Source organism: Daldinia decipiens (genome assembly GCF_022478715.1).
Source record: "Daldinia decipiens strain CBS 113046 unplaced genomic scaffold F4813scaffold_42, whole genome shotgun sequence".
Taxonomy (NCBI): Eukaryota; Fungi; Ascomycota; class Sordariomycetes; order Xylariales; family Hypoxylaceae; genus Daldinia; species Daldinia decipiens.
The window spans coordinates 1-127,597 of record NW_026054585.1 but is presented as its reverse complement, the minus strand read 5'-3'; the positions used below and the strand labels follow the sequence as shown (position 1 = coordinate 127,597).

At 45.9% G+C, this 127,597-nt stretch overlaps 39 protein-coding genes and 1 non-coding gene across 40 annotated transcripts; 21 read left to right on the top strand and 19 right to left on the bottom strand.

Moving 5' to 3' along the window:
- Window positions 1-13: 13 nt before the first annotated feature.
- Window positions 14-1,983, bottom strand: F4813DRAFT_241823 (uncharacterized protein). The gene is made up of 3 exons (XM_049240036.1): window positions 1,663-1,983; window positions 1,492-1,599; window positions 14-1,399 (listed from the first exon to the last, which is right to left on the bottom strand). Exons 1-3 carry the CDS (start codon window positions 1,849-1,851, stop codon window positions 338-340), a joined length of 1,359 nt encoding a protein of 452 aa, XP_049095821.1. The 5' UTR covers window positions 1,852-1,983; the 3' UTR covers window positions 14-337.
- A 5,380-nt stretch (window positions 1,984-7,363) lies between these two features.
- On the bottom strand, window positions 7,364-9,616 carry F4813DRAFT_241558 (cyclophilin-like protein). The gene is made up of 2 exons (XM_049240031.1): window positions 7,606-9,616; window positions 7,364-7,557 (listed from the first exon to the last, which is right to left on the bottom strand). Exon 1 carries the CDS (start codon window positions 9,243-9,245, stop codon window positions 7,770-7,772), a length of 1,476 nt encoding a protein of 491 aa, XP_049095820.1. The 5' UTR covers window positions 9,246-9,616; the 3' UTR covers window positions 7,364-7,557; window positions 7,606-7,769.
- A 521-nt stretch (window positions 9,617-10,137) lies between these two features.
- F4813DRAFT_393234 (uncharacterized protein) lies at window positions 10,138-10,665 on the bottom strand (the record flags this gene model as incomplete). The annotated part of the gene is made up of 1 exon (XM_049247390.1): window positions 10,138-10,665. The coding sequence occupies one exon, from the start codon at window positions 10,663-10,665 to the stop codon at window positions 10,138-10,140; it is 528 nt and encodes a 175-aa protein (XP_049095819.1).
- Window positions 10,666-14,762: 4,097 nt separating this feature from the next.
- F4813DRAFT_241526 (NAD(P)-binding protein) lies at window positions 14,763-16,052 on the top strand. The gene is made up of 2 exons (XM_049240030.1): window positions 14,763-15,489; window positions 15,555-16,052. Exons 1-2 carry the CDS (start codon window positions 14,885-14,887, stop codon window positions 15,904-15,906), a joined length of 957 nt encoding a protein of 318 aa, XP_049095818.1. The 5' UTR covers window positions 14,763-14,884; the 3' UTR covers window positions 15,907-16,052.
- Window positions 16,053-16,415: 363 nt separating this feature from the next.
- Window positions 16,416-18,305, top strand: F4813DRAFT_241496 (uncharacterized protein). The gene has a single exon (XM_049240028.1). The coding sequence runs from the start codon at window positions 16,550-16,552 to the stop codon at window positions 17,990-17,992; it is 1,443 nt and encodes a 480-aa protein (XP_049095817.1). The 5' UTR covers window positions 16,416-16,549; the 3' UTR covers window positions 17,993-18,305.
- On the top strand, window positions 18,306-20,001 carry F4813DRAFT_241512 (uncharacterized protein). The gene has a single exon (XM_049240029.1). The coding sequence runs from the start codon at window positions 18,618-18,620 to the stop codon at window positions 19,647-19,649; it is 1,032 nt and encodes a 343-aa protein (XP_049095816.1). The 5' UTR covers window positions 18,306-18,617; the 3' UTR covers window positions 19,650-20,001.
- A 157-nt stretch (window positions 20,002-20,158) lies between these two features.
- Window positions 20,159-22,058, top strand: F4813DRAFT_241395 (general substrate transporter). Its single transcript, XM_049240027.1, has 3 exons — window positions 20,159-20,318; window positions 20,367-20,489; window positions 20,556-22,058. Exons 1-3 carry the CDS (start codon window positions 20,283-20,285, stop codon window positions 22,005-22,007), a joined length of 1,611 nt encoding a protein of 536 aa, XP_049095815.1. The 5' UTR covers window positions 20,159-20,282; the 3' UTR covers window positions 22,008-22,058.
- On the bottom strand, window positions 22,059-23,580 carry F4813DRAFT_241373 (Asp/Glu/hydantoin racemase). Its single transcript, XM_049240026.1, has 3 exons — window positions 23,448-23,580; window positions 22,946-23,395; window positions 22,059-22,796 (listed from the first exon to the last, which is right to left on the bottom strand). The coding sequence occupies exons 2-3, from the start codon at window positions 23,060-23,062 to the stop codon at window positions 22,110-22,112; spliced, it is 804 nt and encodes a 267-aa protein (XP_049095814.1). The 5' UTR covers window positions 23,063-23,395; window positions 23,448-23,580; the 3' UTR covers window positions 22,059-22,109.
- F4813DRAFT_372989 (actin family) lies at window positions 23,427-25,291 on the top strand. Its single transcript, XM_049244764.1, has 3 exons — window positions 23,427-23,828; window positions 23,905-24,327; window positions 24,381-25,291. The coding sequence occupies exons 1-3, from the start codon at window positions 23,807-23,809 to the stop codon at window positions 25,109-25,111; spliced, it is 1,176 nt and encodes a 391-aa protein (XP_049095813.1). The 5' UTR covers window positions 23,427-23,806; the 3' UTR covers window positions 25,112-25,291.
- A 1,017-nt stretch (window positions 25,292-26,308) lies between these two features.
- Window positions 26,309-28,790, top strand: F4813DRAFT_372986 (meiotic mRNA stability protein kinase SSN3). The gene is made up of 2 exons (XM_049244763.1): window positions 26,309-26,952; window positions 27,031-28,790. Exons 1-2 carry the CDS (start codon window positions 26,769-26,771, stop codon window positions 28,311-28,313), a joined length of 1,467 nt encoding a protein of 488 aa, XP_049095812.1. The 5' UTR covers window positions 26,309-26,768; the 3' UTR covers window positions 28,314-28,790.
- A 705-nt stretch (window positions 28,791-29,495) lies between these two features.
- F4813DRAFT_241350 (ADP-ribosylation factor 6) lies at window positions 29,496-30,722 on the bottom strand. The gene is made up of 3 exons (XM_049240025.1): window positions 30,258-30,722; window positions 29,930-30,076; window positions 29,496-29,861 (listed from the first exon to the last, which is right to left on the bottom strand). Exons 1-3 carry the CDS (start codon window positions 30,505-30,507, stop codon window positions 29,698-29,700), a joined length of 561 nt encoding a protein of 186 aa, XP_049095811.1. The 5' UTR covers window positions 30,508-30,722; the 3' UTR covers window positions 29,496-29,697.
- Window positions 30,723-31,747: 1,025 nt separating this feature from the next.
- F4813DRAFT_372982 (mannose-6-phosphate isomerase) lies at window positions 31,748-33,692 on the bottom strand. Its single transcript, XM_049244762.1, has 2 exons — window positions 33,169-33,692; window positions 31,748-33,099 (listed from the first exon to the last, which is right to left on the bottom strand). The coding sequence occupies exons 1-2, from the start codon at window positions 33,316-33,318 to the stop codon at window positions 31,882-31,884; spliced, it is 1,368 nt and encodes a 455-aa protein (XP_049095810.1). The 5' UTR covers window positions 33,319-33,692; the 3' UTR covers window positions 31,748-31,881.
- A 57-nt stretch (window positions 33,693-33,749) lies between these two features.
- F4813DRAFT_372981 (SGF29 tudor-like domain-containing protein) lies at window positions 33,750-35,337 on the top strand. Its single transcript, XM_049244761.1, has 2 exons — window positions 33,750-34,210; window positions 34,297-35,337. Exons 1-2 carry the CDS (start codon window positions 34,015-34,017, stop codon window positions 35,082-35,084), a joined length of 984 nt encoding a protein of 327 aa, XP_049095809.1. The 5' UTR covers window positions 33,750-34,014; the 3' UTR covers window positions 35,085-35,337.
- A 664-nt stretch (window positions 35,338-36,001) lies between these two features.
- F4813DRAFT_241312 (uncharacterized protein) lies at window positions 36,002-37,380 on the top strand. Its single transcript, XM_049240024.1, has one exon. It carries the CDS (start codon window positions 36,602-36,604, stop codon window positions 37,133-37,135), a length of 534 nt encoding a protein of 177 aa, XP_049095808.1. The 5' UTR covers window positions 36,002-36,601; the 3' UTR covers window positions 37,136-37,380.
- Window positions 37,381-38,489, bottom strand: F4813DRAFT_241301 (putative 40S ribosomal protein S24). The gene is made up of 3 exons (XM_049240023.1): window positions 38,160-38,489; window positions 37,779-38,026; window positions 37,381-37,705 (listed from the first exon to the last, which is right to left on the bottom strand). The coding sequence occupies exons 1-3, from the start codon at window positions 38,240-38,242 to the stop codon at window positions 37,626-37,628; spliced, it is 411 nt and encodes a 136-aa protein (XP_049095807.1). The 5' UTR covers window positions 38,243-38,489; the 3' UTR covers window positions 37,381-37,625.
- A 267-nt stretch (window positions 38,490-38,756) lies between these two features.
- On the top strand, window positions 38,757-40,427 carry F4813DRAFT_372976 (putative methyltransferase-domain-containing protein). Its single transcript, XM_049244760.1, has 2 exons — window positions 38,757-39,077; window positions 39,186-40,427. Exons 1-2 carry the CDS (start codon window positions 38,826-38,828, stop codon window positions 39,978-39,980), a joined length of 1,047 nt encoding a protein of 348 aa, XP_049095806.1. The 5' UTR covers window positions 38,757-38,825; the 3' UTR covers window positions 39,981-40,427.
- A 7-nt stretch (window positions 40,428-40,434) lies between these two features.
- On the top strand, window positions 40,435-41,096 carry F4813DRAFT_393221 (uncharacterized protein; the record flags this gene model as incomplete). The annotated part of the gene is made up of 3 exons (XM_049247389.1): window positions 40,435-40,633; window positions 40,690-40,823; window positions 40,881-41,096. 3 exons carry the CDS (start codon window positions 40,435-40,437, stop codon window positions 41,094-41,096), a joined length of 549 nt encoding a protein of 182 aa, XP_049095805.1.
- Window positions 41,097-42,657: 1,561 nt separating this feature from the next.
- On the bottom strand, window positions 42,658-44,464 carry F4813DRAFT_241265 (uncharacterized protein). The gene has a single exon (XM_049240022.1). It carries the CDS (start codon window positions 44,356-44,358, stop codon window positions 42,664-42,666), a length of 1,695 nt encoding a protein of 564 aa, XP_049095804.1. The 5' UTR covers window positions 44,359-44,464; the 3' UTR covers window positions 42,658-42,663.
- An 8,952-nt stretch (window positions 44,465-53,416) lies between these two features.
- Window positions 53,417-55,289, bottom strand: F4813DRAFT_241222 (uncharacterized protein). The gene has a single exon (XM_049240021.1). It carries the CDS (start codon window positions 54,853-54,855, stop codon window positions 53,920-53,922), a length of 936 nt encoding a protein of 311 aa, XP_049095803.1. The 5' UTR covers window positions 54,856-55,289; the 3' UTR covers window positions 53,417-53,919.
- Window positions 55,290-64,079: 8,790 nt separating this feature from the next.
- F4813DRAFT_382980 (apses-domain-containing protein) lies at window positions 64,080-65,998 on the bottom strand (the record flags this gene model as incomplete). Its single annotated transcript, XM_049245881.1, has 2 exons — window positions 64,080-65,632; window positions 65,683-65,998. The coding sequence occupies 2 exons, from the start codon at window positions 65,996-65,998 to the stop codon at window positions 64,080-64,082; spliced, it is 1,869 nt and encodes a 622-aa protein (XP_049095802.1).
- A 1,413-nt stretch (window positions 65,999-67,411) lies between these two features.
- Window positions 67,412-68,625, top strand: F4813DRAFT_241078 (uncharacterized protein). Its single transcript, XM_049240019.1, has one exon. The coding sequence runs from the start codon at window positions 67,804-67,806 to the stop codon at window positions 68,359-68,361; it is 558 nt and encodes a 185-aa protein (XP_049095801.1). The 5' UTR covers window positions 67,412-67,803; the 3' UTR covers window positions 68,362-68,625.
- A 1,290-nt stretch (window positions 68,626-69,915) lies between these two features.
- F4813DRAFT_382979 (NADP-dependent oxidoreductase domain-containing protein) lies at window positions 69,916-73,583 on the top strand (the record flags this gene model as incomplete). The annotated part of the gene is made up of 4 exons (XM_049245880.1): window positions 69,916-70,251; window positions 70,362-71,080; window positions 71,909-72,180; window positions 72,211-73,583. 4 exons carry the CDS (start codon window positions 69,916-69,918, stop codon window positions 73,581-73,583), a joined length of 2,700 nt encoding a protein of 899 aa, XP_049095800.1.
- Window positions 73,584-74,709: 1,126 nt separating this feature from the next.
- Window positions 74,710-76,494, bottom strand: F4813DRAFT_241040 (uncharacterized protein). Its single transcript, XM_049240018.1, has one exon. It carries the CDS (start codon window positions 76,156-76,158, stop codon window positions 74,815-74,817), a length of 1,344 nt encoding a protein of 447 aa, XP_049095799.1. The 5' UTR covers window positions 76,159-76,494; the 3' UTR covers window positions 74,710-74,814.
- Window positions 76,495-77,741: 1,247 nt separating this feature from the next.
- F4813DRAFT_240949 (UROD/MetE-like protein) lies at window positions 77,742-79,555 on the top strand. Its single transcript, XM_049240017.1, has 5 exons — window positions 77,742-78,258; window positions 78,337-78,490; window positions 78,544-78,640; window positions 78,776-78,839; window positions 78,904-79,555. The coding sequence occupies exons 1-5, from the start codon at window positions 77,928-77,930 to the stop codon at window positions 79,464-79,466; spliced, it is 1,209 nt and encodes a 402-aa protein (XP_049095798.1). The 5' UTR covers window positions 77,742-77,927; the 3' UTR covers window positions 79,467-79,555.
- Window positions 79,556-80,010: 455 nt separating this feature from the next.
- F4813DRAFT_372936 (Metallo-dependent phosphatase) lies at window positions 80,011-82,741 on the top strand. Its single transcript, XM_049244759.1, has 5 exons — window positions 80,011-80,431; window positions 80,623-80,678; window positions 80,736-81,536; window positions 81,615-82,023; window positions 82,124-82,741. Exons 1-5 carry the CDS (start codon window positions 80,161-80,163, stop codon window positions 82,531-82,533), a joined length of 1,947 nt encoding a protein of 648 aa, XP_049095797.1. The 5' UTR covers window positions 80,011-80,160; the 3' UTR covers window positions 82,534-82,741.
- An 822-nt stretch (window positions 82,742-83,563) lies between these two features.
- F4813DRAFT_372935 (endothiapepsin) lies at window positions 83,564-85,791 on the bottom strand. Its single transcript, XM_049244758.1, has 2 exons — window positions 84,592-85,791; window positions 83,564-84,529 (listed from the first exon to the last, which is right to left on the bottom strand). Exons 1-2 carry the CDS (start codon window positions 85,310-85,312, stop codon window positions 84,030-84,032), a joined length of 1,221 nt encoding a protein of 406 aa, XP_049095796.1. The 5' UTR covers window positions 85,313-85,791; the 3' UTR covers window positions 83,564-84,029.
- A 3,533-nt stretch (window positions 85,792-89,324) lies between these two features.
- On the bottom strand, window positions 89,325-90,323 carry F4813DRAFT_240868 (uncharacterized protein). Its single transcript, XM_049240016.1, has 3 exons — window positions 90,064-90,323; window positions 89,891-89,992; window positions 89,325-89,815 (listed from the first exon to the last, which is right to left on the bottom strand). The coding sequence occupies exons 1-3, from the start codon at window positions 90,196-90,198 to the stop codon at window positions 89,486-89,488; spliced, it is 567 nt and encodes a 188-aa protein (XP_049095795.1). The 5' UTR covers window positions 90,199-90,323; the 3' UTR covers window positions 89,325-89,485.
- A 2,870-nt stretch (window positions 90,324-93,193) lies between these two features.
- Window positions 93,194-94,767, top strand: F4813DRAFT_372928 (uncharacterized protein). The gene is made up of 2 exons (XM_049244757.1): window positions 93,194-94,061; window positions 94,117-94,767. The coding sequence occupies exons 1-2, from the start codon at window positions 93,798-93,800 to the stop codon at window positions 94,534-94,536; spliced, it is 684 nt and encodes a 227-aa protein (XP_049095794.1). The 5' UTR covers window positions 93,194-93,797; the 3' UTR covers window positions 94,537-94,767.
- A 32-nt stretch (window positions 94,768-94,799) lies between these two features.
- On the top strand, window positions 94,800-96,708 carry F4813DRAFT_372919 (Lactonase, 7-bladed beta-propeller-domain-containing protein). Its single transcript, XM_049244756.1, has 5 exons — window positions 94,800-95,181; window positions 95,233-95,474; window positions 95,551-95,723; window positions 95,792-96,568; window positions 96,620-96,708. The coding sequence occupies exons 2-4, from the start codon at window positions 95,283-95,285 to the stop codon at window positions 96,552-96,554; spliced, it is 1,128 nt and encodes a 375-aa protein (XP_049095793.1). The 5' UTR covers window positions 94,800-95,181; window positions 95,233-95,282; the 3' UTR covers window positions 96,555-96,568; window positions 96,620-96,708.
- Window positions 96,709-96,840: 132 nt separating this feature from the next.
- F4813DRAFT_372914 (LMWPc-domain-containing protein) lies at window positions 96,841-98,042 on the top strand. The gene is made up of 3 exons (XM_049244755.1): window positions 96,841-97,092; window positions 97,166-97,257; window positions 97,331-98,042. Exons 1-3 carry the CDS (start codon window positions 96,927-96,929, stop codon window positions 97,616-97,618), a joined length of 546 nt encoding a protein of 181 aa, XP_049095792.1. The 5' UTR covers window positions 96,841-96,926; the 3' UTR covers window positions 97,619-98,042.
- Window positions 98,043-98,920: 878 nt separating this feature from the next.
- F4813DRAFT_240772 (mitogen-activated protein kinase mkc1) lies at window positions 98,921-100,691 on the top strand. Its single transcript, XM_049240015.1, has 5 exons — window positions 98,921-99,124; window positions 99,204-99,336; window positions 99,428-99,494; window positions 99,551-99,865; window positions 99,917-100,691. Exons 1-5 carry the CDS (start codon window positions 99,012-99,014, stop codon window positions 100,543-100,545), a joined length of 1,257 nt encoding a protein of 418 aa, XP_049095791.1. The 5' UTR covers window positions 98,921-99,011; the 3' UTR covers window positions 100,546-100,691.
- A 1,160-nt stretch (window positions 100,692-101,851) lies between these two features.
- F4813DRAFT_240736 (uncharacterized protein) lies at window positions 101,852-102,985 on the bottom strand. Its single transcript, XM_049240014.1, has 2 exons — window positions 102,540-102,985; window positions 101,852-102,476 (listed from the first exon to the last, which is right to left on the bottom strand). The coding sequence occupies exons 1-2, from the start codon at window positions 102,706-102,708 to the stop codon at window positions 101,860-101,862; spliced, it is 786 nt and encodes a 261-aa protein (XP_049095790.1). The 5' UTR covers window positions 102,709-102,985; the 3' UTR covers window positions 101,852-101,859.
- Window positions 102,986-106,644: 3,659 nt separating this feature from the next.
- F4813DRAFT_372909 (uncharacterized protein) lies at window positions 106,645-108,440 on the bottom strand. Its single transcript, XM_049244754.1, has one exon. It carries the CDS (start codon window positions 107,745-107,747, stop codon window positions 107,118-107,120), a length of 630 nt encoding a protein of 209 aa, XP_049095789.1. The 5' UTR covers window positions 107,748-108,440; the 3' UTR covers window positions 106,645-107,117.
- Window positions 108,441-108,658: 218 nt separating this feature from the next.
- On the bottom strand, window positions 108,659-111,080 carry F4813DRAFT_372908 (Flavocytochrome c). The gene has a single exon (XM_049244753.1). The coding sequence runs from the start codon at window positions 110,542-110,544 to the stop codon at window positions 108,889-108,891; it is 1,656 nt and encodes a 551-aa protein (XP_049095788.1). The 5' UTR covers window positions 110,545-111,080; the 3' UTR covers window positions 108,659-108,888.
- A 586-nt stretch (window positions 111,081-111,666) lies between these two features.
- F4813DRAFT_240648 (subtilisin-like protein) lies at window positions 111,667-115,626 on the top strand. The gene is made up of 9 exons (XM_049240013.1): window positions 111,667-112,346; window positions 112,426-112,486; window positions 112,557-112,653; window positions 112,712-112,826; window positions 112,906-114,224; window positions 114,292-114,401; window positions 114,470-114,578; window positions 114,640-114,727; window positions 114,787-115,626. The coding sequence occupies exons 1-9, from the start codon at window positions 111,828-111,830 to the stop codon at window positions 115,153-115,155; spliced, it is 2,787 nt and encodes a 928-aa protein (XP_049095787.1). The 5' UTR covers window positions 111,667-111,827; the 3' UTR covers window positions 115,156-115,626.
- Window positions 115,424-115,502, bottom strand: F4813DRAFT_t133. The gene has a single exon. It is a non-coding gene; the product is annotated as a tRNA-Asp (tRNA).
- A 123-nt stretch (window positions 115,627-115,749) lies between the features above and the next one.
- Window positions 115,750-117,001, bottom strand: F4813DRAFT_382971 (uncharacterized protein; the record flags this gene model as incomplete). Its single annotated transcript, XM_049245879.1, has 4 exons — window positions 115,750-115,836; window positions 115,887-116,040; window positions 116,102-116,786; window positions 116,836-117,001. 4 exons carry the CDS (start codon window positions 116,999-117,001, stop codon window positions 115,750-115,752), a joined length of 1,092 nt encoding a protein of 363 aa, XP_049095786.1.
- Window positions 117,002-117,543: 542 nt separating this feature from the next.
- Window positions 117,544-118,580, top strand: F4813DRAFT_393200 (glycoside hydrolase superfamily; the record flags this gene model as incomplete). The annotated part of the gene is made up of 5 exons (XM_049247388.1): window positions 117,544-117,755; window positions 117,832-117,984; window positions 118,093-118,246; window positions 118,337-118,495; window positions 118,545-118,580. The coding sequence occupies 5 exons, from the start codon at window positions 117,544-117,546 to the stop codon at window positions 118,578-118,580; spliced, it is 714 nt and encodes a 237-aa protein (XP_049095785.1).
- Window positions 118,581-121,875: 3,295 nt separating this feature from the next.
- Window positions 121,876-122,626, top strand: F4813DRAFT_393199 (trimeric LpxA-like protein; the record flags this gene model as incomplete). Its single annotated transcript, XM_049247387.1, has 3 exons — window positions 121,876-121,914; window positions 121,978-122,213; window positions 122,308-122,626. 3 exons carry the CDS (start codon window positions 121,876-121,878, stop codon window positions 122,624-122,626), a joined length of 594 nt encoding a protein of 197 aa, XP_049095784.1.
- A 1,041-nt stretch (window positions 122,627-123,667) lies between these two features.
- On the bottom strand, window positions 123,668-125,098 carry F4813DRAFT_372888 (uncharacterized protein). Its single transcript, XM_049244751.1, has 3 exons — window positions 124,509-125,098; window positions 124,391-124,448; window positions 123,668-124,334 (listed from the first exon to the last, which is right to left on the bottom strand). The coding sequence occupies exons 1-3, from the start codon at window positions 124,815-124,817 to the stop codon at window positions 123,889-123,891; spliced, it is 813 nt and encodes a 270-aa protein (XP_049095783.1). The 5' UTR covers window positions 124,818-125,098; the 3' UTR covers window positions 123,668-123,888.
- Window positions 125,099-127,597: the final 2,499 nt, after the last annotated feature.

Here is a 127,597-nt window from a genome sequence, read left to right as displayed (position 1 = left end):
TGGTAAGATATTAAAGAGTGAAGGACCAAGGGAGAGCTGTCTTCAGGCAGAAAACCTTGGTGCCGTCGACTCGGGCAAACGAAAAGAAGAACCGGATCGCGAGAAAGGTAAATTCGTTAGGCGTCGCCGTGTTCCTAACAGTATGAATTATGGGGGGTTTTTTTTCTTTTCTTTTTTGGTCGACCAGAAGAATTCGTACAAGACTCGCTGACTGAGCTGGCTGGGACTTATTGGTCCCGCTCCCTCCCCCTCCCCCCCCCTGAGCACGTCACACCACATACCGCCATCACCCGGCTCTTCAGCCAACCGGGGACGCTTAAACATATGGCCATAGATATTATCCCCCACGGAGGTTTCCCGCAGATCGTCGGTGGCCGTCCATATGCATATGCGAGGGGCCGTTGCTGCTACCTCCTCGACTAGACGACGTGGTAGCTCCATCTACTGCACTATCTTGCGAAGAGACATACCCTTGGGATGAAGGGGCGTGGGTATGATGCGAGTCCGGGACATAAACATGGCCATTGGGGAGCACAGATCCGCCGCTTGCCCCACAGCTCGATTGCGAATTGCGCCGGGAACTTTCAAGCTTGTCGCTGTAGATGTAACTGAAGTTTGTATTGGCGTCATCGGTAGATCGAAGTGACTGATCACTAGATGTGTATAAGGCGTCCGATGCTGGGGCCGTATTTGGTTGGTAGGGAGTTGTATCACTCTGGCTGCCTGACCGTTGTGATGGCAGCGTATTAGAGGCAGAGTACTGAGGCTCGAAGCTAGGGTTCAAATTGCCATAGCCAACCTCAGACATCGAACCACTCGGTGACGTCTTCGAGCCGGAGTAACTTGTGATCCCATCTGCGCGATAGCTTGAGGAGCTTGTTAGAGTTCGATTGACCTCAGGCAGAAGACGGTCTGACGGAACTACGCGGTCGGGGGCGTTGGGAAGAGAGGCGGCCATTCCGGACAGCGAAAACCCAGTAGGAGACTCGCTGCTTGCAACTGGACGGTGGGCCAAGCTTCCGAAAGAATACGGAGGGCTTTCAGGATCGACATAGACAGATTTTGCTGAGCCGTACCGCCCGTATCCTTGTACCATGTGAGCAGGTTCTTGGCTTATCATTTGGTATGGATAATTGAGGCCGCTATATTCCACGCCTTCGTCCGAATATGTGCTCGTCCATCCCGGTATGGTAGAGTAGTGATATTTGCTTGCGTAAGGGTATTGACTATGGCGGTACGATGCTATAACATCTTCGCCAGATATGGTGGCGGGATACTGAGGGACTGAGTTGAGATGAGATACAGTTACCCTCGATTGGTTGCTGTATGGCCTAGCCGCGTCGAGGTTGTACCCAAAGTCGTTGCTATCGTGCCTAAGGTGAGTTTCAGTTGAAGAAACCTGGACAATCATCAGAAAAGTTAGAAATGTTTCTCCATATTCTCTCGTGCTCTTATTTCTTTTCTTTCTTGATATGATCAGCGGAGGATTACCCGTAAGAAGAGACACGGCTCATGGCCTGCATTCTTGCAGTTGGAACAGGGAAGCCCGTTCCCGGGGTCGCCACTACATCGGATCTTGCGCTTGCGGCATCGACCGCACTTCATGTGGAGGTTTCTAATTAGCCATAGCCAAGCAGGATTAAAGATAGCTATCTGACTTACTGCTACTGCGATCCTCTTTCGAGGCTGTGATGATTCGGAGTCTATTTCGCGATCTGTCATAGTTGATGATCGAGCGTCTTGTGTGGATAGATGATAGCGTCTATCCGAGTATGGGCTCGGGTATGGAGGACAAGCACGACTATATCGCCTGCCAGCGTCGCTGGGGGAATAGCAAGCTGGAGTGACCATTGTATTTTTTGCCACAGGTCGAATTCGCGCGGCCGGGTGCGTGAGAGACAAGGACGGTGTTCAGTCCGTCTCCGTCCTATCGGAATTGCGTCAACGGAGAGGGGGGCCTTGTTTTGCTCTGCGACTGCGACTGCAGGAAAGAGATTGATGAGAGGAACAATGAGCCCTTTCTACAGAGAGAGGAACAGGGGCCAGGCTGTCCGACAGCTGGTTTTCACTAACTTATTTCAGCTCCAGAATCTCAGCGTGATGAGAGGTTCGAACTTTTGATGGGTCCCTCTCGTCTTGTCAGACTCTGATGTTTCATTAGAGAATTGATCAAACTTGGCAGTTTGCAGAGGCGAGAGGAAACGACTCGTGTAAATCACCACCGAAAAAGACAAGAAGGGAAATTGAGAAGCTGCAAGTTTTGTGACTGTTATAATCCCGTACAACTTTCCCAGCAGACATGCCTTAATATTACTGTTTGCAACCGGGTTACGAAGTTCTTCAGGGTAGATATTTGTTGAGTACTTGTCATTCTGCCCTTGGTTCATAACACAGCAGGTGTCACATCGAGATGTCTATCCACAACTATGAGGTCGATTAGTCTAGCTTTGTTACACGAGCTCAAGGGTACAAGTAGAGGGACGGTTAGATGCATGACTACTGCATGATGAGCAAAACTCTAGGTTAGCCATGTGTACTCTAAGTCGAATTGTATTTCCAACCTAGTCCAACGTGCTTCGTTTCACCCTGAAGAGGGGAGGAAGACCTAGACAAACAGCTGGTACCCCTATAAGGCCGGTGGGGAGGTTAGGTAGAATGGCAGGCCGATCCTCCCAGGGGGTAAGGCCATCTGGAATTGGGGCTTGGTGAGTGACCAATCTCGATGCAATCTATATAGATGATGTAGCGAACCAGGTGGGCCTCATATACTGAGACCGGCATATTTTATTCGTACCAGACTAGGCTACCCCAAGCTGCTTTCTATATTCTTAGCTACAACGCCGAGGTTTATGTACAGGTGCTCCATGAAAAGAGATAGTGTTAGTGTGCTCCTAATAGTCTACCGTCTACGTCTCGGCTTCAGTCTCCATCACAAGACGCCATGATAGGTCAATTATAAGCAGCTTGATCTATAAAATAAGATATCGAAAGCTTTGATACACGATCTATCAACAGAGAATAATATGTATAATTTCGATAAAGCTATTCCCATCCCCAAGTAACCTGTCTCCTGCGTGAAGTGGAGGGGGCGACGGATCAGGTAACGAGTAGGTAGTTGACCATAGGGTATTGCGGAGGATCGCCAGAGCAAACACCATGGTGGTTACTTTCGACCAACGGCTCTCGTCCTACTGAGGACGCAAACGTCGGGTAAGACAATGGGAATGACTCTGCTCGCCATGAAGACTAAGGGTGAGTTTTCAGTGCTGCCCAATGTCGAGACACTTAAGAATAAGCGCCTACCTACGTGACGCAGTTATTCGTCACCTATTGCATACGTGTATTGGCACCCTGTGTGACGGCACGGTGGAAAGGGGGGAAAGTACCCAAGGAGAGCGAAAATGAGAATGAGGTCTTTGGCTGGTCTGCCCTTTACCATTTTCGATTCACAGTACTGCAGTCTTCTCCTACTTTAGAATGTTTAGCGGGGTAGATGGCGAGGGTCTCAAACGAAAAATGACAGAAAGGTTTTGTTTCTTCCACGCCGGTCTAGCCAAGCCTACATGAAGCCACAGCCGCTCCATCCGGTCTAACGAGGCGCAAAGACTATTCCCATAACAGATTCTTCAGAGATTAGATGTATCTGCTCGCCCCCAGGGCAAGATAGGAGCTATCAAAGTAGAAGGGGAGCAGGAAACTCGGATAGAGATTCAGAGTAATCGACTGACTATATTTCGTGTTTGCCCATAGTCACCACCGAAGATGAGTTGCAGAGTACATGGAAGGCTCTCCCACACTTTCTAACCCTAGCACAGCACAAACGAGACTCCCTCTAAACGTTGTAGATCCGGACACTGTCACACGAGTATCTTTCCCCCTGGTAGTACCTTTGAGTATTCTCGGTTCTAGCACCGCCTATCCTGTACCCCCGAATTGTCAGAGTGCGCTGCTCTACTTGTATTAGCATTGACCTAAATGTAGGTACCTAGTCCCCGTACCGTTTCTCTGCGAACAGTAAACTTGAGACATCCGAAGGTAGCAGGGAAGTTCAATATTATGAGCACCGGGGATGAGGAAATAGTCTGCAAGAGATTACTCCTGCAGCAAGTGACGATAAGTGCCTCAGTCGATTCCAACGGCTCTGTCGGTGACCTATCATTTTTTTCTTGTATGAATCGTTTAGATTAGCAGGGTCTATACTAGATCAATAAGCCTATGAGGCTGGCCAGAGATCCGATTTGACGGCCCCATCCAGTCATCTGTCGCCCGCTTGGTGGGCAAACCACCCGCATGCAGAGAAAAATGATGTCTCGCACAGATTGTTAGATGTATGTATAGTCCAGCTGCATGATAAGTGAGCAGCACCCCGTACCTACACCTGCGGGATGCGCCATGTAGATTATAGATACGCGATGCTAATCCTTGTTTGACCAGAATTGAGGTCCTCCTCTGGATGTCTCGATCTACAGTTAAGACTATACTAGAAAATGCCATTTCGTTGATTTGCGATAAGCCATTCCTAACAGGCGCCTAAAATAAGCTATTGATTATTCTAGTATACCGCCAGCGAGTTAAGTTTTCTCTTCGAGTATATAATAGGGCTGAGGAGAGGTTGTTTCCTAAATAAGTATCTACGAGTACTTAATCGGGATATGTTTGGGGGATCATCGCCTCCTTGTGGCAAGTTGGGATCCCTAGTTTAAGGACGGAGAGCATGGAAAGCATGGAAAGCATGGAACCGGAACATCTCTCAACGAGGGCAATCCGTATCGAGTGAACTTGGGTCTTGTCGGCACATTCTATATATGACAATAAAAACTTTCATCCCTATGGTGGTTCCAGCCAGCTTGTATCATACACTGGGTGCGGAATAAGTTAAGCTAAAGTGCTACTGTCTCTCATCAAGCTTCCGAACACAGTGGAAACGCGGGCAAGAGTACACATGTCACTGGCACATGGCCCCCATAGTTGGGAGATAATAGGTGCCAGAACTTAGCAGCGGAAATTTTTCCTTCCAGCTACACGGTTGCGTGCATGTCCCCGCTGTCAGTCATCTATAAGAAGCTGCAGGTAGCCGTTATTCGTGCTACCGACCGCTATACCATTGGCTGAAACGTGTCCGTCAGTATGCGAGACATTTTGGGGGTTCAAATTGCCATGATGCCAGTCGACAGTAGGCCTTGGAGTAGGTAGCTTTAATCCTTGGGCGAAACTTAGGGGTCGGGGTCCAAAATCAGTACTGTGGCGAAAAGCCTATTTGTAAATTACCTATGCAGATGATCTCTTGAAGTTTTGGCCCTATTCTAGCCCCTTATACCATTAGTGTACTCACAAGTTGGGCCCAGAAATGAGCATTGGCGACTACATACTCGATCTTCCTCGGAAGTTATCCTCCATACCTTAGCCATTGTGAAGGATAGGTGACAGAACCATTGTCACGCTAGTACGTCAAAGCAGATAATAAATATTGCTAATCGAAGAGTTAACTTGGCAATATATCAGCTCTGAATTTATAGTGAGATTAATCGACCATCACCACAAGTTGCTGTGGGTATGGTCTATATTTCTCTTTGTGTGACTCTCGGAGCTCTTTTCAAAGCCCATCATTTGCTTCGTAGAGTAGAGTCGGAGTTCCGATCCAACTTAATGGAGTCTCAAATTGACGAGGACGGGAAAGTACGTCAACTCCCGGCAGGACATTTATGATGGGTCTTCTAGCTACAACAACGATCCCCTACAAAAGTGACAGCCGATATCAGGCTAAGACAGGAGAGTGGATACGTAGGTATGTTCGATACTTGAAGTAGCGAACGTCCCTTAGGGCTAGGGTCAGCAAGACATATTAAAAATGCCATGAAAATATTGTCACACGAACTTGGGGACCTTGCAGAAAACGGTCTTGGAAGCAACCAGCGTCGAAAGGTACTTATATAAGGAGAAAACCTGTCTTCTAATTCCGGACGATAACGTATGCTAGATAAAGAGTAGCATCGATCGGTTGTAGGCGTTCTGAATACAAGCGCTGGGTAGGCAGTGCTGGGGTCTTTCGGCTCGGATTAGAATTCCAGGAACGCCTCGTGGCACAACAAGTAACAGGACATCAACTCGCGAACCTCGCATCCTAGTAGGTTGATGACTTTACCCCCACTTCGGGAAAGACGGCCTGTTGCAAGCTCATGACTATCCCATGTCGTCTCCCATGCCGTCCGACATAAGTCTCCTTTACCTGCGTATGTAGAGCTCCGTTAATTCTGGCCAGAGACTCTTGCCACAACCAAAGAACCTAGGGCCTTAGGGGGAATTCTGAAATATACGTTTAGGGAGGTGAGCAGCTAAACAAGGTATAAAATAGCCACGCTGTTTATCAGGTTGAGCTGCCCTTTTCTTGCAACAGTTTTGATCTTGATATGGCATGAGAAAACGATACTAGATTTACACAATGCATACGGTTTACTAGCATCAGTACCAGGTAGTTAAGAAGCAAATACTTGGATACTTTCAAACCTGCATGGTGGCGACCAGCGGCAAGCCACGAGCCACTTGCATCGTCGAGCCGCCTTCCATTGTTCCATTAGGCTTCTAGTCTGCGGGTAATCGAAGCTCATAAGGGGGGTTGTCTGGGGTTCAGGTGCATACTCACAATCCTCCCCCGGTCTTTATAGATATGGATGACCCATGCTAGTTGAAGTGAAGCGATAGTCATGCTCTTGGTATGTCGGTGAGAAGGCTAACGCTTCAAGTCAATACCATATTAGTTTGCTGTAGTATTAATAATGGCAGCAAACGCGTCTCTACACGTATCCGACTCCGCCTATTCGTGATCGTATGAGCATTTCCTATCTTCTCTTCCAGTCCGTGGCGGCTCATTTTTATGATTTAAATAAACCTCGTCGGTAGTAATTTTCCTTGGAGCCGCCACTAGTTTCTTTCCTCGATGCCCGATAGACGGCTGCCGGGTGACAGCGGCATCGGTGTAACCAGGAAGGAGGATTGTAGGATATGTCATACGTTAAACAAGATAGCAACGAAGCTTTAAACCTGGGTTTTGGCCAGTAGTCACCACTTCGAGTAGATTGCCAATCCTCCGCGTGGTTGATACAATGTTCCGCATATTAACCATACAGTATCGCGACGCAAGATAGCCGAATTTCGCATGTCACATTGCTGTAACTGGGGATATCGCTTTGTTTCGAGTTGAGAATCTTTTCCCAGCATAGCTGGACTGCCTTAGAAGCAGTTATTTGCCGGCATTGACCAAGAATGTGAACAAGAAGGATTATGCTGGAGTCTGAGTTTCCAAGACCGCCGTTTCATCCTGTAGAATAGAATACAATTATGGAGACTAGCAATATACCTAGCCATCATCACATGGCCGAATCCGCATCCCTTTGCGCCATGTCAGTCTAAACGTGAGCCAAATACATAGAGACGGCTCAGCTCGTTTCTGTATTCGTCATAAGAAATGTAAGGGGTAGGGAAAACATCAATCGTACATAGAACGAATATCCTATACCAAGCTACACGCGCGATCCACACGCTCGTATACGGCTGTATGCTCTAAAATGTATTAGCATTCTCTTTATCCAAATCGGGTTGTCTCCATACTATAAAGACGCGCTTGGTTCATGCTATTGAGATATAACGCTGAGTAGGTACGTTTAGAACACGGGTTCGTAAACTTAATTCAGATAGATAGGTAGTTAGTTAACTAAGTCCACATACTCGATATAACAGTCGTTTCGTATGAAAGGCAACCTAGTGGATTCAGACTATCTCCGCCGATAGTCACGACGAGGACGATCTCTTTCTAGATCTTTTCCACATCGGTCGTCATGTCGGTACCTAATAGCGCGATCATCCCTTCGGTGGTCATCGTACCGATTCCTATCACGAGGCTTGTCTCTCACTGGGCTTCTACTTCGCGACTGCGGTGCCCCATCTTGGTCGCGTCCATATCCGCCGTCCCGGCGTCTAGCTTGATCTGCATCGTTACGGTTTCTATTTTCATCTTTATCTCCGAAGCGATCGGGATCTCGGGCCCGCCTATCATCTTGATCACGACCGTCTCTCTGTCGCCTGTGCCGGCCGCGCATTTCTTCCTCCCCGTAAACCATGCTGTAATGATCTTCGGTGCCTTCGTGACCGTCCTCTTCCCTGTACTTCCTCCATTTCTCCAGCTCTTTAACACCGCCCCATCCGCCACCTTCACGCTTGCGTTTCCGCTTCGCATTTTCCCCACCCCTCCAGACCTCGGCTAACTTGCTCACACTCTGACTGAAGTCAACGTGTATCCTTCGGTCGTCAATGAGCACTCCTTGCATCTTAAAATAAGCCGCTTCGCATGCGCCCTTGTCCTCGAATTCTACAAAGGCATACTGTAAACTGTCTCCTGTCTTCTTGTCGCGTATGACCTCGCACGATAAAATCTTGCCGAAGCGACTGAAGATAAGCTCAAGGTCGGAATCGGTGGTCACGGGGTTGAGCTTGCACACGAAAAGTACATTCTCGGGAGGCTTGACTTCGGCAAATGGAAGATCGCCCATCATCTCGAGGGTTAAAGCCTGGGCGCGGGCATCCCTCTCACGCCGCACCTTCTCTGCCGCCTCCTCGTCTATCTCTTCGGTTAAAGGCGCATCATCGGCGATTCGAACCGTAGCGAGCTGCGCCTGAGACGGGGGAGGTGATTGGCTGGGCTCTCGTAGGCCGGATGGGTCGGAATAGGGGTCGTCAAGAATGATTGTGTGTTTTATGCGAATGTCAACGAGCGGATGGCCATCTTTGTCAGTAATGGCATTGTTGACTTTCTCCAGTACATCAAACCCCTCGACGACCTTGCCAAAGATAGCCGCCTTTCCGTCTAAATAATCTGTGTTGTCGCCGAGCGTGACAATGAATTGGCTGCCGGCAACACGAGCATCGGGATCGGATGGATGTGGAGCAGTAGCCATAGAGACAGTGCCTCTCTCGAGATGTCTCAACTTTGGATGAAATGTAGCGCTAAATGTTTTCTTGGAGGCCCCGGAGATGAGTCCCCATATAGAGGAACCGCCATCAGAAGCGGAAGAGGTCGGGCCAAGAGGGTCGCCAGTTTGGAAGGAAAAGTTCTGTTGGATAGAATGTACGGGCGAGAAGTTGTAGTACTTAACCTTGCAGAGTTTTATGAAATTCTCGCATTCTTTTGGCGCGTAATCAACTAACAAGTCTATCACTACGTCGCCGGCGCTTGTTTCGAGCAAGACTGACATCTTTTCTTTATCCTTTCTGCTAGGGCGTTGTAATTAAGACGAGACGATAGCAATAATACATAACATGAGATGGGCTAAACTCTGGTGAATTAGGAGCGCGTTAGAAGGTGGGAGGAGGAGGGATCGTCATTAAGAGGTAGGCATTTAGGCGGATGTAGTTGTATAAAAAAGGGAATAAATTGATGAGACGCGAAGGCAAAGAATAAACCTTAAGCTGTGACGCACTTTGAGTGTTACCCGGATACCTGTGGCTGTGTGATTATGTGGCTGCGTACGAAAAATCAAACATAGACGGCCAGCATTAGGTACATGTACCCCGCGTCTATACATTGAATTTTCCAACAACATCAATTAAAGACATTGAAGCTATCACAACTCAAGTTGTCTCTTATACTAATTAGCACGCTTTGAATATGTAAACTATTTCAATTATTTTTCAATTGCAATGGCATAGTGATATGTACCTAGGTAGTTTTAGGTACCTATGTAGGGTACCTAATGTAAATATATCCATGAATCTCAAAATTGCATCCTTTACGGAAAACTTTAATTAAACAATATTCGTCCCATTTATAGCTCCCTTCCAAGGAAAAAATTTTTTGGCACGCCCATCTCTCACCAAACGGCCAAGAAGCATTTCATCGCGAAGTCGCCGATGAAAAACTTGAGATAAATTTTGATGATATGATATGCCGCACAAAACTGGCTGCCAGGTTCCCGAACGCCATCCGAATTCAAATAGGTATCGAGTTCCCAAGCCCAAATCAAATATTCCTTTAACCCCCAATCCAACACGGTCCGTCTAATACCTTTGTTTTCCTTCCCGTCTTAAAATTAACCAACTTTTCCACACTTCACTCCATCCCTTGACCCCTTTTCCTTCTTCGCCCACCTAGTCAGAACTACCGTGGCTTCGCCGTCTTCGTCCGCTGCGCAGCTCTCTTTCCGTGTCCATCAATCGCGTCTGTACCCAAGTTCTCATTTCTTGGTCCTTCCGCACTGTCTCGCAGTTAAGCAGCTCCGTCAGAGCCCTCTTGAGGCCCTCATTCACGTCGAAGAGCTTCTGTTCTCCTGCTGCCATCTCATCGATCAACGATTCGTCTAGCACCGGTTCTAGCTGAGTCTGCGAGCTTCGGTATCCCGAGCTCCTAACAGAGGACAACGATGACCTTCGATGGTTCCGTGAGGGCGAAGGAGAGAGCTTGAGGGACGGACTACCACTGAATGACCTAGTGGGTGAGACTGAAGGCGAAGTAACTGCAGTAGAAGACGTCGTATATGAAGGACAGAGATCGTGCATATGTTGCCGAAGCTCTTCGTGTTGGTTCTGCAATAAGAGGTACTTATGCATAGCGAAGTCGATATTGTGATACAGAACCGAATTGGGTCCCGATTCCATCAGCTCATCTGTGTAATGCATGTTGATGTCGCGATAGAACATGTTCAATCCGTATTATGTGTCTAACGGCGAGCTGCATTGAATTGAAGGTGTGTCCAAGTTGGCAGGAATGGGACACGAGTCGAGCTGTCGAGTTACCAATCGATCGGCGGTGGGATAGTGCCGGATGTAAGTGGACTTGGTGGATTTTCGTCTCGGAGTGTGAACAACGGACCAGCTTCCGTGTAAGTGTACTGGCGTCCTGTCGATCTGACGATCACAATTGCAACGTCGTCCCCTTTTACAGACGACAACACAAGTATTCGAGTTTCTAGGAAAGGAATGCGGGATAATCGGTGTGAAATACAACGTTCCTAAATGAGGTTGAAATGTAGGGAACAATTGAGCTGATGCTGTCGGGGTTATAAACCAAGACAGGGGGGGAAGGCCTTTAGATTATTATATTTCCCGGGTTGCTGCAATTTCTGGGAGACTGCCTTTGGACCGGGGTTCGACACCAAAAATTTCCGTGCAGATATCAGGAAATAATGTGAAATGGTCCTCAGGGCACACCAAGGTTGGCGCCGCTAGAAATATAGCCGATGAATTGAGTTTGTCGATCTGGTCTCCGGCTCGTTGTTGGGTAATTCAGAAATGCTATAAGTCACCAAGATTCCTCGAGTATTTGTGTTGCCGGTGGAACCTTGAAGAAACTGTCGGGAGCACCCGATTTTGTATGGTGAATACCTCCTAATGTATGTGTGGATGTATGGATGTGTAGAGATGTGGATGTGTGGAGTCGAAAAAGGTGTGGTTTTATGTAGTGTAATGTATGTAGATAGCACCAGGCTTGCTTGGGTAGCTCTAGGAGCATTAAAGGGGATAGTGGAAATCTAGCTCAGAAACCTCCAAATGCTAATGGGGGGGATGACTAGCTTGCAGATATTGCAGATAAGACGTAATAGAAAAATAAGCACTATCAATAGAAGCACACGAACGCCTATTATGACCTCGTCGAGACGAATACAAAGGATGGGTGGCGGAAACGATCGCAAGGCGCATCAAGGTCGCCAATATAGCGATTAATATTTTTCAAATTTAGTAAGGTGGAGTTTAGGAGTTGGAGGAAAGGCGGTGTTTAGCTAAGAAACCGTTGGTCTTCCCGTTGCTGGACTAGACTCGGCCGTGTTTGTAGCAAGTTTACTACTGCGGTAAGGTGGACAAAAAAAAAAGCTGAAGCTCCCTGTTTGCAAATGGTAGGGGCTCGACGACGTGATTGCAGGTAAATTATTGGGGCCAACAGGGTCGAGACCGGACTCAAAGCTTGGTTAGGCGTCGGAACCATCCAACCAAACTCAACGATGGCGTCGATATTTCAAAGGTTGATGTCAATATTATACAACTCAGCAGCTGTAAAAGCGGTGCTACCAGCAGGGTAGGATAAGCTAGGTAGGTAGGTATGTATGTATGCGATGCTGACCTGTCACTTATGTTGCCCAAACGCTTCAAGGCTGGAACTGAACGAGTAAAGGACTTTCGAGCACCTTTTATTAGCGAGTTTGCCGAGGATATATGAGTAAGATTATCCGGGAGGACGCAGCTATATACATGGAAAACGCCATTACAACTTGACCATTAAAGACATGGGTTTCTAGAAGAGGCAAAACAGAAAGTTGATTCTACTGGTTACGTTTAACGATAGCAATATAACACCTGATAGTGGCGCGTTTCGTCCAGTATTTGGAGCTTAAGTATCTTGTTACCGTAAAAAGAGCTCCGGTAGGTGAAGGCAAAGTGCATATGAAGAAGCTACCTGATGAATAGTGTGCCAGTTAAGCTCTTTCTTATTGATTGAAATCCAGGAGGTGGTACGGTATCTTGGCTGCTTGTATGTACATATTGTACCCAGGTAATCCCTGGAGAAGGTGTGGAGAAATGTTATAGGCAAGGATAATGCCTTGTAATGCAGATATATGTGTATTATGTACATAGCTAAGGGATGATGGGGATGATCTGTAACGATATGTGCATCTCACACAGTGTTGCTAAAGACTATACATACATACAGGTAATACCTAGCACTGCCCATCGCTAATCTGCTTGCTTCAGCACGGTCCAATACATAGAGACATAGATACGACGCTCCTTAATTAGGTTAGGTAGGTACATAGATATGTAGCGTTCTCTTCTATCTAAGTCAAAGATTGCTAAACTACCTCTTTCATAATAATGGAAGCTCTTTATGTTTATACTGATATCAGGAGTCTCTCCGTTTTTTCCCTTTAAAACATTTAAATTCCGCCTCTCATTTGTGCAAATTGGCCAATAGGAACAAACCACACGCGTTTACAAACGAAGGATTAGTGTTAATGATGAGGGAATGACGTCCACGAGAGGTTTAAAATAGGACACCTAAAATAGGCAAGTTGCCATGACACATTCATCTTCTTTAGCACTGTATCATAGGTACTGTGCCCGCTTGACCTGGAAGTACCCGAGGTCAATAAGTGCCTCGTTTTTGCATCAGCCCAACCTGTGGCTTCGCATAGCCTAATCCTCATTCGACACTCAAAGGTCTAGAACAACACATACGCTTCCATACCAGCGAGACTATCACGTTGCCAGAATCGGGGCTAGTCGGAAAATCAGTTTAAATTGTGTAATAGATATGGACTGGCAATCATGTGGGTTAGTGTTCTAGAGATATTCGATGATGATTCAACGTCGTTTTGAAGTCGGGAATCGGGATCCGTAGAGCGTTCACAAAGGGTGACGAAATATTAGGGTGTGCCAATTTTTAGAGCACCCAAGTAGGTTTCTATCGAAACACTTACAAGCCACTCATCGCCCATGTCCGATCGCTTTTACTTATCATTCATACAAGAGGAATACGTACATTCAATATATTACTCCCTCCTAGTAGTGCCCCCGAAATTCGACACGTCTATTTCATGAAGTTCTAGAACGGGAGCCTACAAGTCCTCGTTGGATTAGATGATAACCTGGCATGAGATATCCACCTCGTCGGTAATTGGCGCTCTTGGTCTTTACAATTCCGGCAGATTCGATCAGAAGACGTAAGATAGGATCATATTCTCGTCGTATTGTTGATAGTGTATAGTGCTTAATCTATGAGATAAACAGAGGCAACATGACTTCAGATCGTCTTATCACGTAGTTCTACCCACATTCAGCGGACAAGGAGCTCCGAAAGGCCGTTGGTGTGCTACATTATCAGGGCCGTCAAAGGAATAGCATGTATTAGCAAAAACGGCTCAACCGGCATCAATCAGACAGATGAATAATTGGAACTCGGTGATCGACATGATCCATGAAATAGCATGTCGTTAATGTACGCCCCGCCCCCCAATCCATTATATCTATCCGCTAAAAGCAAGGATACTGTTCCAAAAGGGCGGAATCAGCTCAGCTGTACCTGCAGAACATTATGTTGATCCAAGTTCAACGTTGGTACTACACAGCTAGACTTAGAAAAGAAGCAGGTTTATACACAAACGCTATCTGATAACTAACGAAGCGACCCATACGTTACATTCGTATATCTAAATGTGCAGGTGAAGGAGGGGGTGGGATCATTTCTCATGTAAACGTATCTTACGAGCATAGGAGATATGTACTACCACGGTATCCCCAGGGTTTACCCCAGTCTTACCCCAGAGATTCGTGGCATAGAGCCTGTCGCCAATCGTGTAATGCCATGACTTCATCGTCTAGGTCCACCGTAAGTCCTGGCGGGCCATATCCATGTATGGTTCTTCGGATCATTGCCCGTGGCCAGTTTACCGAACCTCCTATTCCACCCAGTTCTGCCAATGATCGGACGGATCCGATGTATTACTTAAGGCTTATATAGTCCGCTTCCCCTTTCTGAGTTTATACGCGTACCCATACCTACACACATATATATATAATAGGGCGGCGCTTTAAAATCATATCAATCTAAGCAAACTCAAGTACCGAAGTCAAAGCTCTAGGAACAACTTTTCGCCATTGCTGGAAGGCCATTATAAAAGCTGTCAACTAGAGCATTACGAATCTTCTAATCCCTAACCAGACTAGTTATGACAGACCTGAATTTCTAATAGGTAGTTCGTAAAAATATGACAGATCATAATTCTATGGGCGGTTTACTTCGGGTGAAAAGAACTACCCCGCAATCCGATATCGTGATTTTGGTCCTCTTACACGTAGTTAACATCAAGGTTTATGTATTATCGCGATATTTTCCCAAGTCCTAGTGATGGCGAACCAACTTCCATCTAATATATTGGTCGTTGGGGCGACAGGTACTATTGGTAAATACATTACCGAGGCTATACTCTCAGCCGGCCCCCATGTTGGTCGTCAAGTTTCCATCTTCACGTCGCCCGCCACAGCATCTAGTCCAGACAAGGAGGCCCTACTATCGTCATGGAAGTCTCGGGGGTTATCAGTCATCACAGGCGATCTTAGCAGCGCTGATGATGTTCGAAACGCGTACAATGGCATAGATACAGTTGTCTCGTGCTTGGGAAGAAATGCGCTAGCTAGTCAAATTGAACTGCTAAAGCTTGCGGAAGAGAGCAACGTGCAGTGGTTTTTCCCTAGCGAATATGGCACGGATATCGAATACGATGCTTCTAGTAAAAATGAAAAGCCGCACCAGAACAAGCTCAGAGTACGAGAATTTATCCGTGAGAATTTGAAGAAGGTCAAGTGCACTTATGTTGTAACCGGTCCGTATATCGAGATGTATTTGGTACTTGCGCCAGTAGCTAAAGAGGCCGGAGGATATGATGCCAAGTCAAAGAAGGCCGTGGTCATTGGAAGCGGAGACGGCAAAGTTGGTTTTACAAGCATGCCCGAGTAAGCTTCTTGGTTTCATACAAAGCAGCAGTAACTATTCAACTCATCCCGCTAACATGGTGTAGCGTTGGTAAGCTAGTGGTTGCAGCTCTCCGACACCCCGAAGTATCAACGGGGAAAGTCCTCAAAGTCCAATCGTTTGTTACGACACCGAACGCTATCCTGGCAGAATTTGAGAAGCAGACTGGGTCAAAGTGGACGGTCGACCATACACCAAACCAGAAGCTTCGCGAGATGGAGAATGAAAGGTGGAATGCTAACGATCCGATTGCAACGCTATACACGCTGAAGCGTATCTGGGCTGAAGGCGGTACACTATATGACAAGACTGATAATGAGATATTGGGTCTCACATCGGGAGACATGGAACCATTAAGCACTGTTGTAGAGAGGGCTATCAGCGGGAAAGGATATTGAGGTCCGTTCTGCATGGGTGTAAATTATTTCTATATTTGCCCATGGTTGGCTATCTTACAGATATTTCCTGGTTGTAGATATTCAATAGATGACTAGAACTCGGTAGGATAAATGAAACATGACTCATTCATATATAAACCTAAATACGCGTCTCTCTATATAATTGTCAAGGTTGTGGTTGCAGGTTTGCATGTTAAGAGTGTTATCTTAATAATATGTAATACTTCACTTACACCAAACCTAACCTACACATACAGGTCAGAAGAGACAAACCGAATAAACTGATATATATAAATGAAGAAGATATTGTATTCTAAATGTAATATGCATAAGCCATGATTAAATTAAGTACCTCCGAGGTATCTGTATGTTTAGATTCTACATTAGATGCTATACACATATATTTTATTATGATGAAAGCCGGAATGCCCCGCTGAAAACAATTAACAAGCTTATCGATAAAAGTCGGTGATCGAAAAAAAAATTTACGGTTTAGAGTCCCTTGCAATCCCATGTCGGCGCATTTCATTAGCTCAATCAACTTTGTTTTTTTTCACCTTTTTAATCCTATCATAATAATTATAATCAATTCTGAATTCTGGACTCAGCTTCTGCTCACGCCAGCTCCCCCACCCCCTGCGCGATGGCAGACAACACAGCTTCAACACCGCTCGACAAGAAACTCAAGTCGCATAAGAAACATAAACGACACCATGAAGCCGATGGTACCGAGGGCAACGAGCGAAAGCACAAGAAATCAAAAAGTAGCAGCAATGCTCCTGCCACAGAACCAGAATATTCAATCCAGATAGAGGCCAAGTTGCCTGACGCGCTTATACCAGAGACCGAAGCAGACGGCAACGACAGCAAAGCAGGAAAGAAGAAGAAGAGGCCAAGACATAAGGACAGGGACCGGACCACGGACAAGACAGATGAGCACCAAATAGTGCAAAATAGCGCAGTGGACGGAAGCACCTCCAAAAAGGACAAGAAAAAGTCAAAGGAACATAAGAAGAAACATGACAAGATCAATGTGGTGTCGTCAGTCATTCCAAATAGTCAACCAGACCCAAAGACACAGGACCAAGAAACAGAGGATCCCGAACCGGATTCTATGGATATCGACTCAGACCCAGCCGAGACTTCTAATTCGGACGAATTCGGACAAAAGCCGGCGGCGAGCGAATATCCCTTCTTCACACAAACCGTTTCACAGTACCTCCCTCTGTTTCCATCAGGTTTAATTGAGCCCATAGAAGGTTTTGCAGACCAGCATCTGAGACCTCTGCTCAACCGCTATGTTCCAAGCTTTCGTGGTGTTCTACTAGCTTATCGAAACCCCCGCATTGGAGAGGCACCAGGTAGGGGGTCACTGACTGAAGAAAGCAAGGCAAAGGAGACCGTCCTGCTTGAGTCCATCAACGAATATGCGGTAGCTTTTGGGTGGTTGACGGTCGACGTGGACTTATTCCGTCCGTCTCGAGGCGCGTCCATGGAAGGTATAGTGAATCTACAAGGCGAGGGCCATATCGGAGTCGTCTGCTGGGACATGTTTAATGCCTCTATCGAAGCAGCGCGATTGCCTCACGGCTGGCGCTGGGTTGATTTGCTGTCCAAAGACAAAGATAAAGGCAAATATAGTGGTAAGGGCAAGAAAGCCGACAGGGACAAGACAGCTGAGGAAGCCAAACTCCCGACACCCGAACCCTTTGACAACCCAAACGATGACACCACTCAGATGCATACTACCGGTTACTGGGTAAATGAGACCGGGAGGAGAATACGAGGAGGGGCTAAGATCTACTTCCGGATCAAGCATTATGAAGTTGGCATCAGCGGCGATTACGGATACCTAAGTATCGAAGGTACGATGTTGGCCAAGGAAGAAGAGAAGGCTAAGAATGCTGAGGAAATGGAGGTCTTAAGACGGCGTAGGCTGAAGCATGGCGGCGTATTACGGAAAGAGCAGAAGCGCTTGCCGGAATTCAGCATGACCAAGTTCGGCGTGAACGAAAACGAAAACGACGAGGCTCAGCGTGCCCCCGTACAATGGGTACCAAGTCGTCCAGGAAGTGACACCGAATAAGTAAATCATAAACATATGTTTAATCTTTCTCGGTCATTTCGGAGTAGGTGAATACTAGCGTAACTAGGTCGGCCGAAGATTATCGAAACTGCGGCTAATATCGATATAGCTATGAAAAGAAACGTGGTTGACTAGGTCCGCGTGGACAGTAAAAGGGTCAAATTGTGGTCAACGTTAAGTTGGAATCTGAAAGAAGGGGAAATGCTTTAAGCAATACCAAATTTTCGGTGTGCAGCGTTTTTTGCTTGTCTATTAAACAAACCTCTTATTTATAACTCTAGGTTGGGCCAACACAACTTCAGTAGGTATGTTAGCACACATACTATTCCCCTGTTAAGAATATTCGACATGGTAGAAAAACATACCAGGAACATATCAGGAGATATCTAAGTTTTCAGCGGATCAAGGGATAAAGTAGAGAAAAAAAGAGTGGTGACAATCGTAAATTCAACCAAGTCATTAGAGGATTAATGTTGATTGGCCGATAGCGAAACCAAGAGGATTGGGATTACTAACCCCTCTAAGATGAAATCTAAGGTGAGATATATTGCGTCGCATAATCGTAACTATCTACCTGGTAGTTACCTCTCTCTGGTGTCTACCTGACCTTAGATATATATTCATAATGGCCTCTTCGTTTCCGCAGTTTCGCCTCCTCCCCGCCGAGCTTCGCTATAAGATATGGCGTCTCGCTATATCGCATCGCTTCGTCCCAGCGAGGTTGAAGTTAGACCTGGATGCTTGGAATGCCGCAACAGAATCAGATTGGGTGCAGGTTCACTACCGCATCATCTATGACGAAAGGATGCCACCTCTCCCATGTCTAATCCTGGCTAACCACGAGGCGCGGCAAGAGATAATAAAGAGCTATAAGCCGCTCCAGATCAGTAGGGATACCGTAAGACGGTCTCTAGGAACCCAATCGGTGGATGAAATAGCTCTCGATATCATGTGTAGCAGCTCTAGGATCACGCAGTTCAATGTGGAGAGCGACGTGCTCGAATGGGCGGAACCACGACGCTGGAGTACTGGTACTCGAGAACTACCGTATCCGATTTTTCTAGCAGCGTGCTTGTCGGTGAGACATGTCAGAATAGAGTACGACCTCTCGATGCATACGCAGCTGGAGACTCTAGCTTTGGCTGTTCTGGACCAAGACCAACAACTTGAGACGCTAACCATTGGTCTCAACGTCGAATTACGCTCTGGGAAATTGGACTCCCAATTCCGACTGGCAAGAAGTCCGCCTGGTCTTAGTTTATTCTTCCTCGACAAATTCGTAGAGTGGAAGGAGGTTGATGATATCCTATCGCAATATCCGACTTGTCTCCTCTACAGAACGAGCCCGGACGACCCCATACAAGGCTTGCATCCTCTGATCAACAAGACCCTGACAAAAGGATACTCGCCCGCCCAAATGCCCCTGGCACCTAGAACACGCCTAGACACGCGATTTTCCATCTACGAAGTACTCCGGCCAGGAAAACTAAAAGATGAAGGATCCTCACTCTCACTAGACTGGGCCTACCAGCAAGGATCGAAAGTGTTCATCTTGGACCGCTTTGATAACAGACACGTATGTGCAGATTATACCTTTTTGCTATCGTTGCCATTTTTGGTTGTGCCTTTTCCCGTCCTGCAACCTAAAAAAGGATGAGTAGTTAATTCCATTTTAATCTAGTTCTGGTACTACGAAGGTATACAGGTGGATATTCTTCTATGGCTCCAACGGCTGAGAGATGTTAACGATGGTCATAACTTAATGATTCCTTGCCATGGGTTTTGCGTGCCTGATTATGGGCTGCCATAGCCTTACGAATTATAAGGAGGAGAGTTCCTACACGGGTACATAGGTAAATGATAGGTATCATTTAAGGTTAGATACCTGTTATATCGTTTTTGAATGTTGGGAACTTGGAAGTCATAGGCCGGCTATTACAAGGTTAACCTACCTAGTTATATGTATCAATGTTAAGGTTTGTTGCGCAGCTGCGTTAAGTCAATGCATGGTACAATACGGATCCGTACCTACCTACCTAGGTAGGTACCTAAATTAAACTGTCGTCCTACGTGTATCTACATGTATCTATGTACCTTTATCTGCTGTCTCCGTACCTACATAAAAGGTAGGCACATCCACATGCCTAAACATTTAATGAAGCTGCACCTGAAGCTGCACCTGGAGCTGCGCATGTAATACAATACATAAACCTGTCATAAACTTGCAGGATCATGTGGTTGGCATTTTATATTCTAACATGAATCAATTGAGAATTTCCTCCTCGATTCTATGTTTCATTCCAATAACTACCTATTATCTATTCTAGTTAGTTAATCTATGATTCTATCTAGTTTAGCTATTGAATTAGAATAGGTTTCAATATCAGAAATGGCGTCGTCCTCCGGGCTACGACAGTGCATCAGAGATGTCTCGCCATATCTTATCCTCTTAGTCGTCATTAGCACCCTCGGCCCGTTGCAGTTCGGTTTTCATCTTGTAAGTCTCATCACCTGGTTGTTTTCTTTTATCACTAATCTAACCTCATATCCTACCACTTTCTAGGCCGAACTTAATGCACCTCAAGATGTCATCTCCTGTCGGGTCAGGCAGCAGCCCGTATCGCGATTCTCCGCCGCCCTATCCCTCATGTCGTCGTCGTCCCCGAACAATGATCAAGCGACTGCTTCCTCTGCACTACCCGATTGCGTACCTATGGACGATGCTCAGTTCGCCGTTGTATCGAGTATGTTTACGCTCGGCGGTCTGGCCGGTGCTCTCGGGAGTGGACCCATCGCCTCCGCTAAGGGTCGCCTTGTGGCCATGAGGCTGACCAGCTTATTTTATATTGTCGGCTCTATTATCGAGACTCTCGGGAGTTCTATTGCTACGCTAGCCGTTGGCCGTATCTTCTCGGGTGTCGGTGCCGGCGCCGCCACTGTCATCGTGCCCATTTACATCAGCGAGGTAGCACCTCCCCGCGAACGTGGTACGTTCGGCGCCATGACACAGGTCAGCATCAATGTTGGTATACTGGTTACACAAACTATGGGATATTTCTTAAGCTATGGCTCTGCATGGCGATGGATACTGGGCGCCGGTATCCTTATCGCCGCTGTCCAGGGCTTTGGCTTGTTACTAATCCCGGAAAGCCCAGTTTGGCTGGCGGCAAATGAGAGTGTTGCTCAGGCGAGACGTATATTACAAAGGATCCGAGGACGACATTACGATATCGGGGAGGAGACTTCTACGTGGGGGGATTCTGCAGTGATCCCAGAGGAAGAGGGACTTCTCAACGATCCTTCTAGCGGCCCTAGGAAAGGATCGACCTCGAGCAAAGCCAGCCTTAAGAATAATGGGACTCTCGGCTTCGTGGAGGTAGTAAAAGACCCTTTATACCGTCCCGCCCTTATTGCAGCCGTCGGTGTCATGTGCGCACAACAATTATGCGGTATCAATTCCATCATCATGTATTCGGTGTCGCTTCTCCGAGATCTCCTGCCGATTAACTCGGCATTGTTGACGATCATAATATCAGCCATCAATCTTATCACGACCGTTGCGTGTTCGCCGTTGCCAGATAAGTTCGGAAGGAAAACCTGTCTCCTCCTTTCGATTTTCGGACAGGGTGCGAGCGCGCTCGTACTGGCCTTGTCTATCTTATTCGAGACTAAGATCCTCTCAGCAATTACGGTTCTTTTCTTCGTAGCCTTTTTTGCTGTTGGACTCGGACCGGTACCGTTCATTCTTGCCTCTGAGCTAGTTGGGCAAGAAGCAGTCGGTGCGACCCAGTCCTGTTGTCTGGGTGCAAATTATATTGCTACGTTCTTAGTGGCCCAGTTCTTCCCGATTATTAATGTTGCTCTGAACGAGCGACTTGGAGGTGCCGGCTGGGTCTACTTCATATTTACCGCATTAGCCGTCCTATGTGGGTTATTTGTGCTTTCGCGCGTACCAGAGACTAAGGGAAAGAGGGATGCGGACGAAGTTTGGGGCCGAACACAGCGGCTCGATTAAGATGGGCTACGGGTTCTGATTTATATACCTGCCTACCTACCTACATAAACAAACATATAGCAGTTACATGATGAAATTGGCAAATCGATTTTTCTATTTAAATTATGGCTTTCCGGGCAGAAGCCTTTGATATTTGATGGTATGCTCAAGTTGCATTATGGCAGCTCTGACGCCGTCTACAACATGTAGTTGAGAGTGGGCAAATCCTTCTCCCATTTCTTCCTTGGCAGCCTCTCGGATGATGTCCTCCAACCCGGCCATTCCCGCGCAGCCCATAACAATGCAACGAACGCGGCCCTTAGAAAGAAGTCTCTTAGTTGCTTCTTTGAGCTTCCGCCTCACGATGGCGGGGTCAATGCCGTGGTGGAAATCAGAGGCATTCAGGCCGGTAGATTCAACTCCGGCAAACTTTGAATTTTCGGTACCAGGACTTCTTGTCTCTGCACCGAGGAAATTATCCACACCCGTAGCTAAGTGCTCCTCCCAGAACTTTCCTGTAGTGATGATACCCCATGCCTCGCCGTATGCGAGCACCGATAAGGCTGCTAGTATACTAGCCTCGAAAATTCCAGTGACGACGTTGGGGTATTTTGTATGGTCATGCTGCATGGCTGGTACGAGCGGATGTACGCTATAGCACGCGATCACGACCCCGTCGTAATCCACACCGTTATGATAAGAGGTCTCTAAGTCCTTGAGCACAGCTGCAGTGCTCTCTTCGAGGTCCTTCCCGTCGTTGATACTTGCGGGCGCGCCCTCGGGGCCTGTGTATGTGTGAATTTCGGTTGACTGCAGATAATGTTAAGGTGAGTTTTAGGTTTTAGACCTTGTTATCCATTTCTCGGTGGTCTTGCAAAGTTCGAGGGATAAGAGAGTAAGGTGAATCATAGGAGGTCATAGGAGGTCTAGAGAGGTGATCGGGTCATGTGTTAACGCACGTATGGTAAATCTATAGAGCCAATGACGACGTTCATGCCGTCAGTCATAACCTTAGAGGAGTTGGGATTTAAGACCAAGATCTTGGTCGTTTTCCCTCGAACAAGTTGGGTGCCCATAGTTGTTGGTTTTGGTTTCGTTCTCAGGGAAGAAATAGTTGAATAAATTTCATACCAAGGTAGGGTAGTTTTTGATAAAGAAAATCTCCAATGTAAGCTAATCTAGCTACCTACCTAGTTAAAGCTTATTTAACTATTACCATGGAACTTACCTACATATGTATCTACCTGTTAATACAATTTTATATTCTCATATCCGCTCGCACATTAGACGCAACCTAAGGCTACCTAGGCATTCATTTATACCACTAGGTTACCATATATGGATTCTACAGCTAGATTGACTCGTGGCTCATCTTCTGCGGGGCGACGGTTGTAAGTGAGGGGTATCACCTGACAAGAGCTGACTTTAGTACATGTATATATGTAATTCCGGGTAACTAACTATGTACATGTACCAGGTTACATCTTCGTATGTAGCTTTAGGTACCTAGGTACTTCATACTTTTACATAATGAGCTTAGCTCAAATTATGGGGTTTGGAGATTCCTCAGCCACATGGCCAACGTCAGACCGTCTCGGCCTCAGCCTCAGATGGAACTTGGGTTTCGCAAGGTTCACGCCCGTTAAATGAAAGGTAACCTGGTACTTAACATCAACTGACGAACGCCTAACCTCCAAAACTAAACCCCACCCACCGAAGCTGCAAGCAGCCTCGCCCACAGCTGGCGAGCACGGCTTAACGTTATTTTATTTCTATATCTTCGTTCGTTCTAGACGTTGCCGAAAGGTTTTGTCGAAAACATGGCAGCTCCTCCTCCCATCGGTTAGTAACATTATTGCTTTCTGTCTGCTACACCAAGTTAGCTCGAGCTACCCCTATGCCTAACATACTACAATAGTTCTCGATGGAGGTACCGGTTTCCTAAAGGTCGGATACGCCGCACAAAACTTTCCCGAATTCCAATATCCCTCTATTATCGGCCGACCCATCCTACGAACGGAGGAGAAGAACAGTGACAATGATTTTGTCCTCAAGGATATCATGTGCGGTGACGAGGCGGCGGCTGCACGAACCATGCTCCAAGTCTCCTATCCCATGGAGAACGGTATTGTGAAGAAATGGGACGATATGCAGCACCTCTGGGATTACACATTCTACGAGAAGATGAAGATTGATCCCAAAGGACGCAAGATCTTGCTTACCGAACCCCCTATGAACCCCCTGAAGAACCGGGAACAGATGTGCGAGGTCATGTTCGAGCGCTACGGTTTCGGGGGCGTCTACGTAGCCATCCAAGCCGTGCTAGCCTTGTATGCTCAAGGTAAATACTTAGCCTCCCAAGTATCTGGAAAGTTTCGACTTAACATAAGCTAGGTCTGAGCTCCGGTGTCGTCGTCGATTCTGGCGACGGAGTTACACATATCGTCCCCGTTTACGAGTCAGTCGTGCTCAATCATCTCACTCGGAGACTTGACGTGGCCGGGCGAGACGTAACACGCAATCTCATCGCCCTGCTTCTACGACGAGGGTATGCGCTCAACCGAACGGCCGACTTCGAGACTGTGCGTCAAATTAAAGAGAAGCTGTGCTATGTTTCATACGATCTAGAATTAGATAAGCGTCTTAGCGAGGATACAACGGTGCTGGTGGAGAGCTACACATTACCTGACGGGCGAGTAATCCGAGTAGGTAGTGAGCGGTTTGAAGCTCCCGAGTGTCTGTTCCAGCCTCACTTGGTAGATTGTGAACAGCCGGGTATCGCCGAGTTCCTATTCAACACCATCCAGGCTGCCGATGTTGATGTGCGCTCTTCTCTTTTCAAAGCGATCGTCTTGTCTGGTGGCAGCAGCATGTATCCAGGTCTCCCGTCACGGTTGGAGAAGGAGCTGAAGCAATTATGGCTCACGCGTGTACTTGGTGGCAATTCTGAAAGACTGAATAAGTTCAAGGTGAGGATAGAGGACCCTCCTCGCCGTCGGCATATGGTTTTCTTGGGCGGAGCAGTGTTGGCCAACATCATGGCCGACAAAGAGAGTATGTGGATCACGCAACAAGAATGGGCTGAGCAAGGGCCGAGGATTCTGGAGAAGCTAGGGCCTCGATAGACCCGGGCAAGTCCATTTAACTAGCAGTCGAGAAGGAGTTCAGAGTACCATGCCCGTGGAGTTTATAAAGTTGTAGCAAAATGACTTAAAATGACCTTAAGTGAATTAGCCTAAGGCGACATTTGATCTTATTTATTTCATACAATGCAATTCCAATAGACACAGCCTTCTGGAGTGAGCATAGGGTCTAGTGTACGCAAGTATACCTAGGTATTTGTGCAAGTACTATTCCCGATAATAAGCTATAACAACCTGAACATACCTAACCTAAGGCAGGTAGGTACACATACATATCCATAGATCTATATATGCTATACCTAAAATATAGGTAGGTACCTAGAAGGTTGGTGTTGTAGGTACCTACATGCACCTATTGGATACCAGGAGTGACTGCGCCACGATAGCACTAGCCACATTCATCATCCGGGGTCAAACTAGTAGGTACCTAGGTAGTCTTTAACCTCCGGCTACCTAAAGTTCACGGACGGAAACAGCTAACCTACCTACCTAACCTAGTAAGAAGCTACCTACCATGAAATAACGGAAAGCGTCACCTTCCCAGCTATCATGATCGTTTTTTAACTCCGCATATTTTCCAACATTCAGTGCATTTATAATTTATTCATAAGAGATAGCTGCGTATTTCCTTCTATCATATTCTTTATTGACTTGGTTTTAATCCGCTCGGATTCCCGTCTCGTTCGACATTAGCTTTTAGTCATGTGGATTATTGATCATTAATGAATTACGGTAACATTCAAAACAATTACAACAAACGGCTACCTGACGGAAACGTATGTGACGCCCCATCATCCTCATCATCTCCATTATTTTCAGTCAGAATCCTATCGATATCCGAGACGCCCGACTCCTTTGAAATTTTGGAGTCCCAACCAATACGAGGATATCTCGTGGCCGAAAAGAGACACGCAGAGACGCACGGGCGCTCAAGCGCATACATAGAAGATAATCCACGGCTGAGTGAGCCAATACGTAGTGGATGAGCAAAGAAAGACCTGTCTCATCTCACCCGACGCTGCCGGAAGACCCGCTGGGTGCGCGCCTGATCAGTTTCCTGTCTAAATCTGTATTGCCGTATCTGTATCTGAGTCCATATCTGAGTCCAAATCTAGATCTGGTCTGATCGGGATCTGATCCATCCAACACACGAGTACAAGCATCATAGTACCACGACACCACAGCACAGCACAGCACAGCACTATAGCACTACAGATAAACCATGAGTCTCACCAATCCCTCTTCGGGTGCGGCGTCAGGTCCAGCGTCAACTTCTGCAAGAAACCAAACCCTTAAAAGAAGCGTACAGGCCGTTTTCGAAGGTATGCAGCTCAACAAATATCTTCTTGTTAATTGTGTCTTTTTCTGTTTGGTTACTTTTCGTATATCGACCGCTTGTTCGCATTCGTCCACCATTTTCTACTTGCTCCTTTCGGTTATAAAATCTCACAACATCTAAGTCGCCCCTTAATTGGTGGCCTTCGGACTGTATTCGACCTTGGCAAAATGTTGCGCCGCTGACAATCTCCCCCTATTAAATTTCTGTCTTTATAGCTCTTACTTTGGTCTTGATTCTTATTTTGTTTCTCTCCGCCCCTTTCTCTCCTTTTTCCTTCCATCTAGAGAAGTACTGTGTATCATGGTACTTGGGAAAGGCTTTGGCAATCCTCTATCGTACCGTCGAACACAACCACAGGAGGACAATAAAGTGTCCCACGGCCCTACAAACGTGGGCTTTCCTCTTACCGAATCTATAGAGCCTAGACCGATGCATCCTTTAATGACCGCTTTTCAACCACATACTTCACTGTTTCGTAGTCAATGTATTACAGTCACTTTATTCATTTTCTCTCTATCATGGAAACCCTTATAAAGTTAGCAATTAGCTAATCCGTATATAGACCCTATCGATAGAGGCGGCAATGTGGGTTATCAGTCTAAAGTCAAAGTTGTCGACAAGTATAAAGTCATCGGCTTCATCAGTAGTGGAACCTATGGCCGGGTGTACAAGGCCGTCAGCCGGCAAGGTCAGCCGGGCGAGTTTGCTATCAAGAAGTTCAAACCCGACAAGGAAGGGGAGCAGATACAGTATTCGGGCATATCACAATCAGCCGTGCGCGAGATGGCGCTTTGTTCAGAGCTTAGCCACGAGAACGTTATCCGCCTAGTGGAGATCATATTAGAGGATAAGTGTATATTTATGGTGTTCGAATATGCCGAGCATGATCTCTTACAGATCATCCACCACCATACCCAGCAACCGCGCCATAGCATTCCTCCCTCCACGGTGAAAAGCATCATGTTCCAGCTGCTGAATGGGTGCCAATATCTACACAGCAACTGGGTTCTCCATCGAGACCTTAAGCCTGCCAACATCATGGTAACCTCAAGCGGGCAAGTCAAAATTGGCGATTTAGGGCTGGCCCGACTATTTCATAAACCACTACATTCTCTATGGAGCGGCGATAAGGTAGTCGTGACGATATGGTATCGTGCTCCTGAATTGCTACTAGGTAGTCGACACTACACCCCGGCGATAGACATGTGGGCGGTTGGTTGTATTTTCGCTGAGTTGCTATCGTTGCGACCTATCTTCAAAGGGGAGGAAGCTAAGATGGATAAAAAAACGGTGCCTTTCCAACGTAACCAGATGCAGAAAATTGTTGACATTATGGGTATGCCTACTAAGGAGCGCTGGCCCTACCTATCGAGTATGCCTGAGTACAACAACTTGAGCATGTTACAGCCGCCTATGCTACATCCGGGTCATCACCACCATCATCACCATCACAGCAAATCATCAGCATCGACGAGTCACCTCGAGAAATGGTACTACAGTACCATCGGTGCACACTCATCAACCTCATCCCCTAATTCCAACGGCAGCCTCGCGGCCCTCGGGGTTGAGGGCTACAAACTGCTTTCGGGTCTACTAGAGTACGACCCTGAGCGGCGGCTTACAGCAGCACAGGCACTACAGCACCCGTTCTTCCAAGCAACGTCGTCGGGCGGTGGCATCAGCGTGACGGCAGGCTGCTTCGAGGGTCTCAAGGTGGCGTACCCGCAACGTCGCGTTAGCCAGGACGATAATGATATCCGCACCGCCAGCCTACCTGGCACTAAGCGCTCGGGTTTACCGGACGATAGTATCGTTAGGCCCGTAAAAAGGGTAAAGGAGGCTTAGGAGGCTTAGAAAGCTCAGTAGAAGGTTGAGTATATCCAGAAACTCAGAGAAACCAAATAGGCTAGGTTGGCTAAAACAGCTAGGCCAGCTTAGCCGGGGCATGGTGTTGCTCAGGAGAGGAGTCAGGTCCATTGTTCTGTCCGGTTCAAGAGCCGATAAGTGAGCCGATGAAGGTCCAGGTCGGATGACATGTCCATACCACAGGCTACTTGTATTAATTTGCCATTTACGGAGGGGCAACTTGGAGTTTAGTCTCAAACATGACGGAGTAACGGTGGTCCTGGTTGGGACTAGGAACTGCACTAACATTGGTATTGGCGTACATCATCAGACAGGTTACGTATAAATGTTTCAAGGATGGAATATGAAAACAATTGAGATTCTGCTATTCGATATGCCGTATATATTGCTTGTCCGCAGACTGCCCACCCTCGTAGTTGATATAGGTGAATACAAGTAGATCAATCTACATTCCATCTTAGCAAAACGACCTGGGCTGCAAAATCTTAATACACTTGAGTGATTAACACGGGTTTTGTCAATCTAATATATTTTCATTGCTCGATTCTGAAGCGAAAGTAATAGACAACCCCGTCCGCTCCTCAAACAGTTAGGAACAGAAACTGCCAGTATTACAATATTACTATACGACAAGACACAAGTAGCACCAACCCCCCTACTGCCCTTTACAAATTAACTAACGCGGGATGATGCGGATACCCCTGTCCTTTCCTTTACTCTGCTCTCTATCCCTTTAGACTGCGTTCGCCTAGTATACCGCCCCTGTTCGTATCGTGAAAAGACTCTGATGTGTGACGGATGGATTCGTGACATGATTGATAGACTAAAAGAACCAAAAATTTTGGTGACAGAAAAGGGGCCGCTCTAAGTGCTTCCAACGCCGAGGGGATTGGGTATATATATATTATCCACTTTGTCCGGCTCCGGTGTGTATTTACCATTGCATACTCGAGCTTCATACAAAGTAGGGGTTATGACGGCCTGTCGCAGCACGGGCTTGGTCTCGCCTCTTTCCATTCCTCCCCCGCACTCACTCGCAACTGACTGGAACTGCAGACGGAGCTGTATATATATACGGCACGGTAAGAAAAATGCTTCTCACTCGACTACACTTGAGCTGGGATCGCATTCCAAAGGGCCAAAACTGAATTCACACACTAGACCCTGAACTATACGAGGCATCTTCATTGTACCGCGCCAAAAACATCCTAGCCCGAACCAATTTCATCGAGTTATTAGAGCCGTATAAGACCATTGGAGCTCGCTCGTCATGTCCATCTCTGGCCAAGTTGTAGGGAGGTGGTCGTTCTAAATCAAAGAAAATCAAGGGTATCAAAGGAACAGTGAACTAGAACTAGAAGCCCTACTTCTTGGCCGGCGCAGGGGGCGCCTTGACGTTGTTTGACAGCCACGCCAACCCCTCGAGCAGACCCTCGCCCGTCGTGGCACAACTAGGCACTACGTACCAGATCTTATCCTTAAGCTTGGACAGCTGGAGTGCCTCGGTTACTTCTTGTGGTTTCATTGCTGTAGGAACACTTAGCAGACTCTTCTCCAATGTCTAGGGAGTGAGACGGGAATTGGTAGTTACTCACCATCTTTGATATCTTGCTTGTTTGCGAATACCAGCAGCAAGCTATCCTTCATCTCCCTGTCGTTGATAATGCGATGTAATTCTTGTCTCGCCTCTTCCATCCGCGTGCGATCGGCAGAGTCAATTACGAAGATTAGACCTTGGGTTCCTATCCGTGCATTGCACCGTTAGCATGTGCTCGAATTATCACGTTTGTATCCGCGATTATCTACGAAACCATCTGCAAGGAACCTTCACGGTGGCCCTTGCGGACTAAAATAATACTAGGAATACTGAGAGAATTCCAGATCCAAAACACGACCCTAATTCACAGTTGACAAATCACTTACCGCTGAAGTAATGTCTCCATAAGGGACGGATCTTGTCTTGACCACCAACATCCCAGACGTTGAATTTGACGTTCTTGTACGTGACCGTCTCGACATTGAAGCCGACGGTAGGGATAGTAGTAACGTCCTGGCCCAACTTGAGCTTGTATAATATTGTCGTTTTTCCAGCAGCATCGAGCCCCAACATCAACAATCTCATCTCTTTAGATCCGAAGATCTTACCCATCATCTTAGAAAGTTGGCCCCCCATCTCGAGTATTATCGATCGCGGTCAAGATATCAGTTCAATCCTAGTGAAGAGAACAAGTACTATCGATAATATATATGTCGCCTTGTTTGCGGGAGTGTGAAGCCGTATGGAGAATCGATTTGCGTTTGGCGCGCTCGACTGGGATTGAGATGGCGTTTTACGTTGTCGAGTTCGTTAATGTGAGAGTCGAAAGGGAAAAGGAGGAGAACAATAGGTAGAACGGTGATTGGTAGCGCGCGACGCGTCTCTATTGGTTACCTATACTCTTTTGGAGATCCAATTGATCGAATCACGAGAGTATTTCGTAACAGTTCAGCCTATCGATGAAGGACCTATGAAGAGCCTAAAGAAGGGGAGGGGGGGTCCGTGAGGTGAAAGATGCCGATGGGAGGGTTGTCATAGATGGTAGAGGTTACCGTATGAGGAATGATTAAAAATAGGTAAAATTACACATCCGAGATTGGAGATTGACACATGCACAACGAGGGAGTTTAGTGGAGGATGAGAAAATTAAGAGAAAGACAGCATTGGCAAGAAAAGAAAAAAATAGTTGTTCGTGTCGATTTCCAAATTGGAAGAGTAATGAAACATTAGAATGCGCCAGGGTCCAGGTCATTATCAAAATGGTTCAATTTCCGCTACTTTAAGGGGGGAAACTTACACTACCTGAACCTCACTAGTTACCCTAATAAATACCATTATCAGAGGTTACTCGTTACTTTATATAAGCTAGCGTGCCACGCTAAAAGCGCGATAGCTTCCAAATCAGGTTAGATGAAATTTGATATACAGTAGTTAGTGGATATATATATACACACTGTCTGGTTACCCCTGCAAGAGCTCATCGCGCAGCCGCGGAAAGGTACGGGGAATTTGTACATCAATAGCTTGGCCCAATCTTATATAGCATTAGGTACATGTACATAGGTATACTACCTAATGGAGCATGCTAATGCAGTATAGGAGGTAGTTATACTATTAATACAATACATAATTAATACATCAATAAATCTAAAGTACTTCGTAATAGCAAGCAAGTCAAAAAGGAGCACATGCCGGGTAGCTATCTATATTTAGGAGTTGGCAAAAGGGGGTTCGGTTCGTCTTTAACATAAGCCTTAGCTGGCAGTGTTAAGAAATAGGACAATAAAACTGGTCAGTTTTTACAACCGATAAAAGATTCAGCTTACAGAAGTCTAAAGAATATAAGCACAAAAAGTAGCTGGGAAGCATGTAATATGTATAAACTCAATAATTGCTTTTAGGATATCTCTAGTGTGGGTATGGGACAAATGGAGAAGTAGAGGCCTCCGAGCATGAAATGAGAGTTGGCAATAATAACTCGGCCTCTTATATTAACAATCAAGTAGGTAGCTATAGCTGTGCCCCATTACTGTGGTCTTCAACTTCGCAAAAGGCCTTAAATGTTGTAAACGAGTCATCTTGACCTCCTTGAGATTCTAGAATTAACTCCGCCGTAGCGCCAACGAAGAAGACATACCCTTCCTTAATCTCTTCGGTCTTTGGGCCAACCGTTATTTTGCCCTTGCCCCCCGTGCAGATAACAATGCTTGGTCCATCGATAGGATCAAAGGTTGCCTTGGATCCCTCACCATTGAGTACCGACCTGATGACGCTAAACTCTTCGATCGGCGGGTCGTACAGGGTTGCCCTTGAGCCCGAGCTGTATGCAGCGCGGTTAAGGACTACGTAAGGGTACTCTGTTGGCGACATCTTCTGCTCCTCGATGGGAGCATAATTGTACGTCAATAGATCAACCAGCGTCTGGACGTCCTTAAACTTGGGTGTAAATCCAGCTCGCACGACATTGTCGCTTGCTGCCATACACTCGATGATATCACCCGACACATACGCATGAATATCGTCCGCTTTCAGGAAAAGGGCTTCGCCTGGGGAAAGCCTGACATAATTGAGGAAGAACAAGACGAAGAGACCGATATCATCAGGGAACTGCTTATTCAGTCGAACCACCAACTCGGACATAACTGCTCCGTTGGTAGATTCGAGTCCGCCATCTGCAAATTCGCCTCTTCTGCTCTCAGCGTCCGAGACAAGGAGCTTGGCAGCCGACGCTACATCTTCTTGTGAAGACTTCATAAGAGCGGCAAAGGCAGATTGGAGGGCTCTCTTGTTCTGCGCAGTAGACTCGGATGAATCGTCGTTCTGCTGTCCTCGGACCGTAGCGATAAATGCCTTTGCGGCATCTTCTCCGACTAGCTGTCGTAGAGCTGGTACGGAGGATAGAAAGTGAGCAATCTCGCCAAGCGGGCGGAATCCACACAAACCCTCAAAATCAGTTATCGCAATGGCCATTTCAGGTTTGTGATTGTCGTCTGGGTAGTTCTTAGGGTCTTTTTGATGCAATTTCTCGGCAAGTTTCTTGTTGGGGTGGGCTTGGATAGAGAGGGCCTTATTTATGGAGAGCACCTTGAATAGGAAGGGTAATTTGGAACCATATCTCGCCTTAATGGACGGGGCGAGGAGCATCTGGTTCCCTTCGACAAGCTCGAGCAAGGTTCGGCCGGATTCGAGGTCCTTAGATGGGTTTGAAGGGTGAGTCCCCATCCATAGCTACAGGCGCAAGGTCCACCGTGTTAGCTATTAGATTGCGCAAGGTTTGGCAGCGGATAGAAGACACACCTCAGCGTATGGCTTATCTGTCTGAATGTTCAAGGTATCGGACGGTGTCGCGGCGGCGAACTTAGCTGCGGCAGATTCAGATCCAATCTTGCCCCAATCGTAGGAGTTTACTCCGCATTGGAGTCGTATAAGAGGGACGGGTAGCACCATTGTCGATGATGGCTCGAATTTTGAAGCGGTATAGGTAGTAGGTAGTAGGTGGCAGTTCACGGGTAATTACTTGAGTTCGCGTAGATTTGGAATATGAGATGATTATAAGGTTAGGAGGTAGTGTAAGAGGTACCTTACTTTAGGTACCTAGGTACCTACCTAAAGTAAGGGTAGCTACGCGGTTGACACATGTACATTAGGTAAAAGCTTAAGGTGCGGGGGAGTTGCCCCGCGAAGCCTGTACTACATAGGTACCTAATTGGGCGGGAGTGCCTGAAAAAATATGCATCCAAAGGTGATTGATTATGTAGTTACGGTATGTACTACCTAAAGGCTGACCTACCTCTATGTACCTATGTATATGTACCTAAGCCACAAGCCACAAACTAAACATCCATGGATGGAATTGGGGGTTCGTCTACAGAGGCGCAGCTTCATTTACTCTTCATATTCAAAGTTAAGATGGCTATACTCGGACATGCCATGAAACAAATGTATCCGGTCACTTCTAATGATTTTAATGCTTCTTATAACTTTTCATCGCGATTAAAATATTATATCCGATCTTGATTTGCACTTGTACCTTGCACTCCATCACTCTATCACTCTATCACTCTATCGCTCATTTCTCGTCATAATTAGCCATTTATCATAAGATCTACCTTAGGTACCTAAGGTGATAAAAACATCACCGAGATGTCTTCGCGAGGGAATCAGCGAAGAGGTCCAAATAGGAACAGCGAGATCGGTGAGCACGGCGAGGAATTGCCCATGTGGAAAGACATCAAGGACAAAGGCACTGTTATTACCAATGCCTTCAATGACAGCAGTTCCAACGTCAACAAGATTCGCGACCAGGAGAAGCTCATGGCCGAGAAGAGGACCAAAGGCGGTGAGTCCCATTTCCGTCCCGTCTTCCATCCATCAAAGTCTTCGTTTCATTAAGCACAGCCAAAGTAATCTGATACTTCTCATTAGTCCTCACCGTAGAAGACTATAATACACTCGATGACTTCTACCGTAAGGGTGTAAAGGCCAATGAAATTGCTAGTCAGGCCATCGTCGAAACAATCGAAAAGCTCAAGGTATTGCGTGCCGTGCAGAAGGCCAAGGAGGAGCAACAAGAGGTAAACACCTCGAGAGTCCAGCGGGCTAAGGAGTCAGCCGCTGCTGCCTCTTCTCTATATGACTTTGACGGATCTGGCGAGTCGTCCGTCCCGTCTCCAAACCCCACCATACGCCGTATAAATAATAATAACAAGGGTGACCGTGACTCAGTCCCCCCTAGGGATCGTTCTACTCCAGCAGCCAAGGCGGGCAGCGCCGAACCGCAAGCCGGGCCTTCTTCTAACTCCATCCGTACCAAGCAGACATTCGCCAAAGACGACGAGGTCGCTTTCAAGCCGAAGCCCGTAAGTAACGAGCAGACGGACTGGATTCTAGGCATCGTCCAAGATGTGCGCGGCGACGGAAAGACGAGGCGGTACAGGGTCCTCGACGCCGACGTGGACGAGAATGGTCATCAAAAAGATTTCCGAACTTACGCTAGCAGCATGATCCTTATCCCTAGAGAAGGGACTGTGCTGCCGCCATTAGAGACGGGTAAGACGGTGCTAGCGCTTTATCCCAATACTACCACATTCTATAAAGCCGAGGTTATGGGGATGGATGGCGACGGAAAGGTTAACTTGAAATTTGAGGGCGAGGAGAGCAGCAATACAATGCAAGCCGTCATCCGTCGACACGTTGTGGAGTATCGGGGTTGAGAAGAGCGAGCCTTGTTAGATTGATTGATTAAGATTAGGAGTCCAGGCTGGTCGGATGGGGCACGATCTGGAGTTATTGGTTCTTCAGGAATTCAACTTTTATATGATTTCGTAGTTAGTCTACGAATGGGGTATGCGGGTTGAATTCGGATTTTGTCTTGATGTTTACTTGGACGATTAAATGGCATCGTATAATCAAACATATTATTGAACTAGTTAATACCTAAGCTTCTGACGACCATTCCCTTTTGTATACCCTGCCTTTTTAGAATGTACTCATACTGGAAGAATATATTACCGCTGAAGAGACGGATGCTTATGATTTGAACCTCGACTTGTCAGGGTCATGATACATGCTTACTAGGTGTAAGTCGCAACACCATACAATCAGATCTATGACTCAAATTGTTAGACTTGAAACGCTTCTTGGCCATGATAACACCCAACCCATCAGGTGGGTAAGGGATGAATTTGGCGATTCAGGTTGAACTGATCCCCATAGTCTGGTGTCTTTCTGACGACTCAGTAGCCCGCCAAGTAACAGCTAGCCCTGAGCTGAAAAAGGTCGGACCCAATGAGTTGGACGGCAAGGATATGATCCCAAATCGTTAGCTACATAGGTATGCAGGGCTTATAGATCTAAGATATCACTTATAGAAATAGGGTGCATTTCTATCGAAGGAGGGGAAAGGTAAGGGTATTATTTGACCCTGCATATACAATAACACAACGCGCCAATCATATCTCTTTATCCCATCCAATGCAGTTCACATCCGTGACAAGCCCCCACCTGTCAGGGGGTCTTCCTTCGTCATGGCCAAGTAGCCAGCCGTTTGTAGGCTTGTCCATCAGCCTCTAACACGCGAGGATGAAGGATGTGCTGTGTTCGCCATCTGTAAGCTTTTCTCTGCCCTGCCAAGGAGGAAAGTTATTTCTTACAGATGATAGATAGCCAAATAACTTCTCCAAAACATGCAGGATAAACGGAGTGATCCCCTTTAGGCTTGATCTGATCTGAAGTGACACATCGTCCAATAGCTAGCTACCAGACCTAACTGCATTGCCATTTTTCGTCAACGTGCATGCGTGCCTCTGACTAACACCAACATGTTAAACTTGCATTATGGAGGTGGGCATGACGGGTAGATGTACGAGTTAATGATTCTAGAAGTTCGAGGCAGTATGGACTGCATTTAGTTTCATTCAATCCGTTGCAGTTCTTTCTTTCTTTGTTTATATATCTACAACAACTGCTTAGATCTGCAGCGAATTCTTACATAGGCATTCTTCATTCTTCATTCTTCTTAATTCTACCTTTTAGTTTATAGGTGCATTTTATTCACACACTGAGCTGGTCTCAAGCCTTGCGTATTGTTCTCATCCTGCGCATATAATCCATCTCACCTATCCCATTCCTTGAAACTAAGCCCTTTGAAACTAAGCCCTTATTATTATTAGTGGAAACAAGAATCTCTTAGCAGGAGCATAGACGGTTCTGAAGATTCATATTTATCAAGATGCTGGCAATCGTTACTCTAATAGCCCTGCTGAGCTTCGCGGAGGCTAGCCGGAAAACACCGCGAACCGCTATACCTTCAAGCCTCGGTTCGCCTTCGACAACGACAACGTTGGCGACAATGCCATCAGTTACGACAATAGTACCAAGTAGCACACCCTCGGCCCAGCTTAATACGTCAAGTCCTACACCGCGGCTGACAAGCGCTGGCGCTGCTACGAGCAGGTGTACTACTTTACTACTCGCTGCGCCTACGTCCACATCTATTTCAACTCAGACCGCAATCGACCCTGAGATTACGCCCTCGCCCGAGTTACCCCCACCAGGGGCTAATTTCCACGAAATAGGCGTCAAGTATGTACAGACTACATACTACAGCTGCGTAACATTTCCTTTAGAAACGCACTGCGGCTGGCATGAACCTATATTAGACGCCGGAGCGAGCGGGATTCGATGCGAAGGTAGTGGGCAGGTAGCTTTACGTGCTGGCGTTGTCGCTGGTATCGTCGCTGGCGGATTGATACTCGGGCTTTGATATCTAAGTGAAGCCCCTTTCATGTTTTTTTTTTCCTTTTGGGTATGGGCAGAGATACCTCTTAACCTAATGACTTACGAAGTATCATCATGATAAGCCTGGAACGCTTTGCGATTATTAGATACCTAGGAAAACAGAGGCGTTCGGGAATCGATATAGAGTTAGTAGTTACCGTGATAGTAAAGAGACATTATTACCAAATGACCATCAACGGATCCCGTGCGATCCCGTGCGAATATGTCACGTATGAACAAGAAACATGAGCTAGAAACGGGGGTATTGCCATGACAACTCCTTGATTTATGCTATCGTGGGGGAAATCATCAAATTCATTCCGTCACGCCTCGAGGAAAGTTCACTAGTACCGCGTCGAGAACTAGTATGTAGGATGCAGAGATGCATTTTCGCGTATAATGCACAGAGCCAGTGCCGAAGCCGAGCCAAATCCCACCCCGCAAAGACCAGACCAGAACACCTAGAAGCCCATCGTCTATTTCTCCTTCTTCGCCTTGGCGCCCTTGACCTTGGCGGTACCCCGTAGGGTCTTCTGTCGGTTCTTGCGTTGCTTGCCTGTATAGTTGTTAGCATTTCTATCAATATCGAGTATATTCATTCCATCGGCCCTCCAGATATATAAACGTACGTTGCTGTCTTGACGCTCTCTCAGCCTTAGTGGCCAGGCCGACACGAACCAGCCGGTACTGGGGCTCAAACTTCTTCATAGCCTCGGGGGAATCGTAGACTAGAGCGAATCCAGTGGTCTTTCCGCCACCGAATTGTGTTCGCAGACCAAAGACGGAGATCTGGTCCTTCTGTGCCTTATACATGGTGGATAGCTTGTCTCGGAGCTGGTCCTTGGAGATGTTGGCTCGGCCGGGGTGCAGGATGTCACTATGAGAAAGCTTCTGTTAGTTTCGGTCGTGTTTGACTAGTTCTCTCATCCTCGATCGTGCTATTTCCATCGAATAGACAATAGACGGTATTATTTATTTATTTATTATTATCGAAGCGGGATGCAACGTACACGACCATCTGCTTGCGACCGAGGAGAGGGTTGCGGATGAACTTGCGAGTTCGCAACGTGACGGGGGTCTCGGAGTCAGCCATCTTCACGATCTAATGACAGATCGAAGGGAAGAGTCAAAGAAACGATCTGTCCAAAGGGGAAGGTTGGCGTTGATGTTGCTACTGGATTAGTATTCAAATTGAGGTGTGCAGGGTGGAAAGGCCTTCACAAAAATTCGTTAGCCGAAAGTGGGTGGATTGTTGGATTGTTGGATTGTTGATTGTGTGTGATTGGGGCTAAGACCCGGTCCGAATATATTCCCGACCCGCGCTTTCTGCTTTCTGCTTTCTTTTTTGCTTTAAGTGTGCACAGGGCAAGACCCATACGCGAGGTTAAAACCCTAAAAAATTAGCCATCTCGAGGCTGATAAGATTAGGTAGGTACATGTATGTAGGTATTTGAGGTACCAAAGTATTTTTGACCCATTAGGTAGGTACCTAAGTACCTAGGTAATTCTCGCACAGCCATACCTCCCATTTCAGCCACACGGTGTATGGTACCGAGGTACATATAATGTATTTCCAGCATCGTAGCATCGCCGCATCACCAACTTCAACTCTATGGAGGCTAGGTAAAACATTTGACCCCTATTCAAAGAACTAAAAATCTGTCGGCTCTTTCAACATGCCAGCAAAAAAACACGAGCTGAAAGCTGATACCATCAACCGCTTCTGTTCTCAGTACGTTCAATTAGAAAAAGATCTTGACTATCCTCCACCTGCACTCCTGCAAGACGCAGATATTCAAGACACTATATACCGCCGCATCTTTGCCGATGACGCTCTTGCTTATGCCCCTCCTCGGAGGTACCAGCTACGAGTCCTTAAGGAGCTCACGTCGAGGATCGAAGCGAGTATTGAGGACTGGGATCGTCACGTAAGGAAAACCATATATCATTTATTTATTCTATTGTACCTATTATATATACCCTCTATAGTCCATATCTCTTGCCATATAGCCATGGCTGATAACCCAATCTCCCAGGGGGTTTCAGACGACTTGATGAATACGCTCTCTTGTCTTCTAGCACACCCATTACCCTCCGAAACCACTGCTGCTCAGCAGAAATCATATGTGACGTACAATCTATCTCTACTTGATAGTCGTGATAATGTTACCCAAATTCCACCTCAGATCACACTACTCGAGTCGCGCAATCTCATCTCTGCCTCGGGGACCACCGGCTTGCGTACTTGGGAAGCTTCCCTTCACTTAGGGCAATTTCTCTGCGCAAACCCGTCGCTTATTCGGGGGAAGCGAGTTTTAGAGTTAGGATCAGGGACCGGATACCTATCCGTACTGTGTGCTAGATTTCTTACTTCTACTTTAACTATTGCCTCAGATGGCTCTGATGAGGTTGTGGCAACCCTTCCCGAGAACTTCTTTTTAAACGGCCTCCAAGACTCAAAGCAAATCCGGGCTATGGATATTAAATGGGGCCATGCTCTTGTGGGAACAGAAGACCAATACTGGAACGGCGGCATGCCGATTGATGTGGTCCTTGGCGCGGATATAGCCTATGACAAGGGCGTCATCCCGGCTCTCGTTGGAACATTAGAAGAATTGACGGGAATGTTTCCACGTGTTATAATTCTCATTGCCGCTACCGAAAGGAACCAAGACACGTTCAAAGCCTTCCTTGATGTCTGCCAAAGGAGATATTTCAACGTCGAAGAGGTTGACTTTAAGCTTCCATGCAGACACGACCAGCGAGGTCCATTTTACAGCGACCAAGTGCCTATTAAGATATGCAGAATACAAAAGTTATTGAGTTCTTGAAACTCGACGCTATGATAGCCACACTTCCTGATTATACTACATATATCGAGTTCTAGGATAACAACATAGATGAAGGGGCTAAAGAGGACTCTCGTGAGACTTCGATAATTAAAAACCTTCAGTTACCATCGGTGCAAACGTCCAAGTACCAGCAACAATGCCCATTTCCATTAAGATTTTAAATCACCTTGTGATCTCTTGGGAAGTGACACCAAACCTCCTGGATAAGGCTGCCCGCTTCCGTCCGTAACACGTGTGCAACGTAAACGTCATACAAACACCATAACACGGGATGAAGCACTGTCATACACTACAGAGGTAAGCAGGTCCTAGGAAAATATGCCATTCAATATACAGCTTGACAGACGGGCCCCTGGTGGAATATCTTACTTCTATCATTTTTCCCTCTCCGTTTCATATACCAGTGAAATACACCTGGCGTAAGCCAATAGTAATGCTATTCAGAAAATCATTTGCCTTGTCAACACCGGTGATGGAATGCCGGGATGGAGTCCGCTTCACGACACATAAATGGGATTTCGAGTATGGAAAGACATTGATTCTCACGTGGACAGGCACTGTCGGCTTGGTCAATATCGACCTAGCCAAGTTTACAACTGGGGGACTCATGAGGACTAATGAGATCGCTAAAAGTATCAGAGCTTCTCCCAGCAGTTGTAAAGGTTTATAGATACTCACAGAAATATAGGCTATACAGGCAACAATACATTTATGTTGACCCCCAGAATCGATCTTACCCCGGGTGATTACATCTTGTACATTAACGATGGCCGATGTACGGATGAATCGCCAAAGCTACCACTCCCTGGCGGTTTTCTACAGGTAATGATCTGTTTTCAAACTCTTCTTACTACCTTCGCCTAACAATATGGTCGGCAGAATAACACCCCTAGAGATACCAGTAGCAAAAATTCTACCGTAAACCAGGGTGATGATGGATTAGCATCCAGTGCCACCACAGGGGTTAGTATAGGTTCAACCCTTGGTGGGATTTTTCTTCTACTAGCCTTGGTTGCCTTCTTGATCCATCGCGGGCGGCGGATCAGAATAAAATCAGAGGACCTAGAAGCCAATACACAGAATGAAGGGAAGTAGAAGCAGGAAGAACCGCAGCTTAGCAGTCAAGGGACTTTGTAAGACACAAAATAAGGGTAAATTCTACAAATCAAAGATTTGTGGTTATCAATCCTCTTGTAATGCAAGCAGGAGTTTACAGCAAGTCAATCAACATTGGATGATATAACACTATAGACATTGTCTAGGTACCCTAGTACTTAGGTATGTCCAAGGGGTTCATACCAGCTGCATCTCAAAACCGCCAGTATCGTGTTAGCATCTAGGTACCTATCTAAATAAACAAATACTAGAAACCTAGACTGAAGTCCACGATCAATAACATGATGCTTGAAAACGGATGGGTACCTATCTATCGGACACTTAAATCCTACCTCTCAAGATTGTTGCTAAAACAACTCTTAAGAACACGACATTACCGACGTCATATAAAGCAGGGACCACTGGGCTCCTATCCTCACTATTAGCTGGCTCAGTTAGGGCGCAGCGTTCCGCCATTTCCCCCATAAGGTAAAATTAAACCATCAACGTAGTCCTATTTTTCTACACTCGCGTGCCTCTACGGTTCGGGTTTTATTACTTAGAGTCTTAGCTCTAGACATACTCCTTGGCCGTCTACTATGCCGTTATCCCTAGGGGAACTGGAGCCCTCCTTAGTAATTCGAGAATACCTCGTCTAATGAGAGAGCCACCTATCCTCTTATGTAGTAATGGCTGAATCGTACTATCCCAGCGAATAGCGGGCTTGGGGAAAGTAAAGATACTCTCAGGTGCTAAACATATAGAGGATTCTGGGTACTAATAACAGGATACAGGATACTACTATTCAATATGAGATTAGAGATATCGAACGTCAAGGTAGTGGCCAATTGGCTATCTCACTTTAACCCAGACAGAACATGTAAATCATAAGGTCATCTGAGCAGGTGGAACTATTAGTCAGTATAGGGAAAGGGGTTATATTCAGGATCTATAAAGTATTACGTAGCTAGGTAAGACGTCAGAAACGATACCGAACAAATAGGCTTGGCATATAATTATAATTGAGCCATTGATCACTATCTAGAGTCAGGCATGAGTCTATCGATAGGTGTCCCGACCACAAAGCTAAGCTCCAGCCTACACAACTTTCTAGGGAATAAGCATCCACAAGAATCGTAAGTGAGATGTTCCCTCCGTGAGGTCCCCCCTCCAAACTCAACGTATTTAGAAGCGAATAAACGTGTGGTTCGTGTGAGAGAATGACATGAAGTATAAACAGCAAAAGAATCCCACTAACAAGGGTTTCTCTCCAAGCCGCTCTGCCCCCTCGAAGAAGTGTACTACTGGATGCCAGCCAAGGGATCCTCGGTATTGCAAATAGAAATCAACAGCTCAGAATGCTGCCATCCCTTAACCCAGTTTACCAGCGCCCTCCAAAATCAAATCGCGAAAGGAAATGGCCATTCTGTTCTCCAACCTAGTCCCGTCCATTCGTGCGTAATCTCTGCTTGGAGGGCTCTACCACTCCGTCGCGACATTCATGAAAAGACAAAGACGTTGGGAGCATGCGATCGTTATTGCGTGAAAATTTGAGGCCGGCTGCACCCTAAGCTACGACAACACTACCCTTGCGCTTCTCGGCGCTGGTGAGTACGAGCATAGGCGCTTTTCGCTGACCGTCGATCGACTCGGTCTTACTAGAGCGCTGAGAACCATTTTTGAACACACTCGCAAAGCTACCCTCGCTATCACCACCACTGGAGAGGCTATCAACACTCTTCCGCGACTTCTGGCGCGAGCCAGGGCGGTCGGAGCCAATAGCTCCCCAGCTGCCACTTGTGGAAGTCCTGGAACTAGCAAGACTAGGCTCTGCATCGCCTGAGAGGCTGCCCGAGCCACTACGCCCAGAGTCGGACTCGTTGTCAGTCAATGGCGTGCAAACTTCCTCTGCGCTCTCGGATACGGGGCTCATGCTTCCGCAGCTACTACCCGTACCCTTGCGCCTAACCATCCCGGCCTTCACGAGATTGTGGACAGCAGAGCGGCGAGTTCGCTGAGCGAAGTTCTTGCTGCCCTCATGCTTGGCGGTAGGCTTCGCTTTAAGCTCATCAAGTGCGGGAGGACCGCGAGGCTGACGGATAGGGTGCTCGCCAGCACGACCTTGGCCAGGGCCATAACCACCATTAGTCATGGGAGTAAGCGGGAAGGAGGCCGTCTTGGGGCCAGCCGACTTGGGGCTATCATCCATCGACAGTGACAGACCCTTATTTCCATTCGCGAGGGAGGATGACTTCTTATGGCCTCGACGGAAGGCATTGGCAGATGGAGGTGGTAGAGGTGTAGGTTCCGCGATTATTTCTACCTTTTTCGGGGGCGAGGTAGTTCGGTAGACAGGCGGGGCGCTCTCCATGGGAGGCGGCGAAACTTGAACACGGGGCGTGCCGTTGTTTGCCTGCGAGTGGCCATAACCCTGAGGAGTACCAGGAGTGCGGTCCACGTAATTGCCGACGTTCCTTATCTGAGTGGCGTTCTGATTAACGTAGAACATTTGCTGGCCGGTGGCGTCATAATAGGGGAAGAGGCTCTGCTGAATTTGCATGGGGTTAGCCATCGACTGCTGCAAGTTCTTAAGCTGCTGCTGTTGTTGGTACAAATTCTGCAGTGCCATCTGCTGCTGCAACACTGACTGTCCGCTGAGGCTCATTGCCTGAAACTGCTGAGCTGCAGCCTGGACACTAAGCAACTGTTGCTGCAATCGCTGCTGCTGCTGAGCTAGGTACATATTGGTCGCTACTAGCTGAGCGTAGAGCGAAGGGTCCATTTGGTCTTGGACTTGCTCATCAAGATGAAGCTCAGGAGGTGCCAGGATCTGCTCGGCAGTATAATGCTGCTGACTAGAGCTCATCATCGGGTTGTAGCTCTGCTGCTGGGTCGCAAGACGGGGGAGTGACGTCTTAGGTCCACCATACATGCCGTCCTGACTACCATACATGTTTCCGGCGCCATCCCTGCCATGTACACGGGCAGGCGGAACGGTGGAAGTTGGCGAAGCGGCAAAAGAAGTTGCGGTAGCCGACTTTGGAGCCGTCCTAAGACCCGCAAGCAGGTGAGATCGGCTGGTTCGCGGAGTGGGAACTCCGTTGTCCTTGGGATCAGTAGAAGTCTTCATAGACTCGAAAGATAAAGGTTTAATATTCTGGCCGCCACCGCGGCGTGAAGCAAGCCCTCCGGTGGGCATGCCCAAACCGGTTGGCGAAGTAAAACCGTTGTGTGACATTTGAGCAAGACCGCCGGTGTCCATACTCAAATTATAAACAACGCTATGATCTATCAACGGAATAGCTGTTTTAGGGAGTCGAGATGCAAGATCTGAATCCAAGCGACGGCGAGAGTAATTAGAAGCGAAATCTAATAAGGAATGGATGATCGCCTCCGGAATAACAGGGCGTCCAAAATAATATTACAACAAAGTAGATTGATGGGAATAAATGTGATCCAGACAGGGCTGATTAATGCGATGCGGAATTGTCGATAATGTCGATTGTGATTGCGTGGTGTGTAGCCAGACAATCGGCGCAATGGCTAATGATGTAGCAATTGGGAAGGATGTCGTATCAAACGCGGCTCGCCGAGCAGAATCCAACAAAACCAAGACAATTGTGCTGACGCTGGTGATGGAAAACTGTAGACAAGAAGCAGAAGATGGATACAAGTAGATGCGGCTGTCGTGGAGTTATTTTTGTCTCTTTGGAGAATAATTATTAAACTAATCCGTGGTCGTGTCCGAATGAGCGACAGACGATGCTAATGACAGGAAGCTGCGTAGTTGAGCCAAGAAGGAGAAAGGTTGCAGATAGTCCGAATGAGGTTTCCCAATTGATCCGGGTCAGAGACAAGGCAATGAACAGAAGTCGGTGCAAAGGACGGGATAGAGGAATTACGGCCTCGAAATCACGCAGGGACAAGGTAGAAAAGGCTGCCTAAGGCTGAGGCTTTCTTTGTTGGCTTGACTCGTCCGAGAGCGGCGTAATGCTGGCGGGCCGAATCCTAATCCTGAAGGTTGACAGTGTCGATTTGTAGCACTCGGGGCTTTGTTCTTGGGCGTTGATCTTTGCGGAAGTACCTTGGGGCGGGAAAGAGTTCCTTGTTTCTAGGGACTCTCGACGAAAGAACTGAGGGGATGTCTAATGCAACCACTCTAAGCAATCTTAACCTTGCGGGCGACTTTTACTTCTCCTAAACGTGTGCCGTTCACAGTTTCTTGCTATCGGGTTGACGTAGTTGGGAAGGACGATATTATGATCAGTCAAGTATAAGGTATACGGTAAAGGCGATGCGAATCGAAAACGGCGAGAAAAAAAACTTCGGTAATTTGTACAATGATTAAGGAGTCGAATAAATCGATCGGGTCTTCCGGCTCTTCTATCTTTCTTTTTTTAATTTTCGTCCTTTTCTTTTCCCTTAATCCTGTGAAAAAAAAATACTAAGCTGGCGATGATGGTGGCAAATTGTCGTCTTCTCGAGATAACGCGATGTAGGAACTGTCTCTCCTCTTGACGCAACGACGAAGGACAAGCCTACGACGGATAGTAATTGGATTGCGCGCGAACACAAAAAATGGGAAACCTCGAGGAGGATTAGGAACCAACAGGATAGAGAGAGAGAATAAAGGAAGGGCGAGATGCGATAGGGGGAGATAAGGAGGGGAGGAAGAAAGAGAAGATGGACAAAAAAGTTGAGTGTGGTGGATGAAAGGGAAAGATACTTGTGCCTGGTCTGCAGGAGGAGTGGGAAAAGTGAAAATTGCTGCAGTGGGTTTTTGGCGGGTGGGCAGGTCGGGCCAACGAATGCAAGCACGCTGTGGACTGTGGGTTCCTACTGAGGATATTAGGACATCCTATTCGTCTTCGTATAGTAATAAGAAACCATTTGCACTGTATACCTACCTGAATTGGTCGTCGAGTCGAAAAGAACATCGATGATTGGCCGCAGGGGCTCAATTTTGCCGCGGTGGTGGATGCTAGCGAGTTAAGATGGTGGGTCCAAAGCATCAAATTGACCATTGACCACTAATCCAGAGCCCGATTTAAGATAGCAAGCATCGCGTCTGATATACATACAGTAGGTTGAGTACATAGGTACATAAGTAGGTAGTTAGGAAGGTACCCATGTACATACATGTATCCATACCGGGGAAACTGCCCCTTCTGCTAGGTACCTGACAGTAGGTATGTATTTACATTGACGTACCTATATCAAGATAATAATGTATGCACCTAGGTACCAGGTATACAGGTAGCTGGACAATATGTATATAGTTGGGCAAGAGACTTGTTCTCGTAATTAAAAGATGGTAATACACCTACATCTGTAAATATACATCTCTTAGACAAAAGTAGCACTCCGAATTGAGAAGAATGTATACCGATTATACCGATTATTTTATTGGTTTGGCAGGTCAGAAGGTACAGTGCTATATACAGTATTATGTGTATGTAGATCTAAAAGAGTGTGGTGTGACAGCCAGCACAGTTTAAAAGTGGTACCACCCTACTCAGACCTACCAGGATGGATGAGCTACACTATGTATGTACTAGTGGCTGAAAGGGATTTTTAGTCTTTCGTCGCGGGGATTAAGAACTAACCAACTAGAAGAAAGTATCCCTCCTAAAAGGGGGATCTAAGTGAAAAGTTAGGTAGGTTAGGTAGTCAAGCAGTCTAAAAGTCCCAAGCTGTTTCTTGCAGCTTTCAGGGCCCGGTTTTATATTACATATAACATACATGGATGTGCACAGAATCATAGGTGTACATACTACTCATGTACATCTTGTAGGTATTCCCGATGGGGTTCCTAGGTAGGTAAGCATTCCTTTTATCGCATTCGCATCGACCATTTATGTATTAATGATCCATCATTCGATAAGTAGGCACCTAACCTAACCTTAGGCACCTTATTATGTTTAAGGGGTTTCAGCTGATATTTTATGTTTAGCTACTTCTAGGTACAATATCTACATGCAATTGGATGTATTATGCAATATGTATTAGGTACAACCCTTTACAAAGTTGGGACAGTTCTAGATGCTTGAGCTTCTCTGTCGCCTCCAAACATCGATGCTTCATTCTATTCAACTTCTGTAACGAAGAGGCGCAGATACGTAGACGCAGACGCCAGGGGGGAAAAGAAGAGACGAGAATGCCAGAAGGATCTCATGAACAGGCAAACGGGGCGTGACTGAGCCCTGTCATCATCCGGATTTGGACTCGAAAGGATCTTTTCCCTGTACATATGGTTCCTGTATGGTCTGTATGGGGAAATTAAACCCCTGTGATCGACCACTGCCCATGCTTGCATGGTTGTTTCATGTGCCTGAAACCCAGCCCACCATCATGGAGACATGGAGACATGGCTGCAGCAGTATTGATCATCCGAACATGCCTATACACTCACTACATGTATGTAAATGTAGTGTCCTTACACAGTACACAGATTACCTTCGTAACTTACCGGCTCACCTAGGCAAACAAGATTCCTCTAAATCTCACTAAGCTAACACAATCACAGATCCGTACCTGGGTATTTGGTCCAAGTCTGATCACGACGATAGCATATTAAGGCATTTCCAACTATAGCCACAATCGTAACTTGAACAGAAAGGTCTAATTCAGCAACAACACGGCAAGTATGTGAACTGGAACTTGGAACTAGACATCCCATAGTACACTATATGTAGACGTAAATGCATTGCGTCACTCGCTCAATAGTGGTGATCGACATTAAACCACGTAGGTATTCCTGATGGATGAGGAATAAAGAACAACACGATGCAGCCCGCTCGCCATGAGCCACAGCCCCAGAGCCCGGGTCAATGTGCCCCAGCTGTCCAGTTGTTAAAACCATCTGAGACGTTCACTCACAGTCCCACTACCCAGTGGGGGGAATGGTAAACTTCATACATAATCAAGGCCCATGAATATTGACCCACGGACGTCGGACGTTTGGAGCAAGCCCTCGGGTTTGGGAAAGGTCACATCTGCTTCTCAACACCGTTTAGCAGCATCTACCCTGAGCGCGTCTAAGTTCAGCCTTAGATATTCGTGAGGCATCGTCTATTTTGACGCCGAATATAAGAGAGGGACGCACGTAGCCGCGGCTAACGAGCCAGTCACTCCATCTAGAATTGAATAAGAAATGCAAGCTGCAGGGACTACATATGCAGCGGATTATGTGTACAAGGCTGTATGTATGTACCATATTACTCTGCATGCAACATATAATTACGCTCCCCCCCTCTTTCGCATGAGCGGCGCTTAGAAAATGACGAACTGAACCAAAATTGCAACCTACGCATGCCGACTTCAAGGGTTCAAGCGCCCGCCGAGTCCGCTCATGCACGGCATCGGCAAAGTAGTTTCTGGCTATAAGTCGTTTGGACCCCAACTATATTTGTAGACAACTCTACGTGGCTCCATTAGCCGTGGCGAATCCGTGTTCATATCTCCTATTCGTTCGTCTATATAGCAGCCAGTGGACGGTGGCTTGAGACAAGAGCCTGATCTTAGGGTTGGCCCTGGGGGCTTCTGCGAGTGATCAAATCGAGCTATACGTTCATAAGCCGCCAATTCCACGTGCTTGGCACCCCAAATACATCCCATTCCCTTGGCTAACAAATAGGTAGCCAACGAGGCTGTGTGCTACCCGACCATGTAATGATAATATATCCGTCGTCCCACATAGCTTACTTAGAGCGGCTCGGAGCACTTGATACCCAGAATATTCTCGCATTAGACGGTCAACACGTGATATCCGAAGGGCAACGACAGGCGGATATGTCCATGCTCCACAACAGCTTCTTAATTCGCAGAATTCACTAGGTTGGAGAAAATGATATATCCATTAGAAGAGCCAGTTGTATAAGGCTAACGGAAGCACGATGGGACGAGCGGGCCAACTTCTAAGGTATCAACTAAACAATTACGTTTGATATGGAGCAACTTGTACTTCATAAACAGTATAACCTAGAACATGTATTTAGAAGCCCCTAAATAGAGCATTCGGAATCATAATTAGCGGGGATTATAACATCGCCTTTGAGGTACTTATAGTTCAAGACTCTACTCAATCATATCGAATCTAGCCCAATTATTTCCATTCCATCGTAACCTAATCCCACTGGTAGTGCGACCCTGTGTGACTCAACAGACATGAAGCCCTCGAGTCAACTTAGGCTTGAATCAGGACATGCTGAAAATGACTGGGGGAGAAGTATGTTACACTACCAATGACCCGGGTTTTTTGAGCAGTTACCGGGCCAATTGAACGATTCCAGTACGTACAAGAGGCGCCCAAGTGCTCTTTAGGTATTACTCTGGCTTTAATAAGTGTCTACTAATATGCCTCAGCGCTTTTTCTGATAATAGCACATATAATGAGAATATACCCCCCTCTTTATGCATCAACACCATGGATGGGTTTTCAAGAATCATATATTTTTCTAACAGGCAACATCTAGGGCCGTTCTTGAGTTACAAACTTCGCCTGGTAGTATGAACTACCTAGTCATTTCGAGTATTCTTTAAGTTTTTTGAAATGGTTCAAAAAATACTAAAGAGACTATTGTCCACGCGGTATATCAATCTTAACTTAATATTCCAATGATGACTGAAGTTTGCTATCACTTTCAGGGTACGACACTATTGCCTGTGTCTGCTAGGCATCTATATAGCATTTCGTATAGCATTTCGTTAGCTAAGGGTTCCGATAAACATACAAAGAGGCCCAAATTAATCGCAATTCATAGTGTTCGCCTATCAGGGGCTTGTAAGGAGCCCAGTGGGTGGTTTACTGGTCTATCCTATATGACGCGACGAGGCATTGTCAGATTATCGCAGTTGATGTTAGCTTCATGAGACAATAGGGTTATAATCGTAGAGGAGCCACTAGATATTAGGCCAAGTCTATATAAGGAGGGTATCTTCCTATCCTTAAAAGGGGCATGAGTTAAAACAGTCGTCAACATACCTATACACTACAAGCTAAGCCACTGCCTCTTACCTAGTGTGTCTATAATCCCCGGTTGTTAAATCCTTAAAATATCCCCTGTAAGATAATCGTTGATTTAGAGTCCGCCGGAGTAGGCCTGAGAGATGAGCTTAAGGCTCTTGAATTCATGGAACCTACCCAGACACGGAGGTATGGCTAGTTAGGATAGGAATGCAAGACATGACAAGCGCAGGCGCCAAATTGTAGCCTCCATAGGTTCGTCTTTATAGGTGACAACGTATGAGTACCTAAAGCAGGCGAACAATATTCTTTACTGTAGCTTCGATCAATGAGGATAGCTTGATACATGACGGCACGATCCAATTACTACTCTTTAGCATACAGAGTCTAAAATAATACATTGAGCTAGAATAGCCCCGAAGTCAACTAGAAATCATCTATTAATCTGAGCTAGTCAAGTTGCCACTACACTTGTAGAAAGCCCCGCTACTAGATGGCATTTGAACTGCGGATGATAGTAGCGCGATTATGTTTAGTATGTAGTTCGCATATCTTATTACAGAATCTGTCATAGGAGTAAGCCACTAAATTATCGTACTAATTGTTATTTAATCCAGGATATCCATGATGGGGGCGTTCGTATCCTATTTAAAGTGACTCACCTTCTGGGATACATGATGCAGTACTCCGGCAACTAAGTAGGTAGCCTATCTAAACTGCGCATTCACGGCGACGTGTAGCATTATACGGGTTGCTATAGCATCACATAAATATCTGACAGGCACATATTAGGCATTTACCCTCTGGTTAATGGGGTTTGCCTCATTCCTTATGGAGGTAATGGTGCCTTAAAGTGGCGTGGAATACTTAAGAGGTAGCTCTCAGAGTCTACAGTTTTATATGGACAAGGGATGAATCATATATGTACTCTAAAACCATAGTAGTAAACTCATATGCTTCTTCGGGAACAGATTCCGATCTCTTATTACAGGACTTATCAGCCATCTCAGATGTCCCTTCGCATGCCTTGAATAGGACACTGTAAGCGTATATAATAGTTCGTCCCAAGTCCTGTCAAATATTGGGATGCTCGGTCTTGACTTCTAACTTTGATCGACACGCCACTAACATGCATCTGGTCGCTTGCCCTTGTTGCAATGCGAATTTTACGTATGTCGTTTAGATACGTACTGTCGGAACGTTACATCTAGGTAGCCTACTGATTAAGGACATTGCTGTATGTAGGACGATCCTGGTTCCAGCCCTAGGATAGGGATCTTATTTGACAACCCTACCCGACTCCCGAGGCTTACGGCAGATCCGAGGAGGAATGGGCGGATCGGTTCCCATTGACTACCTCGACCGTTAGATGCTTATTTGTTATACAATTTCAACAATACCTCGCGAGAATCATAGGCAAAATGGCATACTATCTATTTATGATCACCGCCCCTCGGTTCCCAACTTGGGGGTTATATAGTAGTAGGCCTCCATTTATATGGACTTGGGATAAAAGATATGATATATGATCATGTAATTTTAGAATCCTTCATGGAGATGGTTCTTTGTAGATATTAACCGACGGGGAGAAACTACCTTCTATAATGGAGTTGAAGTGCCATATCTCAGATTTGTTGGATAAGATGCCGCCTCCTGAGTTATCCCTCTTACACCGAGTCGGTGAGTACCCTGTTGAAAAGGGCCCGAATAGGCAATGTAGTCGGCTTTAGGCCTCATAGAAAAGACAAAAACCGAAGGCTTGTCGTGGGATGTGTGGTAGTGTAATCGAATGAACCCGCGCGCGCCTGTTGTATCTCAGGGTAGTTGGTCGGAGTCCTACGGGGGTGCTGAGCCATAGGGGTAGATATTAGAGAGTTAGTCTATTCATGTTGGTTGATGGCACGGCCGTACGTGTTCTGTATTACAAGTGGACCGATGTAAATGAATTTACTTTCTTGAGCCGCAATGCCGAGCTGCGGCACCCTGCATGAACTCTGCATATTACTTTCTGGGGATCATTGTGTTGTAAACTCTCCCTCCTGTATGACCAACTCAAAACTTATACTATAACGATTATAACATAATTACCTATTTTACACCGAGGTTGCGGTATAATGAATCTTTGGCCGTGTCCATCCTAAGGAATATGTCTTTACTTTTCGCAGTAGCAAAGGATTTTGGGCACTTACTTTAGCTCTGGCTCTCTGGTCTAAGCTTTCATCTAAGATCTTGAGTGACAACCGTATGGTCAATCCTCCTCCTAAGACCGGAGTCATCCCATATGGAAGGTGGGCGGATACCGCATTGTGCAAACCCTTGCTTGGATCCTGGAGACACCTATGTAATATGACGTGAGATCCCTCGGTCAACCAGGCGAAATCCTCCTCGGTCGTGACAGGGCAATGGCCCGCCGCCAAGACCAGGCGATGGAGTTTAATAGTACCTAGCCAGAATGGTCAACATATTTCCTTATTCGAGTGACAGGAGACCGGAAGAGACTAACATGATCAACGCAGGGTTTTACGTGCTTCTGATATGTATTTCCAAGCACAGTGATGCAAGGGGGTCCCGGGTCCTGTGCAGACGTTGCATACTCTATGTACATATGTACCTAAGATTCAGCCCTAAACCCGTTGGGAAGCATGACGCGGGGACATGGGGCTGGTCTATTCGCCTGTTCGCCTGTTCCCCTATTCCTCATTTGGACGATCGGTGAGCGGTCGCATTTTCGTCAAGCAGAGCTCAGGCCTATTCGTCATTTGCGTATTTCGGACAGATGGGATTGCTTCACAGCGTACCTCCTGGCAAATCGGCTTTCCTTATCGACATGTTTACGGGCCGATCGTCTCGTACTGAAGAATCGACGCGCACGATGCCATCCGAAAAATGAAAAATACCCTCCCCTAAATTAGAATCGTGTGAATAATGTATCTGCCTAGAGTAAGCACCTCCTAGCACGACGACCGGGCTTCTTATGAGTGCCCAGAGATTAGGGGTTCGCATGACGGACCGATATGAAAAAAAACACCCCCCAAAATGAAAAAATGAAAAAGGGCCTTTGCATTTCGTAGAGCTAATATAAGTGACGCCAACGTTGTTAACACTGACTGAATAGCCTAGAAGACTTCGCATAAATGAAATTGTTTCGATCTTGATGCAAAGGTGGCTGAGTCCTATCTTGAACACCAACACAGCCGTTCTCTTCGCGAACAAATAATGCGCCGCGGCACTAAGCTCAGGACACCCGGCATGACCGAAGCCACTCCACGCAGTAAGCGAGGGATTAAAAAATAATTTTCTTGACAATTCGGCAACGCGTGGAGGAGGCAATAGTAAAACTAGACGAAAGGGGAAAATGGTACTTTTATCGACGTGGGAGATGTTGCAAGCTGATGACTCTAAACGACGCGGAGTTGCGGAGTTTATTTGTCGGGAGACATGGAAGTATATACATGGACGGAAGAAAAGAACAAAGAAATGGTCATAACAGACGTGAGTAAAATAATACCGTTCTCCCCAATCCCAGTAACCAGTGTCGCAAAGCAGGTATATCCTTTTCTCCCCTAAAAGTATAGCCGCCCAAAGTAGTAGTGAGAAAAATGATATGCCAAAATCACTTCGGATGTAGAAATGCTGCCCAGACAGTTTTAGAGAATGAATATCTCGGTCCTAGCTCGGGGTAGACGCGTCGTAGTTCCTAGCGTGGCCAACGACCGAAAAGAAAAAACCGTCGGAACTCCTCCGGCTCCTCCGGGACGCCGCTCACGCCTTGATATTCTAGGACGAGTCGAGTCTTTGGCGTTCCTTTTTGTTGGGAACTCAAACTCGACCATATTTTCTCGCCGGGGGCCCCGATGGCTAACGGCGATGCTCGAGGGGAACATTATCGCCATAGAATCCTCCCTGGCTCCCAGAAGCCAGGCAAGCTAAGCAAACACCTCCGCCGTATACTCGTGTATGCCGCTTCCAACCGGCGCCCGAATCGTCCATTACTGAGATAATCTCGCCCTTGACATCGATCTCCCTAGAATCGAGCGATTCATGTGGCGCAAGGGGTAAGATTGGGCTTGAGGATGGGAATGAGCTAGGAGAGAAAGATGCCCCATCGTGTTCCGAGTCTGTATGCGCTGGTCCGAGAGGCAACATCTTTGTGTAAGACCTTCTCCGTGGAATATAGGGAGAATCTTGACCGTGGGCTAACGCGGTTGTGCTAGACTCTGGCGAGGGTGACAATGTGTAATCCGGGTTCGGCTGCTGGAAGAAGCTCGTATCTAGATCGCCCATGCTAGAAGCTGCAATGCTTAGCCGGCGGTCCTGAAAACTAAAAGCCCCTGTCAAGAGAGTAGGTGGTGTTAGCGGCGGCGGTGGCGGTGGGCCAGATTTAAGGATCAGTGGCATGCCTGCGTCTATGCTCACGGAAGCTGTCATGTTTTCCTGATGCCCCTCGCTGCTTTTTCGGTTTTTGGACCTATCCTGATGTTTCTTTTCCCCTTCGCTTAAGTTCCCAGCTGAGGACAGTTGTGAGACTCCTGGGGACTGATTCACTGACATGATCTCGTTCTGGAAGACGATTCCGCGTGACTTCTCTGAAATCCAAAGTTTCTGAAGAGTAGTAGGGCTGGCATCCAGCTGACCAGTGTAGGAAGGGGAATGTGACTTATATTTCTTAAACACTAGTAGTAGTACACCGAGGGAAGTGAATCCCAAGAAGGTGAACAAGAGCCGCAGATGGGTCCCCGGTACCATATATAAGGTACCGTGGGTCTGCTGCAGAGGGAGATTGACAGCGGGCATGTTTTCTTATTAGGGAAACTAATAATTAGATGCGTTTTCTGTGCCGTCTGGGGTCGGGCCTTCACCGATGTATGTATCTTGTACTAGCATGTAGAAGCTCGGAGAGTGGACCGGGATGTCGATCGAGACAACGGGAAACCTAAGGACTGAGCAAGGATTCTCGCTTTACTCAGCGGGTTTGGCCTCGATATATCAAACACACTATGAAATATACGCGGGTGACATAAAGCGGCCCGGCTCGCAGATCAGGGGAGGAGGGAGTGTGCGTATGTGCAGATATGTAGGAACTTGATGACTTGGTAAGTAGATGATGGATAAATCGCGGTCGCTCGGTAGGTCAAGATGCCCAATAAACAAGGCTCGACCGGCAGCTTACAAGTTGGGGTCCTAAAAGGAGGGTTGGGGAGACAAGATCACTCGCGTCTGCATACAGCAGAGAGAAAGCGCTCGGGTGGAGGCAAGTCTTTATAGTCAATCTCGAGCTTACAAGCACGACATAACCAAACTATTGCGGAGCTACCTAGTTGACAGTCCAGGCGTGGAAACAGACGTAACATAAAAGCGCCCTTGATGCCGTTGAAGGATCTAAAAAAGCTAGAGAGGCGGGAGACGAGGAGAGATTTATACGGGCGTTACTTAGAGTTGGTACTACTACATCGTGTCAAGGTCCCATTACCAAGACACAACTTGACGGGACTAAGTGACAAGGGCCATCTACAGAGGAAGTACAATCATGAAAATAAACAGCCCGAGCGTCTGGGGAGGGTGTGAGTGTGAGTGGAGAGGGAGTGGATGTGTGAGAGTTAGTTACTTTTCTTTTCAAGGCCCCGCCATCTCTTTGTCAGTCAGCCTCAATTGAGGAGACGTGGATGACTTGGCGGCTTGCCTCTTCGGGCCCGTGTAAGAGAAGTCGGATATGTTATTGGGTGGCCGTTAGACCTACGTCTCATATTCCCGCGAAAACGGCGGGCCGGGTCTGTGTAGGACAGCCGTCATGCTTGAGTATATCAACACTGAGTGCACCCGATGTAAACGGGACTGATTATTCGGGCGAGAAGCCTCGTGGATTAAGGTCGAGAAATACCTACGTTATTGGAGCCAACGCCTCTTATGCCGTCATGCTGCACGATAGCGAAACGATTCTTCGTGCATATGAGACTGGGGCAAAAAGACTAGGCCGTATTCCGTGGTTGATGAAATTATATGAGGCACGAAATTACGCCGTAAGCTTAGCCGTTAGTCGGGATCTGTCCGGCCACTTCGGTGGACAAGGGAGCACGAGACGAGGTGAGAATATTAGTGTAATCTAGGATGAGGTGAAGAATGAGGCGGGACGAAAGAAATCAACGTGTTAGCTGGAATCGAACAAATTAAGATGGAGATCCCTGCTATCCTTCAGCAAGCTCCAATAAGACTCCCGAGAGTACGGACTTTTGTATTTTTCTATGTGGAGTGTTGTGGAGCTATTGGGAGCTTTGAAGCTGTTATTAGGAGTTGCCCTCTTGCGCGTACTCTTTAAGCCGCGTTGACATGAAGATAACAAGGGGTTGGTTATTGGTAGGATTGGAGCGCCCTCGACTCGGTCCTTGTTACACAGGTACAATAGTAGGTGGCTCATAAGGTGGTTGTGGCCCTTTCGTGACGCATGCATCGTGACGCTCGGGCTTAAGCGTCAGTCTCTGTAGGCGCTAGACTCTAATAATGCTCCTGAGACGGTAACCAGGGACGGCAACTATTTTACTAGGCTTAGGTACAATACTTACATAGGGAGTAAGTGATGGCCCGTGGCACAAACTATTCCTAAATACCTTAGGTAGGTACTTAAGTAGGTAAATAGATAACGAATTGTACGCATATCCGTTCTAGTCGACGCAGCTGAATCGGGGCCCAATAGGAGGGCTGAGAATCATGAATTCAGGGTCTATGCCCTAAATATGCACGGCATGTGAGCATACTAGTTCTCTTATAATCCTGGAGGCACAGGGCTGTGGATAGCTGACATGTGCTACGCAGACACTAAAGTACCTAATGCACAGTATAATGGTCGAGACTTGCTTATAAGAGCGCCGTATTTGCGAAGTTTTTGATACGGCACTACATAGGTAGAAAGACCGAACCCTAGAAGCGTCGAGGGAGGTATATTCTAAAATGTTATACTAAAAGACAGTTAGCATACTTAATCTAGGAAGAAGTATGAGCTTGTTAGTTGATAGGGTCTAAACGGGACCTAGGCGGGGTTTTTTCTTCTCCTTTGCTTGATCGACGGTCGAACCACCAGGGATTTATGGCGAGACTACTTCTGGAGCGAGTTAGCCTCGCACCACTAGCCCTATCTTGTACGGAGGTGGTCGGGGTGGTGAACGGGGTTCAGCTGAGGTGAGCCCTACGCCGCGTTAGCAAACCTGGTTTAAGTTGATCCCCGGCGGAGCGATGGCCGGGGGTAGCAAAAACCAAAGCCGCTGGCGTTGAAAAAAGAGAAACATGTCTTGATGGGAAAGCTGGACAAGAAGACGGACGGACGATGTGGTATGTGGAGAAGACGACCCGCGAAAGACTTCAAGCACAGCCCCTTGCTCCCCTTGTTCCCCTTGCTCTCGGTTATTAGACGATGGTGAAGCAGAACACGAGACTCGTAGAGCGGCAATATACACAAGGGGGCCGAGGCGTTATAGTGCACAAAGTTTACTCTCGCAGGCCGAGGGTGCCTTTTGAAATGGGCATTTAGAAATGCCGCGGGAAAGCATGGTAAAGATATCCAATGGCACGTCGTCTTTTCTTCCTCCTTGAGACGCCGACATACCTTACATGCCTTGCATACCTTAGCTTATAAGTGGAGATCTACATATGTACGAGTTACTGCTCCTTGAATACTCCTTGACTATTCCTTGACGAGAAGACGAGCAGACGAATAGTAAGCGAGATATCATCATGTAATAAAGCGGCGCAGTGATGCCTTGTGGATAAACAAACAAGGTAGGCGGCATATGTAATGATGCATAATACAAGTGCCGCTGGCATCGATGCTGGATCTTGGTTACATCCGTGCTTTAGGTGTAGGTACCAGGTATGAAAGAATCTTGAAAAGTTGACGGACGCGAAAAATAGAGACCATCGAATAAGCGGCCATTTAGGCCATTTGGTGCTTGGGGGCGAAACTTTGTAGTAAGAAACAGGTATTAGGATAGGTCGATAGGATAGTGTAATAGGACCTATCAGGGTCTTGTTAATGTTGTCCAACAGTGTGGGCGTGGTGGATGCAAAGAGGTGCAGCGGGGACAGAGCAAGTCCTTTTCAGCTGAAAACAAGCCGGCCAGTAGACCCTATTTTGGTACTAGGTACAGACATGTCAGGTTAGGAGGTACATAGGTACCTACTTTCTCCTTATTCCGATGTACATAAGGTAGGCGCAATGCAACTATAACTCCCCTGTACCTTGGGTACCTAGGTACCTGACCTAATGTACCTAACCTAATGTAATTTGCTCTACCATCAAATACCACCAAACCCCACAACTCTATTCATCCATCCATCTTACCAATTGATCTTACTATCCTCCATCTTGCATGTGTTATTCTTCACCTGTTTTCCTTACAATAGTGATTATCTCATACATACATGGTAAACATTGAACTTTCTCTTTCCTCTTTGACATCTTTCTATTTTCTTTTCTTCGTACGACTGTATAACAAGCCGAATTCACCCGTCTATATTATTATAACGTGGCAATAATTACCTGGCTGCCTGGCCACTCTCCAATTCCTCGGCGTTATCTTAGATGACAGTCGGCCGAATTATCGCTCTCTATTTTGCGACTTTGTCTGACCGATTAGTAACAGTTTCCTATCAGTCAGCCTTGCCACCAACTTCATAACTTCAGCGAGGCTTGCTCGTCGTCGAATCCTTGTCTCTTCGTATCAACTATCACTATTAACTATAATCTTGCTATAGCGTCGTCCTAAAGAGCAGAGTTTTCCTGTCTTCATGACCACTTACTTTTTTCCCCCTCTTCTCACCTGAAATAGACTACTACACCGCCTCTCTACTACGCGGCCAGTGCTTGGCTCACAATCTCTCTCGTTCTTTTCCTTCTTATTTTGTTATTTCCGATTCTAGCGAAGTCGCAATCTACTACGTCGTAAGGACGCGCAAGCTTAGGCGACGAACAAGGGGGGAAATGTTGATCTCCGGTACGAGGTTCGTGGAGGCAAAAGGCGAATCAAAACAACGCCAGCTCGTCCTATCCAGTGGATGCTCTTTATGAGAGTGAAGAAACACTGCCACTGCAGCCATGTTACAGTGTACTACTCTATCCCCGGGCCGCTCACTCTTTAGTTCTTGACCGCTTGATCAATATAGTAGAAATACTGTGTTCGATCTCTTCCATTACGTCGATATAGTTTATTAAGTCCTACTACATCAAACATCACATCATCTATTACATATTTTTATCTCAGCCTGGGGCCTTTCGAGAAGTCTCGATTTACGTGATTGGCTGATTTAAGACAAAAATAGCCCAGCTCTCAGACAATATAGTTTAATATATGCACTACTCAAAAGTCGTACGTCTAGGATCCTTGTTTTTGCTGCTTACTACATAATAGCTACGTAGTGTACGAGAGATAGTCGCGGCAAATGATATGTGAGTCGGCGCTTAAATCCCCCCCCCTTCCCTTTTTTATTTATTTATACTCTTTTACAGTGCTTCAACTGTCACATCGGCGGCTGAAATATCCAATTATTAATCACACATGGTTGCTTATTAAGAGGTACATACAATAGCTCGGTAACCCGTCGATTTCCTTGACTGCTCCACAGGCAGTCCCCTGGCCACCAATAATCACTCGGCATCCTCTTGCGTGTTGCAGCAAGCGTCTCTCAGCCCTACGAGATTTAGGCCCGGAGATCCTGTAGTCGATCCACCACACTGCATTTTCGATCCACGCGTATCATTGGATGCTGAACAGCCCTGATTCCGATTAGTCACAATGTAGTTCTGCTACCCCATGTTGCCCATGCCATCCCGTTGGTCACAAGTGACGCCCGCGTTGCAACCCGAATCCGAATAACCATGCTCTGGTGTCGCAACTGATAAACGATCACCAACACAGCCCGAATCTCTCCGCCAAGGATAGCTTCGATGTTCAGACTGAATGCCAGACACGTGACTATCAGTCTGCCCTATGCCTACGTTTACGCTGACGCTATTCTTTAGGACCCAATTCTTGGCCCTTCTGGCTTTCCGCTTTCCACATGGCAGACGCAATGCGCGACTTAAGCTATACGACCCAGACAGAGGCCTCCTTTTGGCCCGCTCTACCCGGGTCGGGCGAATTCGTTGAACTTGGTTGTCTTACTGGCTCATTTACGGTTGGGTTGCAAACACAACCTACGACCTAGCCATCCACTCGGTTATTTAGTACATGACGTCTACGTTGGTGTTTTGACACTTATGTGTTTTTAAAAGGAAAAAAAATAAGGAACTTGTCGATTATTCGGCCTTAGGCCACCTGAGCCTCACAGCTACATTACGGCCACAGCATTCTCTACCACCTCAGTCCCGTCAGCTTATCTGCTTTAGAGACCATGCGAGTTTTAGGCACTACGTGCCGGCTATAATTGAGTGGTCTCGAATTCTGGATCTCTACATAGCGGCGATGATTAGTTGAAGGGGCTTTACATCCGAATCCGATCCCAAAGGCACGGAGCGAACCATTGAAGGGCCCTCCAGCTCGATCAAATCCACTTATCTTTACGCCCTACTCTGCTGACTTATTATCATATTCCTAAGCTTGTTCTGTTTAGAGATGATTCATAATTCGCGGTCTGTGTGTTGTGAGTTTTTGGGTTTTTGGTTAGGGTATTGTTCCTATCTGACTCATGTTCCTGTGATATTACCATAGTGAATGACCTTTCCGTCGCCGAGTGAGTCCGAAGTTTTATCAGGATAACATCGTAGATCTGATAGACCCGAATAAGTGGTAGTCATTTTATCACTTTTGGACAAATTCTACTTTTAGGACCAAGGTCCCGAACTCCTTAGTCCCTTCAATAGGACATTAGTAGGTTAGAGGCTTAACATTAGCTGAATTAGCATTTAGGTACACCACCTATAACATCGAAAAACACTCGTTCAGATTGGTATAACAGCTGACAAATCCAACGATGATCCTTCGTGTGCCCACTAAACAGTTTACACGCAAGTTATACAGATAGTATGAACATGCGAAACAGCTGTTGGTAATGTTCGTTCGTATAGCTGGTGCAACACCAACATACATGTATTACCATAGTCATGCCTCTTTACACTCTACATATTGTGTTTTCTACATTTAACGCTCGTAAAGTGACGTCTTATGTTGCCTTATTTACGACCTTATATTTGGGGGCTAGATGACGTGGACCAGTTGCGGCGCAATTCAAAAAGGACGTGACAGCTCGCATATCTTTGGGCACCAGGAATACTTCTAAGAGCTTTAACCAAGTCTCTGGAGATGGCCTGAATTTAGGACGTGATATATCCGAACTTGTTGACCGATAATTCGGCATCTGGACGACCCACACCTGTACGGCGCGAGTCCAACACCCGGAAAACATGTTTATTTCCCCTACTGCGGTATCTGGATTCAAACACCGTCTGACGCAGCGGGATTATTGTACTTCAAAGTCAGATGCGTCTTATACTGGCGAAATCGCCTGAGGTAGACCACGTATGTGCTGACGGTTGTTATGCAACCTGATGGTCATCCTTATACCCACCACCGCTGAGAGACTTTGTCGCTTTGCTGTAGTTCGGCCCCCGGATTTAAGGCCACGACAACCTGGGTAACTCTGAGGAAGTCCGAAAATACACAGTCCCGGAGCCCCTGGTGGTCCTAGGGCCGCAACGCCGTCATGGCTCCTCCGGGGTCAGTCTAACAAAGGGTTAGGTGGCTATGCTAAGAAGAGTGGATAGCTATCTTAGGTAGGTACCTAGCTAAATAAAATATACTTCTCTTTATCATTTACTAACAGCGATAAACCACGTTGTCTTTATCTTGGTGGGTTTCAAACAGGTGCGAGTTGTCGATATTAGAAATCGGAGGTAAAGTGTTAGTTTGCCTCAGCCATACCACGTAGACTCTATGGGTTGAAGTACGATCACGATACTTCACTGTGTACCAGAAGCGACAATGAAGATACTTGAATTGAGATTTAGGTACATGCAGTGACATTATTTACCTACCTACGAACTCTTGTTTAAACCTTGCTTCCCCTTGAAGTGAATTAAGACGAAGTACCTTGGTAGATAAGTCATGCCGGATAACCCTTTGGTGTGGGAACAAGTATGACATGAGAAGAAAGAGTGAGCTCTAAAAGGCTGAACTTACAATCCTTCACCACGACGTTTTCCTAGCCGTGGAGAATTTACTGGTACTGGATATATAGGTAGCTATCCAAGGGTGCCTATGAATATCATGACGCCTAATTGTAAATTAACAAAATTACTAGCCATGAATTGACTTTCTTGGATCCTCGAGGTTTGATTAGTAGGGATATTCAGCATGTGAAGAACATGCACTGATGTATCCTGATCGTGGGCTATACGCTCTTGGTTGAAGGAGCATGAAATGATTTTGCTTACTTCCACCGAGAGGTATCGTATATGGCCGTAACCTCCTGCCTGGAGGGCATGTAGCCGGTGATCAGAAGCCAGCTATCTTAGGTATCAAAGGCTACAAACTAACTCGTTTTTCAGGGGCCAAAGAACCTCGTCACTGGCAGGGACAGTCTTATCGAAGATATGGACTAAGCTAGTAGTATATAATAAGAGTCTATTAGACTGAATTAATTGGAATAAGTTAATGATTTTGGCATCAATTCTTCTCTGGTCTAGTACCCCTGACTAAGTCCATTACCTATCCACACGGCTGAAATTTTTATAAGGCCAGTACCAACACTGCGGCAGTGTTGTATCAAACGGCGAGAAAAAGGCCATTTAACTTGTGCCAATAGACCATCCATGTGACGTTTCCGCTTATGGTGTTTTACCGAATACTTTTTGAGTAAGAGTATAGTGTCGGGTACATTCTCTTCTCTTCTCTCATCTAGCCCAACTAGATTCTAATACGGTCTCCTAACTCTGTATTCCTACATGCAGCTGCCCCTATATACCCAATACATGGGAGTCGTCATTGTACGTTACCATGTCATACGTGTTGGATATGTGGTGGCTGCGGAACCCTGTACTCGGGAGGTTGTGCGGCGCTCGTGGGCTACTCTGGTCTAGAGTATCCACTATTCAATAAGCTCTGGACAGGTCCGAATGAATCATACTACCTATCTACCGGTGCGATGGATGTACGTCTGTGCTTTATGAGCAGGCTGAAGAAGTTGTGTAACAGGTAAGGTTACTTTCTTGGAGCTGGCTAGCTGGCTTCTTTGGGTGTTCTGGACGGGGAGATAGGTTACACGGCACCGGGAAACACGTTACTGGTGTTAGACAAAGTTACATTATGTTGGTCATTTGCTGCTGGGATGACTCGCATGATAGGGACGTGGGGGAGGAGGGATACGATGCATGGTGTGTTGCAACCGTAAGGTGGATGCGTGGCGAGCGGTAGCACTTCGTGACAGTAGATCGAGAGCATCGGACAAAAGAAGATTCTTAAGAAGTCGAATATAGCAGCTTCAGCTCAGTCTATCTGGTATACGTCAGATTAGTAACTGTCTGGCACTTGTGCAGGTTCGGAAGCGCCGTCTGCGACCGATGGGCCTAGGTAGATGAGGTAATAGAATATTTAAAATTTTCCTTTAATCATTTCGTTCTGTCGAGGATATCGGAATATATGCAACAAGCACGGGTGATCAGCTGAAGGTCACATTGGATCCTTCCTAGTAGACGATAGTCTACCATCGGCTTACCCATTCTGGTCATTTCAGCTCTACACAGATATTAATCGGTAAGGTGGCGCGGCCGTGAAAAAACACAGAAGCGAGAAGGGTACCCGTCATAATTAATCGAAACGCAGATCGGGTACGAAGGCAAATTCCAATTAGCGTTATTCCCAAAGTAAAACAACATTCGCAAAAGCGCGTGAGACGTGAGGCACATTATCTCTTTCCAGTCCACCAGTAAACGCCACCAACTTAACCGCGAGCCGAGTCAGATCATGAACTCGGGCTTGGTATCAACCATAACATAAGATAACGCGGAAACGAATGCAACCAACACAACATATAACAGATTAACAGATCATCATAGGCTCTCCTTGCCCGGGTATAGCCGGAGCCCCCTCGCTTCGCTCTTCTTCCATCATGTCGATGAGGTCATCCAAGTTGGAATCCAAGTTCTCTGCAGCCTCCTGATCCAGACATTCCTTGAGTAGTCGTCGGTACTTGTCAATCTTCTCGCCGGTGCCGGACACCCCTAAAGCGTCGACGTACTCTTTCTCTGCGCGTCGCTGCTCTGCGACGAGCTCCCTTAGCTCCTGGGCAAGTTTAACTCGCTCTTCGTACGAATTGTCACCGGTGTCACCATTCATCATCGATATGGCTTGTTCGACGGAAGAATGCACATAATATCGGCTCTGGCCTGCCAATAACGATGTGACTTGTTGCTGTAGGATAGTAGCTTCGCCAACGACCTTTGACGCCGCCTCGGGAGATTCCAACTGACTGTCTAGTTCGGCAATTTGCGCTCTGACGACAGCAAGCTCGTTTTGTGTATTTGCGAGAATACGACGAGCCTCCATTTCGGCCTCGTTCTTTTCCTTCCATTCCTCATCGTAACTATGGGCGAGATCCTGGAATTTCTCCAGGACAAGCGGTGTTATCTTATTCTGGACTGTATTTGCTGCTTCCGAGTTATAAGTGACAGCTAGCTTAGAAACGGATTCTGTGATGGCGTCGCGGAAGGAGACATGTCGTTGAGAGTCAGGTGCAAAGGGGGATGAGGATCGCTGAGGCACGCGCTCCTTTGGATTCTTCGTAGCATTTAATTCCTTGATCAGATCCTCTGCGCGAATTCCTTCTGCGTTGGGAATGTCCGTGGAGGCGCCCCGGCCAAGAAGGGCTCGTATACATTTACGAGCGTTCGTCTTTGCCGCCAAATGGAGAGCGGTATTACCGCCATGATCTTGGGTGTCGATAAGGTGCTGAACGAAGTTGGGCTCATGAGTTTCCTGGAGCTTGTTTAGAATATTATCGAGATAGTAACGGCAGCACGAAGTACTCGTGATCCGACCACTCTTCATTATTGCCGCGTGATGAATCACTGTACAACCCGAATCGTCGCGCGCGTCAACAGTATCCCACAGTTCCTTCATAACTTGAGGGAAAGTTTGCTTCTCGTAACAATTGGTAAAGTTCACGGATCGCATGAACGGAGTCTCGCCCTTGCAATTTTGAACTCCCAAAGTAGCCCCGAATCGCTTTAGCTGCTTGATGACATCCACATCGCCCATAGCGCTGGCCCAATGGAGGGCAGTATGCTTCTCTGTATCGATCGGCCAGTCGGGTTGGAAATTAGGAGGAGGCTCGGGACGGAAATTGGGTGCCTCGTTACGAGATAGGAGGAAGTAATCCAATAGTTCATCACCATAGACCGAATGTTGCTGCTCAGTGAGGTCTTGTATATTATCTTCTCGTTTTCTCTTCCGGTGTCCGGTCGAATAATGTGATAAATCATGGCGATCGTCTTCTGCTATGTATGAAACTGAAGCAACAGTGACGTTGTCCGGCGTATCATCTTCGTTTAGCTGTTGGCTGGCAGTCTCAAGTTCTTGGGGCGGCGGGGCACCTATGACATATTAGTAGTTGTTCGGCGATAAAGTAGTTGAAGCATCATACCCCATTTTGGCACTGCCGGCTTTCTAGGGGCCTTTGGCTTGCTTGCATGCCGAGGCGCTGGGGGTGGGCTCTGATTTCCGGGAACGAACTCGAAGATGGGTCGAAGGCGCTCGAAGATGTTGTTTCGTTGCGCAAGTTGTTCTCCGGCTTCTAAAGGAATCCATGTGCCCTGATATTTTCCATATCCACCCTGGATCTTCTCGTGGACGTCTTTTTGTACCTCGCGCTCGAGGATTCTCGTACGGGCGGGCTTGTCGAATCCTGCTGCTTTGAGGATGTGTGTCGCATTGACCCAGTCATCTTGCCGCCGGCGCATTACATGCTCCTTATTATCACCACCAAACTGGAACTCGTATACGGGCACCTGTTATCAGACTTGTAAGTAAGATACCCGAACTAAGAAAGCTGTGTAGTCGTATGAAAGGGTATGTTTTATTATGTTGTAGATTAGCAATGCGACTCAAGAGAAAGCTACTTACACCACTATATGTGGCACTGTAAATACCAGCAGCAGCAATAGTGCCAGCGACAGCACTGGGAGCATCTTTTACCATGTTTGCTGCTTGGACCCAATTAGGGTCGAACGAAGGGTATGAGTAAAGTGGCGATAGCGATAGCGATAGAAAGGGATATGAAGAATATGATATGACGAGGGTATGGAGGTGAATATAAAATTACCGGTGCGCAAACAAATTAGGAAGACAAGGACACAATTTACAATGATATACTGCGCAGTCATGAGAGAGAGAGGTAGTTTGGGTAGTTGGATCTGCAGAGGTGATTGGCAGCCAGGGTTAGGCTGATGGTGGGTGATGATTTTGTGAAAGTTGCTGCAACTTTTGGACGCGGAGACGCGAAATCAAGTAAAAGAGCATGGGGGGGGGGAACGACGCGGTACGGGTGTACCCTACACGCGTAAATTGGATAGAAGGTCACCTGACAGTTTAAACGGGTACGAAATTAGGTACATACATGTAGTGCTGGCCATGTACCTTAGATCCGGTAAGCCCTTATGTAAGCGGTCTATATGTATCTCAAGTGACGTATGAAGTACCTCGGTACTTGACTGTGCATTTCTGTTAAACTTTTAAACTGTCGGGAATCCCTACATACATCAATGTGTGTGTCGCTACTCTTGATTGGAATGGTCACTTTTATTTCTTCGAGTAAATATGGATTGCTTTTTCAATCTTCAAGACGTCCACTCATTCGTCTGCTCTTACCGGTATATTGGTATCCAATGCTCCCCTCTCTTGTTAATCACTTACCATTGTTTCGTATAAAACACATTGTTCAAATGCAAATAGTGTTGATCACCCCCAAATGCATTTTTTAATTTGATATTTCAGTTGGTCCCCATCCAACCTGTCTTTTCCCTTGTTAGAATCTTTTTCACAATTCTAGTGTGATATCTACCTACCTAGGCATAGAATCGAAACCAGGTAATTATTTACAAGTCTACCTATATATCTACTAGGCTTAGCTATATGCGTACTGTTCCTATTCTAGTATCCCTACAGAGCTTCTCTGATATTCTCTTTTCCACGTCTTCTCTGTCTTCCCTGCAGACTTATAAGGATCTCAATCGTACTGGCTAGGAACGGCAATGGTCAAATCTATTTCGCTTCAGACGCTTGCGGGCAGCGTCAAATATGCCTATGGAACTATTGTGGATCTTCTCGTCAACCTGAGAAAGCTGGTCCCTTTGGCTAGGGCTAGCCTGCTGCCTGTGGTCGCAGAATGATTAACCGCAAATGAGGTTGTTAGAAAGCTGGGAGTACTATTAGTTCCAAGAGGAACTACGGGCTCTTATGCGGCATATAGAAGTTACAACGAGCAAGTCGAAGACCTCGAGCCCTGTTTTGAGGTCGTTCTTCACGTTATATCGGAAATACTCGTCGACATCGATTACCAAACTACACGTTTACGCCGCTATAATACTTGGGGGGGGGTCCTCTTGTATCTTCTAAAGTGGACCCGGCTATACAAGACTTCTTTATAGATGCTAGGTTTTGCTTACATACGAAGAAGCCGGTCCTCCCTGTGTCTCACGGTCGACTGTCTTCAGAGGTAATAGAACCAAGCTCTCAAGTTTTGGCTATCGTAGAAGAGTTGATTAACATGATATACAGAGGAAATTTATCACGGGCGACTATTCAACTCGTAGACCAAACATTTCCGCCACACCCTTCGTTCGCGAAAGCAGCAGAATCTTCAAGGTTACAGCCTTTGGTAGCGATTGAGCTGCATAAGATATCGAGACAAGTAGATGTACGGTCGCTTCTGACTAAGTATCGACCCGAGAGCCTACGCTCCCGCAAGAATGATTACAGCCTCATTCGCATGCTACATCGTGAAATCATCAGGTGCGACTATAGTGCCGTACATAGATGTCTTTTGGCGAACACAATCCCGGATACTCCTCTAGAAGAATCGGGGGTTGTACCAATTCACCGAGACCTAGACCAAATCGAAGCGTCGCTTGTTTCGGAAAATAAGACAGGCACAAGGGCGTCGAATTCGATCGTGATGGCCTTAATTATCGCGGGCGCTAGCCTCAACGTGCGAGACGAAAACGGTCGGACTCCCCTCATACGAGCTGCTACGAACGAATTGACCGACCCTATAATATCGCTGATGTTGGAATTCGGAGCTTCTGTCCAGACCAAAGACAGGTAAAGGAACATAGCTCTTCGCCATGCGGCGATGAAGGCTCCTTCAGAAGAAATGGGCAATATTAATACTATCAGGGCCTTGCTAGCCCATGGCGCCGACTAAAGCCTTAGGAACAAGAGGGGGCGCGCCCCTTTACATAGAGCCGTCTTGTTTAAGTACTTCGAACGCGCTCGGGAGCTCTTGGATTACGGAGCCGACTTAGAAATAACGGATAATAATGGGTGGACCCCCTTACTTTGTGCAGTCACCAAAGGGAATTCGGTATTGACAAAGCTTCTACATATGTGACCGGGGCGCTATTGTTGACAAGAAAGATAAAAATGGACACACTGCCCTTCACTACGCCATCTCCCTAGGACCCGAGGAAATCTCTAAGGTTTTGCTAGATCATCTCCAAAGGTGAAACTCCGCTCTGTCGAGCAGCGTCCAAGTCAAACCTGTTACTTGTTAAACTCCTTCTAGCATATGGTGCCGACGTTAATCTGGCATCACCTGGCTATTACGGTGCTCTGCCAGTACACGTTGCTGCTATGGGGAGAGATGTGGCTATTACTGAAGCTCTCCTAGGGGCAGGATCCCTGATTAATGCCGTGGACGACGAGTGCCGCACGCCATTAAGGTTGACAATGGACGGCGGAAAGAATGAGTCGGTGCATTTTCTGATGAGCAAGGGGGCAGTAAAGTGACTTTCCTTCTATAACGTTATAAATAGCACGTAAGTTGTAGACCTAGATATTTTTGTGTCTAGCTGCAAGGCTTCTCTTTTGGAGGTTTGATCTAACATTATCTGGGTGCGTACCGGATGTTATAATTCAGATCACACTTAATGGTAAGCCAATCACAAGAGTCAGATGGTCCCGATTGGGAATATCTACATGTTCGGACGGACTATGACGTAAATTATTTACTATTTGGCTTGGTACCTAATTATTCGGGCATAAGACTGGAATTATCTCCGTGATAATCTGAATGACCTCTGTTATACGGTATTGTATTGCGGTAATATTAGGGGGCTTTTATAGCAATCTAGCAGCAGTATGAATATATATCAGAATTGCATATGCTTACCTCCTACCATATACCTGTCAGTCTACGCTTCTATATATGTACCTTAGCCAGGTTATGCACCTACTCACATTCTACTAGAGTTACATATATAGTTAGTACATGGTTATGAGGTATCTTATAGTTTAGGTATATGTACCTATTAGTAAACTTTACCTTGCATGCACGTTAATGGCAGCTATAGCTACCCCGCTCGTTCTTCAGTTTTGGTGGCGCGATATACAAGACCGGCGACGCAAGCGAAAGCACGTCAATATAATAGATCTATCATTTTTTTTTCTTATCCTGTTATTGTCTTCCCCGCTCTTTATCTCCTTACTCCGAATCGGCATTCCTAGGTTCAGCACTTTACGAGAATACGCTCCGTATAAATATAGACTGCTTTTCTCCCGAGGTTATTGTATAAAGATTGGCATAGGCCGAACAATTCGGTATATTATAACAGCTTGAGATTTATTTGTACTGCTTAGACGGTAACAGGAAAAGTTCAATATGCCTTTAATCGCCTCTGCACCACGAGGCCGCATCATCCTAGGTCTGATGACCTTTGGACCCGATGAGAAAGCTGGTGCTCGGATTACCGACATCAACGAGTTCAACAGGGTACTCGATACCTTCCAGTCCCGTGGCTACAATGAGGTTGACACGGCTCGAGTCTACATTGCCAGCCAGCAGGAGGCCTTCACCCGACAAACAAAGTGGAAGGAGCGCGGTCTCACGCTGGCTACCAAGTTCAAGTATCCTTCTGAGGCCGGCGCTAATCAGGCTGCTAAGGTAGTCGAGAGTTTGGAGACGAGTCTCAAAGAGCTGGGGACTGATAGCGTAGATGTAAGTCTGGAGTCTGTCTCCTATTCTAGCTCGACTTATAACCCTTATAAATCTTATAAGTTATCTTGTTGTACGTCTGTTTCTTTAAGCTGACACTAAAGGCTATATAGATCATCTACCTCCACGCAGCCGATCGTGCGACACCCTTCGCTGAGACGCTTGAAGCAGTAGACAAGCTACACAAGGCGGGCAAATTCGTACGATTCGGCATTTCTAACTTTACAGCTGCGGAGGTGGCCGAGGTGGTTCTGACTTGCAAGTACAATAATTGGGTACGGCCGACCGTCTACCAGGGCATGTACAACGCTATCACGCGGGGTATTGAGCCGGAGCTGATTCCGGCATGTCGGCGGTACGGGCTAGACATCGTAGTATACAACCCGATCGCCGGCGGCTTGTTCAGCGGTAAAATTAAGAGCGTAGATATCGACCCAGCCGATTTCAGCCGTTTCAGCACAAAAGCCAGCACGGGTGCCAACTACCGTCAACGATACTTCAAGGAGAGCACGTTCAAGGCCCTGCAGACGATAGAGAAAGCAATCGAGAAACACGCTGGATTAACGCTGATCGAGGTGGCGCTGCGGTGGGTAGTGCACCACAGTCAGCTCAAGATTAACGGCGGCAACGACGGTATCCTGATCGGAATCAGCTCTCACGACCAGCTCGTGAGCAATCTGGATAACTTGGAGAAAGGTCCGCTTCCAGAGGATGTGGTGGTGGCGCTAGATGAGGCATGGATGATTGCAAAAGCGGACGCGCCCAACTACTGGCATAAGGACCTCGTGTACACGTACGATACACGAGAGGCGCTGTTCGGAGCCGATGCGAAGTAAGTGCATAAAAGAGAGGCATGACAGGTTGATTCTTATATGCAAATGTAGGTCTAAAGAGGTACACGTAGCATGCCTGAATTCCGAAACTTGATACTTGATAAGGTAGTGTTACCGCACGAAGGCACATGTGATTATGTGCATAGGTATATTGAATATCGTATGTTTATATGTGTATATATGTAGGTAGTGCGACATTTTCCAGTGACGGGAATTACCTACATATGTACCTAATGTACCTAGGTTATGTACCTACCTAAAGTAACATTGAATGTAGCAAGGTAACACGACAGGCTGGTTCAGCCCTGCCGCCGGGATATGTACCTTAGGTATCTAAATACCTAACGGCACCTAAAGTACCCGGGCCAATAAGGGCCAAGATTACCGCAACGGATCTTCATAAAAGACAACGACGAGAGCAGCAGGGGATACATGTGTTAGCGTGCCCCCCTGACCGCTTACTGCCCTTAGCGACCCAACCGCTACTGAATTCCGCACTTTTGGGTGTGTCACTTGATGATTTCTATCTGCAACTAACATTTGTCTATTTGTCCCATTTGATACCTACCTACCTACCTATGTAATGCATACGGGAATTTTTTTACTTTGACGAATCAGGATCCTGACCTTAAGTCTCTCTTCTGCAGCAGCTGCATAACCTACGTAAAGAATAGGATTAGCTACATTGTACCTATATTTCTTTACTTACCAAGTACCTAATCCTCTCTCCGTACCGTGCCGTAAGAGGTAACCTTCAATTCTCACCTAATCACCCTCGCGTTCTTTTTTTAAATTATTTTTTATTCTTTAATGTCTTCGAAGCCAAGCAATATTCGCTTGTCCAGCATACCGGCTCGCTTAAAACCGACGTCGCAATATTCGAAAGCCGAACCATCACCGCTGTTATCCGCCAGTTCCTTCGGGTCCAGCGTTGAAGATTACATCGGAAGTGGCACCGACACCGTAGGAGGTAGAACCCCGGTCTTCGGCAGGCGATTATCTTTCGTCCAGGAAGACGACGAGGCCTCGGATATCACACATCTTCGTAGCCCTCATAGATTCGATATAGACTACTCTGAATACTCGGACGACGACGACGGTACCATGCCCGACAGCGCCAAACGACCAGCATTCCTCCGTCCGTCTGACGGTCGATCTGCTACACCGCTTCTAAAGAAATCAGACGACGATGATCGCGGTAGGACACGATATAACAACTCGCGGCCGACATCACCTCTCCCGATACCCGCTGTTTCTACACCAGCCTCCGACCGACCAACCTTTAGCCGCCGCTCCACCATGAGATCTCGGTCTCCGGATACCCAAGCGCGGATGGCAGTGCGCAAGAAGTACACGTATGCAGCCATCTTCCTGGCCGTCTCGTTAGTATCCTTCTGCGTGCAGACGGAGCTGGGACGGTACGTGCAGCACGAGCTTGGTTGGGACAAGGCTTACTGCATGTTATATCTTACACACGGGTCGTGGGCCTTACTTTGGCCCGCCCAACTACTTATCCTACGGGTGCAAAAGTGGAACGTGCCGTGGCCAACCTTCTGGAGACGGCACGTCTACTTGTTGCGCTCAACAGCGCATATGGTCGCACATCAGGAACTCGACATCCCCCGGCATGTTGTCCAGCGCAGTCCAATACCCTACATCTTGCGCACCACTGCGTTTGTTACCACTTCTTTAACAGTCGCAGGCCTAACTTGGTACGTTGCCGTCAGCATGACTACCCCCAGCGACTTAACTGCCATCTATAACTGTTCTGCATTCTTCGCCTACGCTTTCAGCGTACCCCTACTGAAGGAGAAGTTGCGCCTCGACAAGTCGGTTGCGGTGCTGATCGCCATTGTTGGCGTCATGGTTGTTGCCTATGGCGACTCTAAATCTGGCGCGGGAGTTGATAAAGAAGCAGAAACTGAGGCTGGCACGCGATTACTCGGCAACATGATCATCGGCGTGGGGAGCGTGCTGTACGGGCTCTATGAGGTGTTATATAAGCGATACGCTTGCCCACCCGAGGGTACGTCGGCAACGCGGGGCATGATCTTCGCCAATGCGTTTGGAAGTTGTATCGGGGCCTTCACACTTTTGGTGCTATGGATTCCTTTGCCGATTCTCCATATTCTCGGCTGGGAAACCTTTGAGCTGCCCACTGGCGCGGCGGCATTCTATCTCTTCGTGTCGGTGATCATGAATGCGACATTTGCAGGCAGCTTCCTAGTGCTAATCTCATTAACGAGTCCCGTGTTGAGTAGTGTTGCTGCGCTGCTGACAATTTTCATCGTGGCACTGGCTGACTGGATTATCACGGGAGAGGGTATGAGTCCATCAGCTCTAAGCGGTGGGTGCCTGATCGTGGTAGCATTCGTGATGCTAAGCTGGAGCACCTGGCGCGAAATGACAGAAGACGCAGAGCGCAAGGCGGCTGTGGATGTTGCCGGTCCGATCGACTGGAGTAGTGAGGACAGCGATAAGGATGCTAGCCGGTTGGATTAGGATGAGAATTCCCAGCTCACGTAGACGGCTGTGCGTTACTTTTGTTCGCAAGTTTATTCGTATTATTCTTATTCTTGTTCTTATTGATGTTTAGTCTGGATTTTTTGTTTAAAAGATTTCTTCCAACATCGTTCCATCTTCTCTCTGGTTCAGGTTGTACTGTATTATGGCATATCCATCGGAATATAGGGGTTACATTGTCCCGGATGGAACAAACTCATAGGCTGTATCCTGGAGGGGGGAACAATCGGATTAGAGCGATATTAGACATAGCACTTTGCATCTTTCCCACTATGTCTATGAGGATTTGGGGATTACCTAGAGCAATTTGGCTATTCTAGACGATGGAAGATGTGGATTTATCGGTGCCGTTACCGCGCATATATAAACGTGTCTGCTGTTTCGGCGTTTGGTGGCACCTTGGTCTCGGTCTTGATCTCGGTTGGTGTTTTAGGCTGGGTAAGGATGAATAGTCATGACCGGTTATAGAGGTGGTGGAACGACGCCTACATTAGGTACCTTACCTGGGTAAATATATAAGTCTCGTGCGCACGGTTAATGTATCTATCACATCTATTGCATAGGAGCCCGGTGCACTGGCTCGGTTATGCGGATAAATAGGCACCTATAGAATACCTATATAGAAGGCGGCTTAAAAAGGCGCTTATCGACTTATTGTCATATCATATTAGAGGATGGTATACTTGAATACGAAAATAAAACATCCTGAGGCTTTTCAAGCGCGAGTTTTTTTTGTTTAAAAAAACATTGCCATCTTTGCTTTTATACAAGTTTAATAGTTCTTTCCTTGTAACCTCGTGTCTACTGGCGATCCTGTATCGTTCTAAGCTGTATCTTTGTTGTAGGAGTATAGTACATGTGTATTTAAGTATTTGAAAGGCACTATTCTAAAAAGTTTTATGCATAGAACACGCACCCGTTGTAAAAGAGGGGTTCCCATTTATTATCCGAGATCAAGCTATTGAAGGATATGGTTATTGGTTTCCGTCGTGGATGATGGGCGGCTGGGTGTTGTGCATATACAACCATAGGCTGGAGAACGGCAGGTGAGCGACACCATTAAAGGCGAACCGCCTTAGCGATCCCTGACTTGTGTCTCGTCAGCAGACTATATATATCCATACTTATTTGTGTCTACGAAGCCTGATTGTCTCTTGGCAGATACGCTATGTACTCAAGGATGAAAATCATAAGAGATGAAGGAAAACAATTATACTGACAAAACTGGTTCTCCCAAGGAAGTTGGTGGTCCGACATGACCATCAACCTCCCGGTCTGTATTGGGGCAATTTCCCTCTTCGTCCTCCTTGACAAAAACGCCTGGCCGTTCTACCTTCCAGCCTTTAGCGCCACTGCGCTCGATGAATTGTACCGCCATATCCCAGGCTTCGTGGTCTGCCGCGTCGCCGCTCTCGAAAACTCGTAGCGATGCCCAGTTTCTTGGGTACACTACGGGGTCGGCGGCAAAGGTAAGCTCGCGCATCAGGGAGCTGTATGCTGTATTGCGCTCCATCCAGAGGTCTGCCGGGTCTATGTGCTTCATTTCATCTTCTGCCTCTAAGATCCGGTTTTCAGGCCCGGGGGTCAACTGCACAAAGAGACGGTCAAGCTTGGGTAGGTTCTGGAGTAGGATCTCAAAGTGAGATGATAACGGAAATATGGCGATGTAATTGAAGTCAACGATAGTAGGCGGTATAAGCGGGGTGTCGTTAGGGTGTTCCTCGCATCCAAGGAGGGCCCCAAGCATGGACGGTGGTCGCCGCAGAAAGAACTCATATGTTCGATAAACCCTAGTAGACGATCCTTCATTCAGGAGTAGCGAGGTCCAAGGACGAACGGTGAAAAGCGGACACGGCGGTGGTCTTCTATAGCGGATCGAACACGAGGTGGCGGGGGGGCCTGCTGAAGCTACCTGGGTCGTTGACGTAGAAGGATGGTGCTGTGACGAAGAGGGATGAGTATCCGAGTTAGATGATTCTGTATGCGTACTCGACTTGCCACGTGAATCTCTAGTAGTTCGGGCAAGTGAAAGAATATGATACGGAATGCTAAACGACCAGGCGTCGTCTAAGAAGAGCATACGGGATAAGAACGAAGCGAGAGTATTAGGAGGAGTAATGATGGTGAACCTTAGAGGGTCGATGACGGAGAACAACTGGTCCCATAACCATTCCAGATCAACAGAGCGTATCTCAGGAGTGATTTGCTTGGCACTAGCATCTCTATCTACGAAGTCGACGATCATAGTAAAAGTCGCAACGCTGCGGTCCAGCCGATTATCTTCCAGAAAGCGTAGAAGTGGTATCGGGTTCAATGTGAAAGCGCTGAGCGAGGATATCTTGGGTCTCCATAAGATATGACGGAATAGGCTAGGAAGCACAAGAGATCGCCAAGTCCTGCAAACGAAGGACACAGTCTTGAGCGATTGCGAATATAAAGACATAGTATCCAGCATGTCGTCGCTCGGTTGCTCGCGAAGCCGCACTTGCGACGGAGCCAAGTCATCGAGGAACTCGAAGACATGTAAAAGGATCTCTGGTGGTATACGATCCATCTCGATTGACAGAAAACTCCAAGTTATACTTCCAAACGGGATAATTATCCTTTTCCTTCCTCCTAAACAGTTGGACTGTCTCAAGCTGCTTCTATAGGAATAGCCAATTGAGCGCTACTAATAGCATACCTTTGGCCTCTAACGGATATCATATAAAGACTCTTGGTATTTGTGTTGATGCTGACATGTAAACAGGATGGAGATAGTAAGCTGAAGTCTCGTTGAGGCTGAATAACTCTTCTCATTTGATGATGTCTAAGTTACGGATATAGTCGTCGGGATTCGGGCCAAGTCAAGTCAGTTGGGGGGGCAGATAAGGGGGAGGGGCTATACTCGAGAATATAATTGCTATGGATAACTACATAGCTATATCTCAAAGTTGCATTTTAGGGCATTGGGCTAAAAAAAGAGTTTAATGGCATGTGTTCCTTAGTTTCTGGAGGGAGGTAACTTGCTGACGAAATAAGAAGACTTAACTACATATAACAAGCTTACTAGTTATATATAGCGTTAGTTCTTAAAATTGTAGCAACTACTTCGTAGCTCTAATGCCAACAAAACGTCATATTGCAAGTCCTGAGATTAACCAATACTTTATATTCTACTGGGTAGGTTAAGCAGCTCGAATTGGATTTTGAAAAGATAAACTGCTGCTCTCTCAAGGCCCGGTATATTCATTTTATTATGAAGGGCAATGATTAAGTTCTAACATGGTGTATCCAGCCTTCCCATACTCCGGGAGCTGGCCTGAGAAAATTATCCGAACGTTTAAATAATAATATTTGGAAAGGTCATATGGGAGGTTCAAGGTGACCCTAGCATCCTACACTACCACTACCACTACCACTACCACATATGCCAGGCTCTTTTATCCTAGATCATTTCATATTATCGGGACCGAAGCAAATTATATATCGCTTTTATACCTTAATATTTCCTGGTATAGGTTACTAACCTAGTGAGGTAGAATATATATTATGTAGTTCATGATCACACGAGCCATCACGTTGTATTATTTACATAAAACACCCCGTGCGCTTTAGCTGAGAAGCCTCAACGTTTACCCACCGGCGTAGCATGCTCATGTGTACCTAGGACGTACGCGTAAAGTCAGCATTGACAAAGGCGGGGGAGTGCAGGGGTTATACGATTGTTGAATATCAAATCGTGGAGAATCGGGGAAATTATGGATATCTAAAGGACGGCAATGCGAAAACCGAATCAGAATGCGGTGATGGGCCTTCTCGTAGCGCCTTTTACAATAGACCTGCCGTGGCTTCTTCTCTATCAGCCGAACATTTTCAATTCCACTAACCCGGATGCAGTAAATCAAGCCGCAATGTTGCTATTAAGACGCACATTATGTCGATACTTTTTAGCATCAATGGGTCCTTAGCCTTATACCCCTCAGAAACGAACCCCTCTTATGTAGTTTTGATGTAGTTTTGACTTGGATCCTACCACGATACCCCTTATTCACTCCGCACTCACCCTCTAGTTGACCTGGGTATGCTAGGGAGGGATTGAACCATCCCCCGCTCGAACTTGGCAATGTGGCAATGGGAAAGAGGTATAGATAAATGGGATGACGTCTAGCTTCTTCCTTAGTTGTTTCTCTTTTCTATTGTTTCTGGTAGTTATCCTTGTAAACTTCCGACGTAGATAGTAGGTAAAAAGGAAAGCTACCCTCATCTTCCACCTCCCCTCTGCCACACAGAATCTAGTAGGACGTTGAATAAATATCTCGACCTTGACCACCATCAACCGATATGCCGGCCAACAAGCAGCCACCGCCGTTCCGTGCAGAGCATCTGGGCTCACTACTCCGCCCGCAAGAGCTCACCGAGAAGCGTCTTAAGCTCTCCGACGTAAAGGCTATCGATGTTGCTAAGGACGGGGAGTTGCACGCCATCGAGGATAAAGCCATTGATGAGATTGTCAAACTGCAGCTAGACCTCGGGTTCCATGCTATCAACGATGGCGAGTATCGACGACATCAATTCTGGGGAACCTTCTTCCCTAACCTTGAGGGATTTGAGGAGATCATGGAACCGGAGTGGGATATGTTCCGGCTGTACGTCCCTGACACTGCCGCGTTTAGTGAGTCTCCCTGTTGTAGCTGATGGTAATATTTGTTATAATCATTGGACATGCAAGCTAATCCCTTACATCGTTTAGCTGAAAAGGGCCATAAGCCCGGCGAAACAATTGTTTGCGTTGGCAAAATTAAGCATGTCGGAAGTGCATACCTGTCCGACTGGAACTATCTTAAGAAATTAGTCCCTGTCGACAGAGTGAAGGATTTGAAGATAACGCTCGCCGCCCCCGAATGGTAGGCCTTTCTATCCAACATCCGTGGCACATTGTTAGGTTAACTCTTCGTAGGTATCATCTGAGATACAAGAAGGGCAGAGCGTATCCAAAGGAAGTGTACGCTAACGACGAGGAGTACTTTGCCGATATTGCCAAAGCCTACCAAACTGTAAGTCAATTCCCCAAGTTCCTCGCCTTAACGCGCTCTTATTCTTATTCTGTTATATTATGCATTTGCCTCTTTGATATTTATGACGGCTTCGTCACATATTACATGAGTTGATGTTGATCCTGAATGCTACAGGAGTTGCAGCTTCTATATGACAACGGTTGCCGAAACGTGACCATTGACGACCCGAATTTGGCTTGTGAGTGAGACCTTCAATGCTTATTATACCGACAAGGAAACGTTGACAAGAGCTGGAATTGCAGACTTTTGCGACGAGAAGATGCTGGCTGGCTTCAAGGCGGATGGGGAGGATTCTGATGTTCTCCTCGACTCGTATATCAAATTATACAATGACTGTGTATCGTCTCGCCCGGCTGACATGCACCTGGGCATCCACCTCTGTAGGGGTAACTTCGCATACAGTAAACACTTCTCAGAGGGAGGATACGATCGAATTGCAACGAAGCTCTTTAACAACATCGACGCCGACACTTACTTCTTAGAATACGACACGGAGCGGGCAGGTAATTTTGAGCCTTTGAAGGAGCTGCCACCGCATAAAAATGTCGTTCTAGGCGTCATCACTAGCAAGTTCCCCGAGCTCGAGGACATTGATGAGACACGCAGTAGGGTATTCCAAGCAGCTGATATCATCGCGAGCGGCGCTGGTCAGACGCGTGAGGAAGCGCTTAAGAGAATCGGCGTCAGTCCTCAATGCGGGTTCGCTAGCCACCACCTTGGCAACGCCGTGACGCGAGACGACATGATTGCAAAACTAAAGCTAGTCAGAAAGCTCGCTGATACGATCTGGCCGGGTGAGCCATAGAGAGAAATGGTATGCATATTATATATACGGTGATGATGCTTGAATAGAGTCGAGTAGAGTCGAAATTATGTATTCAACATGCAGATTTGGAGCGGGAAAGGGAAGTTTGACAGCGAGCAGTTGAGAACTAGAACAAACACCACAAAAGAACAAAAAAAAACCCCGACATCGGGTTTCTTATAACTTGATAGGCGTGATTAATTTGTATACATGCAACGTGCCACGAAGCATGAGTGCTGTAATGAAATATGATAGACTGGCGCCTTTATGCTTCGGAAGGGACACAATATGAATAGAAAACGACCCACGGCGTGGTGATACGAATTTAGGGAGTCCGATGATAGGTAAAAAAAATTGCGTGAAACTTGAAGTTGTGGGCTTGTCTAATTTCTACAGGATTACCAACGTAGACGCCTCTATTCGTCAGACTTGATATGTTGGTCCCCGTCCTTGGCAAATGGGGCTGAGCTGGTCTTTAGGGGTACATAGCAGGGGTTTGCCTAGCTGAAAGGGCCAGCGAATTGTGCGTCGAATGCACCGTAATGCCCACTAAAACATCATCAAATGGAATTATGAAGCTTGTCGGCTTACCGCCTTGAGATCTCCATAGTCGATATTACTGTTCCTAATTCATTTTTGTTTTTTTCGCTTCCACCAAAATATACCTTCATCCTTTCGCACGCTCTCTATCACCATGCCGGAAAAGAAGGCAGAAGTACCCCCTAATGAGTCCATTACTTTTAGCTCCGGGGTTCACGATGGACCTCCGGACTTGAGACTTCTCCATTACAATGATGTCTACCACGTCGACCAATCCAGTAGCGAACCGGTAGGAGGTGCCGCTCGATTCATGTCGCTCATAAAACATTATGAGGAGAATGAGAAATTCAAGGAGCAGCCAGAGTTGGTAACACTATTCTCCGGTGACGCCTTCAATCCGAGTCTAGAGAGTTCCGTTACGAAAGGTATGCCTTACATACGATGAGCTTACCGAGCTTACAAGCTCGAGTGAATGCGGACGCATATCTCATTTCTCATAATGAACTCTGTCCTTTTGAAACCAATGCGCCGACTTTCATGGATTAAGAAGTTTTCCACTTTGAGTTTAGTTGCTATGTACTTTGAAGATCATAGGCTAATATATGAAATTTGGTAGGTGATCACATGGTGCCTTTATTAAACAACATAGGGACAAATGCTGCAGCAATAGGAGTATGTATCAAAGCCAATACTTCCTCTCATAGCATCAGCTGCTTATGTGATGAGTAGAATCACGATCTTGACTTTGGAGTCTCTCAATTCAAGCACCTTTCCTCCAAGTGCAAGTTTCCATGGCTCATCGCGAACGTATTGGATCCCGCGCTGGGAGACTCGGTTCCTATCGGAAATTGCAAAAAGACTCATATAATCACCTCATCGAATGGTATCAAGATTGGGTTGATCGGGCTAGGCGAACGCGAATGGTTGGCTACAATTAACAGTCTACCTCCTAACCTCATCTACAAATCCGCCACCCAAACCGCAAAGGAGCTTGTCCCACGATTGCGAGCCGAGGGGGTCGACATCGTCATCGCCATAACGCACATGCGAGAGCCGAATGATAACAAATTAGCCGAGCAGACCGATGGAATCATTGATATTATTCTTGGAGGCCATGACCACTACTATAGTCATAGCCTCATAAAGGGAACGCATGTCTTACGTTCAGGAACCGATTTTAAGCAGATGAGCTATATCGAAGCCAGGCGACGGACTGACGACTCGGGTAGATGGGACTTCGATATCGTACGGCGAGACATCACGTCTGCGATCCCCGAGCATCAGCCGACTGTTGAGCTCGTCGAAAAGCTGACTGCAAGTCTCAAGGCGACACTTCAGAAGCCTATCGGCTACACTGCTGCGCCCCTCGATGCTAGATTCCGGACGGTGAGGTTAAGGGAGAGCAATATCGCTAATTGGGTGTGCGACATCATGCGCCATTACTACTCAGGCGATTGTAGCATTATGGCGTCGGGGACTGTCCGTGGCGACCAAGTCTACCCCCCAGGACCATTACTACTAAAAGATATTGTACGCAACTCCTGAAACTCAAACTTGATCTATTTTCCATCTGGACGTTCGGCAAATAGCTAACACATGCTGCAATAGATGAATTGTTTCCCATTCGAGGATCCTGTCGTGGTAATTAAGGTTACAGGCCAAGCTATTTGGGACGCTTTGGAGAACGGTTTATCACAATACCCGGCTCTCGAGGGCCGTTTCCCGCAGGTCTCTAACATTACTTTCAAATTCGATGGCCAAAAACCCACAGGCTCGCGCATAGTGACAGCGACGATCGGCGGGGAGCCGATAGATATGGCCAGGAAGTACGTACTAGTAACCCGAGGCTACATGGCTCGCGGTAAGGATGGTTACGATAGCCTCTTGATAGAGGAGGAAGGGGGCAAAGCTGAGGAGATTGTCTCCGAAGAGAACGGAATATTAATTTCGATGATGCTACGACAATATTTCATGTCACTCCGCGTGATGGGACAGTGGAAGTATTGGGGAAAGAATAGTATGCTGCCTATATCCATCAATGTCTTCGTCATCTCTGCCCCCCTGAAAGTATCTAGGTACTTAATCTAGAAGGTTGCATAAACTAACACATTTCCCAGTCGGTCAATATTGGGACCATGTTGCGAGCAAGGTTAACGCAAACCACATTCATCACCTTTCAACAGCAGCCGCGACTCCAGTTAGTCCAACAGCGAGAACAGATATCTCCGGTTGGGACAATTGGACAGCGGAGAAGATTCGAGAGCGGAAGACGTGTCAGCTTCCTGTCGACTCTGAGTCCGACGAGGACAACGATGGCTTGGATAGAGGATACGTCGGCGATATCGAGACGATTGATAAAGAGATGCAGATCATGCGCCGGGTATTCGCCAAATGGGCGCGGATCGCTAAGGTCGAGAGTCGCGTCGGCGAGGAACTTAGAGAGGGGGAGTTCGAGGTCGATTGGACTAAAGCGATTGCGCCACGGGTTGAGGGGCGTATCATCTGCGTCGGGGGCGAGCAGAAATAGGGAGTTAGCAACCCTCTTGGCTTGAAGGGATGGAAACGGGATTGTGCAATGACTTGATGGCTATGATTGTAACGACGTTATGATATTCAGACAAAATGTTAAAATACCGAGTTGTAGAAAGGATTCACTTCAACGCTTGACAAAAGTCGCAAGACTGTGATCTGACTGTTAAACCGGGATTGCAATTTCATTCTTGAATTTCCCCTACGGTGCTATGGCACAGTCTGTTTATAACTCCTATTTTATGGGGTAAGGCGGGAATTTGGAACAACGCGACTGTGATTAGGTGCAAGACGGCCGTAGATTATAGGTAGTCTATAGCTGGATACGTTCTCCGGGCTGGTCGTTTCGAACAAATTCATTCGTAGTGCTCTTAAGAGCTTGACTCAAACGGTGTTTGGTCTAAACATCAAGGCGTAACCAACCTAAGCCTTGGATATGGTTTATCAAACTACCTGGCCAAGTTACACTAAGCTTCTGGTACTGGCTAATGTCATAGTCTTCGATCCCCTCCTCGTTTACGAACGAGGAATACTTGCTTCAGGAATGCAGTTTCGTGTAGCGCTAATGAGTACTGATTCTGCAACTACGGACTCATATGAAAAATGGTGGACTACGTACCTCTTAAAAGTCTTTCTCTCGGCCTGTATTCTTCATGGCTACTAACACGTCGTCATCCACAACATTAAAGCCTAGTGTATCCTAGCTGACGGCGGTATAGGAATGCCTTGTCTACATTTTATGTTAATTTATTATATCATCAACGTCGCCTTAGTAGTAGCTATAACAGGCGACGGAGCACTTTTACTTGAAATGGAGCTGAACTAGTTATTTAGTATGAGGTATCTTATACTCGTTACTTTAAAAACCATTACCCACTGAAGTGATACCGTCTAATTCGGGATTAGCTTTGTGGTTACTACGATAGTTATGTATTTCGAATTATAAGATAATAAGAGCCTTAAAAGGTACATATTATTTCTGAGCCGTTGAGCGTCACAATTTAGCCCCTAAAACGACCCCATTTATTGCTCTTTCAGTGCAAAAATGGTGATTGCTAGGGCGATCGGTCGGTATCCTGTAGGGTAGAAAATCACAATCTCTCTAGTGGGGTCTAAGATGAACTGTTAAGTACAGATAATCGGGATAGGAGATTCGTACATAGGTACCTAGGTAAATTAATATCAGCATAATTCTACGTTGCAACAAGGAAGGCTTGGGCGATGTTATTGCTTGCACTTGGTACAAGAAGATATTCAATTTCGGTAATTCGAAATGCTCAGGTTAAATTCATTATAGAGAAGTGATATACAGGGCGTCGCATTTTAACAAGAATGCCCATGCACTCGAGTTGCATCAATCATATACAAGTATAAGAGTCGTTTCAAATCCAGCCCCCGTCAAACTATCCGTTCATAACATGCACTGCGTTTGAGTGCGCTCTTAGATGTTGTGTACACCCTAGCACCTGACCAGGGAGGGAACACCCCCGCCATTTACAAGTTCTTCTTGGCGAAACCCAGTCTTGGGCTTCCCTCGGAATTGTCGAAGACGACGAAGGCCGCCTTCAAGGCAACGTCACCGAAGATAGAGAAGCCGATGCCGTCGTCGGACTGGATGCCGCCGAAGCAGGTGGAGTCGTCAACAGGGGCGTAGTTGATGTACTGACCGGGGATGCTGAACTTGGCATTTTCGACGCCGAAGACGAAGTCAGGTAGGCTGGCGGAGCAGGGGAATACGTAGCCACCCTGTTGATTGTCTAGCTTCGCACCCGACACCTGGCGGTAGTACGCAGTCACGATAGAGTCGGGCAACAGAGCAAGAGTAGTGCCGGTGTCAGCGATACCCGCGAACGGGCTTGACTTGAAGCTGGTGTTACCGATGCCGTATCCGGAGCTAGTGAAAGACCAGAATCCTTGGCTGTTATCAACGTCTGTGTAGGTGATGTCACCAGTGTACTTGGACTTATCAACGACTCCAAAGTCGTAAGTACCGGCTAATTATGTAGATTAGCAACTCAATTTCAAATTTCGCATTCCAAACTGTGAGTTAGCTTACCGTCGTGGTACTTGAGATCAGCGGTCCAAGCCGCGGTATCTAGGCTGGATGCAACGTTATCGAAGAAAGTCTTCTGCGGCTTAGGCGTCACCGTGTTGATGCTGCTGAAGGCGAGGCCTAGCAGGCCGTCGTTGTTGCTGTCGCTCGTAAATTGGGAGGAGACCTTCTTTGCAGCCTCAACAGCCTGGTTCTTGAATGTAACACCACCGACGGTAACGACGTCAGTGTAGACGTCGCCGCTTGATGAGCTGCCGTCACCGTATGAGATGTCCCAGCTGGCGCCGCTGACTTTCTTAGCAGTACTGCTACCGCTTGGGTTATACGGAGTCTGGCCGTTGATGCTGCTTTTGGATTGTTCAGTGCTGAATACCCAGAGATCCGATGAGCCGGAATCGAAGTCTAGGTTAAGCTCCTGAGGTGGGGTTCCAATCGAGACAGGAGTTAGATACTGAATATCGTACTGCTCTGGAGTAGCCTTGACACTTCCGCTATCGCGTCGGAAGACCTTCAAATCGGCCATAATCCTAGACAGCCCGTCCGGAAGCTTGACACCATACTTAAGGTACGCTCTAGCTAACTGTGCCGGGCCATGGGGCTTGAAGCCCGGGTTCTTAACTTGAGGGACAGAGAAAGTCCCAACCTTAGGTGGACGCGCGGGAGACGCCGTCGCAATGCCGGCGACCGCAGCCGCAAGGGCAATAGTGCTAACTGTGCCAACCATATTGAATATATGTCTTGGAAGTGTTTTGATCGGGATAGAATATACAGTGCTAAAGAATGCTGTAAAAAAGAGTGAATGGAGATAGCGAGAGAGTGAGTATGTATGATATATGTTCAAAAGGGAGAAGCTGTTACTATAACTAGAAACCTCCTTGCAGCCCGAGGATGGTGAGCAAACAAATATTCCAAACAGGCTGAGCAGAAGGGTAGGTATTTATAAAATACCAGAGCTGAGCAGGTTGTGATCGTGAATTAACGGAAACGGTAGGTAGGTTGGATGGGACAGGGACTAGTCAAGGGGACTGCAGATCTCCCTCTTCCAATCTACGACCGAGGAAGCCAGACTCAGTTAGATGCAGGTATTAGCCGTATGTATACCAGAGCTATTCCATGTGAGTGGGCTTTTTGGAGCCACAGCTGCCGTTACGGGTAAGGAGCTGTACCGAGTAATACAAAGAGAAGTCAATCACGTCTTTTGGGTCAACGTTTAGCTATCGTGATCGGCTCAGGTTGTGCGAGGGGGGCACTCAGGCACTCTGGGGGGGGGGGGGGAGGCCGGCAGCGCTTCTGGTTTGTGGAACACGGCGGCTTGGCAGGTAGATCTGAACCGGCGGACTTGGGACAAACAAGTTCTAAGTTTCACACTGATTGGTCGGCCGTTTTGATATGTTTAATTCATTGCCTAACGGCCGGCCGGCTTATTGCCCCTTTCTGGTACGTTTTCCAGTTTCTCCAGTTTCTCCAGTCTCCGCGCCGTTTACATGCAATTCTCTTTGGCTGCCCCCCTCCCAACAGCCTAGCAGCCCAGAAGCCCCCGTCTTCACCTGGCGCGGATCGCTGGTTCGTATTTTCCTTTCCGGCTACGGCCATGGTGTGTTTGGAACCCACATCTGGGAGCATGTGATATATACATTCGGAAGCCGGGCTGGAGGAGGCGGTGATTTGACAGTTACCAGCTGATAAAGAGATGAAAGGGGATAGAGCGCATGGATCACGTTGTCGTCAGTGTCTTACAAACAAGACAGGCTTTAAGCTTCTTTGGATCTTAAACCAACCACAGTAGTATGTAGATTAGAGTGCGGGCCACGTTGCTACGCAGATGGGCTTGGCTGACTCGTACGTGCTCTAGCGCGGCTGGACATGCCGTACAGCATTGAAGATCTGCGTAATAACGTATTATTCCCTGTGCTATATGTGCCGGCTTGTAGTGTTGTTTCAGATAGGGGCAAGGCTTTTCTTCGCTTTTCACCACACCCATGCCGCTCGCGGGGTGGGGGTTCTCTTGGCTTGCGCTTGTATGATTGGCTTCGATACTAATTGGAACTTGGCGCTTTTTGGCAGGTCACTGCCGTCATTTTGTTTCTTACCTAGTGAATCATCAACTGCATTCGACCAACGCCGGTGACCTTCCTGCTCGTCAGGGTGAGACCTCGGACCAGGACTAAAGAAAACAAGCCTTTCCCCGGATCTTGGCCACCTTGGCTAGATGCTATCACCAGGAACACATGACGTACGAAAGCTTCTTTGGTTGACACTCTATGAAATGTACGTCACGGTAGATGTTCGTCCGCTTTTACTACGTAATATTTCTCTTTGCTGTAATTTACAAAGGAGTTCAAGCCATCTAAGCATGTGCAGATCCTCTTGCTAGGCTGGCCTATTAGCTTTCCTACAGTACCTAACCTAGGTAACCTAGGTAATTAGCATTGGCATACTAGCGTTAATATCCCGGCGAGGAGAATTCCAAAAAATGATTAGGATGGAAGTGCGTTTTCTGGACCGAAAGGTTCAGGGGATGACAGAAGAGAATGGCACTTCGAGATGGTGATAGGGCAGAGAACATGCTTAATCAGACCCCTACAATTATCGGGTAGAAGCTATCCAGTTTGGGGTTTGTCCAACCATATCTCTCTCTGCGCATTACTGTTTTATTCCCCAGTTTTACAACATATGGGCCATCGTCGCACCGTGCGCCTATTGGATCACGCCGAGTTCGTACAATCAACTGTTCACGCCATTCCCTTCGGGATGACCTCGAGTTGCTGTAATCGGAATTTATCTTCAGGGATCTACACTACTTCTTGGCAAGGTAGGTAGGTAACTAAAACATAGATATATCGTATCGGTAACTTACTTAAGGAGGTAGATATTATTCGGCCAACGGCGGTATTGCACATTCGCCCTTCTCATTGACGCCATGCCATTCACATTATCAACTTATCCAATTAAGGAAGCTCGTCGAGTAAAAGCCTGTACAACCTGTAGCCTCATCGATTTAGCTTCGACGGCCAACATCATCTCAACGGTTTAACCTGTTCAAGCCGAGGCCGTTATTAAGGCGCAGGATCTATTGACAAATCACAGGTCGGCGCATGGGAATTGAGTCAGTCAAACAAGCCTAAGGCCTGCAGAATAGCGTAGCCGCCGAGCGGGTGACTACATGTTATCAACACTAAAATTCAAGAGATATCCCGGATATCTTAAATTCTCAATATACCTACCTAGATAGGTATCCATGTTTCCGGGTAACGTAACGCATGATTGACACCAACGCCACTAGAGGCTAAGCCGGCGCCTCTGCTTTCATGAGAGTTGCCTAATTCGGATACGTATTTACAAATCGAGGCAATCAAGCGAGTCCTAGAGGCTGAGAAACAGGCCATGATTCAAACCTTATTCCCTGGTTGATAGCTTACATTTTCGTCGTAGTGCATCTGAGCGCATAGATCTGTATATTAGAGCCTCGTTTCCTCGTTCGGCGAGCTGCGGCTTCATGCATTAGGAATGCAACCCTGCTGTAAACTAAGAGAGCTTCCAATTAATGTGTAAGGGTCAACGGAAACATAGATGATATTAAGGGTCGGAGTTAAAAAATGGTATATATCGCTTCTCTCCTTGCTCCCCAAAAAAAACTTAGAGAAGCTGGGAAGCAATCGTCTATGCATGTAGGATTTTCGTTTTGCGGCCAGTTCCTTGGGACAACATAGGCCTCGTATAGCTTAGTCCATAGTTACCTCCCTTATCAAGGTAGATAATCGATCGATTTTAAGCATACATTCGCAATAGAGGTAACCATAAGAGCCAGGTACATGGACACATTGGTTGATGGCTGGGAATAGGTTTAATGCACTCAGATACGAATCTCTGAGAGAGGTAACAACGTCCCAATAAAAAGTTGGTTAAAGCGGTTAAGAAGATTTGGGTGATTATAGGATCACATCTAATTCTCCTTATTTTCCCTTCATGTCCACAGTGCCCCTTACACTTGCACCCGTACCCCTTTCATCAATTACACACCTCATCCCTAGTCTTCTTGTGGCAGCTTTTTAATCGCACACTTGCTTTGATAGGTAGCTATTAAGAATCTTAAGTTGGTGAGCAGTGTATATAGGTACATTTATAGTCATTTGACATGTAGTGTGCTGGAAAATGAGCTTAACCTGATGGATTATGTAGCTTTGAGGATAATATGAATAATCCAAGGCAGTCGGATAATCCAAATCAGAATTGAACATCTTAAGGTCGTCTTAACAGCTCTGTACCGGCAACCTAATATGCTTGGGCTTCATAGTGAAATATCACCGAGGTCCGGAACAACTACACGCTAACCCACGCGTGTACACGCACACGGCGATTTTTCGTGAGTGTGTTACACTAATACACGTGGGGGTCTCTTCGTGGATATATTTAGTTGATCCGGACCTTGAATATCACACTGCGAGGTACAGAAATTCTCAGTTTACCTAGATATTTCTGCCATTGGCTACCTACTAGGTATATACCTATGTGGCTGACATCTACAAGTTATGTAATTATTTGGCGATGTGATTTCATGACCTAACCAAATAACTGCTAAACCAGCGGAGAATAAAGGCAAAATCATAGATATATCATCCTAGAACAAGCAGATGATAGCTAAAGAAGAGCCAATCATTATAAGAGCGTCTTGGACATACTGCCTCATCTTAATAGATTTCAAGATTATTGTACTTCATTGTATATGCGCCGTGGCATTTCCAACCAGGGAAGAATATCATATTGAATAAACCAGAGTTAATAGGTAAACTGAAGATTCAGACTGTAATAATGTGTTATAATCCCCCATCTCCCTATCTACCATTATGAGGATAATAAAAGTCACACGAGAAACACGAGGCTATCCTTTAATTCTGGACTAAGGGCACTGGTCGGCATTAACAATGATGTTGTAATCACCTCCATCAAATGCTTGACCTTGAATCAAGTTATCGTTCCCCGATATCGCGCAATCCGGCTCGTCCAGTATATCATTAATATGATCAGCGAGGGTAATACTATTTTGCTGGATCCACCACAGATTGTCATTACAGAACCAGACTGCTGCATTCTCCATACAGGAGAATTTGGTGCAACGCTGGGCATCAACGGATAATCCTGTAGCGAGTGAGTTCAACCAGTCGCGGCTTTTCTCTATAGCAACTCTCGAGGCGGGTGGTAGATTCTGCACATGGCATAAAACCTTCTCCTGTTATCTATGATGTCAGGCCTAACTTAATCCAATGGCTATAAACGTAAAATCGCGTATTTAAATCCAGCTCACCGTTATACGCTTCCTCGGTGGTTTATCCTGACGTCGTGTCATAGATTGGAAGTGTTCCCATGAGAAGTCGGGGTTAAGATTGCGTATTTGCATATCGATTTCCTGGATCTCTCGATTAGGGATATGCCATAGATTCAACAGCCGCTACCCCATGCCGGATAAAATTTACTCACCTGAATAGTACCATTGAAGGTCTTCTTAATACCATCCGAATCCACCACCCCTTCTATGATTAGTGGCGCTACTGTCAGATCGACCCGAAGGCCTGTAGCCATCAAGCAGAAACAACCCAATAAGTATGGTTTCATACTGAAGGCCTTGTTATCGTGGACTTGTGGTAGAGATGCTGAAAAATCATAGCAGTAAATATGTCGATAGGTAGTGCAAAGGAGGGGAAGAGATCGAATTTATTAGAGACAGTTTGGGGGCCATGATAGTCCCGTAGCTGCGTGTAACCTTCACGGATATCTGTTCGTGAACCATAATCCGTGACTTAGGTTGGTGTTGGTCGTAATATATACGATTCCCTCGCATTTATACATGTCCTGTGACGAGGCCGATTTATTTTTAGGGTTACCCAGAGTTTATTTATTACCTTAGGTACCTATGTAGGTAGGTTACTAGGTAACTAGATCATATAAGATCTTGTCACATTCCCTTTTTTTCGTCACACGGGTTATAGTATAGGTACATATGATTAAATATTCAATAAACCACCTTGACTGGTATTTAGTCTTACCACTGACATTTCATATAATATATTAGATACTCTCTCGACTTCAATGAGCACGCGATATAAATAGCTGATGGTGTATTTGGTTACTAGATTGCTTCCAATTAACATTAAGCTGACACCTTACTCGCGCGGTCGTTATCTAGTATCTGTGTCTTTACAATATTGTTTACCTTAGTCTATGGAACAACGATCTCAAATATTCTTTAGTGCTTAGGCAGTTTCAACTACGACGTCTAATCGTGACAATGATGGGTTGAATATGTAATGGAAAATCGATTATGCTGAGCTACAATTCCCAAGAAACTGATAAGTTTCCATTGCCATGGCTTAAACTGCCAGATGGCTAAATACCGAACACGGCGATGAAAACTAAAATAGGAAACCGGGTATCTATTGATATATATTTGGTAATAAGCGTTAGACTTAAATACACAGTTAAGATGAAAAATGCTTGATAAACTATGCTAAGCGACTTTCTATTAAGACTGCAGCGACATTGATTCGATACTTCGAACAAGAATAGACTGGTCAAATCGACAGTCGCATCGGACCATGAAGTATTAATTGTACCTAAGTGGGTCTCTTTCTTTTCTACACGTATGTACCTAGGTACCTAGCCTAATGCTCCAAAGTACAATACCTAACCGGGACTTGCCGACTGACTCACCTAACCCACCAAAACTTTAATAAGCCCCAGGTACCTATTTATAGGACATCAAACTATAGAAGGTACCTAAACGTCGCATAATACTTGATGTCAAGCATTAGGAGATAGGTACCTCTTAACATAAACAGATCATTTACTTCGTCTCCCCGGTCGCAACCACAGCCTCCCTTCTATTAAGCCCACGTTCGTCAAGAAGCATACTTCAGCAACAGATGATTTCTGACACAAGCTTTGTTTCTTCTGCTATTCTTAAGAAATAGCTAACTCAGGCTCCCTGGACGAGATCTCCAATATGCTTGGCTCAGTCCGCAGGAAAATCTGCCGTCATAGTAATCGTGACCCAGATAACAATCCCCTACGCAGATCAATTCTATTTCTTGTCAAGGGACAAGTGAGGCTAGTATGAATTAGGTATAGATCTACGCAGAATAGATATATAAGGGGCGCTGCGCTCCCTCGAAAGAGGATAGAAGATCAAGCGTTAATAGATTCATACTACTATACGGCTATTATAGCTATTATACAGCAGCGAAGCTGCTGCTTCTAATATTTACTCTACGTATGACATCAATCAAAGGGTATCTCTGACATTTCTCACCTATCAGACCACGCGCCATGGTCCTCAGAACGGATTTCGACTCCAAGGGGATACACATAGAGAAAAAGTAGTAGGAGAGGGGGTTACACTACTACATATATGAGGAAAATGTATATTGTGCAAACGACCTAAAGATTTTCGCGCTGGAAATCCCGAGGAATATCCCCATATACATAGTCCAGACACTATCTTCGTCCCCGGAAATCTAGCAAATGATGGAAATGACTAGGTTAGCTATTTGTGCTGGGATGTTTAAAGCAGGATTAATTAATGTAAGTCTCTTCCTGCATAATATATAGTAACCAGGTCTAGATTTTAAATTATTATCTATTATGCGTAGCCCACGTCATACAAGTAGAGCTACCCAAGTCTGACATCGTAGTAGGAAATCTACGTCATGGGCGGTGTGAAGACGCCAGTAAGAAGGCATGGAAACAGCTTTGTCGTTCCGCAAGGAATTCTAATAACCCAAAAATTTGCTGGATCGAGGATCAACCGCTCAATGTACGATGCTATGTGAGGACTGATTATTCCATACGCCCTTAACTACGTAATTAACGCAGTACTTGTGTAGTGTACGCAAGTTCGCCAGTTAGGGTGCGGTAATCGAGCTTGCGTAGACAGCACAGGTATCACTCCTACTGCCTAGGTCTTCTGCGCTAAGGCATGCCCCCTTTCATACCCCTTTCATATATGATCCTCTGATTAACGTCAAAATTGACCCTATCATGAGTTGTTCGTATATATAGTCGTTTCTGGTAATGTGAGACTTGTCCCGTAAACCTTAATATTGAGAGTACCTAGATAACAACTGCTAGCAGCTCCTCATAGTAATACGATTATCATTCTTCTATAATCGTTCTTCTATAATAGGTATAGGAATTGACATGCCTCTATCCCTTTTAACAATTTCCAAGACGAAGGCTTCGTAAACTGTAAAATATTCAGCAAGAACTACCTAATAGATTCAGCTACATATAACGTCCATATTAATTAATAGGTACCTAGGTAAATCTATGTATATGCTCGGATTTTGAAAGCTCCAAGTACAGAAGCCCCACCCAGCTTAAAAGCCGTGTCTACTTTGATGCGTGATAACTATCGGCTTTTAAGAACCGAAAGGCCTTACCCTTGCAGCTCAGGGTTAGATGTTCTGGGGTTCAGATGGACCTTTGTTTTTTCTCCCCTACTATGTACTTGTGACCTGGTACTACAAAGTACATATTCGATCAAGCCTCATAGGTGGGATGTAACGTAGTTTTTCAACTTCGCGATGCGCTGGCAGTTGTTAAGTCCTGGGCACTAGACCTTGTAGCGTGTATCTCATCTCAGTGGTTACCTAGTATAATTATCCATGGGAATTCTCAACCCCGGTGCGGTGCCTAATGACATGTCACAAGGACGACTGTTTGCTGGTAGGTAGAAGTCTTTCACTAGTAGGGCGTCGATACTCTGTATATTTGACGACGATACTACACAGCGCAGGCTGAGCCTCAATTGCTCCCTGTATTACTGCCTACAGAATTCTTAGCTCATTCCCAATCTGTCGAATTTCATAACAGGCATCTATAGCGGTAGCCAATCGGACTAAGACAGCGCGTATTTAAATTGGTTCCTTTACGATCCTTTTATGTTTAAACTAATCTCAATTTCGCCCAGTCGTCCCACTTCATTATGCCTTTTCTTCAGCTCCGAGCTATTCTTTTGGTCTAGACTCTCATCCGCCTACTAGAAAGATTTGTGAGGTCAATCGCTTCGCATCCTACCGTACAGGGCATGAGTTCAGGGGCAACGGAAAATAAATATCTACTGCTGCCCTTCATGTTCCCATGTTTTCACCAGCTTGCTAAGCGCGCATTTATTCACAGAACCAGTTGTTCGCCTTAAGTTTATACCATTTCTAAAGATGTTTGCCCAACTCGCTCTCGCCTCTCTCCTCGCCGCCGCTCCGTTGGCTCAGGCAGCTCAGAACGTAACTGTCAAGGCGCTACCGACTGAAGATTGCTCATCTTATCCGGGTTATGATGCCGCATCTAACACAGCCGGGCCCTGGATCCTTCAATTAGTTGATAGCGACAACACTGCTATCGAGGGATTTGGTGACACTTCTGCGTACTCGATCTCCTTCAACCCTGACGTTGATCATAAGCCAACTATGCGATGGGGTTACGTGAGTAGCTTAATTATAAATCTTGATCTACGAGGACTCTAATCGGGAGGCACAGATCACCTTCCCAACAAACAACCAAATCGCCAAGACCGCCATGAAGTGTGACGGGGGTGTCCTCAAAGCTTGGGTATCTACCGATCTGACAGACGCAGGGGCTCCCACAAATACCCAATGGTCAGAATTGTTATTCCCCAAGGATGAGCCGTATGACGCTCCCTTGCTATGGAAATTGACCGACGGTGTCGCGCCCCAGATCTTCGAGCACTACATCGACGGCGAGAAGCAGGACGGCGTGTTCCTAGGTGCCTACAATACCAGCACTAGGTGGGGACTCAAGTACAACCCGGCAAACGCGGGATCATATCGCCAGGATTTCTATTACGCACGGATCTTGGGACCGAACAGTGCGGATCCCGTGACCGGTAATGCCTTGAATGCAAATGAGACCACGGCTTTCGTCAAGATCTGGGCGTAGATACTTGCGTATCTCTAGAAACTTTGAGTGGATTGGGGTCGACTGAGATATAGTTTAGATGATTTACGAATGGCTTCCTAAGAGCAGCAGTCTAGTTGATGTGGTAATTAGCATGTGAGGATATCAATTTTAGTAGTTTATATATTGTATATTGAGGATTTTAGGATGTATAACTACCTCTTTTGAAGAAGTAAACTAGCAATCTTTAGCCATGCTGCAGCTCTGCTTACGCGTTATCTGTTCTCTTGCTTGATTATTTACTGTCTTCTCTTCCTGGTGTCTAAACAATTTATGTTGGGAGCAAATACTTCGAAGAAATGACAATTCCAAGTAAGCAACTGGTGGCTTCGTAGGTACCTCAAGTAAGATGTCCAGCACTTAGTAAGTGTATATACAAATGCAGGTAGGAGGTATGCACATAACCTTCCATCTATGTATCTTGGCGAGTTGAAGCACTTGCGGCTAAAGTAACTTCCTCAGGTACCTGGTACCTCAAGTAGTTGCTACGACAAATTCTAAAGCCCCTTCCTTCAAAGTTCTTTCCCTCTCCTTATTTAGAGTTGAGTACTGTATTGGCAATCACCAACTCGCTAGCTACCTACATGTAGGTAGGTAGGTGAATATGCAGACATCTTCACCTTACATGTATGTAGTGGATGAAGTGTCAATAATTTCCTACATCTCACAACTTACTAGACTGAATAGTGCCGATAAACACAACATCTGCGCAACTAAGACGTGTCAAGATGCGTTTCCTACAAGCACTTTTCACTGCTATCGGCCTTATAGCCTTGGCTAAAACTGCGAAGCATCACCTTATCGTCGGAACCTTCAGCACCAACTTCCTTTACACTGTCGAGTATGACGACGCGGCTGAGACCCTGAAACTTGTCAAGAATACTACCGCCAACGCAGGTAGCGCCTGGATCACTCTAAGCGTAAGTATATAACTTCGAAATATTAAACTAAATAGTGACGGTCATGCGTTCTTGGGCTAACTTGCAATAATCATAGCATGACAAGAAGAACTTGTACGGAACCGACTGGAACGCAGACAAAGCTTCTTTCGTCAGCTACAGCTTGAGAGATGCAAAGTCTATTAAGTACGAGACTAGAGTGTTCGGAGACCCCGAATGCCGAGGCAAGAAAAGCATCTTCGTCGCTGCTTATCCCAAAGCACCCTACAGGTATGTAGCATATGCCTTATTACGTACCCTTATATGTCTTATCAAATTGCTAACCCCTATCCCTACAGTGTGTATGGTAATTATTTCTACGGTGATGCGAAGTGCGGTATGGTCATGTCGGTACATGAAAATGGAACTCTTCACGCCGCACTACAACAGTACGAGTACGCAGACGATTCTGCTGTAACTGGAACTTCATTCAGTGCTGATTCGAAGTACCTCTACTCGGCTGATGACGGTGGTAACTCCATCTGGGTCCATACCGTTGCAGAAGAGGACGGCAGCCTTAACTTCCTCTGGCGAGTTGACATGCCTGTGAAAGGTGCAGACCCTCGTCATGTGTTCGCCCACCCGAAAGGGCAATACGTCTACACCGTCTGGGAGGGAACGAGCGAAGTCGCGCAGCTCATGACCAGCGACCTCGGCAAACTATATGTCCTGCAGCAAACGTATCCCCTTATCAAGGACGGTGACAAGGCGTCAGATTTCTGGGCTCACGAGGTTGCCCTTTCCGCCAATAACAAGTACCTCTGGGCAAGCAATGGTGCGTCCAATCTGAACCATAAGGGATACATTTCAGCTATCAGTGTCGACAACGAAGGTCTCCTCGGCGACCAGCTCTTCCTCATCCATACTACCTCAAGCGGTGGATCTGCCAATGCCATTGCCCCAAGCCCGTTCGACGACGGAATTGTTGTCACAACTGATAACTCGACAGGCTTTGTCGAGATATGGAAGATGAATGATGACAAATCTGGGGCAAATGTGGTAGCTCATCTAGATATTGACGGCGGCGGTGGATGCTGTGCCAACGCTGTTTGGTACTCGTAGTTTTATTACGATGTCTAGTCACTTCTCAGTTGATTGACTTTCATTGATGCAGGTGTGGTAGCTACCTATGCAGCATCTCGTTGATAGATGTATCTGAGCAATACAAAATGATTTGCCATGGATGTACATCATCCTAGGTTAGGTTACTTCTGTGCTTACCTTCTGCCAAGATAAATATATTGCATTCATTGATTGCATAAACTTAGCATGGGGTAATAATCGCGTGCAAAGCGGGGAGCGGTCTTACGTAATAAAGCCTCTTATCTTACTAAATATTTCCTTTCAGGACTCGTAAAACTCGAAGCTTTGGACCTGAGACCAACTTCATTGTAACGCTTACATCTGATCTATTATATTATATCGAGCGCGAGTATGACCTCTATCGTCCCGATGGATCAGCAAAGGATTTCAGTGCTTTTTGTTTGCCTTGGCAACATATGTAGATCCACCATGGCTGAAGGAGTCTTTCGATCTATCGTAAAGGATCGGTCATCTCCCTACTACAATCTCGTAGATAAAGTGGATTCTTGCGGGACAGGTGCGAATAACTACTATGCCTTATATATAGTCCTTGCGACTTAGGAGGTCATATGCTAATATTATTATAATAGGTGGATACCATACTGGCGACGAACCCGACTCTAGGACGATGTCAACCCTCGAAAGCCACGGCATTACGAATTACACGCACGCGGCGCGTAAGGTTAGTCTGCATCTAGGATCTAGTCCAACCGGTAAGATACGGCAATGTGGCTAATTTAGTAAATGCTCTACAGCTCCGTGATAGTGACTTTCGAGAATTTGACTATATATTTGCAATGGACAAAGCGAACCTGGAAGATCTCAATCGATGGAGAGCTAGAAGCAAAAATTCGTCCATATCTAAGGCGCAGGTCATGCTATTTGGCGAGTTCTCCGGCACGGGCCGTAAGGAAGTAGTGCAAGATCCTTACTACGTCGGTCAGGACGCTTTTGAGAAAGCATATGAACAGTGCAAGAGATTCTCGACAAACTTTCTAGACCAAACATTTCCCGATGTCGGTAAGACGACGGCACAAGCCTGATAATACCTAATATTTGGTTTCCTGTTTAGATCATAGACGGGCTAATAGACATTACGAGCATACGACGGAATCTGTGGATAATGGCAGGATTTGTAGAGACGAGTAACGATAATCATGTCTTGTAGGCCTTTTCCGTAGGTAGTTCTATTACAATAACAGCTGGGCAAATATAGATCAAGCTACTGAGTACCTGTGCTCAGAAACAGAGAGTTGCTGTCGTCTTACAAGCTGCAGCCTTGAGATTGGATATATTTATGAAGTAAGCCAATAAAATTGACGAATGCGCGTTAGAATAGTGTGGATCTAAGTCATATTGGTGTAAGATTTTTGGGGGCTAAAATGGAATCTTCCCTCAGCCTCAGCTCAGTAGAATACAGACGAGGAGGATCACATGTTTATCGACAAGCTTTGCGTCTTCATTGAGATGGGTTCTGCCAGCTTATTCTGATTTAAGATTAAAGTGTTGGATGGATATATCACACAGCCTTGTGATTAATGACTACCTTAGGTACCTGGGTATGTATTTACCGGGAACTTATATGCCTTATGCTGACGTTGAAATTTACTTTTGAAATTACCTCTTTCTTTCATGATGTAGGCGCTTATAAGGCGAGCAGGGGGCTCGTTGGCGCTGTTTTCATTGGATCCGAAAATAGCGGGACAGGGCTCGAAAAGTGACCAACCACAGTTGGTATCAACTAGCCGCTGCCATCTTGCGGGGAACACCTCGTTCGTTAGGTTAGGTACTTTTAACCATTTGTCGTACCTAGTACTAGATACGTACTTTTTTAGGCGGCGGACCCCTCGCGCCCCACCCATCCCCTGGAGCCTTTGGGTCTAACAACTTCCCCTCCCCCTCGACTCCTCAAGATGACTTGCCCATTTGAGTTACACAGCGCATATTTTCTTTCTTTGACACATCACCGTCGCTATTCTGCCTTGGGGGTCATTTTGATCTTTTTTATGTTACCCCTTGGAGCTACACCAACCCATTAATTTCGTTAGAAATTTGGTCGACTTAGTAGTTTTGCAAGTCGTCTTCCTTTCCTGTTTTTTTTTATTTTTTTTTTAAAAAAATAGTATCCTGTCCCATCACATCGTCCATAAGCCTCGCTTACTATCCGCTCACCCAGTCGTCTCCCGTCAGCTTTGTCGTTATTGTATCTATTCACGATCGGCTCTCTTCTTTGATACTTGGATATCGGTTCCATTGTTAAAGAGGTTAAAGAGGTCCATCCATTCTCGGTAGGATTATCATCGTCCTTTACTTTAACTAGACACAAAGTCGAACCGATTCTTGTCGCAATCCGATTCGAGTAATTAAGCCCGGTTCAAGCGCAAACCCGCAGATAATCCCCCTGAATCAAAGTGACCCTGAAGCTTGACTTCCATCATGTCCGACCTACAAGGACGCAAAGTCTTCAAGGTTTTCAACCAAGACTTTATCGTCGATGAACGGTATACCGTCACCAAGGAACTAGGACAGGGAGCTTACGGTATTGTTTGGTTCGTGCGCGGTTTAATTCAGCCCCCCTTTGCCACAAGTTTTGCGCAGAGTAGCTAATATCTCGTTTACGACAAATAGCGCTGCAGTAAACAACCAGACAAACGAAGGTGTGGCCATCAAGAAGGTTACCAATGTCTTTAGCAAAAAGATCCTAGCTAAGCGCGCCCTGCGCGAGATCAAGCTCCTACAACACTTCCGAGGTCATCGAAATGTAAGACACTGCTGTGCTTTGTCGCGTGATGCTAGATGCAGCAGCTATTGATATTACGGAATGGGATTGCTGATTTTATTTGGATGCTCAGATCACATGTCTTTACGATATGGACATTCCTCGACCGGAGAACTTTAACGAGACATATCTATACGAAGGTACGGATCCAACCTACACCACTAACAGTCCTCCTGCTCACTAGCTCGTTGCGCAGAACTAATGGAATGCGACTTGGCTGCTATCATTCGTTCCGGCCAGCCCCTTACCGATGCCCACTTCCAATCATTCATCTACCAGATCCTTTGCGGCTTGAAATACATTCACTCAGCAAACGTCCTACACCGCGATCTGAAGCCAGGAAACCTGCTTGTCAATGCCGATTGCGAACTGAAGATTTGCGACTTTGGTTTGGCCCGCGGTTTCTCGGTTGACCCTGAGGAAAATGCCGGTTATATGACTGAATATGTTGCCACACGATGGTACCGTGCGCCCGAGATTATGTTAAGCTTCCAGAGTTATACCAAAGCTAGTGCGTGGATACCTTGTCTTGATTGTGATACCAGTTATTAACCTCTTTTAGTTGACGTTTGGTCCGTGGGGTGTATTCTCGCCGAACTCCTTGGTGGACGACCCTTTTTTAAGGGACGCGACTACGTCGATCAACTCAACCAGATCCTCCACATCCTCGGAACACCTAACGAGGAGACCCTGCTGCGTATTGGTTCCTCTCGCGCCCAGGAATATGTCCGAAACTTGCCGTACATGGCTAAGAAGCCTTTCCCAACCCTATTTCCCAATGCTAACCCTGATGCGCTGGACCTCCTTGATCGTATGCTAGCGTTCGATCCATCTTCACGTATCAGCGTCGAACAGGCCTTGGAGCATCCTTATCTCCACATCTGGCATGACGCCTCTGACGAGCCCGACTGCCCCACTACCTTCAACTTCGACTTCGAGGTTGTTGACGATGTAGGTCACATGCGCGAAATGATCAAGGATGAGGTATTCCGATTCCGACAACTAGTGCGCACCGCACCAGGAAGCGTCGGGCAGACCGGTGGACCCCAGGTGGCGGCTGGTCAAGTGCCGATGCCTAGTGGTGGAAATTCGCAATGGAGCGCCGAAGATCCTCGACCCCAAGAATACACAAACCAGATGGGGTTAGAAGGGGAACTGCAGGGTGGTCTCGACGCTGGCGTTAGAAGATAGAATCTCTTCTCCCAGCGCCCTTGGGCAGGGGGAGGCATCAACGCCTCCAGAACAAAGGAGAGATGCCAGAGTTTCCCAAGACGATTTAGCCGCTACAACCAAAAAATTAGAAATAAAGAGTATCTACAGTGGTAATATGGCGAAGGATCCTCGAATCGCGCCTGAGAGCGTGTTTACCCAGGCATTGTCTATTTTTGGAACGGATGAGAAGGTAAATTGGGCGACACGCCCAGCACCCCTCAGCGAATGATAACTTCACGATGAAAGAAAATGGGGTTTCACTTTTTCTTGTCAGCCAAGAAGGAGCTTTAAATTAGTAATTTTACGGTCATGGGTTACGACGAATCTTAAAAAAGCAAGCTCTTTACAACGTTGAAGTATATAATTGTGCATTGATACCACGTCTGGGAATGGGTCGACCGAGCGCATAAATATTGAGCCGACGAGCCCAGATGTTGCCATCTGTGCGTACCTATACCTATACCTTGACACGTGCAGAGCAAGGCTATGCGCTCTATTATAACCCATGCAATTGTTTATTCCTATCAGTTGGACTGAATTGAAGCTGTCTTGGAAGTAGAACAGGCTTATGTGCCACTTGTAGTTCTCCTATGGGAGACTGGGTCCCTCTTTAGACATATGATATGCCTCGTAGTTTGCTAATATCAGCTGACCTTCTATATGAATTATGAGTGACCGTTGGACATCGCTAATAACTGTATCTCTTGTATCAGCGTTACCCATGGTTGGTGAGCCGTTGCACATACATCTCGAGCCGCCGTAATACTTGAGGATATTGAGTATTCTTGTAGAAAAGCCCTATTCGCTATCCTCGAATACCTTTAAGCTTAGGGTACGGAGTTGACTTTAAGCTTAATAAAATTCGCGTCAGGGTGTAAATAATTATTAAGGACAAGTATTATCCAATATTTTTCTGTCATATTATATCCATATGTACACTAGCTCTCGTACCGGGGAATAAGTTACAGAAAATCAAAAAAGGGTATCCTGCCTTGCTTATGAGAGTATTACGATGTAAGGACATAGACTACACATCGAAGTCACAGAAACTCCCAATGAAAAATAAACATAACGGTAAGGGATACCAGTCCAGCTTAAGAACTTATTGTCGCCCACGCGGCCCTCGTCCCATGCTCCTCATGTCCCAACCCAAACCAAAACGCCGTGATCCAGCCCCAGCCCACCAGGAATCCCTGGTCCAGCCCAATAGCAAATCAGATTTACCGCCCAAACTTTTCCTTGTTGTTGCTTTCTATTTCTTAGTTTGCTTTTTCTAAAACCTGCCAGGTACGCTCAATTTTCGTAGATCCAGTATTGCGCAGCGTACGGTATGCTCTGCGTCTGACCGGCACCGCTACATGGCTCGGGGTTTCCACCGGCAGTGAGTACACGATACACAAGGCTTACGCCGGTGCTCGTTCCCTTATCGCTTAGACGTAGCCAGTCTACGGCGCCGGTGGCCGGGTCGGCGCCCTTATCAGCGTCGCTTGGTGCTGGTACCCCCGCGTCCTTTTTCCCCTTGAACAGTTCACCATCGCCTGCACCCGATAGATCAAACGTGGGGGTGTTCGTCGCATCGAAGAAATGATGTCCTAGGAACTTTAGAGGACTAGGTATACCCTCTACTGTCAGGTCCGCAGGTGCCGGAAATGGAGAGCCTCCTTCAGCCGCCAAGTTAACTGGCATATCTGTCTTGCGCAGTACCGTAGAAGCGAAGGCATCGAAATCATCTGTGGAGAGAGAAGACGGGGAGGCTCCGGGGTACAGGTTTGTGATCTCCCATACTACTGCTAGAGCACCAAAAGATGCGGCTGTGGCCCCTTCTGCGCTGCATGTGTAGTTCTGAATTCCGTGGCCAACGAGGATGTGCTTCAGTATAGCGGCGTCGGGACCGGCGAGCTGGGTACCAGCTACGGGAATGTTAGTTCTGTCGTCCTCTTATATGAACTATATGGTCTGCATAAGCTACTTACAACCGGTGGTGGGCAAAGTAGGGACAACTGCTACTGGGGGTGCAGGAGCAGGGTCGGTAGGGGTCGGGATAGTGCTGTTGCTAACACTACTACCACATCTACGCCGTAAAGGGGAAGCGGAGGTGAGAGCTAGGGCCGATAATATGATGAACAAGCTTTTGGGCTGCATTTTGATAGTTCTAAATTTGAGTAGAAAGATGTATGTACGATTGAGAAAAAAGGCCTTAAAGAAAGTAGGTATTATAAGATAACCAGGCAAGACAGAACGAGAACGACAGCACAAAAGTACTTTTCAATAGTAAAAAGGGTAGTGCAAGCGGTAGCTGAGGACGGTGTAATGTTTCTTGGCTGGCCGTGGCCGTGTGTCGTGTGGGTAGCGGGCGAATGGCCTACCAGCGCTTAGGGATAGAAATAGCACTATGCGAGTTGTATACGGGTACGGTGGTATTTCCAAGGGTATGCAATGCAAGATGCGAGAGAATGGCTTCCCGAGCCGAGATTTGACGTGGTCGGTTGAGGAAATTGAAGGTAGAATACGAGCCTGAAAGAGAAGAGATAGCCCGGACGTAGGAACTTAGAAAGGATACTTTTTTCACAGAAAAAAAAACAAGAATAAAGATAGGAATAAAGATAGGTAGGGAAAATACCGACGAGAATGATGTTGGTAATCGTAAACTTAGATCAAGGGATCTACTAACTAGAGTTTATATCCAGCAACTTGTCTCACATATCAAGTATGGACTTTCTTCCTATGCTAGGAGATCTTCCTAGGTTGCAATGCAGGATGAAGTATGTACTTTGTCTTTTCCTGTCGTGCAGCAAAACCCCAGCTGAACGAGATGTGTATGTTGACGCCATGGTCAAGGGTAGATATTGCTTGACACGGGATGGCGTCCGTAGTGTCGACGCTAGAAACGGCGTGGCGGCTGACGGGAAAGGGTATATCCCCACACAGCGGGAGTAGGTACGTTGGACGGAAAGCAGGTGGCTTTTTGTAAAAATGTTACCCATCCTTGGAAACGAGCTCTTCGTCTGGTTGTCTAGACCCTTAAGGATTGTCCAGGGTCTAACTTATTATGTCTATTATATGGGGACTGGTCCCGCCGGGCGAGGATCTCCCAAAGAGCTGGGGCCTCACGCCTTGCATATTCGGGCTGTCGGATGCCTGCTAGCTATCAGTCTTGTTCCGGTCATCCATCCGCTTTCGTAAGGTGGTACAGATTATCGCATATATTTATGTAGGCAGGCTGCAATCCTCTGCTTCGCTGGAGGCCCTTAGGACTTGTACCGTCGTATGTACACTTGTTAGTCAAGGTGGCAGTGCTGCGTTCTCCGCGAAGACGCAATAGCAGCACAGAGGGTTCGCACCCGATGTCAATAAAGGAGGAGGGGTCAACAATGAATGTCTCTAGGCAATCCCTAGGAGATATGGCGAACTAGCTCGGGTGGCTAGATTGACATTAAATCCTCCTGCTTTTAGCCTCAGCCCGTTCAAAACACGACGACGACTGCTAACAGGGCTAAACCTGGGTTCGGTTGACGTTTGTAATCTTGGTAGTCAGTCTAGTACCTTGACGGGGTGGCTGATATTTCATAATATTTCAAAATGATGAGTGACGCTGAACCCTGCACATGCTACAAAAAGCTGCTGCTCACGAAGTGATGCAGGGTGAATAACCAGAACAAGAAGATCAAAACTATTGGAGGGGAAGCATGTCTAGGCTATGTTGGCTGCCGTCAAATTGATTGAGCATCAGCACGTTTCCGACCGGGGGCGCGGCTATCTAAAAGCGTCTTTTCCTAGGTAGGTAGTTACTACTAGGTTACTGTGTTGTGATTTGCTCAGTGGCCAATATTGATAGCACCATTAAAAGGTACAAGTACATATTGAATTTAGAGTAACGAGCCGCAGGGGGGTGGTTGGGATTTCATTTCGATATAACCTCTGACTGGCTGAATAGGCGACCTCCCGCTGCTCTACTACCCACTTTTAGCCCAACCCCAGTCAATCAATCGAAACGGGAGCGAAGTTGCTTGTGAAGCAATTCTCCACAGAATTGATCAGGAAAGAAGGAAGGGTGTTAACGAGCAGTTTGTCCAGATTTTTCGAAGAAGTCGGAAAGATTCCACAAAATTACCAGATCTGATAGCATGGGTCTATAATCCTGACGCGAAATCTATGCTGTATAAGGGCCATGTACGATATCAAAATAAAAACGTAATGTAAAAGCTTACAAAGTCGTTAGGAATCATTTCTGTCGGTATACCTTCTGAACCTTCTCTAGCATCTATCATATTTAAGGGACTTGTATCCTATAGCCACGATATAATCTGCGTCACATAGGCTCGGGGTTTCGGCTTGCCTCTACATACATTAGCGTCCCGAATTTTATCAGGGCTGAATGCTGTTACAGGAGGAAAAAAGAAAAGAAAAGAAAAAAAGAAAGTAGTCCACACCATGTTATAACAGCATAATCGAATCTGATACCCCCTGCATTCTTGTGCCACCTAACTGCATCAAATCGGTCCTGAGATGAAAAGAAAGAAAAGCACATATACTATTATAAAGACTGCGCCCGATGCGATGATGAATCCTTCATATGGCTATGTCCAAGCGTACGCCCTGGTAGTCGGGATAATCTCAGACATGCCTAGCCCTAACTACCGCAATATCCCATAGGTATAGTATCTCAGGATAGTGATTCGAATTGCAGAAGCTCGGATATCTACAAAGGTTTACTGGCAGTTGAGATATTCTACCGATGCATCAGTCACGATCGTACCGTTTCACCTCAAAATCCTCAAGATACAATAAACACCTCACATTGCATCACACATTGCATATTTTAATTCACATCGATAACCAACCTCTTTTCAGAGATCCATAGTATTTGCTTCGTCTTATGCATCGGACTTAAACGAAGCTAAGTTAGTCCGGCACGTATTCGAAAGGATGTTTCGTTTCAAGCTTGTTCGCTAGGTTTGACGTTTTGATCTAGCGCGACATGGGATAGATTCCTCATGTATTTACTACGTCTTTCTCCATTGGTCAATCCAACATCTTCAATTCTTTAATTCCTAAACTGGTTAAACGGCTAAATACATAGTGCCTCACATCGTAACCTTCGTATAGCGAACTTCTTTAACTCGATAGCGATACAAATAATTAATCGAATCCTTCGATGTTACCCGGGGAAAGAAAAACCCTTGCTGCCGTATGTAGGGCTAGTTACTAACCTTAAGTAAACCCAGTATGATGAAACACGCTCTGATCATCTTCGGATCGGAGGTTGCTATTCTCGATTAATCCAATCTCCCTTCACTAGAAGGAAATTTACGGAGTGAGGTTACCGACGCTTCGGATCCAACAATTCAGATACCTAGTAGGTGGTTAATGCCGGTTGGTATTGACAGGGAGTATGTACATTTAAACAACAACATAGGCATAGGCCAACTTCAGCCTCGAAGCCTTACTCTACCTAAATACTCCGTAACCTAGCGTTTAGAATACCGACGAGCATCACGATTCCCCTTTAACTAGCACCTACATTTTGTTTAATTACATCTCGCATCGTTTTCAACACTTTTGGATTTGTAATGCTGTAGCTCTATCTCCTTAGAATAGGCTAAGCCGATGATTCACTATGATTATACCTGGTTTAACCCATCTTGCCGAATTACATAGTACCATACCTCAAATAATTCTTAACCCGCCGTCTTTCACCTATGGGACAAATTCGGCAAGGTAGGTACTTTAGCATATTAGATAGCTGACGAACTCCCCTCCCAGTAGGTTAATCTGAAGATGACATCCCTGATTAAGCGCAAGCGTGGCAACTGATGCAAGCTGAACTAGGCGGACTTCGCATCCATTCAACTAGGTACGGATCCCGTATCGATATCATGCATATGGCGTTACTTTTCTTGCCATTTTAAGAGCCATCGGGTGTGTTTTCCCTTATGCGGAGAGACACAGCTTAGTCCGTAACGGCGGTACGAGTATGGATAATCATTTGCTGCAGATACGCGAGTTGGCCGCGCTTGAGATGCGACCATGAGCCCGCTATACCCGAGACCTCCCAGTTCTACCTGAAAAACGGATGCAGTCCTGACTACACGCAACCGTGCCAGAGAACCTATAGGCTTAGGATAGCTTAGTGGCGTTTGTCACCGCCTCGGTGATGCAGAAAGGTCGCTTAATCGGCCGCTTAGGCGGAACTTGTCAGGTTAGGTAGTTTTACGTCTAGCCTAACGCACAGTTATTCACACTGTAGGTTTGGCTTCTGACATTGAGTCTCGCCGTCAGATGCACATGATTTGTAGTATATCAATATCCTACAAACACTATCATACAAACGAAGATGATTTCGGTCGAAAGGTACCTACCTAACGATTGTTTCCCTGAAAATCAAAACTACTAGGTACCAAATGCTCCCCAGCATACGGACATGTATGACGAGGTCTCATTGCTTAGTGACAAGATCTCATAACTAGAACCGATGTTGGTTAAAAGTTAAACGAGCAGTAAAAACATAATCAACACTCAACTAGGCTACAATTTCATAACGATAACCCCATCTAAGCCGAAACTTTCACAAAGTCCCATAGCGTACCATCCCCAGTAGTTTCGATTAGCCTAAGATCATTGCTGACAGTGATTTTCCGGAGCTCATTGTCATGTTTCGTGAGTAACATGTAACCGCCCTGGGGGTGCTTTCTAACACAGAAGTATTCATGTGTTATGTGATGCTTGTATTCCGCCCAGATATTCTTCTTTGTATCGTGTCCCATATATGTCGCAGACACCGGGCTTCGGAATCCCAGCCAACCCTTGGTTTCGACGCATATCCAGTGCCATCCGCCCTGCTCGCCAACATTCTCTCGCAGGCAAATATTTCCTTCCACGAGAGTAATGTATCGACCAGTACCTCGCTCTCGGATGGCGAACGTTTGGCCAGGGAATGGCGGGGTGTCTTTTGCCTCTATTTTTTGTATTGAGCATGAGTAGGAATGCTCTGTTTGATCGGTACTGGACATTGTATGTGTTGGTGTTACCATGCCAAAATCTAACGTGGATTGATAGTATTCAGATTCGGGAGCGGAGCAAAAATCGGAATGCGTGGAAGACATTGATCTGGACTTTTGTGGTATTCCTAGGTGTGGAAGGAGGGAAGAGATGTTTAATATTGTATAAGTGGGCGTAGTCATAAATCAGATAAGAGGTACTTGGGTATTTAGATGATCAAATCGAACCCGAAGAAGAATACAGGTATCGAATAGAAATATCTAGTAGGTTTTGTTTGATCTCCAACTGCTGGCAGGTGATATATGCCACCTGGTTGGTCACCTGGCAACGGGACTGGTTAGGGCCATGATGTATGTTATTTGAGTAGGGCAGCATTATGGCCGGCTACCCTCACATTTACGGTTTGCAAATTGGAGACCAAGCCAACAGTAAACGTTCTTATCTAGAATTGAGAACCGGATGTACCTTTTCTAATGTAACAGGAAAATCACGATTAATATGGCATAAACAGGATGATCTTTCCCCTACGATATTTCCATCCGCAACTACGATTTGAGATTTAATCTCCGGATTTCTCCAAATGTGATAGGTCGAAAGAAGCCTAGAGTTGCCAGAGTTCCAACAAATTTATAATTTAGCAACTTTTTAAGTGTTGACGTCCATGGATTAGGAAGGATTCATCTAGCGACGTAGGCAAATATTATTTGCAACTCTTTGAGCGGTTTTTATGCGACAGTACAGTACCTAATTACCTATCTATGTAGGTACCTAAGTAGCTATAAAGTCGAATTAAAAATGCCTATCAAAGATTAAAGTCTTGTTTGGCTAAGAGGATAGACCAAATATTATTTAACTTACTTTACCATCTATTCGATTCTAAAAATAGAGAGATATACATATGGTGTGGTTTACTTCCGTTATCCTTTCCCTCTATGATATAGGTACTGTTGGGATAACGGTCACGTGACCTCGTCACATGACCAGGGTTATGCCCACACACACCGCCCACGCACAGCCCACGCATCTGTACAATAGATATCTTTCCCCACTCGGGGGAACCCCTCCTCTCTTACCTTAGTACAACCAATCAGAACACGATCGTTATTTGCATTCCCTTTCATATTATTACGTAATACATAGTCAATCCAACAGGTACCTAGGTAGTAAAATCATATTCAGTTTTTATTCACAACCCTCAACAACCTATTCTTAACCTAAGATCCTCAAACTCCCACCATCTTATAAATATTTAAGGAATAAAGGTAGTTTTCTCTCGATTTTAAAATTGATTACAGAGAAGATTAATTTTTTGTAAAGTTATTATTAGGTCACAGTTAAACTTCGCGCAGCTTCAGTTCCTGCAATCCTGCCGAATACGGCACACTCGAGCAGTGATGAGCCACCAAGCCTATTAGCTCCGTGGATGCCTCCAGTAATCTCGCCCGCGGCCCAGATTCCCGGTATTGGCGCTGATTTGCCTTCATCTGCCAACCGGAGAACTCTGGACTTCGTATCAAACGCCACTCCACCCATCGTGAAGTGAACCACAGGCGTCACTGTCCCGACGCATACCTCTTCTTCGCGATTAGCTTCACCAGGAGGCAATTTCCAACGTCCAAACGACTTCCTCCCAAATGGATCCTCTTGATGTTTTGAGACCATGGTTGCGTACTTGTCTATCGACGCGACGATTTCCGGCGCGAGGTCTTTGACTTTGATTTTCTGTACCAGGCCCTTCCAAAGGTAAAACTTAATGTGAGATGCTGCAGCCTCGCACGCCCCTGGATCTAGAAGGAGAATTACTTCCCAGTGTCTCATCGACTTGTCCGTTGATTGCGGAAGAGCCATGATTGCGCTGCTAACGATATCACGGGTATTTAGCTCGTCAACGAACCGTTCTCCATAACTAGAAAGCAGAATACCGCCTTCGCCTCGAAGAGCTTCAGCGGCTAAGAATAGTTGTGATGTACTAGTGGGTTTAGGGTCTGCGGGCTTATGAGAAGGACCATCATTCTTAGGAGGGACGACACTGTACGAAATACCCGTGCCCTTTGGAAAAACGAAGCCTGTTGGATGAATCTGTACGCTGTCCATGTCCACGAGTGCGGCTCCGATTGAGGAGAGCAAGTCGTGCGAGGCGGGTCGTTCCTCGTTTGTGGACGGCATGCCCGCTAGGTCGGGACGATATTTGGCCAACAGGCCGTGTGCATCACCAGCAAATCCGCCCGCTGCGAAGACGACCGGGCCTTCAAGCTTGTGTTTCTGGCCGTCGGACGTATGATAGCTCACCCCCTTAACCGCGCCACCATCATCAGTGAGCAATTCGTCCACTTCTGCGGAGTTCTCTAACGTAAAGTCGGCGTTGGCCTTCATTTTGTTCAATAGCGCGGAAACGATGGCTGCACCCGGGGGTAGTTCTCCGCCACCACGGTGAGTTCTCGGGACTGAGTGGCCCCCAAGCTGTGCCACGACACTTAAATCGACCTTCAATTCGTCCGCAAGCCAGTTCACTGCACTCTCGGACTGGCTAATTAGTGTCTCGACTAAAGCCTTACGATCTATGCCCGGAGGGTTGTTCTCGGCAAATCTACTCCCAGCAGAACGCACTGTATCTGCGTAGAAACTGTCGTCTGTGAGAATATTCAGTTCTCGCTGAAACCTCGTACCTGCGCCGTTGATACCCGACGAGGCCTTGATACTATTCCCGCCCGGCCTAGGTGCGCGGTCAAGCAAGCGGACAGCGACACCCGCCCGAAGCGCTTCATGAGCAGCGGACAGGCCCGCAAGGCCGGAGCCAACGACAATTACGGGCTTCCCTGCTACGGCCGGCATTGTCGTGAATGGGTATTTAGATAATCTGTAGAAAACAACTCCGGAATTAGGTCGAAAGAAGACCATACATAAGATGGCAGTGAGAAAGCCAATGAGGAAATATATTAATAGTAGACAACAACGGCTTCGTCTTACTCGTATGGGCATGTTTAGATGAAACCAAGTTTAGGATTAGACCATTGATCGATGGGTCATTTTTATTGCATCAGGTATTCGAGTAGGACTACTAAGTCAGCGCTGGCGCGGATGACTGACATCGTCGTATGATAGCTGACGATAACTTATCGTACGATATGTGGGATGAGAAGGAGCGCCACATCTTGTCCGTCGTTAGTTTCCGGCTGCCCATAGCGAATTATGAGGGCCGCGCAATATGGCATAGTAGGTCACGGACTCGGACAATAAGCCCGAATATCATCGGGTCGAAATGGTTTGCAAAATGCCGCATCCCGGGGTTTTAATACGGTATTCTTGCTACAGGTTTGGTCCACCCGACCGGGGCGGGGCAGGAGTGAATCAATCACCTCTCAGTCCTATGCGTCGGTCCTTTATTTCTCTACTAAATCTCACCTGCTTCATACGGCCATAAAATCGGGGAAATGAAAGTTAATTGAAATTGTCAAGAACTTTTTATTTTTTATTTTTTTATTTTTTTCGCTTTGTAGAAACTGTGTAAACTTAATGGGTCTTAGTGGGAAAACGTAGGACTGACGCATAATAAGAATAGTAGATAAGTGTACTATTTACCTTTTATTATATTTGTCTCCGAAGTATTCTATATTCCTACCAGTTTAACCAATTCGCAGATAGGCTATAGAAGATTGATCTTAACTTTAATAGTTGGAAAAGAAGCGATGGAACTATTGGCTCCGCTACTAATCCCTGTTCACGTAACTTTAGGTACCGACATACCTCTTGTAGCCAAGTGGCTAGTGTGCATACCTAATTCAACGATGGCTTCTCCCCATCGTTTTCCAGTACTCGGCTATGTTCTCTTTTCGATATATTTTATCAAATCATTGTTTATATAGCTCCGTAACTAGCCTTGGGTTAGATACTCGTACTCAACACATCATGGCATGGATAATCCGTCGCGCCTGGGATTTCTCGCCTAGACTACATGTAGCAATACCCCGGGGTCAAGCAAGGAAGTTTATCGTCGTGACAGTCCATCGACAGGGCTGCTCGGGCAAGTCTCTCACGAAGCATAACCCACATCCAAAGTAATCCATAAAATACGGGCTGATAATTGCTTGGGCTCCTAGACCTATTGTCGATGTAACCTCGAATACGAGATCGTTATAGCTTGGCAAAATGCTATTGTACTTATTGAATGGCGATGGATATAAAGTCGCGTTTTTCACCCCCATAACACCGCACCTCGAGTTTGAGGCACACATCTTTTCGTGTGTAAACCCGCCGACGACAATATGCGTGTAGGACACTCCCTACTACCGTTGCTGTTCGCCGCTTCCGGCGGCGCGCAGAGCGCTGAATTCATCTCACGCCGTGACCTCAATGGCACTTCGAAGATCGGCGAAAGTGCTACTCCGAGGCGGTTCATCGTCGAATTGAAGTCGCGTGCGCATAGAGCCCACATCTCGGCTAAGGTTACGGGACTCCCCGGGCTCCGCGTCGTGAAGGAGTTCGATTCGGATCTCTTCCCGGGCCTAAGCATCGAGTGCGAGAGCCACTGCAGCGCCGAGTCGCTCACAGGCGCTCTTGACGCAGATGAGGATGGCTCTGTCGTAGCATCGGTTTACAGATCAACCATCGTGCGTCTCTTGCCACAGGCGATCGAAGGCGAGTCGTTCAGCAACGATGCGGCCGCTGCCAATTACTCTGTACATGGCTCGACAGGTGTCGAGAAGCTACATCAAGCCGGAATCATTGGCGAGGGTGCGATAATTGCCCTAGTTGATAGCGGCGTCCAATATACCCATCCTGCGGTAAAGTTACCCGCCCGAAATTTGCCTACTCAGTCAAATAGACAAGTTTCCACATTCGCTAATAAGGACGCGTTTATAGCTCGGTGGAGGTATTGGCCCCAACTATACAGTAATTGGCGGTTATGACCTTGTCGGCAGCGGTTTGTCTCTACTCCTAATTTATTGTTATATAGCCACGCATGTGAGGCTGACTTGTATTCGTTTTATCAGCATGGCCTGATGCACCAGCCGAACCCGACAACGATCCGATGGACCAATATGGTCATGGCACGCACGTCGCAGGAATCATCGCGGGGAAGAGTGACCAGTAAGCCGCTCTTCTGATATGGTTGCATCGCCCCCGTATAAATACTGACACGAGATAGATTTGTTGGTGTTGCTCCAGGTGCCAAATTGCTCTCCTTCAAGGTATTCGGAAGCAGTGGCTATTCAAACGAAGAGACAGTTATCGAAGGGTTTCTCAAAGCCTTCGACTCGGGGGTAAGTGGATTGGACCTTCATCCCCTATTAAGACGTCGAAAGGCTGCTTATGTTCAACCCACCGCTAATTGTACTCTAGGCTGATATCATTAGCGCAAGTCTCGGAGAGAATAGCGGCTTCACCTCTAACGCTTGGGCCGTACTGGCTTCGAGGATGGTCGAGCAAGGCGTAGTTATTTCTATTGCTACAGGAAATGACGGCGAAAATGGCCCATTTGATGCCAGCAATGGCGCGTCGGGAAAAAACGTCCTTACCGTAGGAGCTGCTGAACCCGGGGCATTCCCCGCCCAGGCTTTTTCGGCGGACTTTAAAGCGGACGGCCAGTCAAACGAGACCCAAATTGCTTACATACCCTCGTCCGACTTTTTCCCTAATACCATCCTCGGCTGGCCTATCAAACCGGTGTCGCTTAACTCGTCCGTAGAGAACGATGCTTGTAGCCCACTGCCGGCTAACACCACCAGCTTCAATGGAACTATCGTCCTAGCCAGAGTTGGAGGGTGCGACATTTCCGTCAAGCATACCAACATTGCAGCCTTCGGTGCACAATACATCTTATTCTATAATGATGACAGACCCTCCCAAACGTTATATACCAACAATACCACCGGCCTCATAGCAGCCATAGAGGCCCGCTCGGGTCAGGCAATCGTCGAAGCAGTCGCCGCAGGTGTCGAGGTTACGGCGTCGTTTGACGTCGATACCGCCCACTACGTCGGCCTTTACAATTCAGGTGGTGGCCGTCCAGCGCGATACACGTCCTGGGGAGGAACATACGATCTTGCGCTCAAGCCAGATGTTGTCGCCCCGGGTACCAAGATCCTTTCTACTTATCCAACCGATAAGTACCAAGTACTAAGCGGCTCAAGCATGGCCACTCCATACATTGCTGGCGTAGCCGCGCTGTGGGTAGGCAAATTTGGTGGACGAGCTGCTCATGCAGATGATCCTACATGGGCCAAGCGACTTACCGCCAGAATCATGGGCACCGCACGCGCTGTGCCCTGGGCCGACTGGTCTACAAGTACTACCGACTACGGGTTCTGGGCGCCTACTGCACAAGTCGGCGCTGGGTTTGTTGACGCCGAGCGCGTGTTGGGATATTCTACAGAGCTCGGGTTCGAGGGCCGCAAATTCGAGCTTAACGATACAGCTTACTTTGCCGGTACGCACTCGGTCGACATCACCAACTACGGGGACAAGCCTATCACGTACACTTTCTCGCTACAGGATGCCGGCGGTTACGATTCGTGGAACACGATTGTACCGGGCCACCCACAGTCGTTTATTCCTGGGATGAAACTCTACCCGGAGGTAAACCCAGTAAAGATGACCCCTAAGGTTTCGTTCCCTGAGGGGGACTTCACTGTTGCTCCTGGCGAGAAGAAAACAGCCGAGTACGAACTCTCCTCTCACGTCCCCAAGGCGATAAAAATGGACATTATCATGCTAATATTCTTGTAGGTTTATTTTCACTGCCCCGGAAGGACTCAACGCTAGCAGCCTACCCGTTTACAGCGGCAAGGTCTTAATAAGCGGCGATAATGGCGAGCAACTTGGCGTTCCTTACTTTGGTAAGTATTTATGCGCAGCTCATATCAACATTGGCCTGGGATACTGTTTTATCTAACTATCAAGGCAGGTGTTGCTTGCGACCTCAACCAAACCATTACCAATATTTGGGACTACGGTAGTAACTTCCCCTTGCTGACATCTGGGGTCACAGAAAATAGAATCCAACAGAAGTCCAAGTAAGCTCCCAACCCTTTGTGCTGGATATTTTTAGTATAAAAATATTAATCTGCCAATTAGCTTTACCTTCAACCTATCCCGTGATGCGCAAGACTTCCCTAAGCTTAATACTCAGTTCGCCTGGGGTACGGAAGAGTTACGTTGGGATGTAAGTTTACACCCTGCACATTACATAAATATCGTTCAACTGACTCTCCGTCAACCTAGATCTTCGACGAAGATTATACCGAATCCGACTGGACGTACCCACCTCAAATCGGCAAGAATAAGTATGTCGGATCGGCCACAAGTTGGAACGGCACGGGGAACTCTCAGTGGTTCACGCCAGGCCAAGACAGCGAGGATGATATCTTTTCTTTCCCGCTATACGATCAGCCGCGCAGCAAACGGGGAATATACTACTGGCTGGGGCGATTTGCCAACGGGTCGAGTATTCAGGCTGGATCTTACACATTCCGCATCGCTACCCTGAGACCATTTGGTGATCCTCAAGTATCGTATGATTGGGATATTTGGCAGACGCCAAAGGTCACAGTCCTACCACTAGCGAAGACAAATACATCGACTTCAAGATAGCCCATTTCTTATATAGTTTACGCGAGGAATATCTGAGAGGAGTCCGATATCGACAAAATAAGATAACGATGTCAAAAATAATGAATTGCATTAGGAGAGGTAGCTGTGGACTTGATGGACTTGATTAAAATTCTCATGCAAACGTATAACCACCTAACTAAGATTAAAACATGGGTTTAGGCCTCATGTTAATTACACATGTTGGGTGGGAGAGTTGTATAGAAAAATATAAAAAAGGAAGAGAAAAACAGAACAGCGTTCATTGAATCTCTCGATCGGGGAATTGAACCCCGGCCACCTGCGAATTTAATGACAAGCAGGTATCCTAACCACTAGACGAATCGAGACGAGATGAGAGTCGCCTGCGGTAGAATGATTTATACGATAAGAATGTATTATTTGTGGGTCCATTGTATACAACGCTAAGCTATTCTGAGTGCTTTACTGCTCGTGCGATACGGCAGCAATTGACTTCGGTAGTAGGAATATTACCAACGAAGTCTTTTTTCCTCCTTTTCGCAATGAGTCGTTCCTTTTTTTTTTTTTTGTATCACATACATCTAAGCCACGTTTTATACGATTAGCTTTCAGGTATTAAAACGTAGTTTGGAGTTTGGGATAATCCTGAGCACGAACGTGCAAGTCCCCGAAGATGGCCGCCGAGTCGTCGCCCGGTAGGCTCTCCATGCGGTGTGTGTGTCTTCATCTTCTAGCTTTTCTAGTTCCTCTACGGGGTCCTCTTGACCGTCTTTCCGACCCTTCTGCGGCTCAGTGGCCTTTTGAATACCGCTCGATTCGCCAATTAGCAAAACTTGAGTGTCTACATAGTCGAGATGCTTAGGCTGCGTAGCGATCCATCGTAGGGCGCGGAATCGATCTTGCAACCTATGGCGCAAAATTTTAGCTGACAGCCAATCTAAGTTAACAAAATTTTATGAGGACTTACTCCTTTGAGTATTCGGAAGCTCGGGGGAGGGCAGTGCCCTTCGGAGGCTCATACTGAGGATTTCTGGTGCTTATAATGAAGCTTCCTTTCTCCATTAGTCCAATTTCCTTCTGCACCTCACCAAGATCATCCGGTAAAGTTACCATGTAAGCGAGATGGGATTCCCGGCCGGTACTCGTAATTGCGTATATGCCTTCCGCTACGGGGGTAGCTGCAGGCGTGTGTCGAACACCGGCCGTCTTAGTGTTGTAGTCCGACGCAGATATGAATTCATCCTTTAACGTCTCAAAAGAGGTATGTGACTTCTCGACGAACGCGATCCACCTATCCTTACCGCTCAAGGGCAATACCTTCTTTGGAATAGCGATCAAGCGACTATTCCCAGCGTCGTCGATCGTGCCTTCGCCAAGCTTGGCGTCCTTAGCTAGAGGGCGCAGGATGATGTAACTGCGGCGAATGTCACCAATGCTGCTAGGCTCGTCGATACCTACCCTGCCGCGGATGAAGAAGTATACGATACCCTTCTCCAAGATGTTGGACGGGACGACTCCTTCTCTCGCCCCTACTTGCTCGGCCGAGCCCCTTTGACCCATTTCTTCTTGGATGGCCTCATTTTTACCATCTATATTATTCTCATTAGCTGGTGGCTGGCTTGTACCGCCGCCGTACGCTTCAGCGGGACTGACTAGGTTAGTTAATTATCAATAGCATACAAGACTGTGCTATAGAAGTACCTTGGAATGGTATCTCTATGGTTTGCTGTTTCTTGTCGCCAACATTTTTAGTGCGTTTAGATCCTGGCAATGCCTTCGTATTTAGTTGGTGCTTGGAGCCAACCCCAGCTCCGTTTTTGTTCTTCGAAGTCGGCTCAACTTTGGCACCGGATCTAGTGGTGGTCATATTGAAAATTCGTGATTGCTGTTAGGAATTGAAAATGGTACGGAGAGAATGTGAGGAGCTTGGACCTTGGTCTCGACGATGATCTAATTGACTGTAAGATAGGTTGGCGATTATATAAATAAGGAATTAGTGTGCTTGAATGTTAGATATAGCTTGACAAGTCTTGCCAGTAACTTGGATCACTTTGATGTCATTAATCTGATTTAAAGGCTGTTTTATTTCAAAGACGTACGGGGAGCTTGGGCCATATTCATAATGACAGCTATTTTCCTCTTTGGGGAAGTGAGGTCATATTAGTACGCATCGGCGATCACAACTCTAGACATAGAATGGTTATACGTTATTCGGGATTTAACACGGTTACATCTGATGGATTATATTGGAGATCCTGATTATACTCGATTGTAATTTGGAAATTTTAACATAATGTTCTATAGTTCATTTGAGGAATCATTATGTTATTTCTCACTGGTTAAAAATGTGATCGGGGGCATACCTACACGTCATAGCTGACGGGGATATTATGTGATCGACAAGCTAGTATGATACAAGTTAGATCCAATAAAGAAACTTCAATTGCTTCTATCACTTCCACGACGACCTCTGCTGCCTCAACATCTACTCAAGATGGCGGTTCCTCGTCTGACAGCATTGGCGAACTCTTCAAGGCGAAGGGCAAGCTTTACTCCAAATCCCAAAATGCCGCCATCATTAGGAAGGACTTTGGGCAACTAACCCCTGAGAATAGCATGAAGTAGGATGCTATCGAACCAACCCGTGGCGGCTTCAACTTCGGTGGTGCCGACGCGCTTGTTAATTTTGCCTTGCAGAACGGCCAAAGCATTCGCGGCCACACGCTCTTCTGGTACCAACAGCTACCGGACTACGCCAAGGCCATCACAGATAAAAAGGAGCTTACCAGCGGCATTGAGAGCCACGTTAGCACCATTGTCGGAAGATACAAGGGCACAAATCGCTCTTGGGTACGTAACAGCCAACTCTGAATACGAAAGGCCAAACATGCTAATACTATTGGTTTCGATTGGTTTAGGATGTTGTAAATGAGATCTTCGATGAGAATGTACTCCCAGTGATGGTGTATTTACCCAAGTCCTAGGTAAAGACTTTGTCCGTATCGCTTTCGAGGCGGCGCACAAGGCGGGCCCAGATGCGAAGCTTTACATTGACGATTTCCATCTCGGGAGCGGAACGTCCGCCAAGACTACCACTGGCATGTTTGAATACGTAAAGAAGTAGCTCGCTACTGGCATCCCGATCAACGGTATTGGTATTTAATGTCACCTCGGTGGCAACCCTAGCGCTAGCGGAATGCAGGTTGGGTTGGAGAAGTTCGCTACGACTGGCGTAAAGGAACTTACCATTACCGAGTTGGATATCGTGAATGCGCCGGTCGATGAGTATGTTAAGGTCGCCAATGCTTGCCTTGCTGTCGAAAAATGTGTTGGAATCACTATATGGGGTGTGAGCGATGCTGTGAGTCTCCTATTCCAAGATATCCGGTGTCATAACTAACTTCTTTTAGGATTCGTGGCAAGCAAAGAGTTCCCCTCTTTTTTGATACTAGCTACCAGCCCAAACCTGCATATGATGCTATCGTTAGGACTCTCGCATAAATAACGTGGGAATATCAGGCAGGCAGTAAAGCATTATACGCTACTCTGATGATGGCGAATAATTCTCACGGGCTTGAGCAGCCCATAATTGCAATAAATAAAGCTATCTAAAGGCTACGGTCTCGACGAGTTACTATGATACTTTTCACTTCCCATTCCTCCAAGTGATGGGTATCAGTGAATGCCTTGAATCCACTTTATTCTTATCATAATCGATTTAAATGTCCAACAGCACCACATCTGCTAATAAATAAAAATGGCCACCCGGATAAGCCTGTTGTCTTGAACGAATCATCATTAATCTTCTTAGACTACCTAATCTAGCAACTCACTGCAACTCACTGAGCAATAACAAAGCCTTGAAGACGAATCAATAGCCCATACATACCTAAGTACCCATTTGATTTAAGCCAGAATTGTTGCCTTCTAACATAATCGCGATTATCCCCTGAATATTATACCTCAACATAACTTTCTTAAAGGGAGACTTTGGCATTCTATCCCTGGGACTGGAATAATAGCATTGATAATGGAACCCATGAACCATTCGTGTCTTACCAGAACTGTGGGGCAAGTAATGTAATTATTATTAATAAAAATTACATTGCGTATTTTGGTTTGGAATATCCAAGACCGCGGGCGACGCATTATACCACTCTGCCTTTCATCTGCTTAAATTTATGTTCGGCGGCGGCCACAATAGCAATCTTTTCGGTTACGGCGAGCGTCTCGCAATGATCGGACTCCAAATCAGTGCCCTTGGGAATAAAACTGTATTGTGCTTGCTGAGGCGCCTATAGTCTCAAGCACTTGACACATGGCTACTAAACCGAGTGGAATACCTGGCATGCGGACTCGATCATCAGCCCGGCGCTCGTAACTAGCAGGGGAACTGAAAACAGCGTTAACTACTTATACCGGTTCGTCACACGTATTAGATAACCGATAACAAACTCCAGGAGCATGAGCCTAAGTTGTAGATATTATCGATCCAGTTAGAATCTTTGGTAGATAAACCGAAGACTACATGAAGACGGCTTTGAAAGTAACGCATCAGGGTGTCGAGTTAACTCACGGTTATATCTACCTAGAACATTTGATGACTCCTTTTGAAACAAGGCGATTATAAGACTATTCGACTTGATACTAACTCGTTAGCCACTATTGTGAAAAGGACGTTGAGTAAAGTTCGCGTAATTAGAGGGGTTCACACATACCTACGGGCCTCAACACCTCGACGCGATGAACATAACTGTACGATCCCACCGAAGATGGAACGATACGAACATCACTTTGATGATATACTTTTCTTCAATACAGAAATCGGCAAGCGACTAGCCACCAGTCACGGTCATGGTATTAATCGTAGCTGACTTCCTATCAGTCTGATACGTGGCGAGACTAAGGGGTAATATGATGAACGAGAATCCGGCTACAACAAGAACCATACCGACAACTTGAAATAATTAGTGAAAACCACCATATAATAGGCCTCCAGGCATACCGTCGAACTCAATTGCATAATGCATGCTTTGTGACCGTGTCCAACAGGAGTCACGAACAGCAGCGGGGAACTACTTGCGCGCCTCCTGCAAACGTGGTTGCTAAAACGGAACATACATTACAGCCATTCTCATCAATGCGGTATAATACTTTTGAACCGGCCATCATTGGTATTTCAAGATACATTAGGTTGGGAGAAGAGGTAAGAAGTATACGAGAGCTGCAGTATAAGTTTCGACATTCTGCTCGTAGCTATCAATACAATCCCTATCGTAGCGGAACAGATCATCAAAGAAAACCCTTCTGGTCGACTCTAGGTAGATATTTTCGATATTTTCGATATTCCTTACGTTATGAGCGACTTCCAGAGATATTCGCTACTCATGACAGCGCGAGCCGTAGCATCGATTTTCGGGGGTGCCTAACGTATCCACGAGAGGGTTGGATAGGCTAGAATTAAAAGCCATGATAAAATTGACGATTAGTAGCCCAGGGATGAATTAGTACGTGGATTATTTGATATTCTCGGCTTCTTACAATCAGTTCTCAGTCTTATGCGTCAGTCCCCTATTTCCCCACCAAACTTCACTTATTTTATACCACCATAAAATCTAGTAAATAAAGGCTAATTAAAGAAATATAATATATATATTAAATTTAAATCAATTCTATTGCTGTTGCTTGTTTAGCTATAATTCTTTACATTTTTCTTGCTTTATAAGAGCTGTGTAAATCGAGTGGGCTTTGGTGGGAAAACGCGGGACTGACGCATAAGAATGGTAGATAAGTGTACCATGTCATTGTCATTAATTTCTTAGACTAGGCCTGAGTGACAGCTTCGATACCTCGAACGCCATCTTGGCCTTCCAAATCTGAAACGTGCTTCTCATCAACGTCACCACTACCTCGACCTTCGACGGGCCGAGCCGCGGCCGGCTCATCTAGTCTACATCAGCCGAGTGTGACGATTTCTGAGCTCGAACGTCAGCAGAAGTCTTGAGGCTTGCTTTAGGGGACATCTTCTCGCCCACCTCTGACATAGCAGCTCTAGTCTACCTACTAAATGTCAGACACAATGGTACTTGGAAGACCTTTAGAAATCAAGACTCAGCCGAAAAGAGCCAGGCTTGGAATATAAAAGTCTAGATAATAAGCCTACCTAAGGTAATACAAACGATAGCGGATGCAAAGTTCCCATGTCATAGTATGTGTTACCCTTCATCGATGGGATAATTTGGTAGATAGCTTCCCTAAGGTTGAGTAGGCCCTGCAATGTCGATATGCCCGAGATGAAATATTATTGGCAAGCTATTACATGGGTAGTTGATCTGATAAAATAGGATAACGGGGGACCCCTAGTAGCTTGGTGACTAAATATTTATCTGATCTCGTTTATGCCGATGAGGATAAGCCGGCTGTCGGTACAGGACCTTGGCTGGTAGAGGCGCGTTGCATTTATTCTGGAATTATTGCTGGAGAGACGGTAGGAAGCATAGCTTGAAGGTGTTACATATGGGTACGGGTGCTTGTATGAATCTGCAAGGGGCGATTCACTTCAGAATGAATCCCGCTAAATGAATTTCAATCTGTACACCCCCACTTCGTGATAGGTGCATAATTAAAATCCATATTGTATGCTTTGTTATCGTAGCTCCTTCTCGTCACATTCCAACTTCAGCTCCGGCCTTTTCAATTCGACATCTCAATCTAGCTATTACTCGCGCCACCTCAATCAAGATGTCTAGGAAACCGGTTAAAGGCGAGTACATCGAAACCGTAAGATAGCTCCCCATTATAAGTAGTATAATAATACTTAATTAACATTTCTACCTACGATAGGATACGGGGAACAAGGTCTCGAGGAAGGCCATCCTAATCGGAACCCAACACATAATGTTAGGCGGCAAGACGATCATCCAGGCCGAAGCCATGATTCGCGGCGATTTAGCGAGGACCGGGCAAGCTGTATCAGGCTCAGGTACCGCTCCTGGTAGCAATACGGCCGTAGCTATCGGTCGCTACTGTTATCTGAGCAAAGGATGCTGTTTGCGCCCTCCGGGTCGCATATACAAAGGGTCAGTCGCGCATAATTTAGAAGAGCATAGCTTACACGAGCCCCCTGTATTTTCGAATCTTACGTGCTAACTATCTATATCTTTCACCTCGCAGATCCTTCACCTTCCTCCCTCTCCGATTGGGCGATCACGTTTTTATCGGCGAGGGCACCGTCGTCCAAGCAGCAACCGTCGGCAGCCACGTCTACATCGGCCAGAACGTCGTCGTCGGCGAATTTTCTATCATTAAAGACTACGTCCGTGTCCTAGAAGGTACCGTTATACCTCCCAATATGGTCATACCGAGTTTTAGCATCGTTGCCGGCCAACCAGCCCGAGTTATCGGCGAGGTGCCCGAAGGCGGTCACGAGGCATTCGAGCTCCGAGAGCTGTACAAGACGGTCGGCAATAACCCACAGCCGCTACCCGTCTAATTTGCAATTGCTATTGGTGCGATGTGCGCTCTTATGTCCCTATCCACTGGTTGATTAACCATCACGGTAAGGCCGATCTAGTTATAATAGCGAACCTCGAGACACGTCAAGTCAATCGTCTTCAATGCTAAGCGGTACGTCGCTCTAGTCGCAGATCGACCTCGAATCCATCATATGTCATTTCAGTCCTCTGACCTAAAGGTAACATCTAGTTGAAACGTATGCGCTCCTTGGGCACATTGTGTAGGGGGAATTCGCCATATTCCATGGCTTACATTAGACGCTACTCTCAATACAATCCTGAACCCCTCCTTTCACTAACGAGGGGGCTTAGTGGGTTAGATATGAGATATGAGGACTAACAAATACCTGCATCGCGCTATCATGGGTAAACAAGGTGCTGGATTTATTCGGGTGAGTTGCGAATGAGGTTAATGCCAAGTATCGCAGCTAAGACTAGAAACGCTTAGGAGACCTAGAAGACATTTGTTGAGGTCGTCATCTGTTCATGAATATTGATATCGGCCGTGGGAGACACTTAGCGTAACGGCTCTGCCTCAATACCAAGTGTCTTCAAGAAGGTTTCAAGTATATTTATGTCTATTACCTAGTACTGATAGTCATATAATATAAACTTTTAGAGGCTTAACTCGGAAAAATATAAGAATTATCAACAGCTGCATACATGTGCTAGGACGAAAATTACAGGCTTTGATGGGTCTCCAGAAAAGTCAAGATACATCAAAGCTATTTTCAAGGGGCGGTTTTGTTTATACGCTTCCTCCTTATAATGTCTGGGAGTCACAGTTCTACTCCGATAGCCGAACAATAGTTAAGTCGGGAGCTTTTTAAATTCCATCCATCTATAGAGTTGTACATGACACAGTACACCTTGGCTATCCCTATTTCACATGACTAGGTTCTAGACACTGGCATCGGTACTCCGCAGGCGTGGAACAAAAACTACATATAAAGATTGCGAAGGGGTTAAGCATGAGATTCATCTTTTTATTTCTAGGCTCTAGTTATATGAGGTAACTCGTTGCAACACTTCTATGAAGTCCTCATGGCTATTAGACGGCGGGTGATAAAATCAAGTGCTAACTATTTTTTAAAACAAGACAACATGACGCAAATATTTGCCCCAAACCTAACTGTTGACCATATCATATGAGTTGTTTCTTCAACATAAAGTCTATGTCAACAATATAGTACGTAGTTGCTTGGTACGGGATTGTGCTACTTTGGAAAAACTCGCTGTTTTATTTCTCAGTACAATCCATAATTTCCACAGTATTTGACATCCGGTCGCGTGCCACGCTACCAAGTGCCAAGTCTCCAGTATCAGCAGAAAGTCCCAGCAATCGTCTCTTCCAAAAGTGCCACCGTTTGATACTCAGCGGCTCTTGAGTGTCGCAAAGAGGGCCCGTCATAAATGCACGAGCTGTGCTGTCATCTAATTGCTCTATGGAGTTCATCTCTTCGAATAGCACAGCTGCACAATTTATGATCCATTCAGTTGCCACCCATACCCGACATTCCATCGCACCGCCTGCCACGGGTGGCTTCTCGAGTGCCATGGTAAGCTGCCAGATAGGGAAAACGAGCCAAGGGGCAAAGTCCGTACTTGTGATCCGAGCCACAAAAGAGTTCAAGTTTTTCCACTTGGTGAATTCTTCGGGCAGCTCTTCACCCGTTTCTGTCGGGTCTAAAGTGGTATCAGCACAATCCCCTTTAACTCGCGTAAAGCATTTATATCAGTACCATTCCAATTCTCTCTCAAGCGCATCGTTAAGTCTGGAAGGTCTTTCCACATATATGCCTGTTCGTTCAAACTTTGTTAGCGCGATCTATAGTTATGCCCACGATAGTCATATCTCACTCCATGCTTAGGGACGTGACCCTCTCGGCGGCGGAGACTTCCAAGGCATCGAACTAGGACGTCTTGCCAGGGGTGGTCCGGTGAAATATATTGGACCATCTCGATAACTACAGACCAGATTTCCCAGAGATGTCTACCAGAAGCTGTATTTTCCTGCTGAGAGTTGCAAAAGAACTGAATATCGCTACATAACTTGGTAACATTTAACTGCGAATCGGCCGGGTACTGAAGGGTGGCTTGGAGAACGTTCAGCATAGCTCGTTCGCAAGAAGTCAGGTGTGGTTCAGCGAATTGAAAATCTACGTCCATTTCGGTAAGTAAATTGTGAACTGTTAATGGGATATGGGGAAATAATTCTTGGAAAATGATTTGGGATGGAACTTTCGAAGGGTGCAAAAATGTAGGCTGTGATCTCTTAAGTTGGTGGGACTAGGTAATACTTAAGAGATGTATTATTAAATGTGATGCAACAGTTGAATAGATACTCGAGTCCTTATGTTTCGGCGGCAATGAAACAACGACAACATCAGCTACTAACCGACGTCCTCAATATATAACTAGGGGTTGGTCTCGGGCGCAACGAAAATTCATTATTATCAGATTAGTCAGCCATGTCAGGTAACCTGAAAATCCCTAGTCTCATGTAAAATAGCGATATAATACGCATTTCCATAATTTTACCTTAATAAATCAAATTATTAAAAATATAATAAATTAAACCTTAAATAATGCTTTTTTAATATGTATTAATTATATAATAATTAAGAGTTTTATACGTTTAAACCGTATAAGTTTTAAAGATAAAATCTTAATTAATATTATATAATATAATATATACGCGTTAAAATAAATTTTAAACAAATTATTATTTATTTATTATTTTATTATAAATTTTACTATATTATTATTAAATTTTAAACTTAAATATTTTAATAATTAAAATATATTAAATAAAATATTTATATTATTTATTTAAAATTATTAATTTTAAAAATAAATAAACTTTAATAATATTAATATATACGGGGAATGTTGGGATAACAGTCACATGACCTCGTCACATGACCAGGGTTATGCCCACACACACCGCCCACGCACAACCCACGCATTTGTACAATAAATATCTTTCCCCACTCGAGGGAACCTTTTTTTTCTTACCTTAAAACAATTAATCAAAACATGATCGTTATTTGCATTCCCTTTCATATTATTACGTAATACATAGTCAATCCAACAGGGAATTTAAGATTTAATTCAAATTTTTTTCTTAAATATTGAACAAGACTTAGACGTCTTGGCCTTGGATTAAGCCCTATTAGACCTGATATCAAGGACTTTTTAAATGATGACTGATGATGAAGGAAAGGAATGACTTGTATTAAAAGTGGATGATACTATGTAAAATGGGTGTGTGCGACCATAAATGGTACTTATACTAAGAATATGATCACATGATCAGGATCAAGGTCACCTGATACACCAGCACCAGTTTAATATTTTAAATTTAAAATTATAAAAAATTATTTAATTTATTTAAATCTTAATTAAAAATAATAATAAAAATAAAAATTTTATTAAAAAGTTAATTATTAATAATATTAATTTTAAATAAATAATCTTTTTTTTTTAAACAATATAAAAAATAATTAAAACTTTATAAAAATTTTATTTAAAAAAATTAAATGCGTATATATATATTAAAAATAAATATAATTAATAAAAAAATAATTAAATTAAAATAATTAATTATTTAAATTATATTAAAATTTTATTTTAAAATTATATAATAATTTAAATATATAATTTAATATATATATAATATTTTAAAAAATTATATAAATATATATATATTAAAGTATAAAATTTAAAATAATTATATAAAGGTTATAATATTAAATTAATATAATATTACATTGTTAAAAGCAAAGGTATTATTATTATGTAATTTTAAATTATAAGTTATATAAAGGTTTAATATTCGTTATATTCTTTTAATTAATTAATTACGATCATTATTATTTAATTATATATTTAATATAAATACATTCGTTATTTTCTTATATTTATAACTTATAACTTTATTTTACGTATTTATTTTATATTGAACTGGTGTGGTGCCACATCGCCAAGAGTAAGGGTATTATTATGTAATCTTAAGTTACAGGCCATATAAAGGTCTAATATTTGTCGTATTCTTCTAATCAAATAGCCACGATTATTACCATTTAATTATGTATTTAATATAGATATATTTGTTATTTTCTCATATTTATAGTTTATAGCCTTATTTTGTATATTTATCATATATATTCTATCCGATTAGTAGATCTTTATAGTTCTTTCAGAGTATAGTGCTATTATTAGCTGTTTAAGGCCTTTTACAAGGATTTAAACGTTAAAGTAATATGCCATATTCTGCAGGAAATACCAATTCCTATTCAATATTTATTATATATATTTTATTTAATTAATAAATCTTTATAATTTTTTTAAAATATAATATTATTATTAATTATTTAAAGTTTTTTACGAAGATTTAAACGTTAAAATAATATGTTATACATTATAAGAAATATTAATTTTTGTTTATTAAATAAATAATTAATTTATTATTTTTATTAAAGTTAAATGTTTAAAATTAATCATTATTAAAAATCTTTAAAAATAATTTTATGTATTAATATTAACCTTAAAATTTATATTAATAAATTAAATAATTATTTAAAATATTATTTTTTATAAAAAAATATATAATAAAATTTTAATATTTTAAAAAATAATTATAACGTTATAAAAATATATATAAGTTTTCGAAAATGTTAAAAAAAAAGGAAAAATAATTAAAGGTGTTTTTAAATTAATTTATAACATTAATAAAAATAAAAATATTATATTACAATAAATTAAATAAGTAATTAACCGTAAAAATTTAATAATTTCGAATAACCCTGCCAACCCGGTCAACCGGGTCAACCGGGTCAACCCGACCGACCCGTTAGGGTTAGGGTTAGGGTTAGGGTTAGGGTTAGGGTTAGGGTTAGGGTTAGGGTTAGGGTTAGGGTTAGGGTTAGGGTTAGGGTTAGGGTTAG

Excerpts from the sequence above, each read along its gene's own strand:
- F4813DRAFT_372908 (XM_049244753.1), bottom strand. The coding sequence starts at position 110,544 with ATGCCCATACGAGTAAGACGAAGCCGTTGTTGTCTACTATTAATATAT.
- F4813DRAFT_372935 (XM_049244758.1), bottom strand. The coding sequence starts at position 85,312 with ATGGTTGGCACAGTTAGCACTATTGCCCTTGCGGCTGCGGTCGCCGGC. Across the intron at positions 84,530-84,591 it reads TGATCTCAAGTACCACGACG|CCGGTACTTACGACTTTGGA; the intron begins GTAAGCTAACTC and ends CTACATAATTAG.
- F4813DRAFT_372981 (XM_049244761.1), top strand. The coding sequence starts at position 34,015 with ATGTCTTCGCGAGGGAATCAGCGAAGAGGTCCAAATAGGAACAGCGAG. Across the intron at positions 34,211-34,296 it reads CGAGAAGAGGACCAAAGGCG|TCCTCACCGTAGAAGACTAT; the intron begins GTGAGTCCCATT and ends ACTTCTCATTAG.
- F4813DRAFT_241301 (XM_049240023.1), bottom strand. The coding sequence starts at position 38,242 with ATGGCTGACTCCGAGACCCCCGTCACGTTGCGAACTCGCAAGTTCATC. Across the intron at positions 38,027-38,159 it reads GGTCGCAAGCAGATGGTCGT|TGACATCCTGCACCCCGGCC; the intron begins GTACGTTGCATC and ends GCTTTCTCATAG. Across the intron at positions 37,706-37,778 it reads GAGAGCGTCAAGACAGCAAC|GCAAGCAACGCAAGAACCGA; the intron begins GTACGTTTATAT and ends ACAACTATACAG.
- F4813DRAFT_372976 (XM_049244760.1), top strand. The coding sequence starts at position 38,826 with ATGCCAGCAAAAAAACACGAGCTGAAAGCTGATACCATCAACCGCTTC. Across the intron at positions 39,078-39,185 it reads TTGAGGACTGGGATCGTCAC|GGGGTTTCAGACGACTTGAT; the intron begins GTAAGGAAAACC and ends CCAATCTCCCAG.
- F4813DRAFT_372936 (XM_049244759.1), top strand. The coding sequence starts at position 80,161 with ATGCCGGAAAAGAAGGCAGAAGTACCCCCTAATGAGTCCATTACTTTT. Across the intron at positions 80,432-80,622 it reads AGAGAGTTCCGTTACGAAAG|GTGATCACATGGTGCCTTTA; the intron begins GTATGCCTTACA and ends GAAATTTGGTAG. Across the intron at positions 80,679-80,735 it reads CAAATGCTGCAGCAATAGGA|AATCACGATCTTGACTTTGG; the intron begins GTATGTATCAAA and ends TGTGATGAGTAG.
- F4813DRAFT_240868 (XM_049240016.1), bottom strand. The coding sequence starts at position 90,198 with ATGAAACCATACTTATTGGGTTGTTTCTGCTTGATGGCTACAGGCCTT. Across the intron at positions 89,993-90,063 it reads CCTTCAATGGTACTATTCAG|GAAATCGATATGCAAATACG; the intron begins GTGAGTAAATTT and ends CGAGAGATCCAG. Across the intron at positions 89,816-89,890 it reads CACCGAGGAAGCGTATAACG|GAGAAGGTTTTATGCCATGT; the intron begins GTGAGCTGGATT and ends CATAGATAACAG.
- F4813DRAFT_241823 (XM_049240036.1), bottom strand. The coding sequence starts at position 1,851 with ATGGTCACTCCAGCTTGCTATTCCCCCAGCGACGCTGGCAGGCGATAT. Across the intron at positions 1,600-1,662 it reads GAAAGAGGATCGCAGTAGCA|TGCGGTCGATGCCGCAAGCG; the intron begins GTAAGTCAGATA and ends CTCCACATGAAG. Across the intron at positions 1,400-1,491 it reads AGCCGTGTCTCTTCTTACGG|GTTTCTTCAACTGAAACTCA; the intron begins GTAATCCTCCGC and ends ATGATTGTCCAG.
- F4813DRAFT_372986 (XM_049244763.1), top strand. The coding sequence starts at position 26,769 with ATGGTACTTGGGAAAGGCTTTGGCAATCCTCTATCGTACCGTCGAACA. Across the intron at positions 26,953-27,030 it reads TTCACTGTTTCGTAGTCAAT|ACCCTATCGATAGAGGCGGC; the intron begins GTATTACAGTCA and ends ATCCGTATATAG.
- F4813DRAFT_372982 (XM_049244762.1), bottom strand. The coding sequence starts at position 33,318 with ATGGTGCTACCCGTCCCTCTTATACGACTCCAATGCGGAGTAAACTCC. Across the intron at positions 33,100-33,168 it reads CAGATAAGCCATACGCTGAG|CTATGGATGGGGACTCACCC; the intron begins GTGTGTCTTCTA and ends TTGCGCCTGTAG.
- F4813DRAFT_241222 (XM_049240021.1), bottom strand. The coding sequence starts at position 54,855 with ATGCCCGCTGTCAATCTCCCTCTGCAGCAGACCCACGGTACCTTATAT.
- F4813DRAFT_241373 (XM_049240026.1), bottom strand. The coding sequence starts at position 23,062 with ATGGGCACCCAACTTGTTCGAGGGAAAACGACCAAGATCTTGGTCTTA. Across the intron at positions 22,797-22,945 it reads GCTCTATAGATTTACCATAC|TCAACCGAAATTCACACATA; the intron begins GTGCGTTAACAC and ends CATTATCTGCAG.
- F4813DRAFT_241558 (XM_049240031.1), bottom strand. The coding sequence starts at position 9,245 with ATGTCAGTCTTGCTCGAAACAAGCGCCGGCGACGTAGTGATAGACTTG.
- F4813DRAFT_241395 (XM_049240027.1), top strand. The coding sequence starts at position 20,283 with ATGTTTCATTCCAATAACTACCTATTATCTATTCTA. Across the intron at positions 20,319-20,366 it reads ACTACCTATTATCTATTCTA|GTTTCAATATCAGAAATGGC; the intron begins GTTAGTTAATCT and ends GAATTAGAATAG. Across the intron at positions 20,490-20,555 it reads TGCAGTTCGGTTTTCATCTT|GCCGAACTTAATGCACCTCA; the intron begins GTAAGTCTCATC and ends ACCACTTTCTAG.
- F4813DRAFT_372909 (XM_049244754.1), bottom strand. The coding sequence starts at position 107,747 with ATGACTACGCCCACTTATACAATATTAAACATCTCTTCCCTCCTTCCA.
- F4813DRAFT_240736 (XM_049240014.1), bottom strand. The coding sequence starts at position 102,708 with ATGCAGCCCAAAAGCTTGTTCATCATATTATCGGCCCTAGCTCTCACC. Across the intron at positions 102,477-102,539 it reads TACTTTGCCCACCACCGGTT|CTGGTACCCAGCTCGCCGGT; the intron begins GTAAGTAGCTTA and ends ACATTCCCGTAG.
- F4813DRAFT_372888 (XM_049244751.1), bottom strand. The coding sequence starts at position 124,817 with ATGGACGTAGATTTTCAATTCGCTGAACCACACCTGACTTCTTGCGAA. Across the intron at positions 124,449-124,508 it reads GTCACGTCCCTAAGCATGGA|GCATATATGTGGAAAGACCT; the intron begins GTGAGATATGAC and ends TTGAACGAACAG. Across the intron at positions 124,335-124,390 it reads CTTGAGAGAGAATTGGAATG|ACCCGACAGAAACGGGTGAA; the intron begins GTACTGATATAA and ends ATACCACTTTAG.
- F4813DRAFT_241512 (XM_049240029.1), top strand. The coding sequence starts at position 18,618 with ATGGCCTCTTCGTTTCCGCAGTTTCGCCTCCTCCCCGCCGAGCTTCGC.
- F4813DRAFT_240648 (XM_049240013.1), top strand. The coding sequence starts at position 111,828 with ATGCGTGTAGGACACTCCCTACTACCGTTGCTGTTCGCCGCTTCCGGC. Across the intron at positions 112,487-112,556 it reads TTATGACCTTGTCGGCAGCG|CATGGCCTGATGCACCAGCC; the intron begins GTTTGTCTCTAC and ends TCGTTTTATCAG. Across the intron at positions 114,579-114,639 it reads AGAATCCAACAGAAGTCCAA|CTTTACCTTCAACCTATCCC; the intron begins GTAAGCTCCCAA and ends TCTGCCAATTAG.
- F4813DRAFT_241496 (XM_049240028.1), top strand. The coding sequence starts at position 16,550 with ATGGCAGACAACACAGCTTCAACACCGCTCGACAAGAAACTCAAGTCG.
- F4813DRAFT_241040 (XM_049240018.1), bottom strand. The coding sequence starts at position 76,158 with ATGGATCGTATACCACCAGAGATCCTTTTACATGTCTTCGAGTTCCTC.
- F4813DRAFT_372928 (XM_049244757.1), top strand. The coding sequence starts at position 93,798 with ATGTTTGCCCAACTCGCTCTCGCCTCTCTCCTCGCCGCCGCTCCGTTG. Across the intron at positions 94,062-94,116 it reads CAACTATGCGATGGGGTTAC|ATCACCTTCCCAACAAACAA; the intron begins GTGAGTAGCTTA and ends CGGGAGGCACAG.
- F4813DRAFT_241350 (XM_049240025.1), bottom strand. The coding sequence starts at position 30,507 with ATGGGGGGCCAACTTTCTAAGATGATGGGTAAGATCTTCGGATCTAAA. Across the intron at positions 30,077-30,257 it reads ATGGAGACATTACTTCAGCG|GAACCCAAGGTCTAATCTTC; the intron begins GTAAGTGATTTG and ends ATGCACGGATAG. Across the intron at positions 29,862-29,929 it reads CAAGCAAGATATCAAAGATG|CAATGAAACCACAAGAAGTA; the intron begins GTGAGTAACTAC and ends GTGTTCCTACAG.
- F4813DRAFT_241526 (XM_049240030.1), top strand. The coding sequence starts at position 14,885 with ATGGCGAACCAACTTCCATCTAATATATTGGTCGTTGGGGCGACAGGT. Across the intron at positions 15,490-15,554 it reads GGTTTTACAAGCATGCCCGA|CGTTGGTAAGCTAGTGGTTG; the intron begins GTAAGCTTCTTG and ends AACATGGTGTAG.
- F4813DRAFT_241078 (XM_049240019.1), top strand. The coding sequence starts at position 67,804 with ATGATATACAGAGGAAATTTATCACGGGCGACTATTCAACTCGTAGAC.
- F4813DRAFT_241265 (XM_049240022.1), bottom strand. The coding sequence starts at position 44,358 with ATGGACACCGGCGGTCTTGCTCAAATGTCACACAACGGTTTTACTTCG.
- F4813DRAFT_372989 (XM_049244764.1), top strand. The coding sequence starts at position 23,807 with ATGGCAGCTCCTCCTCCCATCG. Across the intron at positions 23,829-23,904 it reads GGCAGCTCCTCCTCCCATCG|TTCTCGATGGAGGTACCGGT; the intron begins GTTAGTAACATT and ends ATACTACAATAG. Across the intron at positions 24,328-24,380 it reads GCTAGCCTTGTATGCTCAAG|GTCTGAGCTCCGGTGTCGTC; the intron begins GTAAATACTTAG and ends AACATAAGCTAG.
- F4813DRAFT_240949 (XM_049240017.1), top strand. The coding sequence starts at position 77,928 with ATGCCGGCCAACAAGCAGCCACCGCCGTTCCGTGCAGAGCATCTGGGC. Across the intron at positions 78,641-78,775 it reads TTGCCAAAGCCTACCAAACT|GAGTTGCAGCTTCTATATGA; the intron begins GTAAGTCAATTC and ends TGAATGCTACAG. Across the intron at positions 78,840-78,903 it reads TGACGACCCGAATTTGGCTT|ACTTTTGCGACGAGAAGATG; the intron begins GTGAGTGAGACC and ends CTGGAATTGCAG.
- F4813DRAFT_372914 (XM_049244755.1), top strand. The coding sequence starts at position 96,927 with ATGACCTCTATCGTCCCGATGGATCAGCAAAGGATTTCAGTGCTTTTT. Across the intron at positions 97,093-97,165 it reads AGTGGATTCTTGCGGGACAG|GTGGATACCATACTGGCGAC; the intron begins GTGCGAATAACT and ends TTATTATAATAG. Across the intron at positions 97,258-97,330 it reads ACACGCACGCGGCGCGTAAG|CTCCGTGATAGTGACTTTCG; the intron begins GTTAGTCTGCAT and ends AATGCTCTACAG.
- F4813DRAFT_240772 (XM_049240015.1), top strand. The coding sequence starts at position 99,012 with ATGTCCGACCTACAAGGACGCAAAGTCTTCAAGGTTTTCAACCAAGAC. Across the intron at positions 99,337-99,427 it reads ACTTCCGAGGTCATCGAAAT|ATCACATGTCTTTACGATAT; the intron begins GTAAGACACTGC and ends TTGGATGCTCAG. Across the intron at positions 99,866-99,916 it reads CCAGAGTTATACCAAAGCTA|TTGACGTTTGGTCCGTGGGG; the intron begins GTGCGTGGATAC and ends AACCTCTTTTAG.
- F4813DRAFT_241312 (XM_049240024.1), top strand. The coding sequence starts at position 36,602 with ATGCTGGCAATCGTTACTCTAATAGCCCTGCTGAGCTTCGCGGAGGCT.
- F4813DRAFT_372919 (XM_049244756.1), top strand. The coding sequence starts at position 95,283 with ATGCGTTTCCTACAAGCACTTTTCACTGCTATCGGCCTTATAGCCTTG. Across the intron at positions 95,475-95,550 it reads GCGCCTGGATCACTCTAAGC|CATGACAAGAAGAACTTGTA; the intron begins GTAAGTATATAA and ends CAATAATCATAG. Across the intron at positions 95,724-95,791 it reads TATCCCAAAGCACCCTACAG|TGTGTATGGTAATTATTTCT; the intron begins GTATGTAGCATA and ends CTATCCCTACAG.